Below are 143,478 nucleotides of genomic sequence, written 5' to 3'. Positions count from 1 at the left end.
GAGAATTAAAGCATGGGAAAGTAAAAGCAAGGTTACCCAAGTAGTCAGTTATCTAGGTTACCCAGGGGTTTCTAAAAGGGGAACTTGATGAGTGGGGCAGCCCAGCTCTTTATCTAATTATGTAGCTTCTTTTAAAGAAGAAATCACAAGAGAAATTTAAAAATACTTAAAGATAAATGAAAATAACAACACAACATACCAAAACTTATGGGACACAGTGAAAGGGGGAAATTTATAGCTATAAACACATAAAAAAAAGAAAGATCTCAAATCAACAATCTAACTTTACAACTTAAAAACTAGAAAAGAAGAACAAACTAAACTCAAAGCTAGCAGAAGGAAGAAAATAATAAAAATTAGAGTAGAGATAAAAGAAATAGAGAATACAAAAACGACAGAGAAAATCAATGAAACCAAAAGTTGGTTCTTGAGAAGATCAACAAAATTGACAAAGCTTTACCTATATGGACTGAGAAAAAGAGAGAATACTCAAATTACTAAAATCAGAAATGAAAGTGGAAACATTGCTATCAATTCTACAGAAATAAAAAAGGATTGTAAGAGAGTATGATGAAAACAACCGTACACCAACAAATTGGATAAGCTTGATGAAATGGACAAATTTCCAGAAATACCAAACCTACCAAGAACACTTCCTAATTCATTCTATGAGGCCAGAGACAATAAAAAGAAAGAAAGAAAGAAAACCATAGACCAATATCTTTATGAACATTGGTATAAAAATCCCCAATAAAATACTAACAGACCAAATTCAGCAGCATGTTAAAAGATTATACAGCATGACCAAGTGGATTTACTCCTGAAATGCAAGGATGGCTGGACATATGTAAATCAATCAATTAATATACCACATTAACAAAATGGACAAAAAACACAATTATCTCAATTGATGCAGAAAAAAGTTTTCAACGAAATTTAACACACTTTCATGATAAAATACTCACCAACTAGGCATAGAAGAAAACTACCTCAATGTAATAATAGCCATATAGGAAAAACCCACAGCAAACATCATACTCAATGGTGAAAGGCTGAAAGCTTTTCCTCTAAGATCAGGAACAAGGCAAGGACGCCTGCTTTTGTCACTTCTATTCAACATAGTCTAGAAGTCCTGACCAGAACAATTAGGAAAGAAAAAGAAATAAAAGGCATCCAGATTGGAAAGGAAGAAGTAAAATTATCTCTCTTCACAGATAATATGATTTTATATACACAAAACTCTAAAGATTATACACGCAAAAAAAAAAATATCTGTTAGAACTAATAAGTGAATTCAGTAAAGTAGCAGAATACAAAGTCAATACACAAAATTAAGTTGCATCTCTATACACTAAAAATAATCAGAAAAGGAAATTACAAAATTCCATTTACTAAAGCATCGAAACAAAATACTTAAGAATTAACTTAAAAAAAATTAACTTAACCAAGGAGATAAAAGACTTACATTTTTGAAAACTGCAAAACATTGCTGAAAGAAATTAAAGATAAAAAGAAATGGAAACACACCCCATGTTCATGGATTGGAAGACTTAATATTGTTAAGATGTCACGCTTTCCAAAGCAATTTACGGATTCTTTGTAATCCCTATTATAATCCCAATGACTTTTTTGCTAAAATCGAGAAATCTATCCTAAAACTCATATGGAGTCTCAAGGCACCCCAAAAAGCCAAAACAGTCTTGCAAAAGAAGAAAGCTGCAGGGCCGGCCTGGTGGCGCAGCAGTTAAGTTTGCACGTTCTGTTTCTCCGCGGCCCAGGGCTTGCCGGTTGGGATCCTGGGTACGGACGTGGCACCGCTTGGCCAAAGCCATGCTGTGGTAGGCGTCCCACGTATAAAGTGGAGGAAGATGGGCATGGATGTTAGCTCAGGGCCAGTCTTCTTCAGCAAAAAGAGGAGGATTGGCAGTAGTTAGCTCAGGGCTAATCTTCCTCAAAAAACAGAAGAAGAAGAAGGAGAAAGCTGCAGGATTCACACTTCTTGATTTCAAAACTTAATGCAAAGCCACAGCAATCAAAACAGTGTGGCACTGGCATAAAGACAGACATATAGACCAATACAATAGACTAGAAAGACGAGAAATAAATCCTCACACACATGATCAAGTAATTTTTGACCAGGGTGCCAAGACCATTGCTATGGTCTGAATGTTGTATCCCCCTAAAATTCATATGTTGGAATCCTAACCCCCAAGGTGAAGGTATTGGGAGGTGGGGTCTTTAGGAGGTGATTGGGTCATAGGGGCAAAGCCTTCATGAATGGGATTAGTGCCCTTATAAAAGAGGTCCCACAGAGATCCCTCACCTCTTCCACCATGTGAGGTTACAGAGAAAAGATGACCAGATAGGAAGCAGGCTCTCACCAACAGCAAATCTGCCAGATCCTTGATCTCAGACTTCCTAGACTCCAGAATAGTGAGAAATAAATGTCTGTTGTTCATAAGCTACCAGTTAATAGTATTTTTTTATAGCAGCCTGAATGGACTAAGATACCATTCAATGGATAAAGGACAGTCTTTTCTTCTAGGGATCTAATGTACAGTATCGTGATTATAGTTAACAGTGTTGTATTATATACTTGAAAGTTGCTAAGAGAGTAGATCTTAAATGTTCTTGACACAAAAAAGAAACAGTAATTATATGAGTGATGGAGATGTTAACTAACTCTACTGTGGTAATCATTTGCAATATATGTGTATCAAATCATCACGTTTTACACCTTAAATTTACACAATGTATATGTCAACTATATCTCAATAAAGCTAGAAAAAAGGACAGCCTTTTTGACAAATAGTTCTGGGAAAATGATATCCACATGCAAAATAATGAAGTTGGACCCTTACCTAACACTATATACAAAAATTAAGTCAACATAGATCAAAGACTTAAATGTAAGACCTAAACCTATAAAACTCTTAAGAAAACATAGGACAATACAGAGCAACTTCCCCACAAGCCTAAAGAGGCCATTGGTATAAGAATATAGCATTCTCCCCAAATTTCTGCTGTATGTTAGACAGCTCCACTTGTGTGGTTCTATCACTCCCTTTGAGCATTTGCTTATTCACACTTAGCAGAAAACATAAAAGACAGAAGAGCAAGTGCTCTCTGGCACAAGAACAAAACAATGCCTTTTGAGGTCTTCAGCTCATGACTATTTCTTGCTCACTCTCTGGCCTTCGGGCTCTGAGCCCTGCTTCTTGGTGAAGACCTATGATATCCATATGTCCCTGGCAGCCTATACAACCTTCTACATCTCAACATCTTACCTGTTAAATATGTCACAGGTGCCAAAGCCAGCATCTCCCATACCCTGTATTAGCCAGATTCCTATTAAGTTTGGCCCTGTTGCTGCCTATGTTCCCTGTATCAAAGAGTGAGGTCCAAAGGCAGAATACCCAATTATTCAAGGAATAAGGAAGCTCAGAAGATACCAGTAGATTATCAGAACTGCCTTGCTAACACAGACTCATTAGCCAACCACCAAAATTATCTCCAACAAGTTCCTAGGAAAAGTATTTCTAGTGCCTGACATAGTGACTGACCCAATAAATGTTTGTTGGAATGATGAAGGGAAGGGAGAGAGGGAGGGAGGAAGGGATGGAGGGAGGAAAGGAGGTAGGTTTCCCTCAAGATTAACCTCACAAAGTTAAGCATGTCACTTAATCAGTGCTTCCAAACATTAATGTGCCCATGAATCAACTGGGAATCTTGTTAAAACACAGATTCTGATTCAGTAGGTTTTGGGTGGGGCCTGAGATTTGGCACTTCTGACAAGCTTCCAAGTGATACTAATACTGCTGGTCCATGGAACATACTTCTGGTAGCAAAGATCTAAATAACTCTATATACCATAATGAAGAGACATTTCAGAGAATGGAATGGTGGACCTCAGGATGTCATACATTTCTCACCACTGTACCATCTCAACAGATGTATGATGGGTAATTTTATTTGTCAACTTGACTGGGCCATTGGGTGCCCAGATATTTGGTTAAATATTATTTCTAGGTATGTCTCTGAGAGTGTTTCTGAATTGGTAGACTCCTATTTGAATTGGTAGACTGAGTAAAGCAGATTGCCCTCCCCATTGTGGATGGGCCTCATCCAATCTGTTGAAGGCCTGAATAGAATAAAAAGCTGAGTAAGAAAGAACTCTTTCTGTCTAACTGCCTTCTCCTGCCTTCAGACTAGGATTCAGATTGGAACGTACATCATCAGCTCTCCTGGTTCTCAGATTCAGACTTGTCCTGGAACTTAGACCATTGATTCTCCTGTGTTTGGACTTCTCCATGAGTGCACGAGCCAATTACTTGTAATAAATAAATAAACACATGCATACATACACACATACTTACACACAAACACACACAACCTATTGGTTCTGTTTCTCTGGAAAACTGTAATATAAGATATTTGACGATCAGTGATCACAGATATTAGAGATAGATCTGATGACTTCTTTTAGATGTAGAGATATTATTAACTTAGCCTCTAGTGATCTCCTATTCAACCAATGCTTTACTGTTTGCAGGCACCAGAAGATCCTCAATCCCTCCAAACTCAGTGATGCCCGTCTAGATTGAGTGGGAAAATACCTTCAGCCAAGCACAGATAATGAGCCAAAGTTCAGCAGAGCATACAGGGACAACCCGCTTTGGGGACATTAGAACAAAAGCATGAGCCTTGAAAATCACACTTCTTTCTCTTGCCAACTCCCTTCTCTCCCCATTTCCCCCCTCCATGCATTAGCCCAAGTCCAGGACCCTCCCCCCAACCGAGACTTTATTCCTGGTACCATTCTTGGTTACATCCCCTTCCCTGAAGTTCACACTGGCTGGACCAGTTTGGAGAATTAGCCTTGGGCAGCCAAGTCTTTCTTCCTGGCACAGATACCGGCACTATTGCCTACTCAGAGACACCTTTGTGCCAGGAGGGTATAAGAGATCACAGTGTCCTGGACATAACAGTCTTGGGTTCCACTAGCTGCAGAAATGAGGTCCACTCTGATCATCTCCCTCCTCAGCTGCTTCTTTGCAGTTTACGAGGCCAAAGTCTTCTCCAAGTGTGAGCTGGCCCACAAGCTAAAGGCCCAGGAAATGGATGGTTTTGGTGGCTACAGCCTGGCAAACTGTGAGTATGAACTACTCATCCATCCATCTTTTCTGTCTCTTCCCAAAGAGGCCCTCTTTCCCAAACCAGCCATCTCTCCCCTTTCACCTCATAATTTCCTCACTTGTCAGGACTCTCTCCCACTCCCCTGAGTGCTCTTCCTGTCTCTGCCCTCTCTGCTCTATCTTTCTTATCTGGTTCTCCTTTTCTCTCTCTCTCCATCAGGGATTATCTTATCTATAACAGACTTTCTTCTGCTTCTCCCCAAAATCGCCTTCCCACCCAATGGTCTGGGATATTTCCTTGGACATACCCAGAGACTAACCTATTTCCTTTTTTGCTGCCATCACCTTTGCTTTCACCTGCATCCTTTTCAGTGCAGGTCTCTGGAGCACAATAGATGCTGCATCCCATCCTCTCCTCTACCCTTTTGTCTGCCAAAAAATAACCCACATCTGCTAAGTTTGCTTAAAGGTTGTTCTACCAGTGTCACAAGGGAGTTAGATGGGGATTGTGAGAACAGAAGGTGAGGCAATGGCAAGGTTGCAAGAAGGACTGAGAATCTCAGTCACCCATCTCATTGGTGAGAACACATGAAGCTATTTCAATTTCCCTTAAATATCTTTATTTTCTCCATGCCAAACCTACTCTTTCCTGTCACCCACAAGGATGGTCTTTCTGGACCTCCTTCCTAGGATTCTCCTCTACTACCTCTCCACCTCTTCCCTTGCATATCCCTTGGGATATAGAGCAAAAGTGAATATATACAGCAAGAGTGGATATTTGGCTGGGAGATCAGGCTGAAAAGATAAACTGGAGAACAGACTGTGGTTGACTGATTATTGGGCATTCCAAATGTGTTTATTTAATAAATTGTTATTACACACTTACTATGGACTAACTATTGCTTAGTTCTTGGAATACACAATGGATTATCAATGACCTCTAACGTTTAGGATTCCATAGTTTTTCATCTCAGTCTTAATGGACTTTCATATCTGGTAGCTCTAGTACAGCACAAGTTGCATCTCATCATGGAGCACTCTCCCTTTCTATCCACACATTTTGTTCTCTCCCACACAGGGGTCTGCATGGCTGAGTATGAGAGTAACTTCAACACCCGGGCCTTTAATGGAAAAAATGCCAATGGCAGTAGTGACTATGGGCTCTTCCAGCTGAACAACAAGTGGTGGTGCAAAGATAACAAGCGTTCTTCATCAAATGCCTGCAACATAATGTGCAGCAGTAAGGACTCTCTCCCCTCTAAGGGATGGGTGGGGTGGTGGCAGGTAAAATAGGTGCAAAATTGAATGCACTACTCCCTAACACCTGACCTTCGGTCTGTGCTGGGGAAGCTAAGTATAGGGACTAAAAGGGCCCTGAATAGTCCTCACACTAAAACAGGATTCCACAGAGATCCTCCTGCCAAAAAAGAGGAAGAGAGATACACTGACCCATGACTGAGCCTCACCTTCATGGGTCCCCACCCCTCAAGACATGTTATACTGTTCCTGGTACACTCCTGGCACACCACTGCATCACCATTGCACATACCCACTCACAGCACTCTGGACATACTAAGCGGTTTCCTGAAAACAAAGGCTCTCCCTGGTACATCAGGTCCTGGATGGTCTCTGGAAGGAACAGAGCTCAGAGAGAGATTCTAAGCAAAGGCAAGAAATCCCAGGCAAAATGGAAGCCAAGCCCAAAGAAGGGCTCTAGAGATAAAGGGTTCATGAATCCCAAGGCTCAGTTTCCTCTAAGAATTCCCCCTCAAGAAATGATTGATTATTAAAACAGGAAAAGGGGGGGCTGGCCCCATGGCCAAATGGTTAAGTTCGTGCGCTCGACTTCGGCGGCCCAGGGTTTTGCCGGTTCGGGTCATGGGCACAGACGTGGCACCATTCATCAAGCCATGCTGAGGCGGCATCCCACATGCCACAACTAGAAGGACCCACAACTAAAAAAGAAAATATACAACTATGTACCGGGGGTCTTTGGGGAGAAAAAAGGAAAAATCTTTTTAAAAAGTTAAATAAATAAAAATAAAACGGGAAAAGGGATTTTTCCCTCCCCACTCATCTACTTTTTCTTTCAGAACTTTTGGATGATAACATCGATGATGACATCAGCTGTGCCAAGAGGGTTGTGAGAGATCCTAAAGGGATGTCTGCCTGGTAAGTGGAACATGAAGGACAGAGACCAGTCACTCTGCCAGAGGTGGGCCCAGACAGTATCTGGGATGCTGATGTAAGCCATATCTTTGCTGTAGGAATTTCCCTGGGCTTTGTAAGGAGTTGAGACTGTTTCCCTGCTGTGAAAAGAGGCAGAACACTATTGTGATGCATGCACCCCAGGCATCGCTGCAGTACCAACCCACATGTGTCTTAGATGGACAAGCCCTCCTGGGACTCTCCCACAGCATAAACTGACTTCAGCCTGAAGGCCCTATATTCTCTCTCAGCTGAGCCCCTTACAGACTCCTGCCCCTGCCTCTGATCTATGCTTTATTTCTCTTTCTTTAGGAAGGCCTGGGTAAAACACTGCAAAGACAAGGATTTGTCCGAATACCTGGCTAGCTGTAACCTGTGAGACTGTCCTTGAACGTGGTCCCTGGAGAAGATGGCCCAGAAGGCAAGGCAATTCCTCAAGGTTCTTGGAAGCTTTGAATCTTCCCCAATCTCTGCCTCCAAAATAAAAATTAATCAAGTTCAACTGTCTCTCAAGTTCATCTCTGCCTCCAGAATAAAAATTAATCAAGTTCAGCTGTAGCATGTTTAAGGGCTGGGGTATGATGGACGCTTGCTACATGATAGAGACAGCTGGAAATCCTGTTCTTTCCAAGCTCACCACTGAAGTTTTCCATGTCTCCTCTGGAAAGATAGTTAAGGAAAATCCTTGTTTGAGAACTTTTTGAGGCTAAAATTGACAGCTGACTATAGCATGGTAGATGTCAGCTCTTATGATGCCAGCTGTTATGAAATTCATTTAGTAGAGATGGCTAATATTATTCTCCATCCAGGAAGGAGAGTTCATGATGAAACAGAAGAAAATTGTGGGAGAGATTTGGTTGAGACATGGGGAATTAGCAGAATATCAGGATGATTATGTTGGCTGGGGTAAATGACTATAGCACTCTAACAGAGTCCGCAAAATATGGTGCTCACACAACAATCCAAGATGGGTAGACAGGCTCCTTTGGCCCAGACAGACATTCTGAAACCTAGATTCTTTCCATCTTGCGTCTCCACCAACCTCTACAGCAGTGTTACTCAAAGTGTGCCAGCATTAACATCACCTGGGAGCTTGTTAGAAATGCAAATTCTTGGGCTGACTACAGACCTATTGAATCCTTGCCTTTAATCTGTTTTAATGAGCTCTCCAGGTGATCCTTATGCATAGACAATTTTGAGAAGCAGTGCCCTAGGGCATTGTCCTCACCCACACAGACAAAGCTGGATTGAAGGTACTCCATGCCTCAATTTTCAGGAAGGGGAATAAGTCTGGAGAAACACACATACAATGTTTTAAGGTCCAGGCCTGGAAGAGGCACATTTCACTTCCATTTATACTCCAAAGATAGAAATTTAATCACAAGCCATTCCTAGCTTCAAAGGAGCCTGGGGAATGTAGTCCCCAGCTAGGCAGCCAGGTGTCCTGCTACAAAACTATTACTGTGGCAAAGGGGAGAATGGATTTCGGTGGACAGCTAGGAGTTTCTGCCATAGTAATTAACAAATCACTTAATAAAGTGAATGATAATCACTTACATTCCTAGAGAGTAAATGTTTCATTGAACAAGTGTACTTCCCAGGATATAACCATATAAAAGTATTTTTGTGCCCCACCATCCCTTGAAATTTATTGTGTGAGGTACGTTCTTCTCCTGCCTCTGAACAAAAACTCAGGCAAGTACCATGACTTTTCCGGTCACCCTCAGTTAATGAAACCACACCAACGCCATGCAAGGAGTCCTCTCCTCTCTCCAGCTCTTTTTTGGCCTCTCTGACATCTTTTATAGACTGACAATGGAAGATCAACCAAAGATACAAAAACATACTTCCACAATCTCCTTTTGTAAATATTTGTAGTCTTGCATTTCCCTTTGAAATGTAGCATCTATTGTCTTGAGGCCTCTGCTGAAAGGAAGACAAAAAGAGTTTTCCATTTAACCTCCTGATACAATGTCTGTTAGAATAGATTACAAAGTACTTTTGAAGACTAGATCTTATTTGACCACACTCCATGTGTGATAGAAAGCAGGACACTGAGGTCTCTTTCTCTGATTGCCACTGTCACTGCCTTGCTGCTCCTGCAGCTGCCACCTTCCAGTTAGCGAGCTCTCTGAATGGATATCATCATTTCTGCTGCTGCTGCTGCTACAGCTGCTGGCTGGACTCCTTTCCTTGTCTGGCTGGCATCACCATGGCTGAGCCCCAGTTGAAGCTTCCCAGATAGGAGAAGAAAGGAATGGACGAACAGAAGAGCAAAGTGAAGAGAAAATAAAGAGAGGCCAGCTTATATTCTGGCACCAACATTACACAGCTTCTTAATAGAGCTAATTCTCCCCCAATTTTTCTGGAGGAAGTTCTCTGCACCTCCACATTCCAGGAGGCAGCAAGCTGGGTTCTCACAATCCAAGAACCCTGTCCTTTCCTGTGGTAGAGTGAATTATGATTCCCAGTTCCTTACCCTCCTCCCTCTGTCATGTGATCTTCCAGAGCACTACAGTGGACAGAGTATATTTCCTCACCACATGGATGTTGAGCTTGGCCATGTGACTTGCTTTGCCAATGGAATGATAGCAGATGTGACACAAGCAGAAACTAAAAATGTGCTTGCACGGTTTTGTTTCGCTTCTTGCGCTTCTGCGATTTCCAGAAGAGAGCATGCCCCAGGTGTCCACTGTCCCCCCACCCTTACCTGGGCCCCAGAATGAAACATGTGGAACAGACTTGAACCCAGCCCAAATCCTGGCTTCTAAAGTAGAGTCCCCTCCCCACTCCACTCCACCAACAATCCGCCAGACCCAGGAGCAAGAAAAATAAATGCTGTTGTAAGCAACTGAGTTTTGGGGTGGTTTATGACAATGCAAAAAAAACACAAAACTGACTAATACTCTTCCCCACCCCCGTAACTTCTCAGAGTCACTCCCTTCACTCTTCACCACAAATCCTACCCCCAATTAGATTACTAGCAAGGCTCTACTGTGAGGATGCAGATTCTGTACCTCTGATAGCTTTGCATTATATTTAGTTACAATATGTTTACTGAACCAATACTTTGTGGTTGGTTGTCCAGAAAAGGGATTTCGATGGAGGCCCTGACCTTTGTCATATTACAATCCCAGGGAGGGAACCTAAAGTCCCCACCAAGAATAATCCAACCAGTAACTAATATAAATGAGTCCTTAAACAAAATCTAATGTAGCTCCTTTCCTCTCTCTACATAAAATCAATATTGAGTGTTTGTACATTTTTTGTAAATGTTGGTTCTGCATTTATGAAATAAAAGTTAACTTTTTGTCTTTGGGGCACTTTTTCTGACAGAGCTTTAGATGCAAGATATTTTTATTCACTCCTAGAAATACAACATTGTTCTTTTTAATCCTATAAAAATCAACTTAAAAAAATCAACTCAAGAATAACTGAGGTAAAGAAAACAAAATGAGAAGACACATACTACCAGACAAAAACATTTATTACAAAGCTGTAGTACTTATGATAGTGTGGTGTTGGTGCCAAAATAGGCAAATAGATTAGTGAAACACAATGGTGACTCTCACAAATATGGTCAGCTGATAGGACAAAGGGAGTTCCGTATTGCAATGGGGAAAGGATGCTATTTTCAGTAAATGGTGCAGAATCACCTCGCTATCCATATGGCTGCTCTTGTTATCTTTATTCATCTCAGAGCTCTCTGTAGTATTAGAAGAGCAGGGAGCAGACACATGTCTGTGATTCTAACCAGGTGTGAACTTTTCTGCTCATTTAATAAATAAAGATTTAAAAACCAAAAGCAGCAAAAGAGGTAACAGCAGACTTTTTCCATCATCCCAAAATCTAGATATAAATTGGACTTTGAAATACTTCACCTCAGAGCTACTAAATCAAGCAAAACTCTTCCTTTTTTTTCTTTCTTTCTTTCTTTTTTTTTTTTTTTTTTTTTTTTGGCTACACCAAAGGAGCAAGCCCAGAGGGCAGCTGCACTAGAAAGAAAAAGAAAGGCAAGCAATCATTTCACACCATAACAGAGCAGATCCCAGGGTCAAGAACAGCCACCAACGGAGTCAGAAAAGTTCTCTCTGGATGAGAAAAATTCATACCGCACACAGTTAATGCTTTGATCTTGTACTGTATCATTTTATTCAAAACCAATAAGCTTCCTTTCTTTTATTAAGATTATGATAGTTAACAACCTTGTGAAATTACAGTTGTACATCATTATTAGTCATGTTGTAGGTACACCACTTCACCCCTAGTGCCCTTCCCCCACCCCCCCTTTCCCCTGGTAACCACTGATCAGTTCTCTTTGTCTATATGTTAACTACCACCTATGAGCGGAGTCATACAGAGTTCGTCTTTCTCTGTCTGGCTTCCAATAAGCTTCCTTTTATCTAGAAAAAGGAGATCGGGTTGGTTGTTTGCATTTTCAGAAGTCCTTATTTGAGCAATACTGACCTCACAGCTCAAGAGGAGGGAAAGAAAAGCTTGGACGTCAGGGTGACAGACCCCTCTGATGACTGCCGTCAAGAATAAGGGAACTTAGAACAGACACTTCATGAAAGAAGATAAATGGATGGCAAATAAGCACCTGACAAAAGATACTCAACACTAGTAATCATTAGGATAAAGTTAATTAAAACCACAATGAGATACCACTACACACCCATTAGTATGGCTAAAATTAAAAAAGACTGACCATACCAAGTGTTAAAGGAATGAACTCCCAAACACTGCTCATGGGAATGTAAAATAGTGAAACCACTTTGGAAAACAACTTCTCAGTTCGATCCAGCCATTCCTCTCCTGTGTATTCACCCAACAATAAAGGAAATAAATGTCCACACAAACGTATGCACACAAGTGTTTATAAAAGCTTTATTTGTAACAGCGAAAATCTGGAAATAAGCCAAATGTCTATCAGCATATAAATGAAGAAACAAACTGTGACATTTCCACATACAGGTATACTACTCAACAATAAACAGGAACAAACTATTGATACATACAATAACAGGATTGAAGCTCAAAATAATTATGCTAAAAGAAGCCAGACCAAAAAAAGAGTATGTACTGCCTAATTCCATTATATAAAACCCTAAAAAATGCAAACTAACCTACAGTGACAGAAAGCAGATCAGTGGTTGCTTTGGGATGGGGCATAGGAGGATTGGGAGGGGGAGACCACACAGGGACACAAGGACAGTTTTCAGAGGAATGGATACATTTACTATCTTTATTGTGGTGACAGTTTCATGGGTTTATACCTCTGTCAAAATTTATCAAATTATATACTTTAAATATGTGCAGTTCAGGGCTGGCCCTGTGGCACAGTGGTTAAGTTCGGTGTGCTCAACTTCAGCAGCCCAGGTTCACGGGTTCAGTTCCCCAGCATGGACCTATACCACTCCTTAGCCATGCTGTGGCAGTGACCCACATATAAAGTGGAAGAAGATTGGTACAGATGTCAGCTCAGGGCTAATCTTCCTCAAGTGAAAAAAGAGGAAGACTGGCAACAGATGTTAGCTCAGGGCTAATCTTCCTCAGCAAAAAAATATACATATATGTGCAGTTTATTGTATATCAATTACTCCTCAATAAAGCTGTTTAAAACAATAAAACTGGTAAGGGTCAACCATGAGCAAGACAATAAGATATAAATCTCAAAACTTCACTCTGCCTAAAAGGAAAGAGGTTCAACTAAAATTTAGAGCTATATCCAATGCATGTGGGATAAATGCATTACAAGCATACAGACTCATATAGGGCTCCATGTAAAGTGATCCTACTTGTGAGTCTATTTGAATTCTTACAGCAGCTCTGACACTAACTACTTGGTGTTATGGGTTGAACTGTGTCCCCCAAGAAAAGATATGTTGACGGCCTAACTCCCAGTACCTCAGAACATGACTCTATTTGGAAATAGAGTCATTGCAGATGTAATTAGTTAAGATGAGGTCATACTGAAGTAGGGTGGGCCCCTAAGCCAATATGACTGGTGTCCTTATACGAAGACAGCCATGTGAAAACACAGAGAGACACAGGGAAGAAACAACACATGACAATGAGAAAGGATTGGAGCTATGAAACTGCAAGTCAAGGAATGCCAAAAATCACTGGCAAACCACGGGAAGCTAGAAGGAGGAGGCAAGGAAGGTTCTTCCCCACAGCCCTCAGAAGGAGCATGGCCCTTCCAACACCTTGATTTCAGACTTCCGGCCTCCAGGATTGTGAGCTAATAACTTTCCATTGTTTTAAGCCACCCAGGTTGTAGTACTTTGTCCCAGCAGCCCTAGGAACCTAACACACTTGGTGTTACTGGTAAGTCGGTGATATTTCTGGGTCTTTGTTTCCATACTTTTTACATAAGAGGGTTGGACTAGATTATATACAAAATTCCTTGGGCAAATTAGTTAATCTCTTATGCCTTGACTTCCTCATCCATAAAATGGAGGTAAATATATAACCGTGCCTGGCACTAAGTAAGCGTAAGCCAGTGGAGGAAGCACTAGTAAGAGCAGCAGGAATTCTTCCAGTTCTGGCAATCTATGGTGTATGGATATGGGATTTTAGGTATCCCATGAATTCTGAGAAATAGGACACAGGAGGAGAACTACCCTATAATTTTGGGGTGAGGGTGGAGTAAGGAGTGGAACAAGGAGAAAGAAGCCCTAAATCGCTGTGACAAAGGGGCAGACACAGGCAGGGGAGCATCCTTAGAGCAATAGGTCCTCACACCCCCTCGCACCCCCTCTAATGCTTTACACTTCACAGTAAGCCCACCTCAACCCTGGCTGAGCCCTTCCAGGAATGAGAACCCTCTCCCGCATCCAGGTTCCTGCTGCTAAGTGGCTCACCCAGCGGTGACTCACCTCCACCCAGTCTGGTCATGGTGCCGGCATCACCCACTTTTATTTAGTTTTTCTATTGATATTTATTGAATGCAGATATAGTCTAGACACTATGTAGAGGCGGGGATACAGCAGTGAGTAAAACAGAAACAGTCCCTATTACTACAGTTCTAGAGTCTAAAAGGGGAGACAAACATTAAATAAACACTTTCACAAACACTCATACATTACAATGGTGAGGGTGTTAAGAAGGCGAAGACAGAGAGAACCCATCCCAGTGGTCAGGGTAAGCCTCCCTGGGAAAGTAAGGTGAGACCTGCAGGATAAGTGGGAGTTAACCAAGAATGAGGGAGTTGAAGAGAAGTTGGAGAGAACGCTCCAGGCAAAGGGAAGGCATGTGCAAAAGCCCTGAAGCAGAAGGGAGTTCGGCACACTTGTGGAACAGAAGCAAGTCAAGAGAGGCAAGGCTGGGGGCTGGCCCCGTGGCCGAGTGGTTAAGTTCGCTCGCTCCGCTGCAGGCGGCCCAGTGTTTCGTTGGTTCGAATCCTGGGCGCAGACATGGCACTGCTCGTCAAACCACGCTGAGGCAGCGTCCCACATGCCACAACTAGAAGGACCCACGATGAAGAATATACAACTATGTACTGGGGGGCTTTGGGGAGAAAAAGGAAAAAATAAAATCTTTAAAAAAAAAAAAAAGAGAGAGGCAAGGCTAGAGAGGCAGGCTGGAGACAGACCGTGCAGCCACTGTAGTCCACAGCAAGGAATCTGGTCCTTATCCTAAATCCAAGGGGGAGTTACTGAAGGGTTTTAAAGCAAAGGAGTAATATAATAAGATTTGTATTTTCCGAAGATTACCCAGGTGGCAGTGTGAAATATAGGCGAGAAGGGGGTAGTTGTGGCCATAAGGGGATAAGTGAGAGGTACTGGAGTCTTGCCGGTGAGACATGGTGCAGTGTTGTGAATCAGGGTGGCTGCAGACTTCGTAACAAGTGGATAGAGAAATGTGTTCATGAAGTTTGATCTGGTGCCTGAGACCTCATCCATCATGGGTTCTGTTTCTCCTATACACTCCCACCTCACTGCTTTCTTTCCCTCTCTTCTCCTCTTTACACTCTACCTCACTTCTGCCCCCTTCTTCTCATCTTTCCCCTACTCTCTCCCTGAGCTTGGGCAGATTCCCCTAGCTAGAGGTTCCTTCAGCAGTACTGAAAAGATTCGCACGCTGACTCCCTAGTGCCCTCTAGTGCTCATAACTCGTCACTGCACCCTTGTCAGCTTTTGGGAACTTTGACCAGAAAGCAGACAGAATCCGGCCTGAAGGCAGACACTTCCTCAGATTACAGTAAAACTGACTTGCACCACGTTTCAGCTTTGCATCCAACACTTTTTCTTCAGCTGAGCAGACAGTGACAGGCAGATAATCCTAAAAATTTAATTTAACAAATATTTATGATCATTCGCTATATACACAGCTACCAAGAATTCATTAACTACAGAATAAGGCCAATGCCATCACAGTTCTGGCACAATGTAGAGAATCAATAATTTTCATTAAACAAGGAGATAGCAGCCAAAGTGCATGAGTAATTAGCATTCAAACAACCAGTCAGTGATAAAATGGAGGTTTAAAAAAAAAAGAATCTGTCTAGTTTGGAACAGGCAGGGGTCAAGAAGCTAGAAAGTCTTCTTGAGGGAGATGAGATTTTAAAATAGCGCATATGTAAGTCCAGGTCCTCCAAAAAGCAGATGCCAAGATGGGAGTAAATGTGCAGGAGATCTATGAGGGGAAAATGGGAAGGAGCTAAAGAAGACTAGGAGAGCCATCAGACTACAAAGAATGTCTGAGTCTTGTAAAGGAGAGGAGAAAGGAAAGAAGCCTCGGTGGACGCATCCTAGAGTGCAGTGCAATTCTACACGTTTGGCAAGGTCGATGGGGAGTCCATGAGCCAAGGTGGTTCATCAGAGGAGCCCGAGTCTCCCAGAAATAGGCCTGCCTCAGTATCTCGGCCACACATAGTCATTGGCTGGAGCAGGCTGTGGGAAGCATGGTCTCGGTGTGAACAAGGTGCTGGTGGCAGGAAGGAAAAAGGAGGGTAGCTGAGAGAACTAAATCACAGAATTTGCGCAGGTCATTTTAGCATTTGCCTCCAAGGAGATCCCTGACAACAGGGAGCAGACATCAGGGAAGGAGGAGAAGCTGCATCAAGTGAAGCTGATGGAAAAAGAGGTAAGACTTGGGGTTTTAGAAGACTCAGAGCTCTGGAATGAGGATGTGGGAAGCGAAGGGAACCAATTCCCTCTCACAGTAGAGTATGAGTACCAAAAGGGCAGGGACAATCTACCCATCTGGGTATCCCAAGAGCCAGCATACCTGGTAGTAGGTGCTCAACAAATACATTCAGGTTACATTCTAGGTTCATTTATCTATCAATTAAGGCTCAAATACAAGGCAAATGAGAAGTAGGTGATAGAGTAAAAGTGTGAAAGGAAGGAAATAAAGTCATGAATAGGACACACATATGCTTTAGGTAGTAGGTGGAAGCAAAATGAGGTAGCTCACAAGACTTGTACATGGGGGAAATGACCGACCTTGGAGAAAATAACCAAAAAACAGATCCATCATGGACCAGAGAAGACATGTGCAAAGTTACTCGAAAAATATAGAATGGCCTCAGGGCAAGGTGTGACTACAACATTTATTGAAGTTATTAACATTTGGTTTTGAGTTTGTTTTGGACAGACTTAGCATGACCTTTTGGAGTCCTAGGCAAACGCAGATAAGACACCACCCTCACTTGCAAAATCTTAGGATATTACATTGCTGTATAACAGTTGCGGGGCAAAGAAAATAGTACATGGTCCAAAGTGCCCATTTTTTAACAAACACACTTTAGTTGCATAAAATCCCATTCCCATAACATCATTTTAACCCTTTTCCTATCACCATGGCATTCAAGGGCATAAGCCTGACATTGCAACCTTCACACCTCATTTAGAGTCTCTTGTCAAAGTTGCTTCCCTAGCTATTTCTTGTAATCTCTGGGCATCTTAAGACATTCTGCTCCATATCTTGGCATGTGGGAATTCACTCCACACATCAACAAATCAGAAGAACACCATAGAGCTGAGCTATGAACTAGGGAAAGGTAAGGGGATGAGCATTCTAAAACAAGAGTACAGATTGCCACTAGGTCGTGTTTAAGAGATAATGCAAACGTTTGTACATACATTTTTTTAAATAGAAGAACAAATCATAAATTTATATAATGATTACCTATAAGGTGAGGGAGAGATAGACAAGAAAGGCAAGGGATAGAAGTTAGACTTCTTTAAATAGACTTTGTTTTACACTTTTGACTATGGAACCATGTAACACTTTATATAATGATAAATAACTAATTTTTTTTCTGGCTTTTTTTTTTTTTAGGAAGATTAGCCCTGAGCTAACTGCTGCCAATCCTCCTCTTTTTTTTTTGCTGAGGAAGACTGGCCCTGAGCTAACACCCGTGCCCATCTTCCTCTACTTTATATGTGGGACGCCTACCACAGCATGGTGTGCCAAGTGGTGCCATGTCCGCACCCAGGATCCAAAATGGCGAACCCCAGGCCGCCGAAGCAAAATGTGCACATTTAACCGCTGTGCCACTGGGCCGACCCCTAATTTTTTATTTTATTTTAATTGCAGTAACATTGGATTATAACATTATATAGCTTTCAGACATACATTGCAATATATTTTGAATTCTGTGTAGATTACATCATGGTCACCACCCAAAAACTAATTATAGTGCATCCCCTCACATGTGAGCCTCATCACCCCTTTTGCCCTCCACCCTCTTCCCCTATGGTAACCACCAATTCAATCTCCATTGCTATGTGTAAAATAACTAATTTTTAAGCAACCCCTAAAAATATAAAATAAAATAAAAGCACCTAGGTGTTATCTACTTGGTAAAATAATCATACAAGAAGGAACTGTTCCAAAGTGACTTTAAAACAGAGTAATTTTACTGAATATCCCTAGTGGGATGTACCCAAAGGAAAAAGATCAGCAAAAATGTCTTCACTGTTTTCAGTAATCATATTCTGGTGATAGTGTTGATACTGTTTTTCTGAAACTTTTGTGTTTACAAAGTATAATAAAATAAATGTACAATTAGGTTATATACTAATTCTGTCATCCTTGGTGTCCTTGAGAACGGAGATGGCCAACATGGGGGGAAAAAAATGTACAGATGTAAGACAGAAGAGGTTAAGTTGAAATCCTTTAATCCTGAATTTGAGTTAGAAATGTCATGTGAAATTGCATTATTTATTTTTGAAAATAGAGAAAAAGAAATACTTCCTATCTCTGTTCACTGAAAAGCTCTAGAAACAACGACCAATCCAGTAGCCATGGGCATTCCCTAGCACTCAGTCTGTGAACCACCACCTCCTGCTAAAAAGGAATGAGGCCTCCTTGTAGAAAAGAGTGATTCTGGGTTTAGAGGAGGAAATGAATAAGATAAGCCTAAACCATCTTGGCATATAAATAGCAAAGAAACTATCAAAGACTACTGAGATCACATCAAAATGACTCAGAAGTCAATTTAAAGAACATCCCTCTGGCCAAAGATAGGACAACTTAAGTATTAATCAGAATTTTAACTGTAATGGACTAAAATACATCAAAAATACTTAATCTGTAAGTCCATAATTATAATTTTTAAAACTCTAGTTGATTACTTTTAGAGGTTCCTAATGACCTAACTTGTTATTTTGAAAAATAATAAACTAAAAAGGGGACTTAAGCATTTATCCTGCCTTTCCTATGCAAACTGTACCAGTGGAAAATCAAATAGTAGATAAGGGGAAATTTCTCTTCATAGAAGCTTTCCAGATAAGAAGTAAAGAAGAAATAACGTTAGAATATCATTATTTCACAACTCCTAATGAATCAGAAGATCTAGGATTGAGCTATCAAATGGCTGCTACAATCACAAAAAGAGAGACAAGAGACATTATGTACCTGATAGAAGAAGAAAATACAACCTATGAAGCGGATTTAATGAATAACGAACCTGAATGTGATCAAGCTTCTGGACCCAACTGCCAATTTGCAGAAAATACAGATGACAGAACAACATGTTAAACTACACTATGAAGATGCAATCACCTAAATCCAGACTGAAAATTCTATAGGACATCTATTTTCTTTCACAACAACAACATAATTAGGAGAAGAAGAGAAAAAGAGTGACCTATAGAGTAAAAGAAACTTATAAGATATATCAACTAATCATAACGTGTGACCTTTAAATGGATTCTGATTCAAATAATCAACATATATAAACACACATACACATAGCACAGTGAATCTCAAAAAGGATATATAAGCATCTTAGATCTTAAAAGAAGCCCCAGTGGATATGGCTGGAGATAAACTGATGAACTCTAATGGAATAACAGCAATGGAAGCCAGAAAACAGTCCTGAGAAAAAATTGCCAAGCCTAGAATCCTATGCCCAGCAAAAATATCCTTCAAGAATAAAGTCAAGGGGCCGGCTCCGTGGCCGAGTGGTTAAGCTCACGTGCTCCGCTGCGGCAGCCCAGGATTCAGATCCTGGACGCGGACATGGCAATGCTCATCAGGCCACGTTGAGGAGGCGTCCCACATCCCACAACTAGAAGGATCTGCAACTAAGATATACAACTGTGTACCAGGGGGGTTTGGGAAATAAAGCAGAAAAAAAAAAAAGGAAGATTGGCAACAGTTGTTAGCCTAGGTGCCAATCTTTAAAAAAAAAAAAAGAAGAAAGTCAAAATAAAGAAAAATTCACACAGAAACTGAAAATGATCTAAAGGCTTCAGTTAAAACAACAACTATTAGACTGGATTAAAAAAGTAAATCCAACTATATTCTGTTTACAAGACCAACATTGAAAACAAAAATACAGAAAAGTTGAATCAAAAATGACGGTAAAAAGAAATACATGCAAACACTAGTTAAAAGAAAGCCAGTATACATATATTAATATCTGGCCAAATATACTGTAAGGCAAAAGCATTTTTAGATATGAAAATAATAGATTTGAGGTAGGAAGAAATAATAAAGATAAAAGCACAATTAATAAAATAGAAAACAAAAATCTAATAGAAAAGAACTCAACCCAAAGTTGGTTAGTCTTAGTAAAGACAAACGAAATTGATAAACATATGGAGAGGTGAAAAACAAAAGAGAGGATGCACTGATAACCAATAACAGGAATGAAAAAAAGAGAATCATTAAATATGATTCAGTCCTCAGAGATAAGATTATATTATTAAATTATATTAAGATTATATTATATATATTATATATACTAAGATTATATAATTAAATTATTATCAACTTTGTAATAAATTTGAAGATTTATGTGATATGGGAAAATTCCTAGAAAAAATATAACTTACCAAAACTGATACAAGAAGAAACAGTAAATTTTAACAATCATGTACCATTAAATAAATTAAATCAGAAAATAAAACTCCAGGGGACGGCCCCATGGCCGAGTGGTTAAGTTTGTGTGCTCCGCTTCGGCGGCCCAGGGTTTCACCTGTTCAGATCCTGGGCACAGACATAGCACTGCTCATCAAGCCATGCTGAGGTGGCATCCCACATGCCACAACCAGAAGGACTCACAGCTAAAAATATACAACTATGTATCGGGGGTGCTTTGGGGAGAAAAAGAAAAAAACTTTTTTAAATCTTAAAAAAAAAAAAAAACTCCAGCCCCATAGGGTTCCATAGGCAAGTTCTACTAAATATCCAAAGAAGAAACAATTCTAATCTTACACAAACTATTCCAAAAAATGGAAAGAGATGATAGAAGTCCAATTCATTTTATGAGGGTAGCATAACAATTATAGCAAAACAAGAAAGGAAATTTGATAAAATAAATCAGGAATGCATAAAAAATAATAAATCATAACTAGTTGGGTTTATACAAGGAATGCAGGATGTGTTTGAAATTAGAAATAAACCTATGTCTTTCAACATATCAGACATTAAAGAAGAAAAATCATAACCATCTCTATAGATGCAAGATTTTTCTGATACAATTCAATATTGATATGTGATTTTTTTTAACTTAGCAAACCAGGAATAGAAAGGAAATTTGTTAACCTCATAGTTTGGTCATTGGGTGGATGGTATGCCATTCACCAAGCTGTGAAACACAGGTAGAAGAGGTGTAAAGGACATTCAGGTAGCTATAGCTAATCAGCAGCAGGGATATAAGACTGGGCAAGGGGATGGAAGTCATTTTCAAACTGTACTCCTCAGTTATCTGCCCACCACTCCCATCCCTACATCTTTGACTCAGCTTTGACTCAGCCGAAGATGTTGGGGCTCCTAAGTAACATAAGCCAGGTGGGCAGCACTTAACTGCCAAGTCAAGGGACTACAATTATTGTCAAAACACAACTACTGTCAGAGGGCAGCCAAGTAGGCTGACCCACAGGGAGTTATGGAGATGGTTAATAGAATATAACATCCCTAGAGATAAACTAGATGGGAAGCTACGAGGGTGCTGCTTTAACATCCACAATCAGAAGAAGAATGGAGGGACAGGAGACTCACAGTTGTCACCCTAATAAAAAGTTACAATCCTCTCGCTCAGTTCACAGACCTGGACCACCTTTCAGATTTAGAACCCAGCAACTGAAGAGATAGTCAGTCAGGTCCGTAGGAGGGAGTACCCTGCACCACTATGACTGCTATATATTGAGTCCTTCAATCCTTCCCCATTTACTTGGGTGACTATACACTGGGGAAAAGGGAATACTCATGTAACTGAAAGTTTGGTCTCTGAACACGATGCCAATCCAAATAACGAGAACAGTCTTGGGTAAAAAGGAAAAAGACAGCTTTACCTTCTTTGCCAGGCAGAGGGAGCAAAGCAAGGGCTAGTGCTTCAAAAGTTGCTATCTCCTCATTAAGAAACGGGTAGGAGTTTTTATTTGGGGTTTTAGGTAAGGGAAGGGGTCAAGTCGCTTTGGCCAGCGTTTCCCATCAGTCTGCATTTGGCCCTGTGAGGCTACCTGCAGGTGGCTGTCCTTGGCTGGTTGTCTCTGCGGCAGACAGTGGATTCTGGTGCTGGGAAGCCGAGGAGTTGGGCCTGGGAAGCTTCAGTTTCTTGATATTCTCTGGACATCAGCTTTCCTGTGATAACTTCAAGGACCTGTGATTAGCCACTTTAGTGGGAGCCCAGCGTGAGGTCACCTGGGCTTTAACAATTTGTAACTTCCGTTCAGAGTAAAGCTCAGGGAGTCAAAGGTTAAAGAAACATATATTTACATATGAATGTAACTAAAGCAGCAGGGAGCTGGGAATGTGTGCTTTCAGTTTTAACCCCACAAGTGCTGGGTTCACTGTAGGAGAACCGATACTAAGGCTGGTATTAAGAGCCTGTAACACTCAGTCCCTTCAAGGATTAGTGAACATAGGTCTGAGTTGACACTGATACCCAGAAACCTGAAGTATCATCATGGTCCTGCATCATACTGGAGGCCCTTCCATCTGCTTACTGAAGGTGGGTACCCATAAGACCAGCTGGAGGAGAAAAAAATAAGCCTGGTTTATAGATGGGGGGGGGGGGCTCAGTTTGTGTGTGCAAACCATAAATTGTTGGCAGCTGCACTGCAGCCAAATGTAGGGGCAGCCTTGGGGAAAAACTTCTCAGTAGGTGAAGATGTAAGCAGTCCACTTGGTCATCCACTTTCTGTGGAAGGAGAAATGGCCTGAGGTGAGAATATACAGATTGCTGAGCAGTGGCCAATGGCCTGGCCAGCTGGTCAGGAAACTGGAAGAAAAGGGACTAGAAGAACACACACAAAGAGGGTGAGGTAGAGACATGTGACTAGACATGAGAATGCACATGAAATGTGAAGATTTTTTTCTATCACTTACTAATGCCCACCAGAAAGCATCCTCCACCGAAAAGGCCCTGAATAACCAAGTGGACAAAATAACATGGTCAGTTGATGTTAGCCACCCTTCATCATCAGCCACCTTAGAACTAGGATAGGCACACAAACGAAGTAGACACAGCGACAGATGGAAGCTATGCTGACAGACTCCTACTTACCAACAACTCCTACTTACTAACTAGCTACTGCCCCCTCCAAATGTCTAACTGGCCAACAAAGGACCGACACTGAGCCCCTGATATGGCACTACTCCTCAATCACACCAACCATCTTCTCAGTAGTAAGTAGAACAGGCCCTTTCCCTCCTAGGAGAGCGAATGGTACATCCTCACAGGGATGCTTATTCCAGGTACGGGTTTTGCCTTTCCTGCTCAGAGGACCTGAGCCAGCACCACAGACATGAAATTCTACGAACATAGCATCTAACCAAGGAATCCACTGCACAGAAAAGGAGGGATCTACTGGTTATAGCACATACTGCACCATCCAGAAGCAGTTGGCCTTGGAGGAAATACTTTGCAAGGAGAGGTGCCATACTTCAAGACACAGTATTACGCACTAAATTAGAGATCTCTATAAAGTGCTAGGTTCCACTGGGAAGAATAATGGGTTCAGGACCAAGGGATGGAAGCAGAGTAGCCCTACTTATCACACTCAACGACCCACTGGGGTATTTCCACTTCACAATTTTAGGCTCTGCCAAGTTAGGGGTCTTGGTTCCAAAGAGGGGAGCACTCTTGCCAGGGGACATAGCAAGAAACTGGTTGAACTATAAGCTACAGCTGCCACCAGGACACTTTCAACTCGGCATTCAGGAACTAGCAGGAAAGGAGCCTCTGTTGTGGCAGGATTCTTTTATGCAACAGTTGGAAAACCCAGGTCATCAACTTGGGTGCTGTAGCAGTTTTCTGCTGCTGCCATAACCAATTACCACAAACTTAGTGGCTTCAAACGACATAAATGTATTATCTTACAATTCTACAGGTCAGAAGCCCAGTACAGGTCTCACCAGACTGAAAACAACCTGCTAGTATGGCCAGGTTGTCCTCCTTTCTGTTGGCTCTACAGGAGCCCATTTCCTACTCATTCAGGTGTTGGCAAAGTTCAGTCTCATGCAACACAAGACTGAGGTCTAATTCTTTGCTGGCTGTCAGTTGGGGACTGCACTCAGCAACTGGAGACCTCTACGACCCCTGTACACAGTCCCCCACATCTCAGAACCAATACTGAATCTTTCTAAAGTGTTGTTTCTCTGATCACAGCAGGTAAGGCTCTCTACTTTTAAGGACTCATGTGGTTACACTGGGCCCACCTCAACAATCCAAGATACTCTTCCCATCTCAAAGCCCTTAACCACATCCACACAGTTCTTTTTGCCAAGGAAACATGTTCACAGGACCCAGGAATGCAGGATATGGACTACTCATTTTAGGAAATGACTATTCTACCACAGGTGCATCTTGGTACTCCATTGCCCGACTGTAACTGAACATGTCCAGCAACCCTGGCCTGAGAAGGGCATGATTACCAAAGGCTCAAGATTCCTCAGGAATGACTTAGGTTCACACTACCAGGTAAGCTACCAAGACATACCAACGTGATAACAAAGGATGAAGGGAACTCAGAATGTTTATTGGAAGATGAGTACAAGCTGTGGCCCCAAGACAAACTGCAGCAACACAGTTGACCCTAGTGGCCATGCAGGTATGCCACCCAAATCTCCTTTCAAGAGAATTAACCACAAACTCTTAACTCATAGCCTCCAAATTCCTCACCTTTGGATCTACCAAGGTGTCACACTTCCCTCAGGCTGCTACCAATGACTGAGCACAACAGGGGTACTGGGTCATTTCAACTCTAACAGGGAACCTCTGCTTAGGGACTCCATCAACCAGACTTTCTTGGAGATATGGTGCAGCCCAAGACTCTTCCTACCAAATCCTCATGTTTGCCTGTGCCTAACAGAAGCCAAGACCTTAGAGAAGAGTGGTAGCTATACATGGCCTTCTCAAAACTCACCATTGCTGGATTTGCCACCTTGAAGGTCTATCACTATTTCTGGGTGCTAAGAATGCAGAATCCTTGGCTTCCACTCCCCCCTCCAAAGACAAGCGCTCATAGGCCTGTTAATTTACAGAACAATCACCCTGGTGATGTGGACAATGCTAGTGGTTTGTAGATTACTTAAAACAATGGGAAGAGGATATTCTAATCTCTAATCCTGTTCCAGGAGCAGGTATGTTCTTGTTTACAGCTGCATAAGAAGTAATGTTTGTCTTTGTGGACAAAGTCTAACAAGCATTAGACAAGAAAGGAATGGATACCACAAACTGAAAAAGAGTATACTGAAAGCCTTGTTAAAAGTGATCTCAGGAGTTCACCTGATGGGCCTTCTGAGTTACTTCTGACCACATGTAAACTAAAGCCAAGATGATGGTGTTAACTGTATAAACCCTTCCCTGTTCCTCAGTTCAGTTCTTATAGAAGGTAATCTTTTGACTTCCTTGTCAAAATGCATTATACCAATGGATAACTTCTATCATAGGTAATTTAATTTAACTGAACCTCTATCTTAACCCTACCCTTAGAATCAGCATCAAAATGATCTGGACAACTTATGCCTATCTCTGTGATCCAGCATCAGGCCCAATTTCTCTGGACGTTTTACATATATATATATATTGCTAGCACTTGAGAATTTTGAGATGATAATCAGGCATTAACGGTAAGAAAGAAATGGGAGTAGGAGTAGGGGGCACAGAGAGGAAGGTAGAAAGAAGATATTTGGAACTGGTAGGCTTTAATAAGGAAGTCCCACCCTTTTCCATTTACTTCTTATAGGTTTTTATCTTATCTTCTAATCCAAAACCAAAATAGGTGACTGAAAATGTATTTACTCCTTGGAATGGAAGTGTATCTGTCCTGTTTTCCCTTTCCCATCAGAGATAGCTTCCTGAGGACCCAAAAAAATAGATATATACTCTCAAACACAAACAAAACATGCATTCAAGTGATTGTTTTACATTTTCATAACATTTTAACATTTAATAGAAACTATATACAATAATTTTTTATTTTAATATTACATAAGATAGCCACTACAGATATTTACATAAGTTAGAAGCAAGATGGATGGTTAAGGAGGGCCCAGTCCTGTGGGCTATTTTCTTAGAGGTTATAGGTCAGAGTTCATTGGGGGGAGAGGTTCAGATTAACCAATTAGGTGAGAGGCGAGAAAAGGCTAAACTGCAGGCTGTTAGATAGAGATAACTGGATATTGAGACCATCAATATTCCAAGGGTACACAGCTCCCAGCTAAACACCTATGCGGATTTGCTCCAAGACCTGGGAAATCCCATTACAAAGATGTCTCTCCCCTTAGGCACAGTCCCAAATACTCCCAATCCCAGCAGCTCTGACAGGAATCACCTCTCTCTCTAGAGCTTCCTTGCCCAGCATGGGAAGACACCCACAACTTTTAGACACTATCGGTCCCTTCCCCCAGTATTTGGTTTGTTTGACTATAGCACACAATAACCCAGGGGAAAAACAAGGTAGTCTGGGTTGTCCTTTAGTGAGAGATAGTCACAAATACTGGTTTAAAGAATGGGAAATTCAAATCCTCCAAAGTCAAATGGTTCCCAAAACAAACTATCAACTGATAGAAGTGGGTTCTGGCTTCCCATCTGCAGTAGCCACTCCACTCTGAGGCAGTGATACAGAGGCTTTCTCAGAATTTCGAGATCCCTGCGATCTGCACCCATCTCCAGCCATCTGCATCTGGCCCTGTTAAAACAAAGTCACTTAGGTTACAAATCTACTCACTGTGGGCTGAAGCATGAATGTGACTTATCAATGCCCATGTACAGGAGCAGTAAGAACAAGACAACAGACATAAAATAATGCTGGGTCGCTGCTCATCCCCATACTTAACTATCCCTGACCCTTGGAGTCAGAAGTTACTGCTTGCAGCATTCCTGAGGCACTCCCAACAGGAGGGGGAGCTGTGGGATGTTTCTTCCAAATGAAATAGCCACTCTCTGCTGAGGTTCCAGAACAGCCAACAGATCATGGGAAGACAGTCCTTTGGGCCTCTGCTCGAAACCAACAGCTATAGCATAACTGCTGGTCTTCAGTCAGGGCCACCGGTATCCCACCCCAAGTCTCAGAAAAGAAGCCAAATCATATAACTTGCCCTTACTCTATGATAGAAACAAGTGCTGAATTCACCCTTTTTTAAGGAACAATTTACCTAGATTCCTCATCTCAACATTTTCTAGTTAACTAAACAAATTTGTGTCCTGCTCTCTGAGATATATGTGAACCAGGGCCATTAGGGTGTTCTCTCTAAGGGTCCACCAGGAGAAGTGCCACCTGGAGGCACCTTTACAGTCTAATTGTGATGACAATCCCACTCCCTGGGAGTACATGCTAGCCAGAACCAACAGGGAATACTCTGCCTGGCTGGGTCACTACATGAGGGAAGCCTGGCTGGGGCTGTTCTTCACTTGCCAAAATATCCACTGGGCCTTCAGCAATTTCTTTGACTGAATGATCTTCAAGGGTTAGTGACGGATCAAAAAGTAAGGGTGAAGGAGGGCACTGCATACCATCACCCACAACATCCAAGTCCTAGGAAAAGAAAGAAAAAGCCTGTCAGCAATACCAAGGGAACAATAAGCTAAAATTGGCATATTTTTCAGCAAACCTCAAAGCAATTCTCCCATACTTCCCTCATCCCTTGCCTACTTTTAATCAAAATGAGATTTTCCTAGAATGTCCAACAAATGGGATAAGATCCAAAAGCACCAAGAATTTTTTCTTGCTGCTGAGTATAAAGCACAGACCACTACAGCAGCTTAAAAAAGTATATTTTTTAAGTAGGAAAACTTAGAGACAGAAAGTACTAATAGTAGCCACCAGGGGCTGGGGGGAGAGGGGAAGTGAGAGTTATAGTTTAATTGGTACAGAGTCTAGAGTCTCTTTTTGGGCTGACGGAAAAGTTCTAGAAACAGAATGATAATGGTCGCACGATATTATGAATATACTTAACATCACTGAATTGTACATTTAAAAATGGTTATAATGATAAATATTATTACAAATATTTTACCATAATAAAGAAATATTTATTAAAAGCATATTCCCTCTAAGACTAACTGTAGTGAACATCTAAGTTCATCAGTGGTAAATCTAATATGGACAATCAGTATAATTACAAATTAAAATGAAATATTGCCTTAAAAGACTGGACAATATGAGACTGCTTGATTAATGTCCTAACAGCCACAAAGCAAGCCAGTGAGCAAGAGAGACAGAGGGAAAAAGGAGAGAAAGGACAAAAAATTCAAAGTCCCTCTGAATGGCTAAGAAATACTATTTTGGGTTCTTAAACCTAACACAGTCCAAGTGCTCTCTTAAAAAAAGACATTATATTCTACAGTCTATGTTTCTTCCAATTGAACTGGCCATTCCACTGGGGTACTGAATGGCCAACAGACCACAGGAAGACATTGCTCTTGGCTCCTGTTTGAAACCAACAGCTACAGCAAACCACTGGTCTTGATTCAGGGCCCAAAGCATTGCAAGAGCTCAATGTGTCAAAATGACTTTCAGGGCATCACTTTCTAGGAGTCTAAACTCTCCTTCCCAAGAGTGAAAAATACCCAAGGGTTTGTACTCCCCTATGCCCGATACACTTTACAGAGGCTCCATGTTTCCAGCAATTGAGCTTCAGGAGAAGCTTAGTTCTATGCTTTTAAATAAGTCTAAGAGTGTGAAACGCTTTCCCTTTCTTTGGTGTTAATCACCAAAAAGGAGAATCACATCTTCACAATAATTAAGGTAAAGAAAAGAATATAGTTAAAGAACATACTGGATTTAAAGCTGCTCTATTTAGGCAGAAACATAGGATAGTCAGCTACCTATAGTCCATTTCATATGTGTTAGAAACTTCTGTACTATCCACAGAAACTAGTGTTCTCACATGATTAAGACTATGAACTGCTTTCTCCAATTCTTTTACTATGCACAACTATTATACAAGCAACTAACTTGAAATTTAGAAGAACCCATTTAAGTAGTGAGGCAAAAGGTTTCCAAGTCTCAAGATGACAACGGTATAGAAATGTTTTTAAAGGAAAATAGAGACTGAAAAGGCTTTTCACACATATTCAGTGTTGTCTGTTACAGGAATTAAAATTGAGAAAAGGAACCTAAAATAAGAAAGGAAAAAAGGATCAGCAGAAATGCCTATCATAACAAGCATATTTAAACACATAAGCATGAGAACACAAAGACAGAATCCACATTTTGTTCTGATCTCAAAAAGAAAGCTCAAAAACCACACACACACAAACAGCAAGCAAGGTCAAAGTAACAGGATTAAGGTACTACATTGTTCCTTGCCAAAACATCCTTGGATCAAAGCACAGAAAACAGGCAAGTGTAATATCCAGAATGAAAGGCTGAATTTTTACCCATACTAATATCAGATACCTGGTGCTCCCATACGTTACCAGAACTTAATAAGAAATGATATCTAAGGCAGAACATAAGTAACAAGTTAAGACTGCTTGGTGAAATTCATATAATTAAGAAATGATTTTTTCCCAACAAAATTTCCTATTAATAAATATATCCAGAATTTGTGGGAAGACAAAAACTTTCTAAAACTGGATTTTCTTTCAACATTTTCTGGAGAATTTTTACCTCCAAAGATTAAGAATAAAACTATACTTTTTAATGACCAATGTGGTTTATCAAAAGTACATTAATATGAACATAATAGATGATCAAGTACTAACATCTGATTGTTCATCATTTTTAAACCTCTAACAACAAAGGTCCATCTTAAAAACCCACTGGATCCTCAAAAATAAGGTTCCTTCTCATACATTCATGCCACAAATAAGGATTAACAGATTTGAAAATATATTTTTAAATATTTTTTAATTAAGATTCCTTAAATGTCAGTTTTCACCTACGACCACATCTTATAATATCTAATATTTTGTGTTATCTCTAAAGAGCAAGAGAAATGCTTCTAGAAATTAACAGACAAAATAAAAGTAACCTAGTACATCTACATAAAACACACATGCTAGTTTCTATATATATATATATATATATACATTAAAATCTGAAGAAAGTTTGGCTATGTAGTGCTTATAGGTTATTTTTTAGATCCTATGCAGTGGCTCTAAGCATTAATTAAGTTAAAAAAAATAGCACTTTTCTGGGGTTTCTTCACATGTAAAATAAAGGGAAGTGGACAAAAATCTGTCTTTATCATTCCAGGACTATCTATTCATTTATTCTCTTCAACAAAATCACATTGGAAAAGTTTGGGAAAGCACTGGAGTATATAATCTCGAAGGTCCCTGTCTAGTTCTCATATTCTACAATCTGTGTGAAAGAAACTTTTTAAAAAGCAAATATAATCAAGATTATAATAAAAATTCTAATTTTATTATAATGAAGAAATGAAAATCAAAAGTTTAATAAGACTATAGACAGTATATAACCAAAAGAAAAAAGTGGAAAGAATACAAAAAAAAAAATTGGAATCAGTTTATTCTTTTTTTGGAGGAAGATTAGCGCTGAGCTAACTGCTGCCAATCCTCCTCATTTTGCTGAGGAAGACTGGCCCTGAGCTAACATCCACGCCCATCTTCCTCTACTTTATAAGTGGGATGCCTGCCATAGCATGGTTTGCCAAGCAGTGCCATGTCCACACCCGGGATACGAACCAGCAAACCCCAGGCCGCCAAAGCGGAATATGCGCAATTAACCGCTGCGCCACTGGGCTGGCCCCGAAATCAGTTTATTCTTAATGCCACTTTTTCAGCTATAACTCTGTCTGGATATATCTTTTTTAATGAGCAATATTCCTGAGGCCACCCAAGCCTTGCTTCTACCTTTAGCAAACAATCTTGCAACCTATACTGAATTTTCCATTTAGATTTGTCACTTCAAACATGTCATAGTTATATACAAGACACTTTTATTATGAAATTCAGAAGATTTATCTTCAGAATAAATAATGAAGACCCTCATCCAGAAGGTTAAAGATTAAGCAAAGTGCCAAGACAGATGGAATGTCAATTGATCCCTACAGTCAAATAGTAGGGTAGTGCTAATTAGGAAAACAAATGAAATCAGAGATGAGTTTATGGGCTGGGACCAATCAAGGAACAAGCTGAAAAAGGTAATGTACATACTTAAAAGGTGGTAAAGTAAATACTTAGGGAGATCACTGTTGTTCTAGTCTGTTCACAAGAGACTCCATAATAACATATCAAAAGTGAAACACAGCCAGAGTTAAGTTTAGAGTCGTTTCTTAGGAGACTCATTAATCTGAAAATGAAAACCCTTACTACAGGGTCAAAGCACAAGTTTACACTGTCAAGAACAGATATCAGAATTTGTTTGTATTATTAAGATTCTAGCGAATCACTCACCTTGCGGATGGTTACCACATTTCCTGGCTACACAAAATGCAACCATAATCTTGACTTTCCAATTTCTCTTAGTTTACAATTTCCCTTATTCCCACAGAAAAAGAAAAACTTCTGCAAATTTAAACTGTCTCTAAGTCAACATGTTAACATAGAAATATAACCGTACATATATCATTTCAAAAACTTTTATCAACTCTCCTGACCACAAAACTAACCTATTCTTACCATTAATAAATAAGGCCTTGCCTCAAGGGCCAACCAGAGCAGAGCTTCTCTAACTTACATCACTGAACTCCAGAGGTAAACTCTCAGTGGGCTGAAGCTCAGCAGCACTCAAGTACAGATCCATGGGGCCGGCTTCCAGATCGTCTGGCACAGACAGTACCTGCTCGGGCTTATACATCTGAGGAGGCAACTGGAAATGCAGTGGGCAGCAGGGATCCTCAGAGAGGCTTACAGGAACCGGTTTGTTGCAGGGTACCTCTTCAGACCCCTGGCAGCATTTGAAGAGAACCTGATTCGTGTCCTGACAAATATCTGTAGAAAAACGGTCAAGGGAAATAAAATGGATCTATCGGAGGTACAAAAGAGAAGAGTTGTCTGCCACGTAAAACTCAAAGTCTGGACTACACGAGATAATTGGTTACATTTGATGCAGAACCAAATGCAGTGAGCAATTTTTAAAGTTATTTCTCAAAATAAGGTCTAAATTCACTAGCATCTAATCGTACCTCTATCAGAAACTTAAAACTAGTCCCCAACCTGTTTCAGAATCCTAGCTATTTAAAATAGAGACACTAACTTGTTCTCCCTTATGAGGGTCAAACACAAAATATTTGAAAACACAGCACTAAGTAAACAGCAATTAACAATCCTAGGAATCTACACCTATTCAGAAGAAACATGTCACCGCAAATGCAAAAAGCTTGCAGGAGCCCCCTACCAACCCTTCTCCTCCAAGAGGCAAGACATACAATCTTGTTTCTATTCTCTTAAGCAGACTGGTAAAAAGTTAGCAAAAACTTTTTGAACCTTGTTTCTAAACTGTTTACATAATAAATTTGTTTAAGGTAGCAGGGGACTGGGGAAAATAGAAGCTCTAATAATAGTAACTAGGTATCACATTCTGACAGAAAATAAAAATAAATCTCCATTCCTCCTCCCGTTTTTTAGGGGGAGGTGGTGGTAGTGCAGAGGAGTTCTGTTAGGATCCCAAAGAGAAAGGGAAGGAGATAATTTTGCTTATAAGGGCCCAGGGAAGGAAATACTCCAGGAACGCTCCAGGAGCTCTAACTTCTGTTAAGGGTAGAAGCAGACAAGGGCTATATTTCCAAGTTGGCAAAGCTCTGCAGGATGAATCAAAATTGAAATCATGATTAGATAAAATAACAAAATTTCAGTTCAAGTTACTCTACAAAATACATTTTATTCGAGTGTTACCATTTCTTGAAATCTTAACTACATGGTTATTTTCCCTAGATTAATAGACAACCACTATCTCAAATTTGGGCTTATTTTTAAACCAGAAAGCACAATTTTCTATAAACTGACTGTACCCAGGATTATGGAATTATGGGTACTTTTTATCTCCAAAATTTTAAGGTAATTTTTAAAAATTAAAAACTATAATGTACCTTATAATTTTTAAACCAAATAAAACTTCTTGAATAAAGCCATTTCTTTCAATCAATTCTTGGAAACTGCTAAACTCTAAGGCAGGGTTTCACAACCTTGACACTACTGACATTATGGGCTGTCCTATGCATGTCAGGATGTTTAGCAGCATTCCGGCCTTCTACCCACTAGCTGCCAGTTAGCACCTCCACCCTCAGTTATGAGACAAGCAAAAATGTCTCCACACATTGCCAAACGGGACAAAATGGCCCCCATTTGAGAACCACTACTCTAAAAACAGTAAATAGTACAAAATAAACAAATACATATTGAATGAAAATGAAAGACCAAATGACCAAACATGAATCTAACGGGAATAATCAGATTTGCAGTCTCTGTGCTTAAGAAAATCTAAACAATCTCTAACGAGCGTAAGAGTAAGAAGCCCAAACATATTTAAGTTATTAATATTTAAAGTGTTAATCCGTTAAATGTTTTAATAGAAACTTTTTCATAGAATTCAAAGGACTTCAACAAGTCTCTTATTAATTTAATACCACAATATCTTAGAAAAACCCTCCCCCCCATCCTCTGCCACCCCCTTTCCTTTCAAATGGGGACAAAAGAGACAAAGAGAAGGGAATGGTTGACCTACAACTAGCGTCTGGGTCCTTCACTTTCAGTCCAGTGCTGTCTCCATTAGACCAGAGTAAAGAGTTAACAGGTCACCAATGGCAGTCGCATCTTTCTCTGGGATAAGGACTTAAGGAAGGGTAAGTGACTAGGCAACTACGGAGTGGAAAGGAAAAGAGCATAAAAGAAAAAATACTTCCTTTCTCTTTTCAAATACATTTCATTTCCGACTTCGCTTTTTAAAATATTAATATTCTCATATATTGAGTATAGTACTATAAGAAAAGTCTAAAATAGTCTTTAATATCTATAAATTGGGGGTTTTGCCTTATAAAGTAATTCAAGCTCACTGAAGAAAACCTCAAAAGTTCTATAAAGCAGAGGAAAAAGAGACATTCATAACTCCACCATCCATAAAGTCACAGCTCTATTACATTCTCTCCCAGTATTTTGTTCCATGTAGTTAAAACATACTCCACAGAATTCCATATCCTATTTTTGTCACCATCAAACATCTTCCTATGTCATCCGTAAATTTTGTTAAATGTTTAATGCTTGAACATATTCCACATTATGTTGTATCACAATTCTTTTCTATTCCTCTCTGAAAATTTTAAAGCTGTCTCCAATTGGAGGAATTTCATTAAAAAATATTAATCTTCATTTGATTATCTCCGTAAAATAAATTCCCAGAGGTGACATTACCAAAGAATATGAATATAGTCTAACTGCTTTCTAAAAAGCTTGCATCACTTTATATTCCCACTGGCAGTGTTGAGAAGAGCCCACTTCACCATACCCTCACCAACTTCTGAAATTCACACTCATTAAATATCATATGTATACAAGTATCAAATTTACAGACTTAAAAAAATTTCCTTGTTTTATTTCCTATTTCATTTATTTGGAGTGAAGATAAACTTTTCAACTATCAGCCACTTCTAGTTTTTCTTTCCCCTCCCCAAGCCCCAGTACATAGTCATGTATTCTAGTTCTTCTATGTGATCCACCACCACAGCACAGCGACTGACAGGTGAGTGGTGTGGTTCTGTGCCAGGGAACCAAACCCAGGCAACCAAAGCAGTGAGTGCCAAACTTTAACCACTAGGCCATCAAGGCTGGCTCAGTCCCTTCTATTTTTAATCTCTCCACAGACAGCTTTTGCCCAATTACATTTTGAGCATTTATCTTTAGTTTTTAATTACTTTGCACAAGCATTTTCTATATTAAGGACAGTAATCCTTTATCACATATTTATTGCAATAATTAATAAATTGGTAAAATATTTAATAAATAGAATAGAAAAAAATCAGTTTTCCTTTCAAAACACCAAGAAAAGGTTCTCCTCTTCATATTAAAGAAAATACATTTTACTTTCCAAATACTTTACATCTCTTGCTAGGCAAATGAAATCCAGCAAGATTTATGCCTTTCATATAGTGAGGATCATCATATTTAACAGGTGTTTTTACCGTGAAAGTTAACGTTTTCAATGTCCGTAAGAAAACTGCACTTTCACAATCCAATAAACAACCCAAAAAGTTTTGCAGCCCAATAGTAAATGTAGTCCCATAGCAAAATTAAGAGATGCTACAATGGTTCAAAGGCAAATTAATTGGGGAGGAATCAATCCATTTTCGGAAACACTAAGTTTTCAATCTGAATTAGGTCTAACAACTACAAGTTAGAGCCCTAACCACACAAAAGGATAATACTTGAAGGAAGCTCACAGTTTAGAACCGTCCCATTATTTTTGATGGAAAACCCAGTGATTTTATTGCTATTAACTGGATTTAACAGTATTACAATTCTAATGAACAAGTTAAATGAGGGATCTCTGTATTTTGGAATCCCAGTATAAACCGACTACGAATAAACATTAGCCCACATCTATCACCAATGACTCAGATGTTTCTTTCTAATGAATTGACCACTACATTTCAAGTTCTGAAATGGTCAACAGACCATAGAAAGACATTTCTTTAGGCTCCTGCTTGAAACCAACAGCTTCAGCAAACTGCTGGCCTTGATTCAGGGCCAAAGGAAAACAAAGACCTTCGATGAAGCAAACACAGAGAAGCCCACTAGCTTTCAGTCTAGCTAGCAAACTGAACAGAGTAAAAAGATACGGGTAAGGCAGTGTCTGGTCATTGGAAGAGACTGATTCGAACAACGAACATCATCCACAAAGGCCAAGCATCTCTGACTGGAACGAGTGGTATGGGCCTAAAATGGAGAAAACAGATAAATCAAAACAAACAAACCCACAAACAAATATACAACCACTTATCTATGAGAATACTCAAGTTACAATACATAAGAAAGGTATATCCTTAAAGACCAGAAACTTCAACATTTAACAAATTTATTCACCAATACTATGCCAAAGGAAAAATAATTTAAAACCTCATGTCCAAATAATGAGTCAACCCTAACTCAAAATACACCTGTCATGGGGGCCAGCCCCGCAGACCAGTTGTTGACTTCACTCACTCCACTTCGGCGGCACAGGGTTTCACCGGTTCGGATCCTGGGCATGGACATTGCACCGCTCATCAAGCCATGCTGAGGCAGCGTCCCACATGCCACAACTAGAAGGACCCACAACTAAAAATACACAACTATGTACCAGGGGGCTTTGGGGAGAAAAAGGAAAAATACAATCTGAAAAAAAAAAAATACACCTCTCTATATTAGAAAAGTGTGATATAACCTAATGGTTTTCAAACCACTTCGTCTTTTAACAGAACTCTTTTAAATTTTAATCTTACATGGAGCCTCAACAAATAGAGATAAAAAATGGTATTCTCAAGTCAGACTTGAGAAACAAACTTAAGAACGATCACTGAACTCTGCTTCCTATCAACCTTACCTCTGACATCCATTGCTCCTATTAGTCTACCTTTCTTCCCATCTTCTAAAACCAGATTCCCAAGCAACTTAGGTCAACCCTGTGTCCATTTCTGAACGGAAAAATTAACAAACCAAAGAATTTAGAAATCTCTGGTAATCCCTCAATTTGCAGATGAGAACAGAAGCGCAGAGAAGTTATCAGTGCAGGCAAAGAACTAGTCAGAAGGGAACTGAGGCTAGAACCCATGTCCCTGGACTTCCAGATAAGTGCTCTTTTCAACATACCCCATGTCCAGTAAGTCAGATTTCAGAGCTAAGACTGTGCAACAGTGTTTTGACGAGTACCCTAACTTCCTAAATAAAGCAAAGGTATACATCTTAGAGGTATGCACACAAATTACCTGTTGGGCGGCACCATCTGTTGCCAGCATTCTGCGTTCCTTCAGCTGCCTATGTAGTAAGGCTTCCACTCCATAGCGCTGACGATACCTCCGAAGACATTTTAGACGCTTTAAGTTCTCTCGTTCTTTGGCCAAAAGTCCCTCTGGGCCAGTCAGAAGACTACTACCTGGAGAGTCACAACAGTCAAGATGCTATTCACTAAGCAACCAGTCAAGGATGCTTTTCCAAATTAACAAGAAGTAAATAGGGAAATCTGTGGCCATAAGATAGCCAGTTTCAAAACCAAATTCTCCTCCACTCAAGGCACCAAGACAGAAATAAGTCTAACTACTACCAAATTCAACCCACAACAGCTTGTTGGACTTGGCATAAAACTTGCCTAGAGCTTCATGTTCCACTTTGCGATTATGTAAGTAACGTCGTTTCTTCTCTTTGAGCAGATGCTGAAGTCGTTTAAACTGATCAATGTACAAAGACTGCAAACGAATTAGCTTTTCACGCATAATCAGGGCCACTTCTTCTGCTGTATAGACACCAGCATGTCTGGAATAAAATAGAGAATTCAGCAAAGAAAAAAAAGCACAAGAATAAAACCCAAGCTTAAAAGGAGAAAAAGGTAGAGGTTAGACCTAAATTTGTTATTTAACAAGTAATCAGTGCTGAGATAATCACCTTATTAAACAGGAATATTTTCACACAGCCATTTTAGTATTCAAATTTTCTTATTAAAAAACAAAACAAAAAAGAAAATCTCCAAGAATGGATACTAATATATGATCTTACAATAATGGGGAAGAGGAAATGTTTCATTACATTTCCTAGTTATTTGCATTATGTTTAAAAAGAAGTAAAGACAGGGGCCAGGCCAGTAGCATAGTGATTAAGTTCGCACACCGTTTCAGTGGCCCAGGGTTCACAGGTTCGGATCCCGGGTATGGACCTACTCACTGCTCATTAAGCCATGCTGTGGGGGCATCCCACATATAGAGGAAGATTGGCACAGATGTTTAGCTCAATCAAAAAGAGGAAGATTGGCAACAGATTTTAGCTCAGGGCCAATCTTCCTCACCAAAAAAAAAAAAGAATAAAACCAGCAATTTACAGAAACGACAAATCTAAGACTATCAAAAAATGTGAAAGTTTTAAAAATATCTAATGTCCAAACAAGGTGACTACGTTCCATTTTCAGGAAAATGGTGATATCTGCATTAATATGTCTGAAACTCTAAAATACTGAAGCCTTAACCTAATATCAAGTTTATTAAAATGAAATTAATTTTATTGTATCCTGTCAGAAGAGAATTTAACCAATGGTCTAAGGACTAGAATTTATAAATGGGAAGCCACTATAATCAGAATTTACTACAAATCATTTGGGGGATAAGAAGGGAGAAGGGGTATGTGTGAGCGCCCTGACTAATATGAATGCCTAGTTTATGGGACAAATGGGTCATTTATTTAAAGAGAGATGCTCCAGACATTCACAGCTAGTTATTAAAATCATGCACTAACTCCCCTTGCCCTGATGTGCACAAATATAAGTCAAGGTTTTATTATTAGAATTCATGTTCAAAAAAGAGTCACCTTATACTCCATTAAATAGTGTCTCTTATTAAAGGGCATTCTCCCAACTTTCTTTATTTTGATAACAATGAAGAAGACTCACTAAGTTGAATTGATCTTTACCAAAACAGGCTCTGGATGCTTGTAGAGGTCATATGATAAAACTTAAAAAGACAAAGAAAGATTTAACAATTACTCTTAAGCTAAAACTTCACCAGTGCTGGATGCTGCTATAAATGAGCTTTTAAAGATTACTTTTTACAAGGCAATTAAGTAAATGGTTACTTTGAGGGAAATCACACATAAATACCTACAAAGGGGGAAAACACTATGCCAATAGTAATTCTAGTTAGAATAAAATCTCTAATGACGTCATCATAAACAATACAAAAAGCACCCTGCCTGAAACAAGTGAAGATATATGCTGTAAATTGTTAACGATTCAAAAAGTGGTCCTAGTGATAACAAAAACACTGGCACCAAAGACGAAAATTCTTAATTAAAAGAATTTCATTAAATAAACACTTGTATTAAATATAACAAGATAGCAGTATGTAATCAGATTAATAAACTAAGTATTATAAGCAGACATTTAACAACTCCATTTTAAATCCCTAAAAATGCATATATTTTAGCGAGCCATAATTTTTTTGGATAATCTCACTGGGAGAACTAAGGAAAGTCTGATATTTAGTTGCCTAATAGTTGAACATATCTGGGTCTTTAGTTTCCTCTTTGAATGTTCCTTTTAGGAGAAATTGACATCAATTACGTATTCCTTTTAACATTTATGCTTCTCATAAAATTAACTGGTATTTTGGTTTATACAGCACTCTCCCGTAAGTTAGATTAGCATGAATGTGTCCCCTAGACTGATCCACTCTGGGTTACTAATGACAAAAACAAGTTTCTGCACCTTTAAAGCTGAGTGTTTACCACACCAAAAGACAGTGTCTTTGTGACCCTACAGAGCATACACCTCTTCAAAGCAGCAAGTCTGGCATTTCTAGCAGCACAGTGGGGAAAAAAAAAGACTATGTTTGGTGTAAAGTTACTACTGTGAGAGAATCCTGCTAGAAAACAAACATTCCTTCTCAAACTACTTGGTCCGAGACTTTCCAAACAAGTGCTTCCTGACCACGCTGAGAATACTCAATAGAAACAGATGAAATCATTCTACTCAGAAAATGTAACCCTAAATGACTTCTTATAAACTCAGAATCCTAGATAATGAAGAAAATGCTATTCTGAGAATTTAAGTCCAACACAGTCAAGTCTAGAAAGTCATGACGCCTCTCACAATATACAGTACTTCTACCTTAACTGTCAGTGGGAAGTGTCACGAGACAGAAGGCAGAAAGAAAACAACCCAGTAAACTCAAACCATAAGACACAGAAATATGAGACTTTGGAGTGGCAATATTTTTCATGTTTCTACAATCCTAAGGGGATTGTGGGTTAAGGGAAGAGCAGAACCTCAGTAAGATACACTTAGGCTCATTACTCTCTTCTAGGTTTCTAAATCAGTTTCTCTTAGGTATGAAACCAAAGGAAACTCTTGAACATCTTTTTATTTTTCTTGAAAAAAAAAAAAAAAACCATAAAATGTATCTTTGCAAAAAAGTAGTTATTCAAATACAATCACTTTACTATTCTTGAGGTTTAAGCCAAGAACCCATTCACATAAAAACTGACCTAAGCATTTCTAAACCCACCTCCCAACTCCTATATCCAAGAAATTTCCTATTTTCTCCCCTAGTTGCTCAAGTGTAAAATCTGATGTCCAAAAATTTTCCCAAATCAGAAGACTTCTAAAAAAGAATCAAATCATGCCTTGAAGGTGGTGATGAACCATGACACTTCAATATACAGAAGCTGTTACTGCTCACAAATAGCTAAGCTATCTTCAATCCTCCCAAGTTATTGATCTATTAATGGTATGCAGTACTACATTCCACATACTAACTACATAAAATACTTAAAAGCCTTATGTGGAGTTACAACTTACTTTAGGGGATCTTCTTGATCACTGTCTATGCTATCAGCTTCACTGTCAGGATCACCTCTCCATGTCTGATCCACAGTGATGGGTTCCTGTTCCCCATCACTCCAGCTGTCTTCATCTGAGGCAAGGAAGGGAGAGCAGCCATTAAGACTTCCCACCTCTGTAACTCCACCACACAAAACTAGATTACTTAACACATCGACCCAAATCTTAATTTTAAAAAAACTTAGTTCAAAGGCACTGGCAAATAAAAACAGCTTAAAAAAAGACAACCCAGGTAAGATTATTTATAACATAAATGAGTTAACCATGCCCTCAAAAGCACAGAAAGGGCAACTCAAAATTATTGTTTCCTGAAGTTACCTAGTTACCCTACCTAGCAAAGATGATAAGTATAAAAACAGCAATGAAGAAAACAGTCCTAAACTCAGGAAAGTAAACCTAAGCACACACTACTTCAAACTGAAAAGAACTGGTGAACAACATAGCAATCCTGCAATTCTGACCCAATTGCCAACGAATTAGCAATAATATTGTATTATCAAGTGCCATGTAAGTTCAAGGCACTGTGCTAAACCAAAATAAGTGGTTAATGTTCTTCCTCCTTTTTCATTCTAGGAGAGAATGATCCTTACCCAGAATTCGACTGGCTTCACTGCGACTACTTTCTGGAGTCTGAGACCCCAGCTCTGTCTTAGCATATGAGCTCAGCTGGCACAAGAGTGTTTCACCCATAGGCCCTGGATTGGTCTTCTTCACTTGAGCATGAAGTGCCAGAGCATTCCTACGGGCATGTTCAGCACAGAAGGACACCCTAAGGAGACAAAATATTAACGTTTTATACTCAGATAGGTTCCCTCTTTCAAGAGTTTGATGATTTTCATAGACACCGATCTTTAGATCATTTTTAGGAAATTAAAATGACTATTAACTTCATTTATAAATTAAAAAGGCCAGTGAGGGGGCCGGCCCGCGGCCCACTGGTTAAGTTCACGCGCTCTGCCTGCTTCGGCAGCCCAGGGTTTCACCAGTTCGAATCCTGGGCACAGACACGGCATCGCTCGTCAGGCCATGCTGAGGAGGCACCCCACATGCCACAGCTAGAAAGACCCACAACTGAAAATGCACAACTGTGTCAGGGGGGCTTTGGGGAGAAAAAGGAAAAAATAAAATCTTTAAAAAAAGAAAAGGCCAGTGAGGCAGAGTAATTTAACTGGCCCACTGTCAACTCATTTGGGTATTGCTAAAGTTAATACAGGTGGCATAATCTAATGCTCTATCCATCAAACAAAACATTCCAACTATAAAAATGCTGACATCATCTCACACAAATCAAAGAAATCCAGTTTCATCTTTCAAAAGTGGTTCTGGAAGGCAACTCTACATTTTACTTCAATATCAATCCATTGTATATAATAAGATGTGGGACACAGTTTTAAAACCAAAAGACATACGCAGATCTATCTAGCCAAGTTATGTTCCTGCACGGATATCTTTGCTTATATGATGACAGCTATGAAACCTTTCCCAGAAAAACACACATAACACACAATTTTGCAAAGTTCAGAAACGGCCAAAAGAGCCAGGGACTCCCAGGGGTTAAGACTAACCTAGAATATCTCTTCATTTTACAGATAAAAGATCCAAAGAGATGAACTAAGTGCCCCACCTGGAAGTCTCCTTGCAGTTTTCCACCGTTTTAAGATTTTTTTCATTTTCCAAGGATATATCCATATCCCCAATTTTTACAAGCACAGCACCTAAAAACTCAGGCAGCTCCGCCCAAGCCCACATCATATCACATTCCCCTCTCACTTTAAAAGTACAAACGACATAGCTATCTATGCATATATACCCATCTTTCTTCTCAGGCTTTGGGGCAGCACTGGGACATCTTTTTCCATTCTTCGTCGATATGTAACTACACTGCTTGAAGGGCGCATTCTTGTCTTCAAGGATATGCTTAATGCAAAACTCCTGGCCCTCCAGACGAGGTTGCGAGCATGGGCGATGAGTGAACGAACAAGACAGGGGCTCCTGAGACCTGGGCACTGGGGTGATCCTCCCCCGATTGGTCGGCAAGACGTGGATCCGAATCCTGTTCATACCAAAACCTGGAGGGTCACACAAAAGATCAAAAAGCTCTTACCCTTCCCGAAAATTCCTGCTCCACGATATCCGGGCAGAGCGCGGGTAGCCGCTAAAGGGCAGACCGAAGTCACGCTCCGTAGCTCCCCCCACCTCCCGCCCAGGTCCCCTCTGGCACGAGTGGATTCGCTCACCTCAACTTCCCCTCCATGCCCGCCCCACCCCGACCACCAACGCGCTGAAAGTAACTCAAGGATTCGCACGGCCGCGACACCAGGGGGAAGCCCAGCGCGGCCGCCGCGCCGCCCCGCCTCCGCCTCCCTGTACGCCGCCTTTGTCCCGGCCCGCCTCAAAGCTCTCGGCTGGCCCTGCCCGTCCTCGGCGGCCCATGCAAGCGCCATTTTGTCCAAGGCTCCGGGCCCCGGAGAAGCTGGGTCCTGGGAGACTATGGGAGGAGAGCGACCCCAACGCAGACTGAGGCACAGTAGCAGCTCCAAGCGGATAGAAGGGGCGAAGCAGCAGCTTAACTGCAAAGGCAAAAGCAAGCACCGACGCCATCTTACCTCTGCCTCCACGCCGCGCAGCTAGCTCTCCGGCCGCGCCAGCCGCTTCTAACGCGGCCCCGCTCCTTTCTGGGCTCCCAAACGCTGATTGGCTAATGCGCCTACAGTGGTGTGTCACCATTGGCCGAGGCCAGGTACCTATCACGTCTGGGAGGGCGGGGCGCTGAGAAAACGCGCGGCTCGGGTGGCTGAGAGGACCTGTCTGTCAGCAACTCCGCCCCGAGGAGGGTGACCCGAAGGGAGCGCGGGCTGCGAGAGTCGCTCCCCGGATGCGACTGTTTGCACCGTGCAGCGTTGCTGCCGTTCAGGGCACTTTTGGCCGCTCTGTGGTCCCAGGCTGCAGTTACCCCACCACCCCTACACAGCGGGTAGAAAATCAGACATATAGAGGCCAGAGGGTCACTGTGCATTTGACTCTTACTGTTTATACACGGAAAGGCTTTAGTTTTCTTTCGTGAGTTCATTTACTGAAACATTTTTTGAGTGTTTAATGAGTCTGGGAAATTACATACATAAACGGTTAATTTTCAGAGCAACCCTAAGAGGTAGAAGGCTATTATCTCCATTTTACAGATAAGATAACCAAGGAAAAGAATGGGCCCATATCTAGTAAATGGGGGAGGGAGGCTAATTTGAACCCAGCCCTAATTGTTTATCACTTATTACCTCTCATAGTAAAGAGCATTGGATTGAGAATAAGGAAACTTGCATTCTGGTTTAGGCCCTGATTCTCTAAAATTATCTATAATTCCCTGCTAAATAATGCAGGTATATAGAAATAGCAGACACAATCCCAATTTTATCATCCTTTAAGGATTTTTAGTTAAAAGCATCTCTCTTCTTTCATCGCCACCACTCCTCTTAAAGAAATGAACCAGTACTCTCCCCATAACCATCCTGGATCTTTTTTGCATCCCAAGCTTCCCAAGCTCCCTTATCTGCTGTCAGTTTCATTTAAGTAAGATGTTTCTCCACTAACAATGAGCAGGTGAGCATGATTCACAGCCGAAGTGAGCATAGAGAATCTACACACTCAAGAACAGTAGGGACAAAACAAAAATGGCGGAGGGCTAGCAGAAGAGGTGCTGTTCCCAGAGATCAGGGCAGCTCTAGAGGGCCCTTTCCTGAAATTCATTCACTCAACAAATATTTATTGAGAACATAAGTGCCGGGCACTGGGGATACAGAGAGAACAAGAAAAATAACCCTTCTCTTTTGGAGTAAACATTCTAGAGCAGTGTGGGGTTGTGGATGCAACACAAACATAATATTAATAGTAACTTTGACTTATATACACAAGCAAACACTCCAACCCTCAGGAGGAGTACCCAGAAGACATTTGTATATCAACAGCCTATAACTCAAAACTAGCCAGAGGGAGTCACATTACAGAAAATCTGGGAATCAGAATCTGCAACCAAATGTGGTACTATCAAAAAAGGACTATTAAGGGGCCGGCCCGGTGGTGCAGTGGTTAAGTGCGCACGTTCCGCTTCAGCGGCCTGGGGTTCACTGTTTCGGAACCCCGGGTGTGGACACGGCACCGCTTGCCAAGCCAAGCTGTGGCAGGCGTCCCACATAAAATAGAGGAAGATGGGCACGGATGTTAGCTCAGGGCGTCTTCCTCAGCAAAAAAAGAAGAGGATTGGCAGCAGATGTTAGCTCAGGGCTAATCTTCCTCAAAAAAAAAAAAAAAGGAATATTAAAACTAGGGAACAATGTAAAGAGGCATTAGGGACTAGATAGGGATGCAACAAAGACTTTGTTTAATTACAGGGTTTACTGAAAGTCTTAGTTGAAAAAAAAACCCTCCTGGTAAGCCCAAAACAGACATAAAAAATGCTATTTAGAACCACTTCCTTCTAGGTGGGGGAGGGGACAGATTATTAAAGGGTCAAGATATTGGCAAATTCTTTGTGCCGTTTAACAGAGTGAATAGCTGTTTTTAATCCACTGAACACTTTGCTAGCTGTTGAATAGGTTAAAGTGGACCTGAGGCTGTTTGTAAATAGAGGTTGGGAAATACGGATTCTTGAAGGAAAGGGAATTTTTGAGAATTTGGAGTTTTGGAGGCTAATCCTAGAGAAAAGTGTGTGTGTGAGAGAGAGACAGAAATCAACGCCAAACTCCTGCTCTTTCTGGAGTCATCCTCATCTCAGTATATGACAACTCCATCCTTCCAGTTGGTCAAGCCAAACACTGAGTCATCCTTGACTTCTTTCTCTTCCAACCTTATAGCAGATCCCACTGGCTCCAGTGTCAAGTTATGTAACTTATTATCTTCAGCACTTCCAACCTGGTCCAAACCACTCTCATCTCTTACCTTAATTATTGTGAGAGGCTCCTTACTGTGACTCCTACAATCTACTTTCAACAAAGCAGCCCAAATGAACATTTTAAAATCTAAGCTAGATCATGTCACTTCTCTGCTCAAAACTTTTCAATGGTACCCCACTTGACTGTCTTCATAAAAGACAAGGCCCTACAGTTTCTAGCCTTCTATTGCCTAACCACATATGCTACTACTCTCCCCTCCCCTTATTTCCATACTAGCTACACTGGTCTTGCTATTTCTCAAACGTGCTAGCATGTTCTTACCTCAGAACCTTTATACTTGTTTTCTTGGAATGATCCTGGAATGATCTTACCCCAGCTCTTCCCCTGGCTTGCTCTCTCACCTCTTTCAGGTCCTTGCTGAACTGTAATTTCATGAGGCCTCTCTCCCTAGCCATCTTATTTCCAGTTTCAACCCTATTTACCTACACACATACACACACACACAATCCCTATCCCTCCTTCCCTGCTTTATCTTCTCCAAATTACTTTTATCTAACATACTATATTTCACTTGTCTCCCTATAACTAGAATGTAAATTCTACGAGGGCAGAATGCTTCTTTTGTTTACTGCCATATTCCCATCAGTAAACAGTACATAGTACTTGGTAGGTACTATTTTTTAATGAAGGAATAAATGAAAGGCAGTGAAATGCCTGAAACTTTTAGGAAAAGGTGCTTCTAGTATTCAATTTTAACTTGTTTTCATCACTGTGGTTTTTTGGTTATCTGTTGGTTTTGAGTATTACGTGAAATGAAGAAGAGAGGTTGAGATTCCACAGTGCAAAAAAAGTAGGACATGTGACAATCCATAAAACCAATCAATTCAGAAGTAGGCCCCAGAGCTAGAAAGTACAGAAAATACAAGTCTCTAAGGGAATCCCACAGAAGTCACAGAAGGGGCTTCAAACTGTCTACAGAACGTTGAATGATAGAGAGCAAGCCACTCTTACTTAGCTCTCAAAAGTCAGGGAAACCAGGATGATTTAAGCACTGATCATAAAATGAAGCCTAGCTCTGTGTCAATTAGTTTAACAAACCCTGTAACCGGAGATCCAGTTGTACATTACCTTTATAATGATTTATACCTCAACTATCCCCAAGGATGATACAGTTGATATTAACCCTCTTAACAAAGGCAAATCACCAAATTTATGATTTTGTAATATCATCCATTCCAACATTCATTTACTGCTTCTCTATTCTTCCATTCAAACCAGACCAGAATTCCTAAAATGTCAGCAACTTCCACAAGTTTCAAGAGAGGTACAGCAAAAATCTTAAGTCATCTTAGTTAAGAAAATGGGAGAAGGAATGAACAGAAATCAAGTGATTTTTTTTTTCAGAAGTGTATATCATTCTGTTAAACTTTTTTTTTCCTTTAAGAGCTTTTAAACTATGGCTAATGCTTTGTGTTATAATTTTGGAGTATTTTAACATAAAAATTCTTTCCCTTTAAATGTGTAATTTATAGGATTACCCTGTGTGTGTCTGTTTATGTCCCAGGAAAAGGGTGAGTATTCACAATCAATTTTTCCAGGCACTACCAAGAATGCTATTAATTTTTTCTTCGAAATGCATTGTAATGGCCTTGAAATCTAAGTTAAGGAATTTGGACAATATGCATGCTGACAGACACATCTGCTAACCCAAATTTTTCTTCTTCCAAATGCACTGTCTTTGAAAATAATCTGAAATCAGATTTCTCAAAGAACCAAGCATACAATTATGAATCATGTTGATAGTGCTTGCTAGATAAGCAGTACATGTCACTATCATCTCTTAGAGCTATATATGTTTTGTGTACCAGTTACTCTTCCAGGTATCCATGCAACAATAAGGAATGAAGGTTTTTTTCCTCTGACTACATACTTTAGACTATTAGGTCGACAGTGATGACCAAATCTTAGATCTTTCCAATGGACTCAATTCCCACAGGATCTTGTCAGTAAGAAAGAACATACAAAGAAAACTAAAACAAAACTGTAATCCTATCAATAAAATGACAGTTAAAGACTAATTTGAAGACTCAGTACACATAAACAACAATCAGATGAGTGTTTTATCATTAACATTTATTGATGGGATGGATAAATACAGATTGAGAAACATACTTGACAGCAAGATATCAAACTGATAGCCAGACTATAAAATTTATACAACATCCTTTCTTAAATTTTTTAAAAATTTTTTTGAATTTTTTACAAAGAGCCCTTACTGTAATGGTCACTTACATCCTATCATTCACATAACAGCAGTAGACATCCCAGGGGTAGCATCCAGAATTGTGGTGCCCCAAGGAAGACAGAGGCAACAGCAGAATAATATGCTGAGAAAGGACTCAAGAGCAATACAAAGAAAACAGACAAAAATACCACCACAAAATTGTACCTGAGTGACATAGATTGGTAAAGTGTTTTGCTTTTTTTTTTTTTTTTTTCCTTCTTTGCTCTTTGGTCTGATAAGAAAACGGACTGTTTTAGGTGTGTGGAGGAGGTGGGAGAAAGGTCAGTTTCAAATCTAGAAACCTAGGTTAACACTAGCTAGGCTGCTGCATTCACTTCTTTGGGTGCTTAACCCAGCCAGCACTTCCATACTGTAACCAACGCCAATGTGATCAACCAACCACTAATCACTTAGGTCCTCAGCTTTCAACTGAAGAGTTCCTGATAACCAGATGGAGAACATACTTGCTCTGGCTTCAATTAGCATGCTGTCAAGCATCCCTCTCCACGCTTAACATGACAACAGAAAACCCCAGAGTCTTTCTCTTTTCATTCAACCATGAATACACACTCATAAAGGGGAAGAGTAGACACCGCTTTTTAGTAAACATTCTTTTTCTTTCCCTTCCTTTCCCAATGCCAAGTTCATATTAAAAACTTTAGGAACATTAAAATGGAAGAGTCTCCCACTTAAAAAATAATTCTCACTCCAGACCACTTTATCAGGTAGGATTACAGTACCATGCTTGTTTCAAACTCACATCCCCAGAGGGTTAAAAAGACAAAATAAAACTGACAGTGTGATACAACACGAACATTTCTTAAACCATCAGGAGCAAACACTCAGTTAAAAGCTGGGTGTTAACAAGCAGCAACACGAGAAATTTGGGGAAGTATCAAAGTCACTGAAAGCTTAGTGGGACCGTGGAGGGCTTGTATCTCACCATGTGAAGGGTTGCATAGACTGCTTTAATTCTCCCAAACCCAAGAGAATAATATTTGTATTCCAACTTCAAAATGATCTAGAATCTCCCCTTTCCTAGCATTAGTATCAAAATAACTCTTCAATAAAATAATAATCCTTTTAAAAATTTAATCAGTTCCCAATTTCCCACAGTTCATGTTTCTGTGGGAAACACAGACATGTTAAAATCCAGCCATACTGGGATAAGACCCCTCTAATTGCCTTCGTCCAGAAGCAAGGTAGGAGGGCTGTGTATGGGGAATCAGGTAGCAGAGGCTTAAGGAAATCCAGGACTGATATTACCATGATTTTATTTCTATATCCTAATCCATTGCTGTTTTCAACTAGAGATTTAAAATTTTTCTATCAACACTGGTGAAGCCAATAATACAGAATTATGAACAAGGATACATTAAATCAAAACACTAAAATCATTTTAAAAAAAAGAGGAAGCTAGGGTCTCAGATATGGAAACACACTGATTCATGAGTGAGAAGACTAGACAAATTCCTACATATTTTCTAAACCCAAAAAGCATAACTGACACTTCGAAAGACCGATTTAGCTTTAGATTAATGCTTCACTAGAGTTGAGTTAATGGCAACACAGGTATCTGATTAAAAGCCCTAAGGACAATCCACAGGTATTTGTGCCAACATAAGATTCAAGCAAAGTTTTAGGAATGAGATTTACAGAACTTGAGGCTCCAGTCCTGCTTAACACCACTTATCCTTGATAGCCTAGGTTAAAATGAGGGGGGGAAAGCCACATTTGCTAGACTAACTTTGGATGTATATATCCCTCTTTCACCCTTTGAATGTGTGAGAGTAAAGAAGACACAGATTTTAGAAACCACACAACCCTTCAAAGCCCAAGTTTATGGAATTTGGACAATATGCATGCAAGTTGACAAACACATCTGCTAACCCAAAGACAATGCAGCAGCTTCATGCAGAGCCCATAAGGAGGTTCATGACATATGCATAGATCTAAAAGCAGACACTGTGGGTATCTTAAAACAGTATCAGGAGGCATTAACATAGGAAAATCTCTAAATTGACCTATATCAGCAATGACCTACTAATGCAAAGGCCAGACTATGCAGCATAAAGCAGCTCTTAGGTTCTAAGCTCTAGTAAGCACTTTTTTCTAGTTCACTCCTCACAAAGTTCTAAGGAACTAACTCAGACTGCCATGGAGAACTGCTATAAGGCTAAGTGACTACATATGCCTCTGTGGTGAGGGAGTACATGTGATTAGAAAATATGTGACATTTGATGAGAAAAACTGAAAGCTGGGAAAGATTTTCATAATCAAATCAGTGATCATCAATTCCACAAAGATACAGATGCAAACTAAATAACCTTTTGGGAAAGTCAGGAAGGAAAGCAGACTTCACCAAACAAAATCTAAATAAATACAAAACCTAAATTTAGTAAACACACCACACATCTACCAATTACCTAGCACAACACAGAAAATTTCAAAGAGAAAGAGGAAAATGTCATCTATAAAAGTGACGCGACATTCCAAGTCAAAAGCATTACTGGTTTATAGGTCAGCAGAGAGCTCATCTTACACAGCAATGGCAGGCACTCTAGAGAGTTCAAATACACAGAGATGCAGGACGCTAATTTACCTTCAGTTAAGGTTTACTGTACAAATTCTTTCCTATTTTAGGCCAGTGCATCACCAATTCCAACTGCCTCAGTTTTCTCCCCAACCTATTCCTGGCAAGCGGTAGCAGATGTACAACTCCTATCTCCCTATGACTTCCAATGAAAAAAATTCAATTTCTCCACAAAGAATACTTAGTGTGAAAGAAGCTGCACTAAAAAAAGACATATTCAAATTGCATCATCCTTTTCCATAGCAAAAAATGCCATGAAGACCAATGAATATCACATCAAATGATCTGTAGATAATGGCATTTTCAGTGAGACAACTTGGCTTAGAATTCTTTCTAAAGGATTCTTAGAAAACTCCTGAAGAACCTCTGCCTAGAAGCTAAAGCCACCAAAGATGGACAATGTAAACCTAACAGTATCTGTGCGCTAGGCTTGCTTACCTTCATGGCACCAGTACTGTTAAATTCACAAGCTCCAATCTCTGAAGTCATATAGGCTGCAAAAACTGAGGATGCAGCTGTTTCCCTTCAGACATACAGATAAAAGCAAGTTTTACATTCATAATGTAATTTAAAATACACTGTCCTAAAAATTCCCAGTCACAATCTCTGGCTCCATGGCTTCTCCCAGAACTACTCTCACATATGGTCTGGTCTTTCATAGGCAGAATATGTAGCACATCCCCCCTCTCTTCAGAGACCCTGAGGCTGCTATCACTTGAACACTTTCCCAAAGCCCAACTTGAAAAAAGACACACCCAATCCTGCAGGGCAGAAGCCGGCCATGCTCTCCAACCCTTCTTCCTCAACCACATCTTTGTTCTGCATCAAAAGGAAAAAAAGGGTAAAAAGGAAGTTTTTATAATGGAGCCCAGAGTCAGGCCATTGGCTGCACCTGCCCAAACCAGAATTCAGAAGGCTACCACTCAATTACAACATAAAGAAAGGGGAAAATACCATGTCCTACATGTATCTTCCTTCATGTTCTAAAGGCCACACCGTGCTCTCTCCAGGAGACTGTTGGGAAGTGAAAATGGTGAGGGACAAGGAGGGAAAGGTAAAACATGATTTTTAAACACACACACTTAAAAACACACATACCCACACTTACATACACACTTAAAGGTCTCAACACTTCAAGTGGCCGGAGCCTATCTGAGCACTCATGGCCAAAAGCATATCCTCCCATTCCCCCTACACTCCCCCCCACCCTCCAATCCCCCCCCCCAGGACTCATTGCTATGTATCTCATAAACACAGCAAAATCCCTATCCCCTCCCCATTTATATAAAAAAACTAAACAGATAACTTACTTTCTTTAAATTATTTTTTAAAAGTCTCTTAAAAGATTTTGACGTTTAAATACTTCCTCTCTTCTGATATATTAAACACCAAAATGATCCACAACTGTTTGATAAAACAAACCCTCCAGATTTCAGTCCTGGCAAGAAGAGGGAAGATATCAACTCTAATCAACCTAATTAGGAGGTGGAAAGGCCAAGAATAGAGAAAGTATTCTTAATCCTTCACAGCTTCAACACATTCTCACCTCTCTAATACCAGTAAAAACTATAATAAAATAGTTAAATTTCTGAGGCAGCAGATATAGTAACGAAGGCCCTCTACCACCCTTCCACCTATGTCTCGATATTATTTTATTCCCTAGTCCAAGCAGGGTGACATATTTCATAAGGGAAGTAATTTTCTTAGTCCAGAATCAGTAGTTAAAAAAAGAGAGAAAGCATGTGTTTTTAAAGAAGTTTTTTTCTCCTCTTCTTTTTCTTTTCTACTTAGGAAGGGGTGGAAGTGGTGGAGGAGGTTCTGATGGTAGAGGTGGTAGCCTGGGTTTGTCTGTATTGCCAGATCTGGATGGCATTCCACCAGCCCGTGGATTCAGATATTCACCGTAAGAATGAACAAATTCCAATGCAGGGGGCTGAGTGGGCTGAACACCCTGGGCATGGAGAAGGGAGTGAAGCATATTCACAGTATCTTGATAGTCTATCGTCTGGGTTGTGTTGTGACCATTGGCCCCCGTGGGGCCTTTATCCAGTTTCATATGAGGAACTCGAGTTTTACAGCTGGGCTGTGAAAAAGGAAGGCCACTTGTGTCTGAGCTATGCCCAGGCAACTGGGCCATTGTAGGAAGAGGAGGGAAGAAATTTATGGAAGAGGATTTAGTACTCTTGGCAATCTTGGCTGGATGATCAAAAAGTGCCCCTCCAGTCTCTTCAGGGGGGCCCCTTTTACGACTAGAACTGGAAGAGGAGAAAGAACTAGACAAGCTATAGGTTTTGTGTGCTAAGGTGCTTGTCTGACTGCTATGTTTTGGATCACCTGGCCGTTTGTTCCCAGTACCAGCTGGAAGCTGTGAGTGAGAGTGCTTGTGTGAGTGGTGATTATGATGATGATGATGATTAGATGGGTGAGTCTTGTGCTTCTCTTTGTGCTCTCGGCTCTTTGTGACACTGTCATCTATAGAATTGTGCTTGTCAGGTGCAGCATGGACTTTAATGCGCACTTTTATCTCCTCTGGTTTTGAAGAGGCAGCTTTATCTCCACTTGCAACTGGGATTCTCATTTTGAGAGCTGTTTTGTCAGCCTTTTCCAGAAAAGGCCGCTCGGGGTTTTCTGAACCCTCTATGGGCATTTTCAGAATAACTGACGAATGGCTATCATGGTGAGATAGGAGATTCTGGGCAGCATATGCATACTGTGACTTTACGTTGGCCTCCATGTTCTCCAGTTGCCTCTTCTGGGCAGCCAACTCTTCTGCATGCTTTGCACGGTATTCTTTCAGTGACACTTTAGCTGATGGCACACTCTTACTACTATTCTGCTTCTGGGAAATAAATGCATTCGAACCATCCTGTTGCAAGGAATGATCAACTCCTATAAGTGCTAGATTCTCACTAGTCCGATGGCCCTGAGCAGGTTCTAGTTTAAAAGGAGGTTGGGAGGACAGCCAACGCTCGCCCTGCAACATCTCCACACCGCTCAAGTTGCTGGATGACTCTTCAGTGGTTGGAAGGGAAGGCACTGTACTTGTGGTAGAAGAAGTTGACATGCTCATTAAACCTGCAATAGTTGTGTCGGAGGAGCTCTGGGAAATCATATTGAGGATTGTCTGCTCTGAAGTGTTTTCATCTGTTCCTCGGTCATCTGCTTTTGTTTTCTTGGCAGCCTGGCATGCCTAGAATGAAGCAAATGACATCTCTTCACTTTAGGTAATTTATCAAGTGGAAAAAAACACTGAAATGAGTAGACTGTGCTTCCTGTACGTTGGGAATTCTGGATAGCCCATAAGCAGAAGGCTACTCCAACATGAGATCAGTAATTATTGCCAATACGAGACAAGATTTTTAAAAGCTTCAATTAAGAGTCACACAAACAGGATGTGAAAGAGATGTCTGCATTCATTGCAGTATTATTCACAATACTCAAGATATGAAAGCAACCCAAGAGTCCATCAATGAATGAATGGATAAAGAAAATGAAATATTATTTAGCCTTAAAAAATGAGCGAAGGATTCTGGGAAGATGGCGGAGTAGGAAGCACCAGGAAATCTATCTCCCCACCCAGACAATTACATTGGCAGAATCTGTCTGAAGCAACTATTTTGAAATTCTGGAGTCTTTTGAAGGCTTGCAACTTCCAGGGTAAACCGCAGACAGTAAATCCGGGTTAATTTCCATCAATTTCAGCTCTCAAAACAGTAACAATGACTAAGCCCCCACCCCTAGCCATGTAGCAGGCAGCTAGGCATCTATTCCTGGAGCAGCTTGCACACAGCTTGTGAGAGCCAGAGTGGGCAAAAAGGACTCTCTCCTCCATATATTGGGGATCTGTGCTCTGATCGCTGATTGCTGCTGCTTCTGATCACAAAGGTACAAAGAGGGAGGCAGCCATTGTTCTTGCACCTTCCTCCACTGTTGCAAGCCCCTCCCCATCTGGCTGAAGTGACTTCCAGGGGATTGAAAAGGCCAACACTCTTCCTCCCCTCCTTCATCTTTTGCTTTTTCCCCTTTTGGGTGCCAGACATTAAAGAGTAGGACATTCAAAAACAAATGCATACACAGGGAAAATTAGAAAAAGACCACACATGTCCAGGGAAAGGCTCAGAAAAGACCAGAGAAGACCTTAAGTTTACACCTCAGGCTGATCTTCAGCACAGACACACCCTAAAAAATCAACCCCCCTGCCCCTACAAAATAAACAAAAACAATAACATAAAACAGCAAACCCTGGGGGAGGGAGAGAATCTGATTTCCAGAATTACCATGTTATTAGATTCAAATGTCCGGTGTTCACCAAAAGAAACACGAGGCATATAAAGAAACAGGAAAGTATGGCCCATTCAAAGGAAAAAATAAATCAACAGAAACTGTCCCTGAAAAACCTCTGATGGCAGATCTACAAGACAAAGACTTTAAGTCCCTTAAAGATACTCAAAGAATTAAAGGAAGATGTGGGGAAAGTCAAGAAAACAATGTGTGAACAAAATGGAAACATCAGTAAGAAGACAGAAAATCTAAAAAGAAACCCTGGAGCTGAAAAGTACAATAACTGAAATGAAAAATGCACTAGAGGGATTCAAAGGCAGATCTGAGCAGGCAGAAGAAAGAATCAGCAAACGTGATGATTGGACAATGGAAATTATTGAGTCTGAAGAACAGAAAGAAAAGAGATTGAAGCAAGTGAACAGAGGTTAAGAGACCTATGGGATATCATCAAGAGAACCACCATATGCATTGTGGGAGCTCTAGAAGGAGAAAAGAGTGAGAAAAGAACAAAGAGAATATTTGAAGAAATAGCAGCTGAAAACTTCCCAAATTTGATGAAAGACATGAACATAAACATCTAAGAACCTCAACAAACTCAAAAACAAGATGAACGCAAAAGAGATTCACACCAAGACATACTACAGATCTTCCTTGACTTACCATGGGGTTACGTCCCAATAAACCCATCCTAAATTGAAAATATCTTAAATCAAAAATGCATCTAACACACCTAACCTACCAAACATAACAGCTTAGCTACCGTACCTTCAACATGCTCAAAACATTTACACTAGCCTATGGTTGGGCAAAATCATTAACACAGAGTCTATTTTTATAATAAAGTGTTGAATATCTCATGTAATTTATTGAATACTGCACTGAAAGTGAAAAACAAAATGATCATATGGGTACAGAATAGTTCTAAGTGTATGAGTTGTTTTCACTCGTGATCGTGTGGCTGATTGGGAGCTGCAGCTTGCTGCTGCTGCCCAGCACCATGAGAAAGTATCATACCACCTATCATTAGCCCAGGGGAAAAAAAAATCAAAATTTGAAGTATAGTTTCTACTGAATGCATATTCTTTCACATCACTGCAAAGTTGAAAAATTGTAAGCTGAACCATTGTTAAGTCAGAGACTGTCTATAACGACACTTTCAAAAGCCAAAAACAGGGCCAGCCTGGTGGCGCAGTGGTTAAGTGCGCACGTTCCACTTCTTTGCGGCCCGGGGTTCGCCGGTTCAGATCCCAGGTGCGGACATGGCACCGCTTGGCAAAAGCCATGCTGTGGTAGGCGTGCCATGTATAAAGTAGAGGAAGATGGGCATGGATGTTAACTCAGGGCCAGTCTTCCTCAGCAAAAAAAAAAAAAAAAAAAGAGGAGGATTGGCAGTAGTTAGCTCAGGGCTAATCTTCCTTGGAAAAAAAAAAAAGCCAAAAGCAGAATCTTGAAAGCAGCAACAAAGAAGTGAACCAACACATACAAGAGATCCTCAATAAGATCATGAGAGTCAGCCCCAGTGATCTAGTGGTTAAGTTCAGCATGCTCCACTTCAGTGACCCGAGTTCAGTTCCCAGGCACGGACCTACAACATTGTAGCAGCCATGCTGTGCTGGCAGCCCACACACTAAAAAAACAGAGAAAGATTGACACGGATGTTAGCTCAGAGCGAATCTTCGTCAACAACAACAACAAAAAGATCATGAGGGGCCAGCCCAGTGGCGCAGAGGCTAAGTGCGGACATTCCACTTTGGTGGCCAGGGGTTTGCCAGTTTGGATCCTGGTTGAGGACATGGCACCACTTGGCAAGCCATACTGTGATAGGCGTCCCACGTATAAAGTAGAGAAAGATAGGCATGGATGTTGGCTCAGGGCCAGTTTTCCTCAGCAAAAAGAAGAGGACTGGTAGCAGTTAGCTCAGGGCTAATCTTCCTCAAAATAGGATGATGAGATTTCTCATCAGAAACTTTGGAGGTCAGAAGACACTGAGCCGATACATTCCAAGTGCTAAAAGAAAAAGATTGTCAACTAAGAATCCCATATCCAGCAAAAATGTCCTTCAACAAAATAAAGGAGAAATTAAGACATTTCCAGACAAATAAAAGCTGAGGGAGTTCATGACGACTGGACCAGTCATATAAGATATGCTCAAGGAAGCCCTCCAAGGTGAAACGAAAGGAGACTAGACAGTAACTTGAAGCTATATGGAGAAATACACATCTCAATAAAGGTAAATACATGGGCAATTACAAAGGCTAGTATTACTGTAACAATGATTTGTAACCGTGCTTTTTGTTTTCTACATGACTTAAGAGATTAACACATTTTAAGGAAAAATATTTATTAATGTAAAACCTAGTATTACTGTAACTTTGATTTATAACTCCAAATCTTATTTTCTATAAAGTTTAAGAGCCTAACACATTTAAAAGAATTATTAGTTTATGTTTTGGGACACATAATGTATAAAGATATAATTTGGTGACATCAACAACCAAAAGGGGTAAGGATGCATCTGTAAAGGAGAGGAGTTTCGTATGTTATAAAAGTTAAACTGTTATAAATTCAAGTTAGAGTATTGTAACTTTAGGATATTAAATATAATTCCCATGGTAACCACAAAGAAAACAGCTGTAGAATATACAAAAGAGGAAAATGTGAAAGGAATTTAAAATTTTCACCACAAAAGATTAATAAAAAAGAAGACAGTAATGCCGGAAATAGGACAAAAAGCTATAAAGCATATATAAAGCAAATAGCACGATGACAGAAGTAAATCCTTCCTTATCTGTAATTACTTCAGGTGTAAATGGATTACGCTCTTAATAAAAAGACTCAAAGAAAAGAGATTGGTAGAATGTATTAAAAAAACATGATCCAGGGGCTGGCCCCCCGGCCGAGTGGTTAAGTTCGCGCGCTCCGCTGCAGGCGGCCCAGTGTTTCGTTGGTTCGAATCCTGGGCGCGGACATGGCACTGCTCATCAAACCACGCTGAGGCAGCACCCCACATGCCACAACTAGAAGGACCCAGAACGAAGAACATACAACTATGTACACCAGGGGGCTTTGGGGAGAAAAAGGAAAAAATAAAATCTTAAAAAAAATAAATAATAAAATAAATAAATAAATAAATAAACCCACGATCCAACTATATGCTGTCTACAAGCAACTGAAAGACCCAAACAGGCTGAAAGCAAAAGGAAGGAAAAAGATATATCATGCAAACAATAACTAATAAGAGCAGAGGTGGCTACATTAATATCAGACAAAATCAACTTCAAATCAAAAAAGGTTTCAAGAGACAAAGGAGGACATTATACATTAACAAAAGACTCAATACAGCAATAAGATATAACAATTATAAACATTTACACACCTAATGACAGATCATCAAAATATACAAAGCAAAACCCGACAGACTGAAGGGAGAAACAGACAGTTTTACAATAACAGTTGGAGACTTCAATACCCCATTCACAATAAGAAATAGAACAAGCAGACAGAAGATAAGGAAATAGAGGGCTTAAAAAATAAACCAACTAGATCTAACAGACGTATACAGAACACACTACCAAACAACAGTAGCATACACATTCTTCTCAAGAGCGCATGGGATACTTTCCAGGAGAGAACATATGTTAGGCCACAAACTAAGTCTCAACAGATTTTAAAAGGTAGATATCATACAAAGCATCTTTTCTGACCACAGCAGGATAAAGTTAGAAATCAATTAACACAAGGGAAATTGAAAAATTCACAAAATTGGGGAAATTAAACAACACACTCTTAAACAACCAATGGATCAAAGAAGAAACCAAAAGGGAAATCAAAAAATACTGACAGATGAATGAAAATGAAAACACAGCACATCAAAATTTATGGGACAACGTGAAAGTGGTGCTAAGGGAGAAATTTATAGCTATAAATGCTTACATAAAAAAACAAGATCTTAGGGGCCGGCCCCGTGACCAAGTGGTTAAGTTCGCGAACTCCAACTTCAGTGGCTCAGGGTTTCGCCAGTTCGGGTCCTGGGCACAGACATGGCACCGCTCATTAGGCCATGTTGAGGCAGCATCCCACCTACCACAACTAGAAGGACCCACAACTGAAATATGCAGCTGTGTACTGGGGGGATTTGGGGAGAAAAAGCAGGGGGGAAAAAAAACAAGAAGATTGGCAACAGTTGTTAGCTCAAGTGCCAATCTTTAAAAAAAAAACAAGATCTTACAGTAACTTTACAACTTATAGATCTAGAAAAAGAAGATCCAACTAAATCTAAATCCAAAGCTAGCAGAAGGAAGGCTATAATAAAGATTAGAGAAGAGATAAAACAAAACAGAAAAATAGAGAAAAATCAATGAAACAAAAAGTTGGTTCTTTGAGAAGATCAACAAAATTGACAAACCTTTAGCTAGATGGACTAAGGGAAAAAGGAGACTCAAACTACTAAAATCAGAAATAAAAGTGGAGACAATGTTACAGATTCTGCAGAAATAAGGATTATAAGAAGAGTACTGGGGCCAGCTGCGTGGCTAAGTTCATGTGCTCCACTTTGGCAGGCCAGGGTTTTGCTGGTTCAGATAATGGGCGCGGACATGGCACTGCTCGTCAGGCCACGCTGAGGTGGTGTCCCATATGCCACAACTAGAAGGACCCACAACTAAAATATACAACTATGCACTCGGGGGATTTGGGGAGAAAAAGCAGGGAAAAAAAAAAAGACGACTGGCAACAGTTGTTAGCTCAGGCACCAATCTTTTTTAAAAAAAAGAGTACTATCAACAATTGTACACCAACAAATTGGATAATCCAGATGAAATGGAGAAATTCCTAGCAACACACAAAACCTACCAAGACTAAATCTTGAAGAAATACAAAATCTGAATAGACTTATAACTAGTAAAAAGATTGAATCAATAATCAAAAATCTCCCAACAAAGATAAGCCCTTCACCAGTTAATCCTACCAAACATTTAAAGAAGTAATACCAATCCTTTTCAAACTTTCCCAAAAATTTGAAGGGGAGGGAACAGCTCCCAATTCATTCTATGAGGCCAGCATTACCCAGATACCAAAGCCAGACAAAGACACTGGAAGAAAAGAAAATTATAGACCAATATCCCTTATGACCATTGATGCAAAAATCCTCGAGAAAAAAAATACTAGCAAACTGAATTCAGTGGCATAGTAAAAGGATCATATACATGACTAAGTGGGATTTATTCTAGGAATGCAAGGATGGTTCAACATACAAAAATCAATCCACATAATACACCACTAAACAGAATGAAGGAAAAAACCACATGATCATCTCAACTGATGCAGAAAAAGTGTTCAACAAAATTCAACACACTTTCACGATAAAAACACTCAACAAACCAGGAATCTAAGGAAATTACCTCAACATAATAAAAGCCATATATGAAACACCCACAATGAACATCAGATTCAATGGTGCAAAACCGAAAGCTTTCTCTAAGATCAGGAACAAGGCAAAAAGGCTCACTTTCATGACTTTAACGTAGTACTAGACGTTTTCATGATATAGTACTGGAAGTTCTCATCAGAGCAACTAGGCAAAAAAAGAAATAAAAGGCATCCAAATTGGAAAAGAAGAAGCAAAACTATCTGTTTGCAGATATGATCTTATATGTAGAAAACTCTAAAGATTCCACCAAAAAAAAATTAGCATTAATAAATGAATTCAGCAACATAAGCAAGATACAAGGTCAACACACAAAATTCAGTTGCATTTCCATACACAATGAACAATCTGAAAGGGAAATTATGAAAACATTTCCATTTATAAAAGTAACAAAAAGAATAAAATACTTAGCAATTAACTTAACCAAGGAGGTGAAAGACATGTACAATGAAACCTGCAAAACATTGCTGAAAGAAATTAAATAAGACATAAAGGGAAACTCATCCCATGTTCTGGATTTGAAGATTTAATATTGTTAAAATGTGAGTGCTACCCCAAAGCAATCTACAGATTCAATGGAATCCCTATCAAAATCTCAATGACTTTTTTTTTGAAGAAACAGAAAAATTCACCCTAAGGAATCTCAAGGGATGATGAATAGCCAAAACAATCTTGAAAATAAGGAACAAAACTGGAGGACTCACACTTCCTGATTTCAAAACTTACTATAAAGCTACAGTAATCAACAGAGTGTGGTACTGGCATAAAGACAAGCATACAGATAAGCGGAATAGAATAGAGACCCCAGAAATAAACCCTTGCATATATGGTCAAATGATTTTTGACAAGGGTGTCAAGACTACTCAATGGGAAAAGGATAGTCTTCAACAAATGGTCTGGGAAAACTGGATATCCACATGCAAAAGAATGAAGTTGGACCCTTACCTAACATCATACACGAAAATTAACTCAAAATGGATAAAGGGCCTAAATGTTAGACCTACAAAAATAAAAATCATAGAATAAAACATAAGACAAAAGCTTCATGAGACTGGATTTAGCAGTGATTTCCTGGATATGATACCAAAGGCATAGGTAACAACAACAAAAGAAGGACAATTCAGACTTCACAGAAATTTAAAAATTCTGTGCATCAAAAGGCAGAACCAAGAGTAAAAAGACAACCCACAGAATGGAAGAAAATATTTGTAAATCATACATCTGCTAAGGGATTAATAACCAGAATACATGGAGAACTCCTAAAACTCAACAAAAAAACAAACAACCCAATTCAAAAATGGACAAAGGGACTCGAATGAACAGACATTTCTCCCAAGATAAAGAAATGGCCAATCAGCAGATGAAAAGCTGCTTAACATCATTAATCATTAGGAAAATGCAAATCAAAACTACAATGAGATACCACCTCATACCTATTACGATGGTTACTATCAAAAAAATAAAAGACGTGCTGGTGAGAACGTGAAGAAACTGAACTCTTATACACTGTCAGCAGGAATGTAAAATAGTACAGCCACTATGGAAAACACTGTCGTCGTTCCTCAACAAATTAAAAATAGAACTACTGTATGATCCAGGAATTCCATTCCTGGGTACATACCCAAAAGAACTGAAAGCAGGCTTTTGAAGAGATATTTGTACACCCATGTTCATAGTAGCATTACTCTCAATACCTAAAATGTGGAAGCAAGCCAAGTGTCCATCAAAAGAAGAATGGATAGACAAATGCGGCATATACATACAACAGCATATTATTCAGACTTTAAAAGGGATGAAATTCTACAATAAGCTACAACATTTATGAAGCTTGAGGACTCTATGCAAATTGAAATAAGCCAGTCCCAAAAAGACAAATTGTGTATGATTCCATTTACATGAGGTACTTTAGAGTAGCTGAAATCATAAAAACAGAAAATAGTGGTTGCCAGGGACTGGGGTCAGGGGAAATGGAGAGTTATTGTTTAATGGTTAGAGTTTCAGTTTTACAAGATGAAAAAAGGTATGGGGATAGATGGTAAAGATGATTGTAGAACAATATGAATATATTTAATACCACTGAACTGTACACTTAAAAATGGTTAAGATAGCAAATTTTACGTTATTTGTATTTTACTACAATAAAAAAATAAAAGGAAACCTTGACATTTACAACACAGATGAACCTAGAGGACCTTTTGCTAAGTGAAATAAGCCAGACACAGAAAGACAAATATTGCATGATCTCACTCATATGGAGAATCTAAAATAGTTAAAACTCGTATAGGTAGAGAGAAGAACAGTGGTTGCCAGGGTCTGGCGGGGAGGAGGGGAGAATGAGAACTATTAGTCAAAGGACACAAAGTTTCAGTTAGACAAGATGAGTAAGTCCTAGAGATCGACTGTACAGCATAGTACCTAGTTAACAATACAGTACTGTATACGTTATCCTTCTCAGTCTTTTGGCTAAGATCATGTGCAGTATTATATACTTAAAAATTTGCTTAAATATTCTATCACAAAAAAAAAATTCATAGCACTCTATACCAGTGCTAGAAGGCAATAAAAAAATGAAGTTGTACATATCTAAAATTCATTCATGAACATCTGTGCCTTATAACTGCTTATGATTGCAGCAAATTCTAAATTCTAGAATTTTATCCAAAAGCAAATTCTAGAAATTTTGGTAATGTTTTATATGAAAGTAAAAGATGGCTGATGTGCTCCTAAGTCTCCTTTGATCCCTAGGCAAACTCATTTTCTGCAACTCACTCGACTCAGGAGAATGAAATTAAGCTTATCAGTCTGGATATCTGAAAAACGCAGGGAACATTTTTAAACGAACTTTCTATTTGACACTGAAAAAAAAAGGAATGATTCGATTAGTCGTAAGTAATACTTTGAAAAACATTTGAAATACAACTTTAAAGTGCACTCTATATAAAAAGAAAATTCTAAAATCCATTTAAAAAGCAGGTAATGTCAAAGACAAAATTATGATACCAGCTCTAACCCTGTAACTCTGTATCCTTCCTCTACCAGAAGCCAACACTGTGACTCAAAGAAGCCACATTGTTTTCCTTAACAGTCTCCACAGAGAAAATACTCAACCAATGTTGCTGACCAAATGATTGTATCACAAGAGTTGCAAAACACAAAACAATCACGCTATCAACTACAAGCATTGACTTCTGGGCCAGTATCCAAGCTATGACGTTGCAGTCATGATCATTGCATAACTACAAAAAGGGAAATTCCAAACCTAGGGTACATAGCCAATTCTAGTATATTCACTGGTGCAGTCAAAGAAGAAAATCATCTGTTCCACAAGCTGACAGCAATAATTCTTACCCTCCAATTCCGAATTCGTTTCAGCCTGTTGGGGGTTTTCTCCAGAATCTGTAGAAATTCATGTGTCAGTTCTACAAATGAAATAGAACATTTCAGAAAAACTCAGAGAGGCAAAAGTAATGAAACAAGAATAACCTCAACTAACTATTTTCATCTGAATCATGTCACCTTTGGCCAGATATGTGACAGATCAAGAGCAAGTGCTTTTCAAGGTCCCTTACTCTAAAACTTACCATCTAAAAGTTCCAAGGTCACAGTGGCGTCAACATACTCCCACCAGTGCTTCCCATCAGTTGAGACTGGGATCTCCCAGTTGGACCACTTGCAAGCCAGATGAATGCAGACACAGGCCACCACAGGAGGTGTGTACTGCAGGCTAAATGTGGTCAAATGCAGGCTGACATCAAAGGGAAGGAAACAAGAGAGTGTCATGAGCTCTCAATTCTGAACCCAAGTTAAAACTCTCCATTATTTAAAAAAAAAAAAAGTTTAAAAAAACACTGGAGAGCAAGAAGGGCAAGAAATATCCAGTGCTCTGATCCAGTACTCAACATGCTGGATTGAGTGCTGCTCCATTAACTCCATTAACCCATCTGCTCGGTAACAACATGTCTAAATTTTCTGACTATACATCATTCAATCCACACACTGACCAAGGACCAAAAAACAAAAAACAAAAAACAAAAATAAAACAGACTTGTTTTTTAAACAAGGATAAATTATCCTTAGAATAAGTTCAGAACTTAAAGAAAACTGTAAGATTTTTGATACATATAATCCCTAAATCAAACACTTAAGGAAATCTAAAAATTATCTCATTTCTTCCAATCATAGGTCTGGTCTATTTAAAATGACAAATATGCAATCAACTCTCTCAAGTGTGAATATGCTTGATTGATGCTTTATTTAAAAAATTTTTCTTATCAGGCTATAAAAATGAACTTCTTAGTCCTGACAGTCATTAGGAATATCTTTGGTTTCCATGAAGAATCAACAGACTGGAGATGAGAATGAGCAAGTCATTTGGTAATACAAATTATGATTAACGATTTTTTTCTTTAAAAGGGGAAGAAGAAAGAAAAATTATTACAACTCTTCACACATATACATGCCCATTTATATGGGAGTGGGGGGAAGAAAAAGGAGTGTTTTAAAATATCGCAATTATTGCGGAATCCTCCAAATTAGATTTTTAGTCACTGTCAGTGAACCTCAATTTTACCCCAACTTTCAGAACTATGCTCTTGGATATTTTAAAGCAAAGTAACACATGCAGAATTAAGCAGGCTATCAATCAATACTAAATAATTACATTAACTCAGCAAATTAAAAAAGCACCATGGAAATTTAAGGTACAACATGAAAACTGCAGAAAAATCAACATTTACCAGAGAATTGTCTATAACACATTGTATCAAAGATCCATGCCTGGGTCTTTGGGTTCTAGTTTACTAAGTGCCAGACCTGACAACTTTCCATATACCCCTCAAAAAAGTGACAATTCCAACCCAAGTAAAGTCCTAGCCCAAAAATAGAAGGGAAAAGTATTAAAATATAAACCTGTTGGTTGCCATGAAGTAAGAAGTCTGTGCTAAGTCCTTGCTTGCTAAAAAAAAAAAAAAGGGGGGGAAGGGGGGGAAGGAAAATGTTATTAGTTCCATTCATTCTCAACAATTATTTAGTAAGCATTTAATGTTTGCAAAGTTGAAACTATAGTGGTGAATAAAGTAGATATGGTCCCTGACCACCTGACATTTACATTCTGCCAAAGGAGACAGATAAACGATTTTTAATTATAACATTAACAATTAATGCTGCTTCAGGACCTAGGGACTCAAGCTTTATTCTGCACACCAGGTATCTCGGGTACTTGTTTAAAGTGCAATCCCTGGGCATCCTTCCTAGAATGACTCAATATGTATGGAGAAGGATGCAAGCATTTTTAACAAGTAATCTAGAGATTCTGATGCAATGGTTCACCGAGAAATACTGTAGTAGGGGATGAGCTAATTTGGAGGCAAGATCAGATCTAGAAGACCTTGATCTATTTGGGAAAAGAGATTTTTGGATAAAAAAGAAAATCAAAAATTTTAAATTGAGTAGCCTGTGATTTAATCTCCAAATCACCAAATAACAAACTATTTAATATATTACAATAAAAAAACACATTCCTCCTTCCAAAAGAAAACTGCTCTGGGTGACAAAGAAAATTTTAATCTTGATTAAATATTCATATATATCCATCTCTGTTTAACCCTAGCCTTGCTCAATGTAAACTTTTTAATGCTTTCAAAAGATAAAGAACTTGGGGAAACCCCTGGGGATTTTCAGATGAAACACACATTAGCAAAATACAAAATAAGGCCAATTATCAGTTTAGTCCACAAAACTATAAAAGGCATGTAAATGCGCAACAATGTGTAGATATTCCTGATACTACTATTTAAACTAAATAAGGGGAACTAGATTGCATGCAATTATAGCTACTAAAGTTAAATTAGAATAAAAAGAAAGTCTTGCGAAGGGATTGTCAATCATGGAAATAAGTTCAAATAAATTCTGGATGATCCTTTGGGAGGCCTTTAAGACTGTCTGGGACAATCAACCCTAGAATCAAATTAAGATCACCCACTCCCAAGACATGCTTAAAAGTGCTGTTAGATACTCATGATTTGGTAACTTTTCCAAGTACACCCCCAGCTTTGACAAACATTCTCAAGAAGCTAACTCTCTTTAACTGGCGATCACCTGAAAACATTAATTATAAGAACCTAACAGAAAAACCCCAAGTCAGAACCACTCATTTTGATTTAAGCTAGAAAGCCCTTTCAATTTAACTTTTGGCCAAAACAGCTATATTATGTATTTGTCCACAGCAAATCTTAGCCTCTAAATGGTAAACAACTTAAGACAACTATCCCAAGGTGGGATTCCTTACCTCTAACAAGCTGAGTGCACTTTACCACATGTGTATGTGGGTGATCAATTGTTAGCTCAAAGCCTGAAAAAAAAACCAACTAGTTAAAAAGCTAAAGATAGTCGAGATACTTTATACTTCTTTTATCTGAATCATCATTAAAGGTCTCTCTCATTTTCCTGTCCCAAAACTGCTGTTCAGAGGCTAAGAGTCACATAAAGTATACAATATGCTGTTTTCTAAGATGCATTATCTCCAAAGCTGCTTATATTTTGACCTAGAAGGTACCACTAAGATAATAAAGCTAATACAGTTTCAAGACCCCTAAGGAACCAATAACCTCCAAACACAAAACACCTTTTTAGGGACAATAGAATATAAATATATGGTTGAAGAAGTAGTCCCTTAAGTGATGACTATCTTCTGAAGCTTAACCTTGAGAAAACAATTTAAAACCTATTCCTGTCTTACTTTGGTTTTGTTCCTTTTCATCATCTTAATCACAATAGGTACTGATCAGTTTATCCAACTCCAATGGTCTTTACCAAAATTACTTAAGGAAGGTCAGTGTGTCTATAAAAATTTTTGAGTAAATTTCTCTTTTTGCATATGTAAATAAAATTTGCTAGATAAAAGTAAAGAAATTCTACTGAAAAATTTACATGATGCAAATCATTCTAAAATAACTGATTCTTACAAATTAGATCTTACTGCTTTCCATATTAAAATATTAATAAAAATTTATTCCATCAGAAAAACATCATTGTCACCTAAAGTATGGTTACCTTGAAGATATTTAAAGTAAAAAGTTAATTAGCAGAAATTAACTTCAGAGATAAATTTTCATTGTGTGTATATATACGCAATAAAATACCAGTAACTTTCTCACACAACTCAAGAAATCTTCCCCTACCTAGAGAAGAGAAAAATGACAGTCCAAAGGACCTAGAAAAAAACCTCTTTATTTTACATATTTGCTAAGCTTTTAAAGACAGTCTCTCTGATAAAAATAATAATAGATAATAACAGAATATCATTAGGGTTGCCCATCAACCGCTATAGATTTAACTTCTCCACCTCCTCTCTGCTGTTCTGAACACTGATTACTACTTTTAAAGGCAAATGCTGTTATCTAAATGTTGTGAACAAACAGACTATAAAAATCCATGAAAGAAAAAACTCCTTTAGATAGTTTCTACTATTGTTTATCAGAAAGTTAAAAACTGCAAAACTTTAAAGAGCAAATCATGAATCCTAGAATTAAAAAAAAACAAACTGCTAACTGCTGTTTCAAAGGTCAGCTGTACCTGCACTCTTCCTATGGTATAGGCCAAGGTTAAACTCTGACCTCTAAAACCTCTATAATTTGCAAAAACCTTCCCAAGAGGTTCCTTCTTGTTTCCTAATTTGCAAATTTTAAAATCATATCATTATATGCATTACATACATGTTTATTTAATGTTTGAAAGGAAAATAAACTTACCTAAAGTCTGCAGAATTATGCTTTCTAATATCACCAGATCTTGAACTTGTTGCAGGTAAGCCTGCAGGTCAGAAGACACATAAATTACTCCCCAAAAAAGCCCAATATATTAAGTATAAGCAATTCAAACAAACTCTCCCAAGGAAAGCAAAGCCACAAAAGACAGGAGTGGAGTTATGAGGTAGAGTAGGAACTGAAATTAATCTTTATCCCTATTCACTACAGATTCTCCTTTTAAAAGAAAAAAAAAAGTGGTATACTGAGAACACTTTATTCATAAACAGCTACAGAAAAAGCATCAGAGATTTTGTTCATTTTCAGACCGACATTTTAGGTTTTAAAGTTCATGTGCTGCAGACACAAGAAAATTAAAAATATACCTTTTTTCACCATCATCAAAATACATTTGCAGAGCCTTCCTAGAGTACTGTAGGCAATCTCAAACATTAGATTCCTGTTAAACCTTCCCCTTTGGGGTAATGCTAGATTTCTGAAAATTCATGGAAGAATTCAAAGGAAAAGGGAACAAACAAAAAAAATCTCTCAGATTTGTACCAGCCAACACTGTAGTCACTATCCACACATGGCTACTGAGCAACTGTAATGTAGCTAGTCTAAAGTGAAATGTGCTATGAATGTAGAATACACAATGGATTTTGAAGACTTAGTTAAAATAATAATGTAAACTATCTCACTAACAATGTTTTAATATTAATTATATGCTGAAATGACAATACTTGGGGTTAAAAAATACATTATTATAATATAAAATATTAAAATTAACTTTTTATTTTAAATGAAGTTTAATGAAAAGGTAAAAATTTTAAGTTACACATGACTCCTCTTACTCCCATTGGACAGCACTGGTCTAGAACTCTAGAAGAATGAGACTTGAGCCAGGAATTAAGAGACTTACGTTGTAGTTAACTTTCCACTTAACTTTATGATCTTGAGTAAGTCCAATAAGGACTTAACCTATGCTATTTTTCCTTTCCATATAGTGAAGAAAATATCTTCCCCTTATCGACTCACCAGGAATAGAAACTCAGGTGAGAAGTTGTGTAAATATACTTCAGAGAAGGAAAAAAAGTGGCAATTATTTTTTATTTCATTAAAATAAAACTTTTATTTAGTCAATTCAACAGACCAATGGCATTTAGTAGTCTCAGATCTAAATAACAGTCCAGAGTAATAACTTTTTTTCTTTTTAACAAGAGCTACTAGTATAGCCCAAAGAGGAGATGAAGAAAGTCAAGACACTGCCACGCAAAACACTTAACTCACATAATTAGGGGCTATTATCAAAACCACCCCCCCTGCAAAAAAAACCACTTTCTCCAATATGATCACAAGAATACACAATTCCATGTATCTATTTGATAAAGGATAACTCATGCATTGATTGTAAAAGACTTAAATAATCTATTAACAGAAACCCATAATTTTTTTTCCCAAGCACTTAAAAATGGCAGACTTCTCAATTTCTCATATCTCATCATTCCCCAATCATTGACTTCTAAAGCCAAGAGAGAGTTGCCCTCCTTTAAAAAGAAGTCAAGAGGGGCTGGCCCCGTGGCCAAGTGGTTAAGTTCCCGCGCTCCGCTGCAGGCGGCCCAGTGTTTCGTTGGTTTGAATCCTGGGTGCGGACATGGCACTGCTCATCAAACCACACTGAGGAAGCGTCCCACATGCCACAACTAGAAGGACCCACAACAAAGAATATACAACTATGTACCGGGGGAGCTTTGGGGAGAAAAAGGAAAAAATAAAATCTTAAAAAAAAAAAAGTCAAGAAAGGATGGAAGGGAAAAACAAAAAAGCTGTATGTACATGCACAGGACAAATGCCTGGAAGAATATATACCAAAACCGTAATCAGCAGTATCCTCCTAGGAGGAGGAAAGATGAGCTTTAACTTTTACTTTAAATGATTCTTAAGTGTTTGGATACTTTTATAATGAGCATATATAACTTATAATTTCTTAAAAAGTTTAAAAAAAAACACCATTGACAGGACTAATTTTTTAAAAATACTCATTAACAAAAATTTATCTCAAAGAACGTTCTTCATAATGATATTATAGTGGTGAAAAGCTAGAAATTACCTTCTTAACAGAGAATGGTTAAAACACATATATGTATATGATGAAATACTATCTCAACATTTAAACTGGACAATAAGATGGGAAAATATTTGGGATATAGTAAGTAAAAAAAAAACAGATACAAAATATATACATGTATAGCTATTCATAGAAAAAAAGCTAAAAATAATAATGATTGACATATATCTGAGGTACAAATTATACCTAGGCGACATATTTTCTTCGTTGTTTTTCTGCATTTTCCAATTTTACCACAATGAATACAATTAACTTTTGCCATAAAATTTCTGTTTTTGCTAAGGAAAACACAAACACTAAAAGGTTCCTTTAACAGCCGCCATTCAGACTTCAGTAAATCAAAGTTACAAAACTAAACTAAGATCAAAATAAATTAAGAAGAACAGATGATATGAGTAATTAATCCCCTACCTCACTCCTGGTATCGGGAAGTGATTCCTGTGGATGGAGGCAAGCATGTGCTACTTTGATGACGTGTTCCAATTTTTTTGGCTGCTCCTCTACTTTAGCTGCTAGAAATAAGGCCGCTGGAGCCACAGACTGGATGGAGAGAAAACAAATCATTTATTATTTGTTTAGTCCTAGATCAAGGTAGATCTAAAAAAGAACCAAGCCTCAAACCAAGTTTCTTTACTTCAACTTCATCACCCCTTGCTTACACTTTTTCCTCTATTTAAAATGTCCTCCCCTCTTCTATCTGTAATCCAGTCCACTTTCGAAAACCAATCCTTCAACAAACTCTCTCTCATTAAAAACTACTTAGGTGAGGGGTCAGCCCCATGGTGTGGTGGTTAAGTTTAGCACAATCTGCTTCAGCAGCCCAGGCTCACGGGTTCAGACCCCAGGTGGGGACCTACACCACTCGTGGGTCATGCTGTGGCAGTGACCCACATATAAAGTGGAAGAAGAGCGGCAAAGAGGTTAGCTCAAGGCTAATCTTCCTCAGCCAAAAAAAAAGAAGAAAAAGAAAAAAAAGCTACCTGTTCAAGAAGCCTCTGGATGTAAATGCTGGCTTTCCATTTAAAATAAGGTTATTTATTAAGTTTGTATCGAAGCACTCTATATACCTTGTTTTAAAGAAGTAAATTGAAATGTCCAGGATAGGCAAATCCATAGATACAGAAGAAAGTAGTTTGGTGGTTGCCAACAGCTAGGAGGAGAGCGGAACAGGAGTAACTGCTAAAGGAGTAGTTTCTTTCTGGGGCAATGTAAATGTTCTCAAATTAGGTTGTGGTGATGGTTGCACAACTTTGTGAATATACTAAAAACCAGGGAATTATAGACTTTAAAAGGATGAATTTTATTATATTCAAAGTATCTCAATTATATATATGAGGGGGAGCACAAATCTTAAAAAAAAAAGGAATTCAAAGTATAGTATTATATTCAAGAGGTTAAACATAGAAGGAACTTAGAGGGGGAAAAAATTGAAGCAAGTACACAAGTAGACAACAAACTCAGATACTGAACAATCTAAGAGATTAGAGCAATATGAGATAAATGTAGCCTGATGATCTGGGAAATCTCAGGAAGCAGAAGTTCTCCTGAATCATAACAGGAATATTTCAATGAATCAAAGATGGCAATGGCAAGAGCTGGAATTGGCCAGGAGTCAAAGAAATGCAATAAATAATTTTATAGAATTTAAATAGCTGTTTCCCTTTACTGAGTAGAACTGACAAGCATCCTAATACTTATTTGTATCCCTGCTATACTTTGCTAGAATAGATTTTTCTCCACAAATTCAACTCATAGTAACAATTCTCTTCCTTCATATTTGTTGCAGTTATATATGCCATTTGCTACATATACATTCCTAGACCTTACCATAAGGGAAGCAGAACCAGAGGAAAGTGGGCATGAACAAAGGTGTGGGGAATCAGGGCGTGAAGTACATTCTGAACACCAAACTGAGTAGTTCAATGATACAGATACTGGAATGTGGGACACAAAAAATTTTTAATGAGAGTGACAACAAAGATTTTAGAAAAAAATGCAGAGTTTCAGAAATATTTAGAAAGATTAACCCAATGGTAGCTGGGACAAAAAGGAGGAAAGGATAGGCTACATTAAAAGTTAATTTTTAAAAAACAAAAAATTTTAGAGGGCCAGCCCTGTGGCATACTGGTTAAGTTCAGCGTGTTCCACTTCAGTGGCCTGGGTTCACATCCAGGGCAGGAACCTACACCACTCATCAGCCATGCTGTGGTGGCAACCCACATATAAAGTGGAGGAAGACTGGCTCAGATGTTAGCTCAGGGCTAATCTTCCTCAGCAATAATAATAATAATAATAATAATAACAATAAAAAACCAGAAACAACCCAAAAACCCACCATTAGGGAGCTGGTGAAATAAATTATGGGAACTATACAAAGAAATACTACGTGGCCATTTAAAATAATGAGAAACCAATATGAAAAAAGGTCCAATATGTACCATCAAATGATAAAGGCAAGTTGTGTAAGAGTAGTACAGTAAGAAATGATTTTTATATAAATACATAAATGCTAGTATATGCACAGAAAAATGTCTGGGACACTCTATGCCAAAACATTTATCAATGGTTACCTCTGGAGAGTGGGATTACAGAGCCGCTTTCACTTTTATTATACATTTCTGTATTGTTTTCATTTCTACCATGAGCATTTTTTACCTTTGTAATAAGAAAACAATAACATGAAAAATGCACGGGAGCTTGATAGGACATACAATATATCAATGCCACAATGGTGTATTAAGTCCTCCCAAATTTGAAGCTGGATTCTTCACAGCTAAACTCTTAGAATTAACATACTAAAGGGGTGATTTTTTTGATCTGTTAACTCTAGAATGTACCTAAAATCAGTTCTCTAAAGAGAATCAACAACCCCAAATTAAGAGTCAATGGAGGGGGCCAGTCCCATGGCAGAGTGGTAAGTTCTCGCACTCCACTCTGGTGGCCCAGGGTTTCGCCAGTTCGAATCCTGGGCAGGGACATGGCACTGCTCATCTGGCCATGCTGAGACAGTGTCCCACATACCACAACTAGAAGGACCCACAACTGAAAAAACATACAACTAGGTACCAGGGGGCTTTGGGAGAAAAAGGAAAAATAAAATCTTTAAAAAAAAGAGTCACTGTATTTTTGAAAAGGTCATGGCATCCAAAAGAATCTCTCTATAGTGGATAATCACCAGATCATTCATCCATTCAACAAGTTTACTGAAGGTGCTTTGAGGATACAGAAAAGTGAGTCTCCATCCTTGCTAAGTTTAATACATAGGAAATAAAGAAAGATATAATTTAAAAAGTAAAAGTAGAGTAAGTATATATTAATACATATACATGCATAGAGTGTATAAATTGATTTGAGATGTATTTCACCCTAGATTTCAAATCTTTACCATAATAAAAGGGAAAAACGTAGAAAACTTTCAGAATTAGCAAACAGTATGAACTTCTCTTCAAATTTCATTCTTTACCCACTACCTTCTATTCCAGGGCTATCACAAAGCCTCACTGAACACTTCTCTCTCCCTTAATAAGGGTGTGCTCCTTGCAACCTGAGGTAGGGCAGGGCAGGAGGCAGGGAGGCTAAGAGTAGAAGAAAGGTAAACTGACTGGATAATCAACAAAAATAGGGAATACTTAATCCACAAATCCAAAGGGTCTGCTGTGCAACTATTCCCAATACTGAGTCTGCCAACATCTTACACTACCAGAACAGCACCCTGTTTCACAGATTCTCTCCCTATGGCATAAAAAAGGAGCTCAAAACCCATCATCCGAAGGATGAGTCTGAAACACTTTTCCTCAAAAAAAAAAAAGAAAAAGAAAAAGAGAAGAAATATTTGACTCACAAATCCATATGACGTGTTCATCAAGTTTAGCCCTATTAACTTCTGATTTTATTAAACAAAGATAGTCTTACCTGCAAATGGGATATCACTATGCACCCGCTTCCAAGTCATTTACAATAATGTTAAATAGGACCATTTCAGCTAGCAAAACTGAAAATAGCACTATTTACAATTCTGTCCAGAAAAAAAAAAATCCCTTTATTACTATTATTTTACTTTTCCTGTCTTAAAAGTCATCCCCTAGTCATCACATAATGTACCTTCCCCCTCCAACCAGTCATTGATTGGAATTTTATCAAAGGCTTTTAGAAATTCTAAATAACTTACATTCACTTGTGTTCCTGTGACCATATTATTTAGCGCTTCAAAAATAACAGTTAAATTAGGCATGGTTTTCTCTTTAATGCTAGTCTCCCAGCCCAAAAAAGTTTAATGTTCAATAATCTATTTCTTTATTAGAGAATCTACCTAATCTAAGGATGCACTAAACCCACCAAACAATTAGCTAGACAATTGACAGGAAAACTGGAAGGCTGGATTCAGAACAGCAGTGTAACACACAATGAAAGAGATCAACCCCAAATTCTAAACTTCAAACTCCAGTTCAGCAGTAAAGATTAAAACCACAAACAAAATATAAAGTTGGAATCAATCACAAAAGGAATACACTATATAAAAAATTATACTTACATTTCGATGGAACTGTGTAAAGGACTGAATCATGTAGAATCGATGCATGTATACGATAGCAGTGTTGATAGTCAATTGTGAGCTAAAATATTCAAGTTAAGGACCCAAAACAGCAGGCACCACAATTTCCCAAACCTCCCTACCACCTCTGTGTCCTCCCAAAAGGACCATGCAGCCAAGTACAGTAGATGCTCCTAAAAGAAAATCATACCTACCTCTCCAAATTAAAGAACAAGCCTGTTTTCTTTCACCAAATTATTAACCACCAATTGACACTTAGCACAATGCCTTACACCTAACAGATATTCAATATAAACTTGCTGAATTAATAATCAAGCTTCTCAGCATGTGCGGATCAAGGCAGAATATAAACCAAACTATGTAAGACCTAAACCGTCACGTGCTTACTGAAAATCCTGCAGTGGTGATCCATTAGCTCAGGATCTCTCTCCACGTGTTTTAAAATGACCTCCCTGATCCAGCCCCTATGTATGTCTCCACTATCTCACTGTCTAAACTCCAGTAATTAACTTTTCAGTTCCACTTCTCTTTGGCAACCGAGCCTTCTCATTTGGTGATCCCTGGGACCAGAAACACTGTGGAATGATTTGCTGTTCATTCCCTGAAAAGAAAAACTTTTAAATGCCTTACTTCTGAAGACCTGAGAAGACACCGTCGGGTATACAGAGATGAGAGAGTCCCATGATGGCAACAATCTTAACAACATACATAAAAAGAAGAGGGCTAAGGTGCCAGGAACAGAATTTCAAACAAAAAGTTTAACTCAGCACTGAGTGGAGACTTAGGAAACAAACTGGATATCTACGATAAAGAGGACACCTCTTTTGAGGTGAGCCTAACCTTAAGACACAAATATTAGCGCCAGCAACACATTTAAAGAGAAGTTGCACCCAAGAATAATTTTTCACTTAGAGAATGAAAAGCACTTGAAAACTGCATTAGCTTTCTTTGCTACAAAATGAGTATATTTTCTGACAAATAAAAATACTTACGGGGAAAAAAAATCACTAAATTACCTCATCTTTGAAATGAGAAAAAAGAAAAGACATCAGCACTCTGAGTAACTTAAAAACCCATTATTTTGTAAACGGTTTTTTAAAACATTAGATTCGTAGGTCTATAACCCCTACAAATCTAATCTGACATCCTTCCTTCCTCTGAAATTCTATAAAACTCTAAGAGTAGCTACTATTTGAATATCTGAAGGTCACGCATCATGATGGGCACAAAAATCAAACTGAAGAGGTATCACTTCATTTTACAGACGAGAAAACCAAGAATTTGACAGCTTTCTTAAACAGCTAGTAAGTGGGAGGAACGGACTTTGAAGCAAAGCTGGGGCATTAACTCTAGGCCACCTTCAGGTACTGAATTTCTCAAAACTCTCTTTACACGCTAAGTTCAAAAGGCAGCCATCAACCGTGAAACCTCCACCAGACCCCTAGGGCACAGCGGAAAAGCAGAATCTCAAAATCATCAGAGCAGGAAATGAGAACACACCGAAAAGTAACCAGGAAGCGCTGGTTAAAATACAAAGCCGGGAAGGATACGAATTCCCAGCAAGGCTGGCGGCCCGAGCGAGCGAGCGAGCGAGCGGGAAATTAACTCCGCCTCGCTTCCCCCGCGCGAACGCTGAACATCAGACCGCCCCACCGTAAGCTCTCCCACCCAGACATCCAGCCCCTGCCCATCCTCTTCCCGCTTCCGTCCTGACGGAGCCTTGAGGCCTGGACGCCCGAGCAAGGCGGGACTGACTCCTAAGGCCACAGGCCTAGGCCGCAAGGATACACGTTAAGACGCTGCCCCATGTCCTGGAGCAGATTGGCCGCCTGCTGGCGATAAGAAAGTTCTTTATCTGGGTCCAGGCCAAAACGACGAGATGGACTATTTTCCAGCTGTTCTCGAGTAAAATACCACCGTTTGTTGTTGTTCTTCCTCTCTCCCTCCATAGTGCTTCAACTAGAAGGCAGCGGCGAAGGCTGCAAGCACTTCCCAGCGTCACCTAAGCGGCGACACACATCCGCTGTGCGGGGGCAACTGCGACGTGACGGACTTCCGTTAGAGGTGGACGGCTAGGTTGTGACACGCTTCCGCAGAGGAGGGCTAGTTAAAAAGGCTACTTCCGGAATGGACCACGCGGCAACCCGTAGCCGAGTTAACAGCCAGTAGGCGACTAGGAAAGACCCTGGGTCTAGGAGGCAGGCGCCAGTCACGTGACCGTTGGGAGGTCGTGCGGGGGTTCGGAATTTTCGTTCAAAACCTCGTCTCCTCCCGCGAGAGCTGGGTGGAGCACTGGCGCCCGGGGCGAGGGCGCGAGACAGCAGTTGTGGAGGCGTGAGGCGCCCGCCCTCGCGCCGCTCCGCGGCTCCTCGGAGAACTTCGTTTGTGGCGGAGGTGGCGATATAAAATGGGGCAGCTGGAGAACTTGACAGAGAAAATAGGTGAGATTGTCAAAAACTGAAAAAAGTGATCAGAGAGAGTGGCCCTATCGTATATCGTAACATAAAGCAAATAGAGGCGCTTACATTGTTGGTAGTAGTGTCGATGAACCGTTTGAAAACCCGCTTTGCGATTATGTAGCCGAAGCCTTGAAAACGTTCCTACGCCTCGCCACAGTGATCCAACTTAAAGGAACAAAATGAAATTAATAGTAGTAATTTAGTGCTTACTGTGTCCCAGGCATAATACTCACTGTTAAATACACTATTTCGTTTAATCGGCACAATCCCAAAAGGTAGTAACAGTTTAATCTACGTTTCGCCAGCGGTGAACTAACACTCCTTCGATGTGGAAAGCTTCCATCGCCCCCCTGCGCAGGCACAAACTTGTAAGTTCCTGTCTTCTGTCAAGATGTAGCCAAGCTCCAACGCTTCATGGCTGTTTGCTCTTGGGCAAGATGCTTAACCTCTCTGTGCCTCTTGTATAAATGTAAAGGATAATAGTACCTACGTTTTACGTTGTGAAGGATCAAATGAAGTTTAATTAAAAGCATTTATAATAGTACTTGGCGCATAGAAAACATTTAGTAGATGTTATCGTGGTATTATTACATTGTATTGAAATCGAGGGCAAGGACAAGCCGCCTTCAGTTTGGTATCCCCAGCAGCTGCCTATTACGGTCCTGGCTCTAGTAGTCAATAAATGTCAAATAAATGCTCACACACCCTACAATAAAGAAACGGAGGCTTAGAGAAATTTAAGTAGATTTTAAAATCAAGTCTAATTCCGTTGTTCTTTCCATTCTAGCAGACTGTTCTTGCTTTTCTGGAACACTCAATGTACCCTGATTAAATTTGGGTAATATTAGAATCTTTTGTCTCTTATAATATTTTGAGTCTTGTCATTTCTAGACATGGCTGCTCCCACTCAGTAAATTTGATTTTAATTCATCTTCAGAAGTCTTTCCTTCCATTTCAGGCCCTCCTCTGCCATGTACTGCTTACAGTCAGCATTAGCTCCATTTACTCCAGAAAAGTTGAGGTTCAGGAAAATTTAAATTACTTACCTGAGGTTATAACATTAAAAAAAAAATTTAAACAAAATTTTAAACTTCTTCCATTACAGACTTCTGTCTTTTAATGGAATAAGCACTTTTTCGGTTATGTAGTCATGTATGTTGTCTTTTAAACAGCCAAAATTCTCTCTCTTAGATCCTCTTGCCTATCTCTGACTTGTGTTTGGTTCTCGACTTAATCTCTTGGATTGATGATTCCATTTTTGAATTTGCTTTCCTGGCTGAGTATACCAGTCTTCCAAGAAAAAGTTGTGGTGTCTGCCAGGCTTCAGGCGGCGCAGCTGTTGACCAATGGCTCGCTAGCCTGCCGTACAGAAGAGAGGGAGCTGTGTAAATCAGAGAAAGGAAATATTCTTTGACTGAAGATAAAATTATTTGAAAGTAGATGGCAGTGATCACATAATTGCTAAACATGAGTTTTTGAGTCAGGCCTGGATTCAAATCCTACCTATTCTTTTTTTTTTAGCCATCTTAACCATTTTTAAGTAAGGTCAACTATATTCACATTATTATACAGCAGGTCTCAACAACTTTTTCATTTTGCAAAACTGAAACTCTGTACCCAGTGAACAACTCCCCATTTCCCCTCCTCCCAGCCCTGACCACCCCCAAGCTACTTTCTACCTCCGTGAGTTTGACTACTTTAGATACTTCATGTAAGTGGAATCATACAGTATTTGTCATTCTGTGACTGGCTTATTTCACTTGGTATAATGTTCTCAAAATTCCCAGCTGTTCTTTTAACTGTCTGATCTTAAATGTCATCTCTGCATCCTGACAGAACACCATCTGGCACATAGTAGGTGTTCAGTACATTTTTATTGTCAAAATAATGTTAACTTTCAGATTCATTGCCCTTAAGGAACAATTAACAAAATCTTAAACCAGAGGAATTTTACTTTTTTAAAAATTTTAAATAGGACTCCATTTCCCGTAAATCACACCTATGAGGCTATTCTTCCTATTCACTAGACTAATCTTGTTCTGGGTAATCTTATTTCATGGTTTGATTTTGTCTTGCATTGTGCTCATGAATATCATATTTCAGTCATGTCAAACATTCTTACCATTTACTACTGTTAAAACAGTTTCTCCCCAACATTCATATAGTCTCCAAATTAAAATATGAAATGATGGTGTGCTATTTTTAACTATCAACAAGTCCATGTTCAGTGATGTCACATTGATAGCTTGAAATTGGCCATGGTATGTGTGTACTGGTAAATTATGAACAACTAGCTATCCAGTAAAACAATTGTATGGGTATGTAAACATACATACATTGTTATAAAATTTACTAATACAAAGGATGTGTAGCACACAATTTATAAAAAATAAAATATGAATCTTTATTGTAAATTTCTTATAGTCAACTGATTCTCACAGAATGCTTTCATTGAGTTTTGCCAAACTCTTGAATCAAGAACCAGCCTATGATTGCATTTAACAAAAGAGTATAGCTTTGATGGTTGACATTTTTATTTGCATTGAAAATGAAACAATGAGACTTATGTTGGAACTTCACCTATTTGTCAGTGACTTAAGCAACATCTTTGCTGAATTGGATAATAGTTTTTGAATACTGGAAGACTGTTTCAATTTCTTGTGCTATTGACAATGTAACGGCTACAGATGTGATACACTCTTAATCTACAACATTAACATTTTCTCTATCACTTTCTTAAGACTAGACAATCAGTAAAACAAATAAACCAAGCCTCTGTTTGTAGCATCTGCCAATCTCTGTAGTGTAAATTCTCCCACCATGGCCAATTTCAAGCTATCAATGTGACATCACTCATGAAATATGGAAGAGATGAACACCCTATCACATAGTATTTCTTCCATACAGATACAATAGACGGGACTTCTGTTTTCCAATCTGACATGTAAAGAACTTGGAAGTCATCACTCCTGTTCTCACAACAAAGAAAGAAGCGGAACAAACTGAAAGGCAACAACCTTTCTTAAATCCATCAGAGAACTGAGGTGACTGCAAACCACCACAAAAACTGGAGAGACAGGCGGAATCAGAACGGGCAGAACAGGGAATCATGGCTTACTGGGAGCAAAACCTATTACTGGAACCAGCAACTGGTAGGAGTACTTAAAGTGCAATTGACTAATTGCTGGAGACTGAACATAGACTAGATTGAACGATTCAAAAAAAAACTCCTGGGGCCTCAGGCTTAAGGGGTCTCCCCCATTTTCATGAGTTTTACCTCCAGGAGTCCCACAGGTCTTACTATGAAGATTGGAGAAAAATCCCCTCATCATTCCAGCAGGGAAAGGGAAAAAGTAGCTATTTTGAAATATACCCAGAGCATTCAGTTCTCCTTAACAAAGGCCTGTCCTCAAGAGAAACTACTTAAAAGAGCCTAATCAATATGGGAGAAGGAAAATAACCAACTCCAGCCTCTAGCCTTCTTGTTTCACCTGAAGGGGGAAAAAAGACAAGAAGCATTTGTGAAGGTCACAGTCCAGGGACACAACCTCACTAAAGGACTGAGACCTAATAGGATTATAGAACACTTCCCCTCCCCCAACTTGACCAGCACATCAGTAGGGCTCCTATGTAATAACAGGGGATTACAACTGAAAGAACTACAAACTCAGACCCTACTTAAAGAGTCTCTAGGGAAACCTAAAGTCAACAGAGGAGACAAATACAAGGACATTGGAGGAAATTTTAGCCTCTGACTCCTATTGCTATACCAAACAGGAAACACAGGCTAACTCCCAGCCAGATAAACATAAAACATTTTACCCAATATATTGTGTCTGACTTTCTACAAAAAAATTACAAGGCATGCTAAGAGGCAAAAAATACAGTCTAAAGAGACAAAGCAAGCATCAGAACCAGACTCATATATGGCAGAAATTTAATTATCAAACTGGGAATTTAAAATAACTATGATTAACATGCTAAGGACCCTAATGGAAAGAGTGGACAATATGCAAGAATAGATGAGTAATGTAAGCCGAGAGATGAAAACTCTAAGAATCAAAAGGAAGTGCTAGAAATCAAAAACACTGTGACAGAAATGAGGAATGCCTCTGATGGGCTTATCAGTACACTGGACACAACCAAGGAAAGAATCAGTGAGTTTGAAGATAGATCAGTAAAAATTTCCCAAACTGAAAAGCAAAGAGAAAAAATGAAAACAGCAGAACACAATATCCAGACACAATAGATGTAAATAACCTCATGAGCATAGATAATAGTAAAATGTAGCAAAATAATTAGGGAGACAGATGACTTTAGTATTTACTACTTTTATTTTTAATATAGTTTATTCACTTGTAAGTTTAGATAATTTTTAATAATGGCTTGTTTAACAACCAACTTGCAAATTTCTGGAAAATTTAACAAGCAGCTCTTGAAAGTCTGTAACTGGCTCACACTGCTGCTTGAAATAAAGACTCGTTGGAAGTACCATATTCAGATTTAAATACGGTTTCTTAAGGTTCCATTATATGCTGAATATGCTATGCTGAGTAAATTTGCCTACATTTTCTCACAATTCTCATAACTCATGAAGTAGATACTATTGCCCTTTGTTTAAATAAAACTGAGGCTTAATCTGTTCAAAGTCAGACACCTAGAAGATGGCAAAACTAAGATTTGAGCCCAGGTCACTGCTCTTTCTACTCACTGCCATCTGAAGCTTACAGTATAAATAAGACTAGGGCAAGAGAAAGGATAACTAGTACTTGATTCATCCATTTTCCTGAAGTTATTTAGCCCACTCCCGCTCCAGCTCCACTGTGAACCCATAAGTCCTGTGCCTCCTTAGACAAAGGGGGTGTCAGTCACAGTAATTCTTCAGGACATTACCATGGTTACCAAACAGTGCAGTGCTCCAACCTGGACTTTCTAGAAGAGGACAGGGAAGAGCTGAGATGGCCTTCTTTAACTTGTATCTATTGGGATATCAAAATTCCTTTCGGAACAAGAAGAAGGACACAACTGAAGAAACAAGTAAGGGAAATAAAGAGTAGAGCGTTAGGAGGCCACTTCTTAGCCATTTCTTTTCCTGCCTTTGGTTGGAGATTTATCTGCCAAGATTAACAATTAGACTAGTTAAAATTATGGAGCACGGAGAGTATCCATTCGTTAATGTCATTTAATATCCTTATTATGACACCCAGTTGATTCAACTGAATAACTGTATTCTTAACTCATTTGCTCATTTAGTCAACGTTTGTTAAGCACCAGCTATGTGCCAGGCTTTATGTTGGTGACTGGGGTTACAAAGATGGATAGAGTAAGACCTCTGCCATAAAGTGGCTGGCTATCAGGTGAAGATAAGTATGCAGACAAAAAAGCTGGAATATAGTATATGATTAAGTTAAATATGGAATGCTGTGGAACCACAAAAGAGGAAGTACCTGATACTATTGGATTTGGAATGAGAATGAGGATCCTTTAGAAAAGACAGGATATGCTTCCAGAACTGAGTGTTAAAGGATGATTGGAGTTGATCAAGTAGACAAGAAGGGAATATAGCACAGACAAAGGAAAAGAGACTTGAGAGAGACCCATATTAAGTGAAAGCCAAGTCCTTGGGTACAGATAAAGAGTAAAGTAGACAGGTACTGAGAAGCAGGCCTTGAAAACTAGACAGGGTCCAGATAATTGAGGATGCTGTGAGCCATGCTAGGAATTTTAACCTTACGGGGAGCCGCTGAAGGAGTTTTAGTAGGCAGTGAGTAAATATCAGATCTGTGTTATATCCAGAGTACCTAGCAGTGCCTCATGTACAATAGAGGTTTAATAAATATTTAGGATGAATGAATGAATAAATGATATTGAATGACTAACTCTAAAACAGGAAGTTACACGGGACGCTTTGCAAGGGATGTGACAATTGATTAAGGTCTTAAAAGATGAATTGTTTGAAAGTACAGAAATGAAGGAGAAAGAGTATTCCAGGCAGAATGGAGAACACGTGAAGGAAATTAAGTGTAGGCAGGTACTGAAGCAGAAGTTGTATTGGGGTAAAGGGAGGGAGTAACTGAGAAAGTATAAAGCACAAAGTTAGGATTGTAAAGCACTGATCTTGTATAAGCCTCCGTTCTGTCCTCTTTCTAATTCCATCAAAGAAGCTCTGTTTTACATATCCTGCTTCTAGGGTCCCACTGATGGACCCTCAAAATCCCTTAATAGCCCTACACCAGCCCTCCCCTGCTTACTCCCCCCAAGCTGAGTCCCAGCATTATGCCATGGTGCTGCTATTGTCCCCAAATACGGAGCTCTTCGCCCTCTCTCAGAGAAACACACTTGGCCTACCCCACAAATTTCCCTTGTTCCAGGCTAAGAATAGGCCTCTCCTAGCTGCTCCAACCCTGCCTGATTTCTCACCATGAGGGAACTGAGCACCAAGCTTGGGGTTCTCCTACCCATTTAGCTACTTAAACACTAGTAAACAAGACACTAATCCAAAGAGGCCTGGCTCTTGTTTCTGAATAATTTTGTAGGCTAGGCAGAGAGAATGATTTCACTTCGTAAAAACTGGAGTCCCCTATGGGATGACAGGGAAGTATCCTGACAGCATCTGCTAACTCATTTTTCCATCCCAAGGCAGACTATAAGAGGAAGGAGGCTTGGCCAAACTGTCGGCCTAAAATGTAAGGTTAGAGGGAGGACTGGACATCAAATTTGCCACCCCTGCTCCCCTGCCTGCTTCCCCCTCCCCTCTCAATTTTACACCCTCTGGCCACCTCTCAAGATTTGAACAGAGGAAGTCTACTTGCTAACTTCTAATTAATCTCTCATTTTGTTGGCTCAAGCACTTAATAATAAACTATTTATTTATATGTACATTGTGCTAAGCACTCTACATGCATGATTCCATTTAATCCTCTCAACATTCCTGTGAAGTAGGTATTCCTATTTTCTTTTTACCAATAAGGAAACTGAGGCTCCAAGAGGTTAACTTATTTACCCAAGGTCACAGTGATAGAGCCAGAATTTGATTCCAAATTTTCAGACACCTATGCTTGTGCTCATTTTTTTAAAGTTATTTATGGGGACAAATTGCACAGGTCTTTTGCTGTGAGCAGGCCACTGTACAATTGGTCAGCCTTTCTAAGAAAATCTGTCAACCCCTAAACCCTGGGTTCAAATGTCAGGTGGGCTTTGCATAGAGTTATTCACCATTCCGCAACAGGTATTTCTCAAGATTGCCAGGAGCCCACCATTCACTGGAACTGAATGGTAACTTTTTGCTCAGCTAATGGCTAGAATTGTTGACTTAGGAACTGCTTTATGGAGTCAGTACCTTCTAACCTTCTCCCGTCTGCCTCAGGCAACTTCCCAAGAGCGGTACAACACTTTAGAAGTCTAGAGTAGTGGTCTACAAGCACAGGAAAGAGTAACTGGTTCCTTCTGATCTCTCTTTTTTTCCCTCTCTGATACACACACACAGAGACATCGCAGAATCATCATTATATAGTCCAACTGTTATATGCAGAAACCAAAACAATCATTTGATTTGTTTTCTGTGCTTAAAACTGGAGTTATTGGTGAAAACTCAGTGCTAGGAGTCTATCCACATCTTATTTCTCCGAAGAAAACTAGGAAGTTTCACTTCTGGGACAAGAATTTAGTGAAATCACCATTTGACAAGGCAACAAGTTACCACTGGTCCCATCCTTCCAGGAGGGATCTTGAACTGAATTTGGCCTGTCTGACCCTGCAGTGTGGCTCACCTAATCAACACCCATAAACTCCTAACCACTAAGTACAGGTCCCTGGTATAAACCTGCCACCAGTCATCCAGCTACAATTAATAAGTAGTGTATAATCAAAGTAGAATGTAATTACAATAGAATCTCTCTTATCGGACAAATAGTTGGTCAGTTAATTTAACAAAAGTTTGCATGGTAAATTGGAGAATCAAAAGATACATACCTTATCCATTTTAGTTTCTCTTAATATGTATAACTATAGGTTCACTAGTTTTTTTGATATAGTGCCAGTTCCTTTTCTTTGAAAATATGTCTATTGGGGCTGGCCTGGTGGCATAGTGGTTAAGTAGGCATGCTCCACTTCGGTAGCCTGGCCTTCACAAGTTCAGATCCTGGGTGCAGACCTGTGCACTGTTCATCAAGCCATGCTGTGGCATCGTCCCACATACAAAATAGAGGACGATGGGCACAGATGTTAGCTCAGGGCCAATATTCCTCAGCAAAAAAAAAAAGGAGAAGAAAGAAAGAAAAATGTGTCTATTGATGAGGACCGTGCCTTTTTTTCACCCTCAGTTCTTCAGCTACAATTTCCATTTGGATTTATTTAAAGTGGAGTCAGGCATTTGCAAAGCAAACTTATTTTTTTATGAGTTTTATGATTTTCCTCAATCTTTTAATCTTCCTCATTCCTAATCAACCGATATATTTAAAAATTATCTTTTAATTCTTTTTCAAAGTAATACTAAACATAAAGAATAGTGCTAAAAAGGCTTATAATGAAAAAATGAGTCCCTTGCCTCAGCCCTCTCACCTCCACTCTCCAGGGACGATCATTTTCAACTATTTTAGTTGTTTCTTTTGGCACTTGCCTTCCTACTTCTAAAGAAAATGTTTATATGCTATGTATTGACTTATTCATTTGTGGTTATTATATATTGCCTTCCTGTTATGACAGTTGAGAATTTAGCTTTCTTATACCACACCCTGTGCTTCCCCTCTCCCACTCTAGTTTTTCCAGGATAGTTATATCACAGTTTTAGGTTTCTGGTAGGCAAAATTCTAAGGATGACCCTCAGTGAACCTTGCCCTTGTATAGTCTCCTCCCCTTTGAGTGTAGGTGGAACTTCTGAATATGGCAGATAACACTCTGGTGATTGTTACTTTATATAGAGAAAGGGAGATTATCCGAATGGACCTAATCTAATCACACAAGCCCTTTAAAAGCAGAGTGTTTTCTCCAGCTAACAGCAAAAGAAGAATTCAGAGATTAGAAGCATGAGCAGGATTTGGCACATCATTGCTGGCTTTAAAAATGGAAGGAGGCACATGCCAAGGAACATGGGTGGCATTTAGGAGCTGACTGGCCTAGCTGACAGCCAGCAAGGCCTCAGTCCTATAACCACAAGAAACTGAATTCTGCCAACAACCTGAATGAGCTTGAAAATGGATTCTTCTCTCAAGCCTCCAAATAAGACCCCAGCGCAGCCAGCACCTTGATCTCAGCCTTGTGAGAATTAGTCGAGTCTGCCCAGACTTCTGACTTACAGAACTGTGAGATAATAAATGGATGTCGTTTGAAGCCACTAAATTTGTGATCATTTGTGATGCAGCAATAGAATGCTAATACAAGTTTAAATCCATATATATTTTTTAAAGATTTTATTTTTCATTTCTCCCCAAAGCCCCCCATTACATAGTTGTATATTTTTAGTTGTGGGTCCTTCTAGTTGTGGCACGTGGGACACCGCCTCAGCATGGCTTGATGAGCGGTGCCATGTCCTCGCCCGGGATCCCAACCAGCGAAACCCTGGGCTGCCGAAGCGGAGAGTGCAAACTAAATGAGTAGTCGTATGGTCTTACAAATATGTAAAAATTTTTTGCTAGAGTTAAGAATTGCCACTGTATTTTCATTTGCTTGGTTGTCCAAGTAACTATTGTTACTTTTTTTCCCAGATACTTTGACAGCTCTGTCAAATGCCCAATGATATTTTTTCCAAACACTCAAAACACAAATCTGTCAACTTCACTTTTTCCCAAACTGCCTCTCTCTTACTCCAGTCTGGTGCATTGCTCTTGTCCTGGAACTTGCTTTTGCCTCTCTCTAAGGTTTTATTGCCTGTTTCCTGGATCCCATGTTTTCTTTCTTGGTTTACTGTCTCCCCTACCTGAAATATATCCTAGAATAGCTTCCTAAGAATGTGTAGGAGGTATATTTTTGAATCCAGAATGGTTTTATTCTACCCTCATACTTAATTGTCAGTTTTTCCAGATATGAAATGCTAGGTTTAAAATTACTTTCTGAGAATTTCAAAGGTATGTCTTTATTATCCTCTAGTTTCCAGTTGGACTCCTTTGTGAGTGACTTATTTCTCTCTGGAAGCTTTTAATTTTCTTTTTGTTCCTTAGTGTTCTGAAATTTTGTAATGATGGAACTTGCTGTAGGTCTTTTTTCATTCATTGTGATAGATACTTCATGAGCTTTTTCAATCTGGAAATTTGCACCCTTCATTTCTGAGAAATTTTCTCTTATTATTTCTTAATTTATTCTCCACTTCCATTTGTCAGCTATAAAACCTCCTGAACTGATCCTGTAACTTCTTAATCTTTCTCTGTATTTTCTTTGGGTTTTTAAAAATTTCCTCTTTGGGAGATTCCTCAATTTTATGTTCCAGCCTTCTGTGTTAATTATCTATTGCTGTGTAACAAATTACGCTAAGACAGAAAGACTTAAAACAACAAACATTTATTACCTCGCAGTTTCTGTGAATCAGGGATACAGGAGCAGCTCAGTATGTGGTTCTGGCTCAGGGTTTCTCATGTGATTGCGGACAGGATGTCAGCAGGTGCTGCGTTCATCTTATGGCTGAAGGCCTCAGTTCCCTCTGACTGTTGACAAGACATCGCAGTTTCTCACCATTCTCACCACCTATCCACAAGCTGCTTGAGTGTTCTCACATGGCAGCTAACTTTCCTCAGAGCAGGTGATCTGAGAGAGAGAGAGAAGGAAGCCACAGTCACTTTTTATGACCTAGTCTGAGAGGTGACTGTCACTTCCACCTTATTCTATTAGAAGAGAGAAAGTAAATCCAACCAACACTCAAGGGGAGGGAAATAGCTCTACTTCTTAAAGGAAGGAATATCAAAGAAGTTGTGGACATATGTGAAAACTACCACACCTTTGTATGAGAACGTTTTATTTTGGTTACTATGTTGTTTATTTCCAAGGGCCATTTTTGATGCTCTAGTTTTCCTTTTCCATATCTTCTCTCTTTTCTTCATGGATATTATACTTTATTTGAGTTCTCTTCTGTTCCGTGCCTTAGCTCTGTTTCCTCTAGGCCCTTTTTCCTATGAGTTTATTTTAGTCTCTATTTTTCTCATTGATGATTATCATTAAATAACTGATGATCCCTCGCTCTCTATTATAATTTAAGAATGAGGAAACTAACAAGCTGACTGGGAGCTTATTGGGGGAGTTGTCCATTGTGGGCTTCACTGGGAGCTTTCCTCTGAATCTCTGTAGTTTCTCCAGGGAAGAACCCTGTATTGCTTTTATGGGGATTGGTTGTCTGCTTGTCTGCTAGCATACTGGGACTGGGACAGGAGAAGAGGGTATAGAGAGTCTTAGAGGATCTATATTTTCACTTAATCATCAGATTTTTAGTCGTACACCATATACCAGCCCTCACAGCAGGATTCACTGCAATGTCTCTTAGATTTAGTTCCTCCAAAGAAATCTTTTGCTTTTTTTCCAGTTTTATTGAGATATAATTGACATAAAACATTGTGTAAGTTTAAGGTGTACAGCATGTTGATTTGATACATTTACATATTGCAAAATGATTACCACCTTTGCATTAGTTAGCACCTCCATCATGTCATGGAATTACCATCTCTTTTTTGTGGTAAGAACATTTAAGACCTACTCTCTGAGCACCTTTGAGGTATATAATACAGTATTATTAACTATAATCATCATGCTGTACATTAGATCCCAGAATTTATTCATCTTATAACTTGAAGTCTGTACACTTTAACCAACACCTCCTCATTTCCCCCACCCCGAGCCCCTGATAATCACCATTCTACTCTCTGTTTCTATTAGTTCAGCTTTCTCAGATTCCACGTATAAGTGAGATCACACAGTATTTGTCTTTCTCTGTCTGACTTATCTCACTTAGCATAATGCCCTCAAGGTCCATCCATATTGTTGCAAGTCACAGGATTTCCTTCTTTCTCATGGCTGAATAATATTCTATTGTATATACGTACCACATCTTCTTTATCTATTCATCCATTGATGGACGCTTGGGTTTCCATATCTTGGCAATTGTGAATAATGCTGCAATGAACAGGAGAGTGAAGATATCTCTTCAAGATCCTGTTTTCATTTCCTTTGGCTGTATACTAGAAGTGGGATTGCTGGACAGAAATCTGTCTTCTCTTTGTTGATGCAGGGTGCTTTGCCTGGTTGTACCACTTGCTCCATAGACTGAGTTTCAGTGACCACTTTACTGTTCTCAAACCTGTTCTTTACTCCTACCTTCTGTGGTACCTGTTACATTCTAAGGTTTGAGCCTCTCAGGTGAATTAGCTCAATTCTAGATGTATCCTCCACTACAGAAACTTAAGTTAAAACTTTCCCATTCTGGTAGATTAGTTACCATCCCTCTATCCACTTTCCATTGTCCAAAAGATAATTCCATTGAAATATATCATCTGCTATTGTCTCTTTGCTCTCTCTCTCTTTGCCTTTAAAGGTTAAAGCCATTATTGTTGTTGTTGTTATTTTGACGTCATTTTAGCAAATTTGAGAGGAAAGGGAAATAAACTTATATGATCAGTTAATCATTTTTAAAACTTTTTTTGTGATATAATTTCAAAATTATAGAAAAGTTATAAGATTAGGACAAAGAACTTCCCTATACCTTTTACCCATATTAGCAATTGTTAATATTTGGCCACATTTGCTTTCTCTCTCTCTCCATGTATATATAATTTATATATATAAATATTTTTTCTCAGCTAGTTGAGAATAAGTTGCTCATATTTTATCTCTTTACCTCCAAATATTCGTTTGTATTTCCTAATAATAACATTTTCTTAGATAACAACCCACAGTATAGGTATCAAACTCAGCAAATTTTAACACTGATACAATGCTATTATCTAATTATATATAGTCTATATTCCTATTTTGCCAATTGTCCCATTAATGTCCTTTAGAGTAAAATTTTTCCATCTATGATCAGCTTAAGGAAGAAACATTGCATTTAGTTGGCATGCCTCATTAGTCTCCTTTAATCTGGAAGAATTCCTCTGCTCCTTTGTGTTTCTTGACATTCACCTTTTTAAATAGTACAGGCAAGACATTTTGTAGAATTTTTCTGAATTTGGGTTTGTCTGATGTTTCTCATGATGAGATTATTATTGGAATATTTTAGCAGGAATGAGCAACATTATGTCTTAGGTACGTAACATCAGGAAGCTCATGATGTCTATTTGTCCCATTATTGGTGAGATTAACTTGGACCATTTGATTAAGGTGGGATTTGCCAGTTTTCTCCACTGTCAATCTATTTTATCTTTTTGTAAACAGTAAGATACTTTGAAAAAATGTAAATACACTCTATTCTTTTTTGTGTGTGTCTGTGAGGAAGATTGGCCCTGAGCTAACATCCATGCCACTCTTCCTGTATTTTGTATGTGGGATGCCACCACCGCATAGCTTGACGAACAGTGTATAGGTCCATGCCTGGGATCCGGACCTAGGAACCCCAGGCTGCCGAAGTGGAGTGCACCAACTTAACCACTACACCACCAGGCTAGCCCCAAATATACTATTCTTCATCAACATTTCACCCACTAGTTTTAGCATCTATTGATGGTTCACTGTGCATCAATTATTTCTATGATTGTTGCAAAATAGTAATTTTCTAGCTCAAGTCCATTTTAAGTCAAAGTTTACAATTTAAGTTTTATTGGGTTTTTCCAAAACGTTCATCTTAGCTTTTATACAAACCACTGATCTTTTTTGTTTTTTTCCTTCTTCTTCTCTCCAAAACCCCCCAGTACATAGTTGTATATTCTAGTTGTAGGTCCTGCTGATTGTGCTATGTGGGACACTGCCTCAGCATGGCCTGATGAGCGGTGCCATGTCCACGCCCAGGATCCGAACAAGGCAAAACCCTGGGCTGCTGAAGCAGAGCATGTGAACCCAACCACTCGGCCACGGGGTTGGCCTCCACTGATCTTTTTCTAAAAACACATATTACATTAGTTTAAATAATATTCCATTAAATTACAAAATTGCAATCACAAAGTAAAACCAGCATAAATTGTTTGGAGAAAAAAAACACGACTCTTGGTAAGCATACAGTTCAACTTGGGGCAGAAGTATGCAGATATGCTAGAGAGTAGCTCTTGGCTGCAACTGGAGTGTCACTGGCATCTTTTCATATGTTTTTTAGAGAAAGTGGAGAACATTAATTAATCTAGCAAGCCTATTAAATAGAGCTTCTTTAGGAGAGCTTCTACTTTATATATTATTGAGCTATTGACATTTAATGTGAATATTATGTTTTCTCTATGTTTTCTCTTATACATACATACATACCTATGATAAAGTTTAATTTTTAAATTAGGCACAGTAAGAGATTAACAACAGTAACTAATAGTAAAATAGAACAATTATCAAAAAGTACTATAATAAAAGTTACTGTAGATAGCAAACAGCATACGGTTTCTTTTCTTTCCTTATTACTAAGTTGATAATTTTCATCTTTTCACTTAAAGGAAGCACTTTATAGCTCCTCTTTGGCATACACAAATTGCCAGCATCACTACTCCAGCGCTTTGGGGCCATTATTAAGAAAAATGAGGGTTACTTCATCACAAGCACCATAATACCAAGATAGTGGATCTAAGTGACTAACGGGCAGGTAACATATACAGTGTGGATATGCTGGACAAAGGGGTGATTTTATCATGCCACTCAGAACCCCAGAAAATTTAAAACTTATGAGTTATTTGTGGAATTTTCCATTTAATATTTTTGGACTGTGGATGACCGCAGATAACTTAAGACCACGGAAAGTGAAACTGGATAAGCGGGGGACTACTGTACTGGCGTAAGGACTGACACATAGATCAATGGAATAGAATTGACAGTCCAGAAATAAACCCTTACATTTATGGTAAATTGATTTTCAACAAGAGTGCCAAGACAATTCAATGGGGAAAGAATAGTCTTTTCAACAAATGGTGCTACAAAAACTGGATATTCACATGCAAAAGAGTGAAATTGAACCCCACCTCACACCATATACAAAAATTCACTCAAAATGGATCATAGACATAAATGGAAGAGCTAAAAGTTTGAAACTCTTAGATGAAACTGTAAGAAGAAAAATCTTCATGACCTTCAATTAGGCAATGGTTTCTAAGATACAACACTGAAACTATAAGTGACAGAATGAAAGACAGATAAATTGGGTTTCATCAAAATTAAAAATTTTGTCCTTCAAAGGACACCATCAGGGCCTGCCCCCTGGCCCAGTGGTTAAGTTCGCACTCTCCACTTTGGTGGCCCAGGGTTTCGCTGGTTCAGATCCTGGGCACAGACCTAGCACCGCTTGTCAGGTCATGCTGAGGTGGCATCCCACATAGCAGAACCAGAAGGAGCTACAACTAGAATATACACTATGTCCTTGGGGGGTTTGGGAAGAAGAAGAAGAATAAAAAGGAAGATTGGCAACAGATGTTAGCTCAGGTGCCAATCTTTAAAAAATAAAGGACACAATCAAAAAGTGAAAAGATGTTTTTTGTAAATGTTTTGATTACAAGACAGATTTAAGATAAATATAGACTCTTATTAAATCAGTAATCATGAGAGAAAATTAAAGTTTGTTAAATAGTTGCATGACAAAAGGCTGTGAGCCCAGACAATTTTGATAGAAATTTTTTCAAAATTTTAGGACACAAATAATTTAATTCTTAAAAGCACAGAAGACAATGAAAATAATCAACTTTACCATACTAACACAAAACTGGTAAAATAACGTAAAACATAATACAGAATCATACCCATCAACCAATGAAAATATAAATGGACAAATCCTATTAATAGATCAAATTCAAGAATATATTAAAGACAATCATCTACCATCAAGTCATCTACCATCTGGAATACAATGATGATTTAATATTAGGGAATAGATTATATAATACATCACACCTATGTCAAATTAAAGATATATAGAACTATCTCACTGGAAATGAAAGAGACATTTGATATATTTTTTAAAGGCTTTGTCAATTAAGAATAAAAGGATGTTCCTCAGCATAATAAAGACCTCCCACCTCATATCATACACAAAAATAAATTACAGATGGATTAAAAAGTTATATAGAACAAAACTGTAGAAATATTAGAGGAAAACATTTTCGCAATCTTAGCGTGGTTTTGGAAAACTTTCCTCATAGGACGTAAAGCCCAGAAGCCTAAAAGAAAAGATTACAATTTTTACTTAAAACAATTGTAAATTGTGTATCAAAGACATTGTGTATCAAAGGCAAGAAAGAGACTAAGAGCAAATATTTGCCATATATAGGTGTATGTGTATATAAACATACATCTATGTAAGTATAAACCCTTATTAAATCATGAGAGAAAAACACGCACATATATAAATACACACGTGCATACATGTGTTCATATGTGTGATCCATATATATAATAATATTCAGTGTGTTCATATGTGTGATCCATATATATAATAATATTCAGAACATACAAAAAGCTCCCAAGTAAAGCACCAAACCAGACCCTTTCTCATCCAATGTCAGATATTTATTTATTGGGAACTGATTGTGCCAGGCAGTGTGTTAGGCACTGGGAATACAACGGTGACTAACACAGACAATAAACAAGTAAATAAATGAACAAGATATTCACAGATTATAGTAAGTGCTGGGAAGGAAACAAGGAGGACAATGCAATAGATCAGACGTTATAAACCTGTGGCCAGAGGGCCAGACTCAGCCTGCAGAGTGCTTTTATAAAAATTTGGACCAACATTTAAAAATCAGATTTATGTAAAACCCACATTTCTGACTTCTCTTAAAAAAATTAGAACTGGCCACATTGACCCTAAATTCCCACATGACCACAATCAGCCAGAGCAAAATAGCAGCTTCCCCTCTAGATGGGACAGGTGTCTTACTCAGTTTGCTTTGCTCATAAACCTTATCTCCCTGGCTGTTTATACGCAGCTGAGTTTGCACATCCAATGATGGAGAATAACTTGGGGAGGCCCACCTTAGACAGAATAATCAAAGAGATAACATTTGAGCAACACCCTGAAGAACGAGAACAAGCCAGCCATGTGTACAGCCAAGGCTAGAGCTTCATCTTCATAAAAGCACATTTCAAAATCTAGAGGCAATTCAAGGCCAAAACTGTAACAAAGCACCTCCAACTCCCACTTTGATCACAGACTGCTTTCACTGCATCCCAGCCAGAAGCCTGTAACTCATCTCCCATTTCTGACAAGCCATTTTAATTGTGCACATCCTGGAATATCTATGCACTCTGCCCATCACCCATGACCTCATAACATTGAACCTTAGAACAATATTTCTGGTGCTACTGCCCTTTCCACAAAGACGTTCAAGCAACTTGGCTACCCTCTGCCAAGTTTGGCTTCAACAATGTCATTCAGACTTCCACCTGAAAATTCCATTCAACGGCAATTATGTTCTATTCCTAGGATTCCCTTCAAGCTACTTGAACTGCCCCAGAGCTAAAGCCTGGGCCCACCTGGCTGAGGTCTAGGGCACGTAGGCTGACTCTAGGAGCTCAGCATGAAGCTGTGAAACTCCAGGGAGTTGAAGTGTTGAGCTCCAGGGGAACCTGTCAAGACAAAAGTGCGTGTATTTGGCTCTCCTAGGACATTTAGTCTTCCTAGGATGATTAGTACCATAATCACAGATCTCAAGTGGGCACTCAGGACTGCCTGACAATCCTATTATATATCCCTAGTCACTCTCCTACTCCTCAAGGCAACTATTTCACATCTCTCTCCTTGAGTTTCTAAAATCCCTCTTCCATTCTTACCCTGAGGTGATCACTTCCTTGCTCCTTATTTCACTAAGAAAATAGAAGTGATCAGAAGAAACTTTTCATCGTCACATCTAACGTTGTACCTTCCCTCTGGCACAGTGAGTGAACTGACTCCATTTGTGTACTGGATCCCATCCCATCTCACCTACTCAAGGATTTTGCTCCCAAAATGATCCCCCTCTCCCTCAGTTTTTTCACTCTTCCTGGATCATTTCTATAAGTACACAAATGTGCTGTAATCTCTTCCATCTGGAAAAAAATGAAAAAAGGAAAAGAAAGAACCCTCTCTTGACGACAGGGTCCCCTCAAGCTATCGTCCCCATTCCTTTCTCCACCATGCTTCCCGCCCCCCCCCCCCACCACCCCTGACTATTCCAAAACTCCTGGAAAGAGAAGTTTATACTCATCAACTAGAGAAAAACAACAATGCTGACTGGCCTCACTTTAAATTCATGATCACTAAACTCAAGCGGCTGCTTAGAAGTCAGACTACATTTCCTTGTTCCATGCACTCTCTCACTCTCCTGGAGACCCCTTCATACCTTCTCCTCTTTCCTCAAATCTCCAACACCTCCTCCCCTATTCTCACTCTCAGATAATGGCTTACCTTATGTTTCACAGAGAAAACAGTAGCAATTGGAATATAATTTCTATAACCTCTCACAAACCACATCTATCCATCTACCTGCATTTACGCTCATATATGTCTTCTTATAATGAATGGTTCATGCACCCTCCACTTGTGCATCAGACCTTATCTTGTTGACTATTCAAGAACACTACTCCAATATTCTTTGCACTCTATTGCATCAATTTTTCCATCTCTGATCGCTCCTATCTGCATACATACATACTATAATTTCTTCCATCTTAGACAAAGCCCTACATTTTCTATTTCCCTGCCCCCCCATACAGGAAAATTCCTCAAAAATGTTGTCTGGTCTTGCTGTCTCCAATTCTTCTCCTGCCAGTCTCTCTTGAACCCATGCCAATCAGGTTCTTGCCCCCCCCCCCACGCCAATGATCTAGTCATCAATGCTCGTATCCAGTCATCATGTTGCTAAATTAGACGGTAAGCTCTTAGTTCTCATCTTATTTAACATATCAACAGAAAAATACATCAGGGCTCAGATGGTTCTGAAACCTAATGCTGCTGAGGTTGCTTGCAACATATGGTCAGCTGGTAGAGGCTTGGGCCTGTGGACCACCATAATGGGGAACTTACCTCATAATTTTCTATCACTTTAGAACTGATTTGGGAAAGTATGTATGGATAAAATACAGCATCCTATTTGGCTCTTAGCAAGCCCATAGCTACCTTGCTTACCCCAGTCTTTCTAATCCCAATTTTTACATCCACTAATTCAAGGAACCCACAGTTCCTGACTCTATGCTCACCCTTAGTTCCACAACCCAAACGATCTTGCAGGACTCTGATTTGTAATCTACGCTTGTCTTCAGAATGATTCTCTGGCCCCACTCTCTCTGGCGGATTTCGTCTTGTTCATACATTCACTCCGGTGGCTTGACCCTTTTCCATCCAGCTGCACTAGTACTTCAGCTTGTTCTCCATGCTCAAATCAGCCACAATCTTACTTGGCCCTTGAGCTGAGGCTTTAACAGCAGCCATAAAAATAAACCTAATAATACCAACACTTTCATTCTTAACGCTCTTACTATAGAGATATTTTTAAGACATTCACAATTTTTCTTTGAAGAAAGATAGGGTTTTTTTCCTCCTAGTAGGTGTGAGTGTATTAACATTCTACTCAGAGGCCCACTCAAGCTTTCCTTATTATAGTCATAATGAAGACTCACAGAGTTGAGTCAACATATGTACCCAAATATTCTGCCAGTCTCTGCCTCCTTCCTTTCTTTTCCTCCTGAAAAAGAACCAAAAGAGGAAGACAGGGTGTGAGGAGCATACTTTGTCTATCCTTGACTTCATAAATTCAGTTTTATCAGGTTCCCAGAGTTGTTGAGATTCATTGTGCCTTAGTTGCCTTACCTGTAAGTGGAGATAATAATGCCTTCCTTATAGATTAGTTGTGGAGATTAAATGAAATAATGTATGTAATACACCTAAGGCCTAGCACATAAAACTGTACAACAAATGATTGGAGGAAAAGTTATAAGCCATAATAAGCAAGTTACTATTTACATATGTAATATGTACCTTTCCTATGACTGGAATATCTTTGTCCACTTTTCAAAATATACTTGCCAGGACAGAGTACCTGGGAAGCAATATTTTTAACCATAAGATTCCTTGAGAAGCAACAAATGCTGGCTGGCTTCAAAGGCTATTTCATCCAGGCCCTGAAAGAGCCTGGTCAATTACAGCTGCCACAGAAGAGCATCCCTGACCAGAGACCAGAACTCTCATGTCCACCAATCAGTAGATTCCTGCCCCTCCCGGACTCACCTTTCCTAATCCTAATACTGGTGGCCCCTGCAGGTTCAGCCCAGCTTCCAGAGTTCATTCACATTATGCCCTGGTCTCTTGAGTGCCTAAGCTTTCCCTTCTCTGTCCTGCCCAGGAGAGCATGGCCCTATATCTGTCCTTTCCTGTGCTGAATCTGCTTCACAACCTGCTTTGAACCCTATTCTCCTATCTACTCTTAGCTTCATACCTGGACACTCCTCTTGGTCCAGGAGTGTCTTGGTCTTGATTTCAGACAAATTCCCTCTTATCTGGCCCTTTGCTGAGACAACTCCCCTGCCTTGTTATATGAAAACCCTAGGTCAAACTAGCCCTCATCATAACACAAATCTACACTCAGGGCATTGCCCACTGGCAGGAGTCTCAGAGGCAAATCAATGGGGGTGGGTGGTAGGAAGAGATTATGCTTGTTCTTGTCTTGAGACAATTGAGACAAATGACCTCTTCCTGCCAGACTTTCTAGTGACTGCCTCCTAGCCATAAGCACAGTTACCTCCAAGCTCTGCACCTCCAAAGGGCCTCACTCCTCCACTGCTGCCTTCATCATTCCTCTTCCCAGAGGCATTCAGTAACGAGTCCTCAGAGGTGCTCTTACTTCCAAATGAATCACCAAAGAAAGATTAAATTTCAAGTCTTTCGTAAAAGCTGAGCACATCTCACTTGTGTTCTCATTTTCTGGATCCTGTCAAAGGATATAATAGGTAGTTTTCCCCACCTTGCCTGGAATGTCCTCTGCTCAATCTTCTAGGTCTCCTGACCTCTCCAAGCTCCTGTTTGGTGACCCACTTGTTAAGAGACAGCTGGAGATGCCATTCTTAGACTCCAGCAGAGGGCAGTGTAGTTCTGGCTTTTCAAACAGGAACATGAAGAGCTTAATCAGCCAAGAATGAACCTGGCCAAAGCCTCTGAGCCTCTCTGCCTTTCCAAATGGATAAACCTACTGAAGTTATAAAAATGTATCTTGGAAACAACCCATACATCTCATAGCTGCTACACACCATCATCCCCTATCCGCGTGAAACTAAAGGGAGAAGATACTCAAGCTACTTATAGCTACAATCTGTCAAAGACTAGGGAGTGGGCACCTCCAAGGTGGGTGACTGTGTCTGTAGTGGCAGCAGATAGGCCACTCTTTCCACAGAGGCTCAGCTTTTCCCCACTGGTTTTCCCCACTAGGACTGGTCCAATCCACTGCAGAGTGGCCCACCAGGTTCAAGCCCTCTCGGCCCGCCCGCTGCTGGCAATAGGAAATATTCCACATTTCAGGGAAGCTCAGGGAGGCAGGGATCTACCTCTGGAACAAGGTAATGATATCATGTCCCCCACCCAATTCAAGGTTGTTTCAGGATAAGCAGACACCCTTGACAGGTCCCCCATTGAGCTGTACACAGGGGAACCCATCAGAGGCTGGTTCTATCAGTCCATGTTTTCCCTTAGTCTTTATTCTTTCCTTAAAGTCCTGATTAGATGATTTCAAGAGCCATTTAGTGTAGTGGTTAAAAGGATGGGCTCTGAAGCCAAATTGCTTGGGTTAAACTCATGTCTCTGCTGTATGCTAGTTATGTGACCTTGGGCAAATTACTAAACTTCTCTGGGCTTCTGTTTCCCCATATGTAAAATAAGATAGTAATAGTACCTACTTTTTATAGTTGTGCTGAGGTCATTCACTAAGTACTAGCTCTTTTTATCACTGTCATCTCTAAAAGATCCACATAGTCCATTTTATATCAGCAGTCTACAACCAACACTATGCCTCTCTGTTTCCTTGTGCCCTATCTACTTCCCCTGTGCTCAGGATCCTGAACAAGGGCACCAGTTTGAGGAAGATATTCTGGACATGGAGGCAAAGGAATTACCCCCATATGTAAAATGTGCCCTGGGGATTGGTCTGGTTCCCTGGGCTCATGCTCCTGTCCACTTCCTTCCAAAGCACTGACAATTTCTTTGTATCAGGGAAGCAATAAGTGCAGGATAGCCTTCCAAACACACTTCAGCCAATTTCAGTCCATCCTAATGCTCCAGCCAACTTCATGGGATTAAAGTCCAGCATCTGATAGGACCTCCTAAACAGGAGTCATTTTTTATGTACAATACTACAACATTTTCTCTTGAACTGGTTTTGTATGAACTTCTAGTCAGGGTGGTATTACTCTGCTTGCAGCAACACCAACTTCAAGACAACAAGTAATGTGTGTGACATATTATCACCACTATGTACTATGTTTTGGCATCTTAAACAGGCAAGTGCTGTCACCTGGAAGTCAGAATTCTGCGAACCTGAGGCAGACTCAGGCTAAAAATTCTTCAACCTGAAAACATTTTGGCAAATCAGCCCCGGTTCCAACCACCAGAGGCAACGATGGGCAAAGAAGTGGACACATGAGATTTTGCGACCACCCCAGTGGCCCTGAGAAGCCTATAATATTGAAAAATCTACAGCATTAATTTGGATAAGTGGAAAATCCACCCAAGTACTTTTGCACCACCCCAGATGTCCTTCATGGTCCATTCAAAACATTAAATGTGGTCTTATGACAACTTCCAATTTATGGCCTAGTTCTAGAAGAAGCTGTCAGGGCCCTTCATATCTGTTCACCACAAAAAAACATATGGAACATAATATTAACTGGGTAGATAGAAAACTTCTGTTATACCGTCTACCAACAAAATGATGGATTCATCTACCTTGCCACAGTAGAATTTGCTTATGAAGAGCTCATTGCATCTCTCCACCTAGAACATGCCCGTTCATAGTAGCTATGGCATGATTCTCACCTACCTCTCACCACCCTTCACCTCAGGTGGCTTCCAAAACTTGGCAGCTTGGGGAAGCTATGGGTTACCAAAAATATCTTGCAGCTTGCCAAAAACTGATGTGAGGAGTATGCCAACTGGTGTTTGATTCAGGAGAAAGGTATCCAAGTGAGTGATATTGTCCAGCACACCTCCAAGCACATGGTAACCATCCATATGGGAAGCTGGAAGCATACTACTTGGAAACTGAGATAATAGAGAACATCATCTGGCTGTACCCTTAAGGACGATCAGTCTGAGGCCTCAGGACCTGGTAAAGAGCTCCCACTGTCACCTGCACCCAGAAGAATAATTACTCACAGTCCAGGTCCCATTGCTTACTAGGAATATGCTCTTTCTCCTCCATCTACATCTACTTGGCCATGGACATTCTGCCACCCCCACCTTGCCCAAAGTCAAACAACCAAATTCAAATGACACTGCTTCCAGGAACTGGCCCCTCATTGCTGTAACCTGTAATGAAGTACAAATCAGCCCGCTGGTTCAGTCCAGGCTTCCAGAGCTCTATACTCTACCACTTCTCCAAGTCCTCAACTGTTGAGGGAGAGGATTCAAACAGTGCCCCACTCTGGTGGTGTCATTATCTCAGATAGATAATGTTAAAGCAGATTTCCACTGAAGTGTAAAAGGAAGGGAGGAGGGGAAGAAATAATGAATGAGCAGGGCCAAGCCAAGAAGAAGGGGGAAAGCAGGAGCTGGGGAAGAGCTCTAGAACAGAAGTGGCATCCACACCCTCCAGAGTGATCTCAACAACAACTTCCAGAGAGAATGGCAAACTTTGATTCAGTTCCTGACAAGCTTAGGATTCTGAGATGCAAGCCAAATGTAGCCTACTTAAGCAGAACTTGAATTTCTTAAAAGAACATTTGGTGGGATTACATCAAACTAAAAAGCTTCTGTACAGAAAGGAACAATCAACAAAATGAAAAGGCAACCTACAGAAGGGGAGAAAGTATTTGCAAACCATATGTTTGATAAAGGGTTAATACCTAAAATGTATAAGGAACTCCTATAACTCAATAGCAAAAAAAAAAAAATCCAATTAAAACATGGGCAGAAATCTAAATAAACACTTCTCCAAAGACACACAAATGGCCAAGAAGTATATGGAAAGATGCTCAGCATCACTCTTCATCAGGGAAATGCAAATAAGACTTGCACAATGAGATATCACCTCACACTTGTTAAAGTGGCTATTATCAAAAAAAAAGGTAACAAGTGTTGATGAGAATGTGGAGAAAAAACCCTTGTACACTGTTGGTGGGAATGTAAATTGGTACAACTACTATGGAAAATGTTATGGAGGTTCCTCAAAAAATTAAAAATAGAACTACCGTATGATCCAGCAATCCCATTTCTGGGTACTGAAATCATGATCTCAAAGAGATATCTGCACTCCCATATTCATTGCAGCATTATTCACAATAGCCAAGACATGGAACCAACATAAATGTCCATCACCACATGAATGGATAAAGAAAATGTAGTATATACATACAACGGATTATTCAGCCTTAAAAAAGAAGGAAATCCTGCCATTTGCAACAACATGGATGAACCTGGAAGACATTATGCCACATGAAATAAGCCAGACACAGAAGGACAAATACTACATGATACCACTTATATGAGGAATCTAAAATAATCAAATTCATAGAAGCAGAGAATAGAATGGTGGTTACCAGGGGTTGGGGGGAGGAAGAAACAGGGAGGTAGTAGTCAAAGGGTACAAAGTTTCAGCTATACAAGAAGAAGTCCTAGAGATCTAGTGTATGACATAGAGCCTATAGTTAACAATACTGTATCGGATACTTAAAAATATGCTAAGAGGGTAGACCTTATGTTAAATGTTCTTATCACAAAATAATAACAATAAGGAGGATGGGAGGAAATTTTTGGAGGGGATGGACATGTTTACGGCATAGATTGTGGTGATGGTTTCACAGGTGTATACTTATCTCCAAACTCATTAAGTTGTAAATATTAAGTATGTACAACCTTTTGTATGTCAATTATAAAATGTAGTTTTTTGTGTTTTTTTGGAGGAAGATTAGCCCTGAGCTAACATCTGCCACCAATCCTGTGCCCATCTTCTTCTATTTTATATGTGGGACGCCTGCCACAGCATGGCTTGATAAGTGGTGGGTAGATCCGCGCCCGGGATCTGAACCGGCGAACCCCGGAGCCTCCGAAGTGGAGCATGCAAACTTAACCACTGTGCCACTGGGCCGGCCTCTAAAATGAAGTTGTTTTTAAAAATATATAGTAGGAAGCATATAAAAGCTGTAGAAAGAACAGAGAACCAAGCTTGGAAGATAGTAACCAGAAACAATGTTCAGAATCATGCTGCAGACCTGGTTGGGCATAGACGACTGCATTCAGTGCTGTGGTGGGTACTGACTGGCAGCAAGGACACTGGACTGTGGATACTGCTGCTAGAAACAAGATGCAGATTCACTGCTGCAACTTCCCATCAATAGAAGACTTTACATGGGCCCTGCTTCTTTGCAACCTCATCTTTGATTCAAAATCTGAAGCAGATGTGATTGGCCACATCAAAACTCTTTGCCCATGCCCTAGCTGCAAAAGAGGCTGGGTATCTTAGTCTGTTCGGGCTGCTATAACAAAATACCATAGACTGGGTGGCTTACAAACAACAGAAGTTTATTTCTCACAGTTCTGGAGGCTGGAAGTCCAAGATCGGGGTGCCAGCATGATCAGGTGAGGGACCTCTTCCAGCTTGCAGACTTCTTGTTGTATCCTCACAGGGCAGAAGAGGCAAGGGAGCACTCTCAGGCCTCTTTTATAAAGGCGCTAATTCCATTCATGGGGGCTGAGTCCTCATGACCTAATCACTTCCCAAAGGCCCCACCTCCAAATACCATCACCTCAGGCATTAAGTTTTCAACATATTAATTTCTGGGGGACAACAAACATTCAGACCCTAACACTGGGTAAGGAACATCTGGTCTGTTCAGCCTCTATAGTGATATATAGGTTTTGCCTCAGAGGGGATTCCCAAATCCCCATTAAGAATGCTAGGTCTACACTACACCACTCTACCCTACCCTACCGTACCCTATCGTACCTTATCTTACACTACATTTCCAGGCCCATTCCCTGTTCCTCTCCACTTTACCCAGCACTAATCAGGATCCACATCAATAGCAAGCTCTCTGAGACCTCTCTAATGCTTCTAACACACTTGCTATCCTGCTGCCTGAAATGCTTTTCCTGATACTATGTCCCACAAACTCTTATCCTCCAAGATTTGGCTCAAGCATAACTTCCTCTATTAGACCAATTGAAGCTCAGCAAATATGCGATTCCCAGGAAAGGAGTGTCCATCCAGATAAGGGGCCTTTTTCACCTGCACTAACCCTAAGTATCTGTCAATATCCTGATTCCAGCAGGAGGCCTCTCAAAACCCAGGAGTCAGGGAGGCACAAGAGAGTGGTGAGGGAGGTCTCATGATCACTGGGTTCTCCCTCCCTCCCCTCTGTCATAGGCATTGTGATTTGACTCCTGAGATCCTAAGAATCAGATTTGAGTGGCTAGGAGAGATCCCTGCCGTGTGCCTGGTTAGCACAGAGACCAGAAATTCAGAAAAACAAATAGCCCCAATTGCTATGTACTCAGAGCTGCTCTATTCTCATTTCAGACCAGAGGGAACTGGTACCTGCTAGGCTTCCCCCTATTATCTCAGAAGATGGGAATTATTCCGTGCACCAGAATAGCCACACAAGGTACCATGAAGCTGTACAGAAGGTGTTGTTGAAGACATGTAAGTATCTTGGAGTGGGCACCATGCTAGGGGCAGAAGAGTTACATCTGAGTTCCTCAAGAATGGATGGGATGTCGTGGGGCATGGTTACAGGGCAGGGGGGAAAAAAGAGCCAAGAATAAAGACTGAGAAGAAGAGGGAGAGAGGAGACTTGAATGGTGCAGTGAGCAAGCTAAAATTTGCGTCAGACTTGGAAGCAGAAGATCCAAGTTGAGTCCTACTTCTGCCTCTTTTAAGTGTCTCACTTTTAGGTGGTCACTTATCCTTTACTAACCTGTTGCCTCATTCATTTAAAAAGAAAGCAAAACAAAAACCAGAAAATGCCTGCTCTACCAATCTTACGGAATTCCTGTGCAGATCAAAACAAAAATGAGACAATTTACAAAAGTACTTTGTCCATTATTGTGTGCTATGCCTGGAAGGAGTGGTAGACCAAGCACTAGCTTTGGAATTTGAACTGAGTGTAAACTCCAAACAAGTTGTGTGACCTTAGGCAACTTCCTTTAACTACTTAACCTCTCTGAACCATCTGAAAATGGGAACAATACTCTAGCATTGTTGTGAATGTTAGAGAAAATGTACATTTAAAAAAGCATCTAGGGGCCAGCCTGGTGGCACAGCAGTTAAGTTCCCACGTTCGCTTCGGCAGCCTGGGGTTCGCCAGGTCAGATCCCTGGTGTGGATGTACACACCACTTGTCAAGCCATGCTGTGGCAGGCATCCCACATATAAAGTAGAGGAAGATGGGCATGCATGTTAGCTCATGCCACTGATACATGCAATTTGTAGGAACCTCCAGGGAATTATGCTGTGTAAAGATAGCCAACCCCAAAACAATCACATACTGTATGATGACATTTATACAGCATTCTTAAAATGACAAAATTATAGAAACAATGCATTGTGGATTACGAAGGTGGGGTGGTATGGCTATAAAAGGGCAACAGGTGATGAAACTGTTAATATCCAGTTGTGATATAGTACTGTAGTTTTCCAAGATGTTACCCCTGGCAGGAAATGGGTAAAGGGTACACAGGATCTCTGTGTATCATTTCTTACAACTGTATATGAATCTATAATTATCTCAAAATTAAAATTTAATTTAAAAAACTAAAATACTTTCAGAAATTAAAAAAGACATATGCATGAAGAGGAGTATCTAAGAGTTATTTCTAAGAGCAAACTTTTAAAAAGCTTATCATCAATTAATAGGAAAACAACTAACTCAAAAATGTAACATCTAGGGCCAGCCCCATGGCCAAGTGGTTAAGTTCACGCACTCTGCTTCAGTGGCCCAGGGTTTCACCGGTTTGGATCCTGGGCGCCTCTCGGACGTGGCACCACTCATTAGGCCATGCTGAGGTGGCGTCCCACATGCCACAACTAGAAGGACCCACAACTAAAAATATACAACTATGTACTGGGGGGATTTGGGGAGAAAAAGCAGAAAATAAAAAAAAGATTGGCAACAGTAGTTAGCTCAGGTGCCAATCTTTAACAAAAAAGTAACATCTCACTGGTATATTAGGGATTTATCCAAAAAAAAAAAAAAAACATTATTAAGACTATATAGCCAGAATATTAGGCCATAATTCTAAGTTTAAAAAACATTCAAATTTTATATACTGGTATAATTCGATTTATCCAAATAAAGAGCGAAAATACAAAAAAAAATCTAGGTAAGTCTGATATTTCAAAATTTTAAAAACACCTAAAACCACATTTAGAACTTGACAGGCACTTGATAAATAGTATCTATTAGCAGTATCTAACCATGAGGTGGTATCATTGCTAAGTTTCAGAGAATTACCTGGAATGAGCAAAGAAAAGAATTATTTCAGAGAGGAGGGAAGGGAATGAGGATGATTAAGCCCAGAAAAAGAAAAAACGAACCAGTGGACCCATCTTGCACATTTCCCAAGTGATTTGACTTCTTGCTTTTCCATCACCTTAGCACTTGGGGAAAGCTTTCTTGGAGATGGGCTTCATAGCAGGAGTAAAAACCAAGACTCATTCAACTGACCATGAAGGGTGTGAGATGCTGGAATGAGGAAGTGAAGCTGGGTGTGGTAACCACATTCCAGGACTCTCTCAGCACGTGGTCAGGCCCAGTTGCTAGGTTGGGCTTGTGCTGCCCTGAGGCACAAAAGGGAGCAGAGAACTTGAAGAAATTGGATAACCTGCCCTTCCCCAACCATTCAGTCCCCAATCAGGTCTTCAGAGTCCCCTTGACTGATGCTCAGAACTTCAGCTTCTGGCGGTCCCACCATCCAGGAGTGCGCCCAGAGGAAACCATGCCATGGATCCGGGGCCCCCGCCACTGCCTCATTAAAAGCCCAATGGCCAGGTGAGGCTGGGAGGAGTAAACGTGGGGAGATCAAGAGAAGTATTCCCTTCTCTCACTTAGATCCTTAGAGACTGTTTCATCTCTACTCAGAGTTAGGGACTAGAAGAGGAAGTTTCGGTCTTACCAGGGAAAATTGGCAGCAAAATCTAGGCAGTGGTGGCTTTCAAAGGAGTTAAAGATTTGTCTGTGTCCTTGTTTTGCCTTGTGGATGTGAGTTCTGGGCAAGCACAAGACAAGTGTCTCTAGCATTCCTGTGGGAGGCTGGAGATGTTTCCACTCCCTTGGTTGCTGCCTCCCCACCCCTCCAACCACCATCCACTGGCAGTAGCCCTACCTCCTCATGACTACCCCTGCCCATTCTGGCCTGAGGCAGACTTGGGACCCTCTCCCCAGCTCCAGCCTGGCCTGGCTGAATTTAAGACCTTCTCTGTCTGTTCCAGGTTTATGGATCACTGTATTCTCAGCGACAGAACCTTCAGTCTGTATTGAGCAGGATGTGTTTGCAGAAGAACAAGATAGACTGTGGAAGGAGGACAAAGAAGGGGAAAGAGGGAGAAGGTGCCCTGGTTCCAATGGCTGAGGGGATCAAGAAATCAGAGTAAACAGATTGGACTAGAAGTCATTTGTGTGCACTGGAAGTCTGGGTGAGGGAAATTATTCCAATGCCCAAATTCCTGTGAGATCAGGTGTGAGAGAGACTCTTGAACGAGCCAGAACTTGGCATTTGGTTTGGGAGGGGCCAGGACACTGGAAAGACCACCACAGGTGGTCCTGACTTCATGCATGCAGGAGTCAGAGTAACAGATCTGGGAAGACACACACTAGTCCTCATGATGGTGAAGGGCCTGGAGTAGTCATGCTCCCTGAAGACACTGCAGCTTCACATTGGCAGGGAGAAAACCAGAGGAAGCCCTCTGGCGACAGACAGGAGAGGTCCACAGAGCCTTCCGGCAGGAGGCTGCCTCCTACACCAGGCTCTGCCACTTCTGACCCAACCCAGAGCCCAGAACAGCTGCAGAGAACAGGGAATTTTACAAAGAGTTTGATTTTATTGATATTTAAATATATTAAATATTTCACTGAAATACATGGTACACCACCCTCCCCCCCTCCCACAGTGGTTACATTATAAAACCAAAGTCCATGGGCCTCCCACCCACTGACTCCCCCACCAACGGTGAGGAAGGGGGCAATGGTAGCCCAGCTAAGGGCATGGCTGGCACTGTGGTGTGGGAAGCCAGGGTGTGGACAGGCCCCTCCCACCTGGCAAGAAGCAGAGATAAGTCACCCAAGGCTGAAGTCTTCCCACTCTGGTCTCCTTACACCCTCACCCCCACCCCAGGGCTCCAAGCAGTCCCTTCCTACCCAGGGATATGGCTGGGAGAAGGGAGTTGATTTTCTGTCTGGACCAAATGGTCTTTTCCCCTCCTGCTGCCTTGGCTAATGAAGTGCCTGATGGATCATTTGGTTGATGTGTGAAGATCCCCCAAGGCAGGCAGTTTGAGCCAGACACCAGGCTTCTGCAAAGAGCTAGAGTCAGAAAGGGCATGAGGAAGGGCAAGAGTGCCACCTGCCCCCTCCACTCCTCAAACGCAGCAACTCTGGGACCCTCTTTACTCTGCCTCTCTAATTGCCTCCAAGAGAAGGCAAGCTTCAAGCAAAATTCAGGCTAATGCCTCTGGCTTAAATAGGTACAAGACAGAGAAACCAAGGCACCAACTAATTCAGGCCAGAGGCAAGGAGGCTGCAGGGAAAGGGACCCTGGTGGGAATCTGGTGTCCAACCTCCTCGCCCTCCTGCCAGCCCTTGGAGGCTTCACGGAGATTGGGGAAGCAGGAACATACTAGACTCAGGCTGAGTCTCAGGTTCCCCATCCCATCCCTAGTACCAGTATCTGAGTCCTCAGAGGGACCCCACACTACCCCAGTCCCAAAGCATAACACATCCCAGGACACCAGCTGGGGAACCAAGGGAATTCCTGAGCCTCTGCCCGCCAAACCCCAGACAGTTCAGGCTTGGTCCCTGCCCCAGGCAGGGAGACAATCATGCTGCATACGTGGCCCCCAAATGGCACTTAGGGATTTGGCACAAAAAGGATTCCTCTCCCCAGGGCCACCCACTTGCTACCACACCCCATCCCACTTTTGGGCAACCTGGGCATATCTCTCCATCCCTTGAAATTAGAAACCCTGCCTTATTCTCAGAAGACAGAGGCTCACAGGAGATAGGCAACCTGGGGTAGAGAGCTGAGGAGCAGGAGCCAAGGACACACACAGACCTGGGAAACAGATCTGCACACAAAGACAGACATGCACGCACGTTACACAAACACAGAGGCCCTCCCAGTGCCAGAGGCTTGGGAGGACAGGCTTGGGATCAGGGTCATCTTTCTCCATGCCCTGGCCCTTTTCTATTTGGCAACAGAAGGGGCAGAGATGCTCCACACCCCCTTGCCAGTAGATGGCAAGAGAGCACTGGGGCAGAGTGACCTGATCCTGACCCTGTCGGGGCCCTCAGATCAGAGTCTGGCACCAACCCACTCCCTGGTCAGCCTGCTCTCTTTGGCACCTGCAGGTGAACTTCCAGCTCCTGATCTTCTGACATCCCCACACACGTGCTTGCTCTCTGGCTGGGCATTTTCACAGTACCAATGAGGCCAGACACTCCTTTCCTTAGAGCTTTGCAGGAACTGGGGTCAAATCTGAGCTGTCAGAAGTCCCTTTGTTCCCCTTTGGGGACAGATCATGGGACTAGGATTTGGCAAAAGGAAATATTCCCCTGAAATATGGATAGAACTGTGTCCCCAGAGCATCTCCCTCCTTTGCCCTGTGCCTAGGAGGGAGATCTGGCTGGGGTGGGCGTATCCAGGACCAGTGCTGGGATGCAGGCAGAGCAAAGGCAAGCAGGGAATAGGCACTCATGCCTGCCCCAGTCTTTGTACAAAATATTCCCAGGAAAAAGAGGGAAAGGAAGGGCCCAGCCCTGAGCCTGTTGCCCAGACAGACAGGGAAAGGGTAGGTATGGCGAGCTGCCATTTTAATCTGTCAGGCAGGAGGGCTTCCACTGCCTCTGCTGCTGCCCCCTCCCCTGCTCCCAGAAGCCGGAAGAAAGGAGAAGGAACAGCCCTACCCCAATTAAAAAAGAAAGTCACTTGCACAATCCTCTTGGTATCCCCTCATTCACCAACCTGAGGGCAGACAAGCATGGTCCCAGCATGGCCTGCTGGGGTGTTCCCTTTTGTGGTCAGCAGGGTCTGGAGGCTCAGTGCTCCCTGCCACAGCTCCACCCAGCGAGCACAGAGTCCACTCACATGCCCACCTTGGTCCCTTCAGCTGAATTGGTAGCTGGGTCCTGCTAACTGCTGGGGCCCCCATTGAGGAAGTAGGTGGTCATCTCCCCCTTGCCCTTCACCTTGACCACCCCTCGACACTCCAGCTGGTAGCCCTTGGCAGCTAGAACCTGGTACAGGTCCGTGGTCACCTGGGGATGTGGGAGGGGAACCTGCTTAGCCTGGGGTCCTTCCTGCTGCATCTGCAGGGGCCCAGGGGTTCTCTAGTCATGCTAGCTTCCCTCCCCCAGCCCCACCCCACCAGCCACAGAACATTGCCACCCTGCCCCTGTCCTAGCTGACTGTAAGAGGGACCTGCAGAAGCCCTCTGAACCCATACCTCTCACAACCTCTGCTCACATCCTCCTCACCTGAATTCGGTCAGGGACCCCCGTGCTGTCCATACGGCTAGAGACATTCACTGTGTTCCCCCAGATGTCATACTGCGGCTTCCGAGCCCCAATGACGCCTGCCACAACTGGGCCCATGTTCAGCCCTGGGTGAGCAGAGCAGCAAGAAACTGAGACTAGTGGATGTTTCAGGGGCAGCCCAGGGAGTCATCCCACCTCCTGGCACCTTAGAAGGACCCAGAGAAGAAAGTGGCAAAGGGACAAGTGTCCTGGTTGTAAAGAATGGAAAATCTGGGCATGTCGGCTGAGGAGCTCCCCTGAGTCAAGACAGTTCTGCTCTAACTGTAGCTAATCCACTGAATGCTCCTCTGTGCCAACCACTGGTAGGCATTTTCCATTATTTTATCTTCTCAACAGCCCTAAAGGTAGGTATCATTATCCCCATTTTACAGATAAGGTAAGTGAAGCTTAGAGAAGTTAGTTGACTTACCAAATAAGCCAGTAAGTGGAACAGCCAGAATTCAAACCAGTCTGACTCCAGAACCCATACTATTAACTACTGCCATCCACCTGTCCCTCTGAGAGGATGTGCCTCTACCAGACTGGCCACAGGCAAGGCACAGGTACTGGAGTTTAGATAAACCTGGTTTTGAATCCCAGTTCAGCCACTTACTAGTTGTCCGACCCTTGCCAAGTTATTTAATCTCTCTGAGAGTCAATCTCTTTATCTGTAAAAGGGGATAATAATGTGAGGGTTAAATTGTGCTAAAAAATGTCTAGGACAGTGCCTAGCACATAATAGGTCCTCAATAAATGATCTCTGTTCTTAATATGAGATGATATAGGAGGTGGAGAAAAGGAAACCTACAGAATCCTGATGGGGAAGCTATGATGCCATCCCCAGCCTGCTCCCTCAGTTTCCCCAAGAAACGCCCTGGGAAAACCTGCCAGGCAACCAGGCCCTCTCACCAATCTTCATCTGGAAATTGTTGAAGGAGTGCTCATTGATGTGCTTCATCTGCTCCATGAGCCGCATGGCATAGTCGGCGAGGGCAGTGATGTGGGAGCGGCCCACCTGATCATAGGTGCTGGCGTTCAGCCCGGAGGCAGCCATGTAGGTGCTACCAATCGTCTTGATCTTCTCCAGCTGCCGGAACCGCTCCTCACTGATGATCTGACCAGCAGAGGGGACCTGGCTGTCAAGGCACAGAGGCCAAACCCACCCTGCCCCATGCTCCACCTCGCCATGCCTTGGCCCCTTGCCCATTCCCTGTCTCAGCAGCTCCCCTCTTCTAGTGAGTGAGCCTTCCAGCTGCTGCTCTCAGTACAGGACTGAGGAGCAAGGAGAACAGGCCTCCTTCACCCAGCAGCCATCAGAACCCCAGGCCAGGACTTCGGCATACAGCCTCAGGTCAACTTCAATACCTCACTCACAGAACCCAGACCACAGAAGGGACATTTAGGCATCAATTATCCAACCCTCTCCTTTGGAAACTGAGTCCCAGAGTGAAGAAGTACCTTCTCTCCAGAACAGTGAATGGCCCATTCCTGACATGGATGTTCAGGACACCTCCTTACTTCCTTGCTTCCATTTTCTCTATTCAGGGATCATCTTGCTTGTTTGGCCTTATGGGACTCTGTCCACAGACTACTGCGTTCTTCAATGACATCCAGTTGGTACCGACCCTGTCCCCTCCATCGATCCTCATGTTCTCCTTTTCTCCCCAACAATGATGACCCTGCCCCACTGGGGCTGACCTCCATGCTGCCTCTGAGACTGTCCCTGTCCCTTTCTCCACTGTGCCTACCTTTACCCCCACTCCTAGACAAATCAAATCTCCCTTCCTCCTCCCAGTACCACCCCCCCCACCCCAATCCTGGCCTTCTCATCCAAAATTCTCCCCACTCCCCTGGTTCTCAAGTCCCCCTACTCTCTGCCAGCACCAGCTGACTGGACAAGTACCTCATCAAAGTCAGCAATGATCTCATTGAGCAGCCGCAAGCACTCGACGCCCTCATTGTTTGCCTCCAGCTCCACGTAGAACTCAGAGAAGTTGGCAATGGAGGCGAACATGACAGCCACACACTCACAAGACTGATAGTAGAGTTCATCGTTCCGGCGCTCCCGGGCCAGGAAGTGGGCAGCCACGTCCTTGGGCAGAATGTTATGCAGCAGCCGCCGGTTGTATGCCTGGAGCTCCTCCATCTCCTCCTTCTCCCCTGTTGCCTGTGGACACCACACCCATCACCCATTGCCCAACATTCACAAGGATGGGTGCAGTAGCCAACACTCAGAGATGGGCATCAGAGGGAATCACGTGGAAGAAGAAAGGCACAGACAGATGAGGCCTAAAGAACAGGCAAAGGGGTGAAGGGGGTGGGAACAGGATGAGGCGAGATAGAGCATGGGCACAGAGGACGCGTGGAGCCAGGGTGGGCTTGGGGCAGCCTGAGCCTTGGTCAGCTAACAAGATGCATTTCTGGCTTGGCCCAGGCTCTGCCCCCAGGATCCTCCCCCTCCCCCAGAGGCCTACTCAGTCACCTGCAGTTTCCAGAGGAAGTCCAGGCGGGCAGTTGATTCCACCTGCTGGGCATGCAGATAGAGCGCCAGCGCGAACACCAGCAGAATCACGGGAGTCATGTATTTGAGTGCCACCCTCCCTGCAGCTGGGCTGAGGGTAAGCAGAGGCATGCTCAGGGTCTGAAGGAGGCATCTGGCAGCCCCACCCTTTGCTGCCCCAGAACCCTCACTCACCAGTCCAGCCCATCGAAGGTCTCATTGGAAGAAGCCCTGGCAGGAAGATACAAGAGACAAAGTCATCGGGTCTTCCTGGGTTGCAGGGTGGGGGCATAGAAGGTGAGACAGAAACTGCACTTACTGAGCACATACCGTAAATCAGGCATTGGGCCAGGGCTTCTGCTTAATAGTAACTCATTAAGAGCAGAGGTTAAGAGAACGTTCCACTCCTGGCTTGTCTACTTACTAGCTATGTGACATGGAACAAGCTGCTTAACTCTCTAAGCCTCTGTTTCCTCATCAATAAAAGAGGGATCAGATCTAAATAATGCCTGCAAAAGGCTTAGCATCATGCCTGGCATGCAGGAAGCCTTCAAAAAATGTTAGTTACTATAATCTTTACAACTACCCCGTGATATAGGTGGCACTGCCATTTTACGGATGAGGAAACTGAGGCTCAGAGAAGTTAACTCACCTGTCCAAGGTCACACAGCTCACGAGCCACAGAGCAGGGATTCAAACCCCGCAGACTCCAGAGGCTTTTTCTACCACACCAAGCTATGGTTGCTTATCACAAGGGGTGGGGTTTTGCAAAGGAAAAGCCAGTGTGATATCCCAGGCAAAGCCCTCAAGCAGTAGTCAGAAGTTTTGGTTCCTAACCAGGGCTCTGCCACCAAGCAGCTGTGTGACGTAGAGGTGGTTAAGAGAATGGATATGAAAGCACCATGCAAATCTGAGAGGGAATTCGTTTTTTTTTTAATGTCTAGCCTAAAAACAGGGATTTCCCAGGACTGGGGCTTCCTTGGGGTGAATAGGGTCATGTGCTGAGAGCTCCTCCACTGCCTCCGTTCCCCCTACAGGTGAGGGGTGAGTGGTGGCATTCCAAGGTACAAGGGGCCTGGGCACCAGACAGACTCACAGTGACCCAGCAGGGGGTTAGGAGGCTCTTGGAGGATTAAAGGGGCTGAGGAGAAACTCACAAGCCATGGACGCCAAGCAGCAGGTCATAGTTGTCAAAGATGGTGGCTGGGGGACCCAGCAGAAGCAGCACCAAGTAGATGAGCCCCAGGACAAAGATCATGGCCAACTTCCCGATGCTACTGATGTGCAGGAAGACAGAGCTGGCCAAGAGACTCAGCAGCATGTTCCCGACCAAGTACTGAGGGCGATGGCAGAGGCAGTGTTGGGTGAAGGCGGAGGCCACGGCGCCCCCGTGCAGGGAGAGTCCTGTACTCCCCTGCCTGACCTAAGCTCCCCTCCACAACCTCAAACCCAAACCTCCTTCACCCTCCACAGCCAGCCCCCTCATCAGACCAAGGTCCCTGGCTGCTCCTAGAGTGGGGACTCTGGTGAGACCCTGGGTCCCCAGTCCCATCACCAGGAATGGCACAGAGGGGTCAATAACTGGTACTGATCAGGACCCCCCCACCCGCTTGAGCACTGCTTGGACACCTCAGGGAAGCTGCAGGTAGGTGCGGTGCCCTCACAGAGGGGAGCATCCAGGCCCAGAGAGTAATTGAGTTGCTGCAGGTGGCAGGCAGTGATGTCGGCAGGTGTTAAATTCAGCATCCGGGCTGCGCAGGTCCGTATTGGGGTGTGGTTACAGGTGAACTGCAAAAGTGGGGGTGGGGGGGGCATATCAGGGTAACCAAGAAGGAGAGAGGTTACAAGGGCCATGCCCAGGAGCTTATACCCCAGAAGCCAAGTTCTCCCTGAGGGATGACAGGAGGTGGGGAGAGCAAGGAGAAGGGGGAGTTAACCTCACCCTCTCCTCTGGGATAACAGGCTCCCTGACGGCAGGAAATGTGTCTTATTCCTCTCTGTACCGCCAATACCCAGAGCAGTGCTTGGCACAGAGGAAGGGTGGAAGAATTCCCACTGGACCTTTACCATGTTGGCGATGGCGGAGGTGAACACAAGCAGGACTGAAAAGATGCCAACCACGGTGCTGTGTGCCCGCGAGCGGACAATGCTGCGTGACAGACGTTGCAGCGCCTTAGGGAAGAGCTGCAGGTAGGCAAGAGACGGGGAGTTGGAGGCTAAGTCAGCCAAGGGATAAGGCCAACCAGGGATGGGGCCCAGTGTGACCCCTTTCCCCGTGTGACCCCTCCCCACCCCTGACCCAGCCTGCCCTGGAAGGCCCCCTACATACAGAGCCACAGGAGTACACGGCACAGGTCAGCACAGTGATCAGCAACAGCAAGAAGATACTGGCATAGATCCCAAGCATCAGGGTTGAACTGGGGCAGAAGAGAGACAGGGAAAACATTACTCTGCAAGATCCAGGCATCCTTGTACCACTCCCCAGACAGGCACGATGCAGACTCCAGGGACTGTGGGCTTGTGTGGGTGTTAGGAAGGTTCTGGGAAGTGGTGGAGGGAAGAGAAGCTAAGCAAGGCAGGGCAGGGCTCTCACTGTGGGAAGATGAGGAGCTGGATGAAGCAGATGAAGCAGAACACCAACAGGGCACAGGCCACATAGGCTCCGAAGCGGGGGTCCACCTTCCGCGAGTACTGAGGAGAGGAGGCTGAGCTGGCACTGGGCTCTGCCCAGGGGGAGGCAGGGCACTACCAGAGGCCTGGATGGGGTGCCCAATTGATATGAATCCCCACCATGCCCTGTGGTCACCTTCCCATTCCCCAAAAACCTCTCCTGTTCCCCCCCCCGTGCTCACGCTTCCCTGCTGGACCTCCCTCCTCCCCAAGCCCTTGTCCTCCTGCCCTTGCATCCCCCAAACCTTCTTTTCAAGGTCCTCTCTCTGGAAGGTGAGCAGGAACCGGCGCACATGGTCCTTGCGCAGCTGATCGATGCTGCGGGCATCAATGGCACGGCCCAGGAATTCGTCTACCTCATCCTCAGGGTTCAGGGCATCTTGAGCACCCCGGCTGAGGGCAGGGGACATGGCTTCACCAGGTGCATAAGCATTGCCATGTGAGAGGCAATGAGAAGGGAAGGGCAAGGACAGCACCCAAAGGAGGGAGCGTGAGCCGGGTGTATAGCACCTGTTCCCACATGACACATCTAAGGTCCAGGAAAGAGGGGGATCTCAGCTCCCCACAGCCCTGCCCCAGGGTGCAAGTGCCTTCTCCCTTCTCTTCCTCCCTCCTCAATAACCTGACTTACTTGTCTTTGCTGGAATCATCAATGCCCTGGAGAAAGGGATAGAGTGTGCAAGTGAGGTGAAGGGCAGATCCTCCTTCACCTCTACAATCCCCTCCCCATCCCCAACACTGTGCTGAGGGCTCCCCAGCCATATACTTGGTGGGCTTGGAACCCCTGGAATGAAATCATCCCTCCTACCCGCAATACCAGAAATCATACATGGAGATGGCAGCCACCACAAGGAAGACAGAAGAAGGAAGGGGGACACAGACTGTTGAGAAAGTGAGGCCCCAGGTCTTGGTGCTGTGGGCCCTCACCATCTGGCGGAAAGCTTTGGAGTCCTTGGCCCGGGAGAAGGCACGGTCAGGCACCCAGCGTGGCATCAGCCCTTCCACGGAGTTGGCCCGCGTTCGCTGCAGCTTGGCCAGCATGGCCTTCTCCTCCTTCTGTGTGGGCAGCACGGGTACAGGCTCAAAAGAGGGGCCCAGGGAAGGCCTCTACCCACTTCCCCCATTTGCCTTTCCCCCAGCCTGCCCCTCCCTCCACCCTGCCATGGCCTGACCCGTTTCTGGCTGGCTCCCAGGATGAGGAAGGTCTCGATGTGCTGCTCCTTGAGGTACGCATTGCGCTCACCACCACGGCCCGGCTCCACCTCATAGTCCCCATTCAGGTACTGCAGTGTGGCTCGAGTGATGTGGATCCGGCTGTGCAGGGACAGCAGGGTGAGACCTGGGCTCTCCCAGGTTGCTCCCATCCCTCACCACCTGGACCCCACACTCACCCAGCCCGGCCCCCAGCTTCCATGTGGTTGGCCAAAGTTACATCATTGGACCACACATCGAACTGCCATTTCCGCAGGCCAAGGACACCGCAGTGCACGCGCCCACTGTGGATGCCCACGCGCATGTTCACATTCACACCTGTCACCTCACGTACCAGCCTGAGAAGAAGTGACTCCAGCTCAGCTCCTGGCACAGGCATCCCCACTCCCAGCCCAGAACCCAGGCCCTTCACTCCCCTCGGAGCCACGCAGGCAAGGACAGACCCAGATGCAGGGCACAGGAGCACAGCCTTGGCTGGACATGGGCAGAAGGCTGCATGGGGCTCAAGGACAAACGTTTGAGAACTGTGTTCACCAGCAGGGACCCAGCAGCATCTTGTGGAACTGAGCTGGGAGAGGAGCAGTCACTGTTCTCCCCTCATGCCTGCTCATCTGGCATTCTCTCCAGCCCAAATCTACTTCACCCTGGCTCTCCCTACCCTATCCCAACTGGCTGGAGTCTCAGGTGCACATGGACCTTGACACGGGCTGAAGAGAGATCCATTTCCCTCCCCAGTGATGGATCTCAAAAACAGAGAAGCGGCCAAGAATGAGGAAGAATCCTGAGAACACGTCAAAGGGTAGGAGCAGGCAGGGGCACCCTCAGTTCCAGGAAGCCTGGGAGGGGGCGCTTCTTACGAGATGGCCTCAATCATGTCCACCCCCATCTCCACACAGCAGTGGGCGTGGTCTGCCCGGGCCTCTGGCAGCCCTGACACACAGTAATAACAGTCCCCTAAGATCTTGATCCTCAGGCAATGATTTTCCTAAAGGAGAAAGAATTGGGGGAGAATCACCTTTACTCTCTTGCCCACCCAGCCTGCCTGGCCCACCACCCTCACTGCAGACTCCATCTGCCCCACCCCTCAGGCTGCCACGGTGAGGCTGTGCTCTCACCAGTTGGCCCTGCCGCCAAGCCCCAGCACCCTCACCGCAGCCAGCTTGTCAAAGCGGGCAAAGAGCTCATTCAGGGTCATGACCAGCTCCTGTGCAGTACACTGGGACGCCAGGCTGGTGAAGCCTTCAATGTCCGCAAACAGGATGCTGTGGATGATGACAGAAGATAGAAGAGCCACAATGCCCTCAAACACTGCCAGATCCCCCACCTCTCCTGGCATCTTCTCACCCCCACCCTACCTGACATTGTCATGCTTCTGGATGTAGATCTTGTGGAACATCATGTCTTCTTTCTTTGTGTTGATGTCTTCTTTCATTTCCATGGCAACGTGCTGGGGCAACACCGACAGCAGCAGCCGCTCCTAGACCAGTGGTTTCAACAGGGCACTACTATCTTCTTGGCCTCACAATTTAACCTATCCTGGTCCCTCCACACTCTCAGAGCCCTCCCAGACCTTTCTGGAGAACTGAGCTTCCCTTCTGGACCGTGGCCTGACCCTCCCCCATTAGAGCCCTCAGCAGATATACATCCCAGCCCTCTCTGACCAGCCTCCATTCAACCCCTCCAATGTGCTCCCATCTACTCCCTCTCACTCTCGGACAGGACAGGAACCCCAGTCTTATAGGGCCTCTGGGATGCACAACTGGGGGAACCAATCACATTTATTCGACGGAGTTATATGAGGCAGCAGATCCAATCCACAAGCAATTTGGGGGTGAGGAGGGGAAAGGCCATGGTCAGGGAGAGCAGCCCCACCTGCTGCCGATTCTCATGCTGCAGGTGCAACCGGGCCTGGATATAACCGCGGGTCTCCTGAAAGGCCTGGCGCTGAGACACCTCAGCTGGGTAGTGTGTGCAGATGCCGATGACGTTGGTGCAGAGGAACAGCATCATGTTGGCACCGAGCTGCAGGAAGGTAGCAGAGGCAGACGGGTGACCACCCCCCATGTACACAGGCGCAACTAGCTAGGCTTTCTGGAGATGCACTCCTCTGGGGAGGAATCCAGGATCCTGAGCCCTGTCTCTCCCCAAGCTGTCCCCTCCCCTGCCGTATATCTCCTCCATTCCCCTCGGATTCCAGCTCCCTGCCTGGATCACTCCATGGCTAGAAATTAGATCTTTTCACAGCTCCTGGGAGCAGAAGCACCAACTAGGGCCACATAGGTCATGGGGCCTGGGCCCAGCACACTATGACTTCCTGCCCCACAAACACCCCAAACAAAAAAATGCTGCTCCTTCTGCATGTAGTTCTCCTGACAGGACAACACCCAGAGACCTGAGCTCTACACCCTCCTGTACGTGCCCAGGACAACTGGCTTCATCTCTCTGGGCCCATTTGCTCACCTGGAGAGGCAAAATAAGATCTCTAAGGTCCCTCCCTGTCCTGACATAATAATAATAATAGTTATTATTATTATTATTACTGGAGCTAATTTGTTGGCTGCCTACAACGTGCCTAGATTCTACAGGTGTCTTCTATACATTAACAAATGTATTTCTTATAACTCTATAAAATAGGTAACACTATCTCATTTTAAAGGTGAAGGATTTAGGCACAGAGAAGCTGAGTAACTTGCCCAAGATCACACAGTTGGTGTTGGCTGGTGTGGGACTTGAGTCCAAATCCTGTGTCCTAACCATACAGTATGGTACATTGTGAATTTCCAAGATTCCTACTCACCCGACTCACCCGAGTTCTTGAGGCCCAGCCTCAGAGCCCAGGCTTGGGAGTCACCAATTCTCCCAACATGAAGGACCCTTCCCAACTGGGATAGGGTGCCACCATGCCCTGCCACCCCCAAGACTTGGCCCCGCCAGGCCCCACACCCTGGGCCCCTGATCCTAGGATGTTCAGCCCTCAATCATCATCAGTAGCACTGACTGGAGAGCAAGTCTAAGGGGAGCTGGCCTCAGTGTTTCTGGAAGTTCAGGGATTAACCTGGCACCTGTGGCTCTACCCGAGTTGGCTAGGGCAGGGCTCTAATTTTGAGAGACGGCAGGGAAAGAGCACCAGCTGGAAGCCAGGAGTTCTGGGCTCTGCCTGGAACCAGAAGTAATGCAGCACACTTGGGCAGGTCACTTAATCTCTGGGACCTCGGTTTCATTTTTCTTGGGTAAAATGGAGGGATGGGTCGGCGAACCCCCAAGCCATTTCCAGCTCTGATCCTCTAGGATTGGCCTCCCCACTTCCCTTCCCAGTCCAGCTCACAAGGCCCCCTCCCAGCAGCAGGGGTGAAGAGGGGGGCGTGCTATCTCCCTCAGGGGTTTCTAAGAATAGCCCCCAGTGGGGAAGAAGAGAAGGGGGAGCAAACCAGGCAACTTCCCTTCCTGGCCCCAGGAGCCCAAGAGGAAAATGTGAGTCATGTGGAGGGAAGGAGAAGGGGGACAAGAGACTGAAATAGATCTGTACACAGACCCCCATCCGACTGTGAGAACAAATGGATGCCAGGGCACTGCAGGAGACCAGGCTGGGCCAGGGTGGCTGAGTGAGACTGCTCGGCGTGTCTGAATGAGTGGGTCAGAGGAGAAGGAAGGCTCCTTCCTGTGAGCGTGAGCGGGACCAGATCTGGGAGGTAGCTGCCCAAGGATCCTAGAAAGGAGGCCACAGCCCCACCCGATCCAGAAAGCCACAGGCCAACTGGGCACAGGGAATCCTCAGCTCAGAGAAGGGGTATGGACAGCCCCGGCCCCAAGGACTGGCAGAAGGGCAGGGGCGACTTTCTCCACTCACCCCAGGAATGTGCCTGCCGAGACCCACTGGGTGAGGCTGCAGCCGGGCGCCCCTGTGGAGGCGGGAGACTGGCATAGCCCTGGCCTTCATGGGGCTGCGCCTCCCTAGTCAGGCCCTGGGCCTGGCTCTGGGCACCATGCCAGAGGAGAGCAGGGAAAAGACACCCACCCACCCTTGATGAACCAGAGAGGATGGGGGGAAGGGAGGCACCACCTCAAAGCTCCTCCTTCCCCAGGAAGGCAGTCCAACTGCAAAGCACAGCATGACAGCTACCCTGGAGAGAAGTAGGGGCTTAGCAGCGGCAGAAGGACCCTGGCCCTTTAAAAGATCTGACAGTAACCTGTGGGCACACGTTCCACAAACAATCAGACTGTAAAGTTAACTTTGAAAAGGTACATTCTGTTCTGGAGCACAGGCTGGGGCGGGGAAAGGCATCATGCCAGAGCACCCAGCTTCTCACCCTGGGAGCCCCAGGCAACTTCCTCTTTGTGGGTGGAGCTAAGGTGGGCTACAGGCCATAAGCCTTGGGCAAGGCAGAGGCTGGTTCCCTCAAACCTTGAGCAAGACAGAGGATAGCACCTTCTAAATCAGGGTACCAATGGAGGAATCATGAGGTATGTTGGCTGTGGGGCTGCACCTACAGCAGCCCCTTAAGAATCAGCTGGGAAGACACCCTGGTCTCTGCTCCCTGGTCAGGGGGACGACATGAGATGGCAGACTCCACAGTTCATGTCTCTCTGAAAGGGACTTTCCAGAAGCCCCTTCACTGGGTACCATCCCCTGCACACTCCCACACCTCCCTGCCCCCAGGTGAGAACCTGCCCTGTCAGGTTCTACTCCACTTTGGGAGAGGGTGGAGCCCTAACAACAACATCACCAGACAGATACTATTTTTATCCCAGCTTACACACTGGGAAACTAAGGCTGGGAGAGGCAAGGTTAGTTGTCTAAGATCTCACAGAGAAGAGTGCAGCCAATGGAAAACTAGGTCTGCCTGCAGCCAAGCCTTTGTTTCTCACTGGACACCATGCTGTCAAGCCCCACCTCACACACCACTCAGAACCCAGAGGCAGCAGCCGGCAGGGGCAGAGAACCTCAAGGGAGGGCTGCCAGACCCCTGGCACCCAGTGGGAGGAGGGGAGGACGAGATCAGACCCTAATGCCTGTCTTTTCTTTTCTTTTTTATTTGAGGAAGATTAGCCCTGAGCTAACTACTGCCAATCCTCGTCTTTTTGCTGAGGAAGACTGGCCCTGAGCTAACATCCTTGCCCATCTTCCTCTACTTTATATGTGGGACGCCTACCACAGCATGGTATGCCACGTAGTGCCACGTCTGCACCCGGGATCCAAACCAGCGAGCCCCGGGCCCCGAAGCGGAACGTGGCACTTAACCGCTGCGCCACCAGGCCAGCCCTGCCCATCGTTTCTATAGTCCAACCCCATCCAAACCACTCTCAGCCCAGGAGAGAACTGACCCCACTCATCACCTTCCCTGTCCCCTCAGAGATGGCCTTGGTCCAGGAGAAGCAACTCCTCCCTTACTAATTCTATCCAAAACCTGCTCGACCCCTGCAGACCACCACCTAGAGCTGCTTTTCAGGGATGGCACCAGGGTATGAGTCTCAGGTGTCAACCTGGGGCCAGAGATGCCAGGGCCTGAACACAGCCTACACTGCTCTCAGCCCCGCCCCCACCCTGGGGCTAAACATCACATTCCCACCTCCAGCCCTACATTATGTCTCTATTATTTCAAGGGCCTCAGGCCAAAGAGCTGTAGATTGTCGCTCATGGTGACAGAGTACAGGCTTGGGTCCTGGAGTCCTCCCTCCCTCAGCAGCACCCTCTGCCCCAGAATGGAGGTGGACCCCTGGAACTTGGCCTTCCATCACTTGTCCCTCCTCTGAGACACAGCCAGACATCTCTGTACCCAGTATCCACCCATGACCCGTAGCTACCCATGACTCACTCACCCTCGATTACCAGACCCCTTCTCATTCCCAGCCTGGTGTCCCCATGCCTACCTCCCCGACCACCCACCTGCTTCCAGAGGAAGGCGTCACCACGGTTGAGTTGCCAGGCCAAGATCAAATGCAGGGTGGAGAGGCCCAGGCCGCTGAAGACAGCTGCCCGCATGCGGATGGGTAGGAGCGTGTAGGTGATGTAGACAAAGAACACAGGGCACCAGAGGCCTACAGAGGGGCTGTGGGGGTTGGCTGCCAGGGCACCGCCGACCTGCACGGCTGCCAGGATGCCTAGCACCACGTAGCTTACCACCCACATGGAGTCCTGGCGGAAGCTGTGTCGGTTACACACCACCATAAGTGCCACAAAGAGGGCAGCTGCACAGGCCAGCAGGGCCACGTAGGCAGGCTGAGGGGGGGCAGGCGCGGCATGGAAGGCCAGCAGCACAGCTGTGAGCAGCACGAGCACCGCCATCAGCAGCGTCAGGCTGCTCTGGTTCATCTGAAAGAAGTACCGCTGGTACAGGCGCTCCAGCTTGGCTGAGCGGAACTGCTTTGACTGGAACACCTGCACCAGACGGCGCCAGCAGGATTGTCTGCTCCTGGGGGCCACATCAGGCGCCACCTCAGCCGCCCTGGCCACTGCTGCTGCCTCAGTGTCCTCAAAGGCCAGGGCCACGGCCCGCAGCCCCAGCTCCTTGCCCTTGCCTGGGCCACCCCTCCGGATGAAGGCCTCATCCTGCCAGCGGCACCGAGCGGGAGCTGCAGGGGTGGGGCTGGGTGGCTGTGCATCCTGGAGGCAGCTCATGTAGCGGGGTGCACAGAAACCACTGGTCCGTGTGCCGCGGCGTTGTCGCTTCTGCCCATTGCGTTCACCCCAGGCTGTTTTCCGTTCATCCACTTTGGGGACCAGGAGGCCACTAAACCACGACATGCTGCTGGAAGGAAAGGAATGAGATGGTATCAACACTACCATCACGGCCCAACACCACCAGTAGCTGCCGTTAACTGAGCGCCACTTCCCATTGCCACGCTTCAGACACACCATCCTCATACAACGTCTCTGAGGAAGATGATGGTATCCCCATTCAACAAGGGAGGATCAAGCCCAAGATGAAGCAGCCAGACAAGTGTGAGAACCAAGATTCTAACCCAGACCCATCTGACTCCAAAGCAGTACACTTACACATTCGCCTCTTCCCTAAAAGGCACTGATTTCTCGATGGTTACAAACTCAAGTGCCTGTGTCGAGGAGCAAAGCCACCCATGGTTCAGGAGGAGTCACACCCTGAGCATGGGGACAAGCACCACCCACACCAGTGGATTGTTGCCACCAGCATCCCAGTGGAGCCTGATCTGATTTTTCAACAGAAGCTGAACAAAGAAGACGCACATTTTAATGCAACATCTCCTGATTTTTAAACATTGGCAAGTAATTCACATTTTTCAACACTGAAAGCCAAACAGATCACGTCTATGGAATGAATTCAGCCTGTGAGCTGCCCATCGGTGACCTCTGTACAAAAGGGAATCTCTTTCCACATCCTTCCCCATCACCACTCAGTCACACTCACTACACACACACACACACACACACACACACTATGCACACTTCACCAAGCAAAATGCAACTTCTCCCTCAGGTCACAGCTTAAATGTAACTTCCTCACGGAAGATGTCCCAGCTCCCCACCCAGACTAAGTGCGGACCCGTTTACCCTCTGTACGGTTCCTCCATAGTACTCATCACAATTATAATTAAATTGTCCCTAGTTTAATATGTGTTTCCACCCCCTAACTACAAATTTTGTGAGGCACCAAGTACTGAGCCGGCTCATAGCAGGGACTCAATAAATATATATTGAAAGGGTAGAAGGAAAGAAAGCTCAAGGGGATTGGTAGAGAGCAGCTAATGTGAAATAATAACTAATAACGATAATCCTATGATTCTTCCTCTCACTTGCACTTCGGTCCTCTTAGGCCCTTTGCTGTTCCCTAACACACCACGCACAGGCCAGCCTAGGACTTTGCCGCCTGCTGTTCCCTCTGCCTGGAACAAGAGCTCCTCCAGGTCACAGCTCAAATGTCCCCTTATCAGTGAGCTTTCCCTGGCCACTCTATTAAAATAGCAACCCCCTTCCGGGAGCTCCCTATCTCTCTTCCCAGCTTTATGCCTTATTTTTCTCCACGGCTCTTATCAGCAGCTGCCGTTCCATATATTTTTCTTATTTGTTCATTGTCTGTCTCTCCTAACTGGAATGTCAACTTCATGAGGGCAAGGGTTTGGGCCTGTTTTGCTCATTGCTCTGTCTGCAGCACCACGTAGGGTCTAAATAAATGCTCACTGAGTGGATGGCTGCATGGCTGGATGGATAACACTGCCGTGGACTTTCTCTGTGCTGGAAACTTTTCGAAGTCCTTTCATATGCCTAATTCTATCTGTTCTTCACCAAAACCCTATGAAGCTGGTCGTGTGACCACCTGGGGCACAGGAGATTTGACAGAAGAAAAAAAAAGGAACCCAGGTCCACAGCCATTTTATATGGCTGATGCAAGGTATAGAGATCAGGAGGAATGAAATCAGCCCCAGAGGTCAGGTTTCCTGGAGGGAAGTGTCCTGAATTGGGGTGGGAGGACTCTACGACAACACCCTCAACGTGTCTCCCTAGCTGAGCCCAGCTCAGGAGAAGGCAAGGATGAGAGCATGTCATCCATGGATGCCTGTGCCCCCACCAGGGCCACATTCCTCCATGCCCACAGGGCACCCTGAGGGGCTCCTGTGCTTAAACCTGCAGAGCTAGCAGCTCTGACATTTGTACTCACCAGGGGACAGGGGGAGAATACCCAGCTCTTGCCCCAGGTGGCCACATGACCAGACACTCAAGCTAGACAAGCGGGGCTCCAAGCAGACACCCAGGGGCCCAGAAAGCAGAAGGCAGACTGGGGAGCTCTCTGCACACACGAAACCCCCATCCCTGGTTCACCTTCAGGCAAGTTCTCTGGCAACCCTTCTCCTGTATCCCACTGAGCCGCACGCCCTCCAACTCCTTCACATCACCAACAGCACCATCTGGAGGGACGAAGCGGAAACCCAAGACTTCTGGTCAGGCTGGCATTTGGAAAAGGTCACTAAAGAAAGCCTGGCTCTTCAAAACACTTCATTAGAAGTATGATCTTTGGAGTGAGACCAGGTTTCAAACCATACTGTGATTATTTGCTAGCTTCATGGCCTTGGACAAGTCTCTTAACCTCCCTGCGTCACTTTCTTTATCTGTAAAATGGGAATAGTTGTGAGGTAAGAATCTAACGGTACTTGTCACATAGTAGACACTCAATAAACATTAGCTCTTCCACCCCAGACCACTTTGAACCCAAAACTCTGCCAGTAAGAAGTCACGACATAAGAAGACAGGAAAGTCATGAGCAAAAACACGCATCTCCCCAGCCAGGGAGATGCCTGGTTCTATCAATCCCTGTGTCCTCGGCTGTCAGTCCCCACAGCTGCTGGAGACAGAGCCCAGAGTGAGCAGGTTTCCCACCCCCCTCCATGACATTTTGCTTCAGCCTCCTCCCACTTGCCGGTCCCCTGACCTGTTCTTACACCCCCACTCCCACCGGCCCAGACCTCCATTCCCAAAGGACCTGTTTCTGGCCATGTTCCCAGCCCCCTGGAAGCACATCCTAACATCTGGCTCATACCCACAGAGGAAGGGGTAGACACTGTCCAGGGGAACACATGACCCTCCCAAGAACACTGTGACCCCACAGGGGATAGCTTCAGAGCTCTGTAATTGTCCAACCAACTGTAACCATCCCACCCTGGGCTCCTCTCCAGGCTCTGCCCATCTTGGAGAACTCACCAGGCTCCCAGCACTCCTGGCACCACATGCCAGGCTGGTATGGCAGGGAACAGGGGAAAGCACTGTTCAAAGCCACAAAACTTCCCTATATGGTCCCCCAACCCTCCTTGCCCGGGAACCCATCACTATGAACCACAAACCACCTCCCTCTTCCCCCGAGACAAGCTCCTGAGCCTGCGCCTCCGACCTCCTCCTCCCCTGGGTCCTGGACTCTTCGCTCTCTCTCACAGATCTGCTGTTCCAGGCACCACCGGCTCCCACAGCCAGAGCCATGTCCATTCAGCCTGGTGGACGGAGGTCCAGGGCCTCCCAGACCTCAAGTCCCTGCCAAACCCTGATCCTCCAGCCTGAGACCCAGAGTCTGAAGCAGGCCAAGGCCCAGCCCCAAGGATAGCCCTGCTGGCTGCTTCGCCCAAAGCCTTTTCCTGGCCACCTCCTGTTGTCCTTTCCTCAGGGGCCCTCTGCTTCTGCCCTCCTTGGCAAAAGGAGGCTCTAGGGGACTTTAAAAGACTTCAGAAAGTTCATGGCAGAAGGCACAGCCCAGGGAGGGCCCTCAAGTGCCAGCACCACCCACCATGCTGGGATGTGGGCCTCTATTCCTGGCCTTTCCAGATGTAGAGGAACCTGCCCAGGGAGGGCCTGTATCTGGAGGTCCAGCACAGCCTTCTCCTCTCTTCCCCAGCCCTTGGTCTCCCTAAAGACCGCAGAGGGCTCTTACCTCCACGGGCAACCATCCAACCCCCACCAGGCTCCTGCAACTCACAAGGGTACTCAGGAAAGGGGAGGGTATGGGAGAGGGGTCCCCAGGGCCTGATTCCACTTCCAGCTCTGCAGTCAGGCCCCAGAGCCCATTCTGAATAAAGTCTGCTCCCCCTGCCCACCCTGCAGCGGGTCCTGACACCACCCCTTTCACTCACAAAGTCTAGGGGGAGGGGAGGAGGTTTCATGCAGGCAGCGGGCATACCCCCGCCTCGCTGCCCAGGCTGCCTCCCCCTCCCCTAAATATAATCACACTGTACCCCAAACTCGGAGGGTCGCCCCACAGCCCTGCTGCAAAAACCTCGGGACAGCCCCTCCCCCAGTGCCTGCCTTTCCCCTCGTCGGAGCCAGCCGGGAACTCGCTTCGGGTGGAGGAAGGGAGGCGGGCGGAGGGCGCGCGGGTGGGGAGCCTCGAGCCCGGACCGGGAGTCCTCGAGCCCCCAGCTCCTCCCAGACCTCCGTGTGCCAGCCCCAGCGGCCTCAAGGCTCCCCCAACACCAGCGACACCACCCGTCCCCGGCTCCGCGCCCCCACCGAAGAACTCTCGGGAGCCGTGCAGTCTCCCAGCCGCCCCGCCACCGAGAGCCGGCGCCGCCACCTCGCCCAGCTCCAGGCGCCGTCTCACCTGCCGCCCGGGGTCCGCGCCTCCCCCGGGCCCCCGCCGCGCCGCCCCCGCGGGCTCCGGCCGGCCGGCCGGCCGTCCCGCGGTCCTGCTCGGTGCCCGCGCTTCCCGGCCGTCCCTCCCGCCGTCCGCAGCCCGCCCGGCCCTCGCCCCCTCCCTGCTGTCCAGCGCAGCCGCCCTCTACCCCGGATCCAGAAGTCCCCTCCCCGCCGGCTCCCGGACTCCCCGCCTTAAAGGCACAAGCTCCCTTTGTCTGGGCACCCCCTCCCCTCCCCAGACGCCCGGCCGAGTGGCCCGCTCTCCTTCCGAGGAACAGGGTAGGGGTGAGGGAGACCAAAGAATGGGCCCACTCCCTCCGCGCGCCCCCTCCTCTCCTCCAGCCGCTCCCTCCCCCAGTCTTGGGAAAACAAGCGGCTACTGTTCTGGGATCAAGACCCGGGGTGGGGGGAGGGGGGGCCGCCGTCCAGCTCCCCCTTCCCTCCACCCCCATGATGCATCCTCAAGCATTCTCCTCCCACCCTCACCCGAGGGGTCTCCAAGCGCGCCGGCCAACCCACCCTCTCGCCGCGATTACCGCCCCGCCTCGCACGCGGAGGGTCGGGGTCCCCTGGCGCTGAACCCGTGCCCGGCGCCCACTCCTCAGCCCTCCCTTTCTCCCTCCCCCGAGCCCCCACCCTGCCATTCCCGCCCTGCCTGCCACGGCCCTGCTCCCTCCCGCGGGAACTCAGTTTAATAATTAATTAAGATTTCATTCCACAAGGCGCCAGGTGTGTGCGGCCTGCTTCCCTGCACACCACTTTTTTCCTCCTCCTCCAACCCTCTGGGGCACGGCCCCGACGCGACGAGAATCTGCTGCACCCAGAGCCCAGAGAGGAACTGAGGGAAGGGGCACTCTCCACGCTGCCCGCTGAACCCACTCTCTCTCTCTGGGGAGCCCCTCCCTCGCACCTGCCAACGTGCAGACTCCGTACCCTGGCACCTCTTACCCAAAGGGTTGTGCTTCTCTGCTGAGGGTGGGGGATAACGGGGGAGGGGTGCATTGCTAAGTGCACGTACTGAGAAATTGAGACTTTTATTTATTTCCCACGTTATCAAGCACGGTGCAGCAGCCCAAGTTACCTGGGTGATGGGAAAATCACGTGGAAGCTGCTTTAAACCCTTTGAGGGTGAGAAAGATGGTGTAGCCAGAAAGGGAAAGAGGGTTAATTCCCAGGATGTAGATGAGTCTGACTTTAGAGGAGGTGCCAGTCCTTCAGATCTGGGAGAAGGGCAGCTTGTCTGGCTTCCCTTGGAGGCCGCCAATGGTTCCCTCAACCAGACCTGTAGCTCCTCCTTCCTTTGGCAGCCCTTTCCCCATCGGAGCTATCTAAAGCTGCTCCCTCCTCAGGCTCAGTCCTCCCTACATTCTTGTCCTTCAAGGCCCAACTCTGTCCAGTCAAATCCCGGCTGGGATTCCTAAACCCAAGACAGAGCTTGAGGCAAGGGACAGAGGGGAAGAATTAGGAAAATCCACTTCCATCACTTATCGGGCATATATAATTACAAACCATATACCTTGGGTGAATCATCACTTCTTCTCTGAGAGCCTCATCTATAAAATGGGGATAAAGCTATTTACCTTGTCTTTCTTACAGGATTTTGAGGATCACCCAGAAAAATGGTTTAAATGTTTGAAAATGAGAGAGAGATTATTCTCCCACATACGATCCTCGGTTGTATAGGTCCTGCCTGTTATTTGACCTTCACCTGACTTCTCCCTTCAAGTAGCCAGTATTCTCAGCACTATCAAAATTTCCTCTCCAACCTGAATCCAGTATTTGCCACTTACTTCTTAGAATAATATGTTTATGGGCCATATGGGGAAAATACAAAAGACAATAAAGGAACAGGAAATGTGTGCATTATGAAATTTTATGTTTGGAATGGAAGGCTTTGTCCCTCGTTTTATTTTGGAATGAAAAAAAAACCATGTGGACACCAATCAAGTAAGTTGGAGAAGTATGCTAGGGGCCCGTCTCCGGGCGTTTTAAGTCACGCTGGCCTCCTCTACCCTAGTGTATGGCTAGTGTGTTATTCCTGCCTCCTGAATTCCAGTTCCAGTTCCTGGAGGGCAAGGCCACCATCAGCACCTTACTCAGAAGATCTGTTTCCACCACTATAGACTGTTGGGGCCTTAAAAATGATTCCAGTCTCTTATTTCATAGATAGGAAATACGAGCTAGTGCTAGGCATAAGGGAAATGCTCAATTATTGGATTTATCATTTATAGGATATTAGAGCAGGAAGAGGTCTTAAAGATTATCTCATTCAGCTGCTATCCTTTTAGTAATTATAATAGCAAGCACTTATATAGCATTTACTATATGCCAAGTATTCTTCTAAGCCCTTGACATAAAATAACTCATTTGTCCTCATAACAACTGCATGGTGCTATTATTATCATGCTCACCTTACAGATGGGAAAAGTGAGGCCCAGAGAGGTCCAATAATTTCTCCAAGGTCAGAAAGTGGTAGGTCCAGGTCTGAACACTTGCAGTGTGGCTTCAGAGTCTGTGTTTGTAACCATCATGCTACACTGACTGCAGAAAACCAAGCCCCTGAGATGAGAAGTGACTTGCCCATAGCCACACAGCTGGTTGGTGACAGCAGTAGGACTAGAACTCATAGCCACTGACCCCACTTCATTCCTCTTTCCACTGTGCCTCACTATGATTATGTCTGTATACGTCATAGACATGGATTGTGCCAGTCCTTTCCTGGTATTTCCTCAGAAGCACAACATTCTTCTGCTGGTGGGTGGGCTTCATCCCCATTTGGCTGTGGGGAGTGCATTGAAGGATGGGGACAGTGGGCCCTTGATCTCTAGCTTCGTGATCCAAAAAGTGTGAGGACCGCTGTTACTGACAAACTGCAAAGGGCCAGGGACACCTCATCAGACCAGCAGGTTCGAGTCTGGGCCTCCCACCAGCCCCCTCCGTGATGGAGCATTACACGTGCAGGACATGGTTCAGTCAGACCATCTCTCTCTGAAATGCACCAAAGCTGAGTGAAAGAGCCTGTGGGTGAGTATCTTGGGAGGAAACATGGACTCTCTAATACAGTGGCTCTCAGACCTCGTCTGAGCCCCTAGAGGAAATGGTATTCTTAGCAGAACGTGATGAAATATTAACATGTTAAAATAACTAAATACATAATTTTGTGATATGCCAGATCTAATAGAGCCTAGAATCGCAGGCACAAAAGTTTTAGAAAGATATATTTGAAAAACCTTAAGATTGAGAAAATTCTATCCATTTTTCTTTCTGTGAACTGGGACAAGATGGCTGTTGCTCAGTTTTCGTGGTAGAACACCTTGATCCGGCTTATGGAAGACCAGCCCTGCTGAGCCTAGTCTGAGAACCACTACAATAAGTAAAATACTCAGAAAGGACCTCCATTTCCCAGGGTGGGAAACAAACAGTGAGTCAGGGAGCAATTGGAAGGTTTCAACCCTGACAAAGAGAAGGAAGGGAAAAAAAAAGAGAGAGGCAGCTGGCATGAGCTGTTTCTGTTTTTCCAAGTCCAGCCTGATCTCAATGACCTCGGTTTCTCTAATACAGACCACAGTTACAGTGATATATTCTCAACCTCTCATTTTCAGGAAGAGGAAATTCCTACAAGAAGAGTGTATTATATGTAAATGCAAGTTCCATATAACCATAAGTGTATCTGGACAACAGTCTATAAATATCCAGTGTTGAAAACACCCCATAACCTAACTAATGGATGGACTAAAGTCCCGTGAGCCTTCCCTGGGTTATTTGGGAAACAGCTAAGCGAGCCTCTGCCTACTCCCTTTTGCAAAGCAAGGATTCCTTTTACAGTGCAAATAACCATTCCCTAACTTTTCTATCTTAAAGATCAGATTTCTACACATTGCAATTTCTGAAAGAAAGCTGTGTAAAGACAACCCACATTCATTCAATCCAGCAAATGTACCCTGTCCACTTCATCATCCCAAACATGACTGCTGCTACCACCACCACCCCAGAGGCTCTTGGCCTCCTCTAGGTCGCAGGGTTGGAGGAGGCCTTGGCCATAGCTGGCGCCACAACCACTACCTCCCACGGAAATGAAGGGGCTGACTGTAAACTCCAGAGGGATACAAACTTCTCTTCCTCATTCCTTAGCTCCTTACCATTCATTCATTTGTCCATTCTTTCCACAAGTATTTATGAAGCATCTACTATGGCCAGGGACTGTTCTGTTAATAGGTGCTGGGGGTACCGTAACTGAACTCAGCAGACTGGGTCTCTATTCTAGTGGGAGGAGACAAAAAAACAGTGAATAGGTGTAAAGATAGTTGATGGTGATAAGTGCAATGGTGACAATTAGAAACAGGGAAGGATAGGAAGCGGCTGGGGAGAAACCTAGGTTGCGTTGTGGAGAGGCCTCTCCGAGGAGGGAAGTGACATTTATATAGAGATCTGAGTGACAAGGAATCAGCCATGCAAAGAATCTGGGTAAAGAGCATTCCAGGCAGAGGAGACAACTAATGCAAAAGTCCTAAGGCAATAGCAAGCTCGCTGTGTTCAAGAAACAGAAAGTCAGTGAGGCTGAAGCCCAGTGTGTCGGAGGAAAAAAGTGCACAATGAGGTCAGAGAAGGAGGCGTGCCTTGGCTAGCATCGGAGCTCATAGGCCAGGGTAAGGAGTTTGGATTTCATTCAAAGTGTAATGAGAAGGCTTTGGAAGATGTTAAGCTCGGAAGTGGCATGATCTGATTTATGGTTTTAAAAGATCATGTTGGCTGCCAAGTAGAGAATAAATCAAGGGATCAAGAGATGCAAGGGAAACCACTTAGGAGGCTATTATAGTGGTTCAGGTAGAAAAGAGCAGCGCCTTAGAAAGGATGGCAATAGTGGGCTGTTGAGAAGTAGAAGGGCTCAGGAAAGGTTTTGGAGTTGGAGTAACCTAATGACCTGGTTCCCTCTGCATGATTTATCCATATCAAATAATTATCGAAAACTGACGCATATTTATCAGGCACCTATGATGTGCCAGGCACTGTGCTAGGCACTGGAAGTTACAGTCCGGAGAAAACAAACCCACCGCCTCCTGCCCTACTGCCACAGGAAGCTCCAGGCTGGGGAAGTTACTGCCCATCCCAACCCTGCCTCATTTTCAGGACCAGAGGCACACCTCTCACCCCACCCCTGCACTGGACTCCAACGCTAAGCTGGGGTTGATGGGGTGCGGGGAGTGTTTACAGTTGGAGAATTGATGCCATAAAAAAAGAGTCCAAAGTTCTCCCAAGATCTCAGAGCAAAGACCAGGGGAGCCCAAAGCTCCCACAGTGGGGAGAGGTTTCATCTAAGGCCACGAGGACAAGAGAAACCTATTGGTGCCCACACCACTACTCATCCTTCTCTGGGTCCCCAGAACCGAGCCTACTAGAGCCCCAGTCAAGCCAGACTTCCTTAGCCTTCTCCACCACCCGCTTCTGCTGCCCTAATACCCTCGTGCTTCCTTGGTAGATTTCTCAGTCTCGTGTGCCCTCTGGTGGCACATTCTCAACACTGCAGCCCATGATTACTCTCCCCAGCTTTTCACTGCTCAATCTACAATCTTCTCATCTAACTACATGCTCCTAGGGCAGTATGGGAAATTTGGAAATCCTAGGAAGGGCTGGGAATGTCATTGCGTTAAGGCAAAGGGTCACATTGGTTTCTGAGCCTTAGAGGCATGAGCTAGCCCTCCGTCTATTGCCAGATTCGTCTTTTGTTTATGAGATGAATAAACTATTTTTGAGCACCTACTGTGAGCTGATCTCAGGCACCGAGATGCGCGAAGCTGACCCAAGCACAGATGATCAGACACTCCCACCAAGGGCTTTGAGCCTGGAGCTGATGACGTGAAGAAGCTAGAGGAGTTTAGAATTGATTCTGCTCTTAGCGGCAATGCATCCAGTGACAGCGGCAGGAGCCTCCAGCCAGGCTCTTCCATGATGCCTAGTTCCATAATGCTTCCTGCTGCCTAATTTCTCTTTGTTCCTGCCTGTTTTTTAAGCGTGGTACTGTGGATTTTCCATCAAATCTGTGAGTAAGTCATTCCCTACCCTTCCAATAAATGTCTTTTCTGCTCACATTGGTTGGAGTCTGTTTCTGTTTTTTGCAATCAAGAAGATGCCTGGTACATTGGTCAGTTGATCAAGCCTTTCTGAGCCAATAACAATGACTTCCATATGCCATGCTGTTTTATTAAATGAGTGTATTAGTTATCTATTGCCACATAGCAGATTACCAAACAGTAAGCATCTTAATACACATTTATTATCTCACAGTTTCTGTAGATCAGGCATCTGGGCGTGGCTTACTGGGTGCTCTGCCTCAAAATCTCACAAAGCTATAATCAAAGTGTCAGCCAGGGCTGCAGTCTCATCTGAGGCTCAAATGAGGAAGAACCCAACTCCAAGCTCAGGTGGTTGTTGACAGGACTCGGTTCCTTCAGGTTGTTGAGCTGAGGGCCTCAGCTCCTTGCCACACAGGCCCTTCCAACACGGCAGCTTGCTTCAGCAAGGGAGAGTGTCCACCAGCAAGATGGAAGTCACAATCTCCAGTAGCTTAATCACAGAAATGCCCTCCCATCGCTTTTGCTGTGTTCTATGCACTAGAAGCAAGTCACTAGGCCAGCCCACATGCAAGAGGAAGGGATTATCCAAGGACATGAATCCCAGAAGGTGAGGATCACTTGGCGCCATCTTGGAGTCAGTCTGCTACAATGAGGTAGCTGTTAGTCATCATTCAAGGCCTCGTTCAAAATCCCACTTCCTTCTTGAGGCTTTTCAAGGCCCTCCTCAACCCAAACCCAGCAAAATTAACCTGTCTTACAAATGAGGAAACTTGAAGAGGTACTGGCTATTAGATAGAATTATTTTCAATTGTGTTAGGAGGAATACTGTTATTTTGGTGCTGTAAGAAAATGTTCTTTTTGATGGCCCTGCATGCAAATATGGCCTCGCAGGTACACCACAGCCGCTCCAACCCCACTGACATCTATCCCTCCAAGTGGATTGCCAGGCTCCGCCACATCAAGCGGCTCCGCCACCGGATCCGGGAGGAAGCCCAGTACTCGAACTCCAGCCTGCCCCTGATGCAGACGCACCCTCCAGGCCACGCCAAAGCCCCAGCACAGGCTCCAGCCGAGCCCATGCCCACCTATGAGACGGGCCAGCGGAAGCGCCTCATCTCTTCCGTGGACGACTTCACAGAGTTTGTGTGAGGCTGTGCCTGGAACAGCACCAGGTCCTGCTGGGGCTCCCTGTGGCTGTCAAACCCTCCCTGGCCCCCACAAGGTGCCAAGCAGTATTTATTTGTTCAAATAAAGTGGTGGTGCAGCCCAAGCCTGCTGCTGTGCCCACGGCCCTCGGACACAGACACAGGGAGCAAAAAAAAAAAAAAAAAAAATAAAATGTTCTTTTTGAGAGATACTACTGAAGTATTTAGTGGTAGAATATGATGATGCCCACATTTTTCTTTAAACATCTCAGAGTAGTAAGGAGAGTGTCATAAGGTCATTCTCCCTTTGTTTCCCGATCTCCCTGGCTAGGCAGTTGCCATGGCAAAAGTTGCTTTTGTTCTTGCCAAAAGTGGTCCAGGAAGCCAGCTTCATATATGTGTATAAGCGGTGAGAGGGACTAAAAGGAATCATATTTAACAAATATCCAACTTCCTCATCTCCTAAGCCTCAAAGGGCTCCCATTTGAGGGCTATGAATATTGCATTCATAGATATATACAAACTCACTAAAGTTCTTCCATCAACCCTGAACAAAAGAATGTGGGGTTGGAGAATGAAGACGGTTGTCATTGCCTTATAGACACTGTCATCAATTAAAAAAGTGGTGTTCAGCATATGGCATTTCCCCTTCTGCATTGTGCTTGATCCTTCAGATCGGGAAGATAGAGGATCCTAGAGAAAGCCCAGGGTGGAGAACCAACTCCCAGAAATCAGTTATCACCCTGCTGGGTGCCAGTACCATCGCACAGATGAGGAGGGGGTGCAGACGCTCAGGACAGCGATCCCCTTTTATTTGATTTTGACCTAGCTGGATCTCAGCCCTTAGTTCAGGACTTGGGCTTAGGGGAAGGCGAGGGGAGCAGAGGAAGATACTTCAGTAGCTGCTGGGCTTGGCTCAGCTGGGCCCAGGGCCGCAGCAGGGCGTGGAAGCACCTAGTCGCTTCATGCAGTTTTGGTCGTAGGAAAACTGATGAAAAACTATGACCTTTTCTTTCTGGGCCTCTTTGCTTTGGTCTCCTCACTCTTCCTTTCAGCTCTCCTTATTTCTCTCCTCCTCTCTAAGGTAACATCCTCTCTGATTAAGGAAAATGCCACCTTAACCAAGAGCTCAAATTTTAACATCACTAAAAATGGGACAAACTGACCTCATATGCCCCAATGGGATGCACTGGGAAGGACACTACGTAGCATTCCTGCCAAAAATGTTTAAACTGAATCTAATCACAAATTAACGGTATATTTCTAAAAGAGTTGGCCTGTGCTATTCAAAAATACCAATGTTATGGAAGGAAAAAAAACAGCTGGGAAACTGTTCTAGTTTTAAGGAAACTAGAGAGACATAATTAAATGAAATGTATGATGCTCCATTGGATCCTCAGATTTTTTTTGGTTTTAGTCCTAAGGATATTGTTGGGACAATTGAGGAAATTTGATACAGACTGTATATTAGATAATATTGTAACAATGTTAAATTTCCCATGTGTGATAATGTTTTGTGGTTATGTAGAAATGTCTCTGTTCTTGGTAAATACATGATAAAGTACCTAGGAATAAAGTCGATGTCTGCAACTGACTCTCAAATGGTTCAGCGAAAACACATATCTACATGGCAGATATGGAGAAGTGTTGACGACCAGTGAATCCAGGTGAAAGTTATATGCAGTCATTGTATTCTCGCAACTTTAGACCTACAGAAAAGTTTAAAATTTTTCAAGATAAAAATTTGAGGAAATGCCAGTTCAGAGTTTTAGCGCTAGCGGGAAAATACTCCAAATGAGGAAAGTGACAATAAACTGTGGTTCCTCTAAATTTCACATTTCCCACAGAGGTGGGGGGTGGTGCAAGAGTGAATATTTACTCAGTGGGCACACTGAGTGCTGGTGCCAGCAAAGCAGGGGAACTAAAAATATTTATTTAGAAATAATTTGATGGAATACTACTCAGCCATAAATAAAGACAAAATCATCTTATTTGCAACATCATGGATGGACCCTGAGGGTATTGTGTTAAGTGAAATAAGCCAGAAAGAGAAAGACAAACACTGTAAGATTTCACTCATATGTGGAAGATAAACAAACACATGGATAAAGAGAACAAATTAGTGGTTACCAGACGGGGAGGGGATGGGCGAAAGGGGTAAAGAGGCACATATGTATGGCGATGGATAAAAGCTAGACTATTGGTGGTGAGCAAGATGCAGTCTATACAGAAACAGATGTATAATAATGTACGCCTGAAATTACACAATGTTGTAAACCAATACGACCTCAATAAAACAATTTTTTTTAAAAAAGAATTTGACATCTTCCCCTAAACATCAGATTTGTCATGGGAAGTTTTAGAATTTTGTTAGACTTCTTAAATTTTACACAGTTGAGTTGTTTGTTGAATTGAATGGTTTTTCACTGCACAGGGATCGTCATAATCTTTTTAATGCTTAGGGCATCTTAATGTGTCCCCACACCCACCAAGGCAAACAGGCTGGGACTGGGAGGCAGGGAAACCAGGAAGGCACAAGGGGCTGCAAAGGTATAAAAAGCCGTTTGGAAGTGGGTAGCTGTTATGTAGGAGGCAAGACATGCAAAGGGCCCAAGTCTGGGAGTCCAGGGGTAAAACTGGCTGGCGGGAGAATGGAAACTTTATAGTGCAGTCTATCCCCCACTGTTTTACAGTTCATGCAGTTCCATTGTTCATTTTCTTTTTGTTCTTGCTTAATATTAGGTAAAATTTTTTGTTTGCTTAAAACAAATGTGATGGGCTGGCCTGGTGGCACAGTGGTTACATTCACACATTCCGCTTCGGTGGCCCAGGGTTCGCGGGTTCGGATCCCAGATGCAGACCTACACACCACTTATCAAGCCATGCTGTGGCAGGCATCCCACATGTAAAGTGGAGGAAGTGGGCACAGATGTTAGCTCAGGGTCAATATTCCTCAGTAAAAAGAGGAGGATTGGAGGTGGATGTTGGCTCAGGGTTAATCTTCCACACCAAAATAAATCATAATAATAAAAATTTAGAAAATAAATAAAAAGCATGTTGCAAAACAAACAAACAAACAAATTGAGCCTTTCTCAGCCACGTTAAGAAGAACCAGGACAAGGGGGTGATGCTCCTGCTGGGGCAGAGCTCTAAGGGAAAGGAGAGCCTCCTAGAGCTGTCCCCTTGGCCAAGTGTGTTTTGTAGAAAAGCCATTTGCCCCCTACCCTCCTTCTCTCTTCCTTTCCTCCTCCTGCCTTTTCCCTTCTCTGTCACACACCACCACCACCTTTTTTCCTTCTCAGTGTAGTGTAATGAACAGATCCCTCTGGGCTGTGAAGTCATGGACACCTGGATTCCAACCAATTAGAAGGTGACATGGACAAACCTCAAAACGTATTCTTTCCTTCAACAAGTATGCATTAATGCCTACTAGGTAGCAGGCACAATTCTAGGAACTGGGGATACAACGGTAAGTAAAGAAGACAGACAAGGCTCCTGCCCTCATGCCACTACATTCTAGTCCAGGAAGGCAGACTATAAACAAGCAGGTGAATGAATAAGAAAATTGTATGTCATGAAAAGTATATTGCATAATCTAGCTATATAACTGTATGAATCCCACTATATGACACTCCGGAAAAGGTAAAGCTATGGGGATGGTAGAAGATCCGTGGTTCCCAGGGGTTGGGGGTAGAGAGGGAGGAACAGGCAGAGCACAGAGGGTTTTTAGGGCAGTGAAACTCCTCTGTATGATACCATAGTGGTGGATGTGTGTCATTACACATTTGTCCGAACCCACAGAATGTACAACACCAAGAGTGAACCCTAACATACACTATGGACTTGGGGTGATAATGATGCACCAAAACCAGACTCCATCAATTTTAACAAACATACCTCTCTGGTGGGAGATGTTAATAGTAGGGGAGGCTGTGCATGTGTAGGAGCAGGGGGTATATGGGAAATCTCTGTACTTTCCATTCTATTCTGCTGTGAACTCTAAAAAACAAAGTCTATTTTTAAAACGTGTGTTGCAGGAGATTAACATAAATAAAAGGTAACCGGAGGGACTTACTTTTGATGGGGTGAAAAAGGAAGCTCTCTCAGATGCTCAGTTTTCTCATCTATACAAGGGAGGTAGGAGTATTTGCCTTCATGTATATATATGAAAGTCCCCTGTAAGTTACTGTGTATCTTCCCATGTGATAGTGTGGAACATCATCTATAATGTATCCGTAGGCAGCTTTGAAATGGCTCCCAACGATCCTCGCATTCTGGTATTCAAGTCCTTGTGTAATCCGCACCCTCTAAGTGTGAGCCAAATCTAGTGACTTGCTTATAAGGAATAAAATGCAGCAAGTGATGAAAAGTCACTTCCAAAATTAGGCTACAAAAAGACCGCAGCTTCAATTCTCTCTCTCTCTCTCCCTCAGAGGTAAGCTGCCATGTTGTGTGTAGCCCTGTGTCCACATGACAAGGAACTGATGTATCCAGCCAAGAGCCAACAATGACCTAAGGAGAGGTCTTACAGGATGCAACTACCAGGTGCAATGTGTGGTCCTTGATTGGATACTGATTAGGACATATGAGCTATAGACGACGTCTTGGGGCCAACTGCAGAGTGTTGAATATTGACTGGGAGTAGATAAAATGAAAATTAATGAAATGGAAAGGTGGAGACCATTGATTGAAAAAAAGCAGGTCCAAAATAGCATGTTCATTATGATGTCATTTTGCTAACAAAAACATTCATTTGTGTGTCGGGGGGGCATTAAAAAAGATACAGCCTACCCTATAACCCAGCAATTCCATTTCTAGGCACATATATCTAAGAGAAATGAGTTCATATCTACCAAAGACACATGTTCAAGAATGTTCATAGCAATTTTATTCATTATAGACAAAATTGGAATCATCCGAAATGTTCATCAACAGGAAAATGGATAAATAAATTACGGTATATTCTAACAATGGAATACTACACAGCAAAAGAGCAAACTGCTGATAATTCCAACAAGGATGAATCTCAAAATTACAACGTTGTGTGAAAGAAGCTAGATACAAAAGAGTACACACTGTAAGGTCCTTTTTATCTGAAGTTCAAGAACAGGCAAATCTAGGGTGCAGCCCCGTGGCGAAGTGGTTAAGTTCGCGCGCTCTGCTTTGGTGGCCCAGGGTTTCGCTAGTTTGGATCCTGGGCGTGGACATGACACCGCTCATCAGGCCATGCTGAGGCAGCATCCCACATGCCACAACTAGAAGGACCCACAACTAAAAATACACAACTGTATACCGGGGGGCTTTGGGAGAAAAAGGAAAAATAAAATCTTTAAAAAAAAAAAAAAAAGAACAGGCAAATCTAATTAATGGTGAGAAGAGTTGAACAGCCATTACCACGGGAGCCTGGATACTGACCATGAAAGGGCATGAGGAGAACTTCCGGGGTGAGCATAATGTCCTAGACCTTGATTTGGATGTGGTTACACAGATATGGACATGGTGCAAAAAAATCAAGTTGTACATTTAATATTTGTGCACTCTATATAATTATTATATCTCAATTGTTTTTCTTCTTCTTCTCCCCAAAGCCCCTCAGTACATAGTTGTATATTCTAGTTTTAGGTCCTTCTGGTTGTGCTACGTGGGATGCCACCTCAGCATGGCTTGATGAGCAGTGCTAGGTCTGCGCCCAGGATCTGAACCGGCGAAACCCTGGGCTGTCGAAGCGGAGAGCACAAACCTAACCACTCAGCGACGGGGCAGGCCCCATATATCTCAATTTTTTAAAAATTTTTAAGAAAAAAGTCCAGAAGGATTACCCCAAAAGTAATAATGGTGGTAATTTCTGGGTGATGGGAATACTATGTTTGGATTTGTTTTGTCTTACTGCTTATCTGTATTTTCTCATTTTCTACAATAAATAAGCACTGCCTCTGTAATAATTAAAGGTTATTTTTAAACTGCATTCCAAATACTCGATAATGTTATTCATGCTGCCTCAGGGGAAAGTCAAGAAATAATCCTCGCTGCACTATTCCTGAAGGAGAGAGGGGTGTGGCCACGCATAATACAAAGGAATGAAGTCGTCACTGCTGGGGCATCAGGTGTGGGGGACTTTTCAGGGGAAGTCCCCAGTGCCGGGCACGGGCAGGTCAGAGTGGAAGAGACCATCCAGCCCACACTGTGTAATGGAAAGAACCCAGGAGGTGGAAGCTGAAGATCCGGGTCTGAAGACATTGACTGATTGTGGCCTTTGAAAAGTCATTTAACCTCCGAAGTGGAAGGACTTCTGAGGGGTAGTCACAGGGCATGGACTAAAACCCAGGCCAGGACTCTGCACAGGTCCTTTCCACCACATGCTGCTTCCCTGTGTATGACATTCTTACTCCAATAATAACAACTAACTTTTACACAGCAATTTACATTTTATGAAGCACAAATGTTCCTGGTGAACTCTCACAGAATCTCTTGTTAAGCAAGCACTGTTCTTTCCCCTTTTTAAAGGTAAGAAAAAGTGTCTGAGGTAGAAAGTGACTTGTGCGTGACTAGTAAGTTGTAGAACTAGGACTTGCCCTCTGACTCCAAATCCTGCATTCTTTCCACCACCTCAGACGGTGCATCTAGGACCCTGACAGTTACCTGCACCCATCCTTACCCACACGTGCTTCCAGCAGCTCTGCAGTTCTTATCGTTTCCCTGGGAGGGACAGAGGGCTCTGCACAGCATCCCTAAATGACCTAATGCCCTTCCTGGTGCTCACTCCAGGGCAAAGAAAGATTCAGACTCCTTCCGGCTCTGTGTTACTCCAGAGGCATATGGGAGTCCAGACCTCCAATACTGGGTGGTCACTCAGGTCAAGGTTCTTCCAGTCTCACGTCCCAGCCTGGCTCCAGGCTGGCTGCCAGCTCTCTCTGCCCTCCTGATCCATGATGAGGGGCCACAACTCTTCACCGGCCCTCTTCCTTCCTCCCCAGGAGGCTTCTCTCCAAGGCCAGAGTCCACACTTCCCCCAACCTTATCCAGTTTCTGCTTCTCCCTAACATCGCCTTCCCAGCCTGTCAGGCCGGCCTCATCCCCCTGGCAGCTGGTGAAGGAGCAGTGAGAAGCAGAGCAGAGGCAACGGTGGGCCCAAGGGGCAGCTGCTGGGAGCGGCTAGCACTATGCTGTCTTCAATAATTCATTCCTGGGGAGGCTGCAGGCATCATGCCCTCATTCTGATCTGGAAACAGCTACCACAGCTCAGATCCTCAAAGTGAGAGTGGTGGGAGTCAGGGTTGGAGCAGAGGGCTAGTGGGAGCAAAGAGAAGGGTACCCAGCCTCCAGCCCCACCACTGGCACCTCCCCTCCTCTTTGTTACAGAGGGGCTCTGAATCAGCCAGAGGTCAGGGATCCAGTGAGAGATAAAGGAGCCCAGAACTGCAGAAAGTCAAGGCAGAGAGAATGGAACCAAACACAGCGCCTTATCCCCACTCACTCCACTGTGCCTCAGGGTCAGCCTCCTCCTCCACCCCTCTGAGCCTTCTCCAGGCCACCCTGGGCCTCTATCAGCTGCCCCACCCTGCTAAAGGATGCCCAAGTCCACTCTGTCCCAGACATTTGGAAGCCCTGGGATGCCTCAGCAGCCTCTGTTTGGGGAACTCTTTCCCCAGAGAGCTCCCACCGCTTAGGCCTACAATCTGAGTCAAAGGTCTCAGATCCCCCTCCCAGAGATTCCCTACCCCCGCCTCATCTCTTTCAACCTCAGCTTCCCTGGTTAACCTCTGCTCTGATGCTTACAAAGTCTGTAAACATGTGGGAGTGGAGGAAAGACTTGAACTGACCCCTTGATCCGTGCTGTGATTCAGAGTCCTAAAGTGTTAATGGTTTGGCAGGAGAGAAAGTGGGGTAAAGTCGAGGCCGGCCGCCTTCCCCAGGCATCCCCAGGATCCTGGGATCCTGCTGTAAATCCCCCTTCCTCCACCTGGGGCAGCCCCAGCGTTCTGCTCATGTCCCAGCTTCATTCCTCCGGAATGGATTCCACACGTCCATTCTGTGGAACTGGAATCACCAGTCACAGGCAATGGACCCAGAAGGGACACTGAGATCCAGGACTAAAACAAACATTTATCAAACACCTACGGGGGGGCCAGGCTGAGCCAGACTCTGGGCAGTAAAAGAATGAGAGCGAAGCATCTCAGCCCTCTCACCTTCCCTCCTTCCCAGGTACCAGAAGGAACCCCCAAATCCCCAGAGCAGTCACGCTGCCTGCCCCCGAGCTCGGGCAAGAGTTGGGTCTGGAAGCCTAGACTGAGAGCCCAGTCCCTCCAGACAGACCTGGTGTGGGACGGAAGGTGCGATCTTGCTGGGCACTGTCAGCAAGAAACTCTTTAGACATATTTATAGCAAATGCTGCGTCAGGGGATGGAGCCTGAAAGTGCCTAGAAGCATCAAATATCACCACGGGCCCAGAGGCAGAGCCCAGAAAAAGAAGACAGAGACTGCAGCAGGAGGGATCGAGGTTTGATGTTGGAGGAACTTCCCCAGAGTAATATCTGGAGTTGATAATGGGTATTTCCTGTGAAAGCTACTTTCACAGAGCTTTCTCAGAAGAGACAGGGAGATTTTGTTTTGCTCTCGGTAGAATAGCTACAAAGGGATAGACATGGAGATCTTTGTTCTCTGTCCTCATGGTACACAGATTTTCAAATGCCAGGGCCACTAAGTACAGTTGTGCGGGTT

At 42.8% G+C, this 143,478-nt stretch overlaps 5 protein-coding genes and 3 non-coding genes across 14 annotated transcripts; 2 read left to right on the top strand and 6 right to left on the bottom strand.

Annotated features, from left to right (window-relative positions):
- Window positions 1–5,012: 5,012 nt before the first annotated feature.
- Window positions 5,013–7,765, top strand: LOC124227037 (lysozyme C, milk isozyme). The gene is made up of 4 exons (XM_046640960.1): window positions 5,013–5,151; window positions 6,214–6,375; window positions 7,229–7,307; window positions 7,656–7,765. Exons 1-4 carry the CDS (start codon window positions 5,013–5,015, stop codon window positions 7,720–7,722), a joined length of 447 nt encoding a protein of 148 aa, XP_046496916.1. The 3' UTR covers window positions 7,723–7,765.
- An 18,385-nt stretch (window positions 7,766–26,150) lies between these two features.
- KANSL2 (KAT8 regulatory NSL complex subunit 2) lies at window positions 26,151–43,402 on the bottom strand. Of its 2 annotated transcripts, none has more exons than XM_046675544.1 (10): window positions 43,339–43,402; window positions 42,543–42,801; window positions 41,323–41,501; window positions 40,691–40,805; window positions 37,499–37,662; window positions 37,119–37,285; window positions 35,994–36,090; window positions 31,901–32,154; window positions 27,668–27,787; window positions 26,151–26,941 (listed from the first exon to the last, which is right to left on the bottom strand). In XM_046675544.1, exons 2-10 carry the CDS (start codon window positions 42,791–42,793, stop codon window positions 26,810–26,812), a joined length of 1,479 nt encoding a protein of 492 aa, XP_046531500.1. In that variant the 5' UTR covers window positions 42,794–42,801; window positions 43,339–43,402; the 3' UTR covers window positions 26,151–26,809. The 2 variants fall into 2 exon arrangements, with proteins under 2 accessions (XP_046531500.1, XP_046531509.1); XM_046675553.1 differs by having other exon boundaries at window positions 32,003–32,154.
- Window positions 27,165–27,301, bottom strand: LOC124231349 (small nucleolar RNA SNORA2/SNORA34 family). Its single transcript, XR_006886501.1, has one exon. It is a non-coding gene; the product is annotated as a small nucleolar RNA SNORA2/SNORA34 family (small nucleolar RNA).
- On the bottom strand, window positions 28,600–28,732 carry LOC124231346 (small nucleolar RNA SNORA2/SNORA34 family). Its single transcript, XR_006886500.1, has one exon. It is a non-coding gene; the product is annotated as a small nucleolar RNA SNORA2/SNORA34 family (small nucleolar RNA).
- Window positions 35,771–35,905, bottom strand: LOC124231340 (small nucleolar RNA SNORA2/SNORA34 family). Its single transcript, XR_006886498.1, has one exon. It is a non-coding gene; the product is annotated as a small nucleolar RNA SNORA2/SNORA34 family (small nucleolar RNA).
- Window positions 43,403–47,727: 4,325 nt separating the features above from the next.
- CCNT1 (cyclin T1) lies at window positions 47,728–76,669 on the bottom strand. Its single transcript, XM_046668012.1, has 9 exons — window positions 76,409–76,669; window positions 74,600–74,681; window positions 70,480–70,608; window positions 67,947–68,007; window positions 66,485–66,547; window positions 65,107–65,152; window positions 63,780–63,943; window positions 63,547–63,617; window positions 47,728–53,682 (listed from the first exon to the last, which is right to left on the bottom strand). The coding sequence occupies exons 1-9, from the start codon at window positions 76,567–76,569 to the stop codon at window positions 52,276–52,278; spliced, it is 2,184 nt and encodes a 727-aa protein (XP_046523968.1). The 5' UTR covers window positions 76,570–76,669; the 3' UTR covers window positions 47,728–52,275.
- Window positions 76,670–76,841: 172 nt separating this feature from the next.
- TEX49 (testis expressed 49) lies at window positions 76,842–107,310 on the top strand. Of its 3 annotated transcripts, XM_046655832.1 has the most exons (5): window positions 76,842–77,061; window positions 79,987–80,231; window positions 103,869–103,991; window positions 106,194–106,338; window positions 106,779–107,310. In XM_046655832.1, the coding sequence occupies exons 2-5, from the start codon at window positions 80,189–80,191 to the stop codon at window positions 106,825–106,827; spliced, it is 360 nt and encodes a 119-aa protein (XP_046511788.1). In that variant the 5' UTR covers window positions 76,842–77,061; window positions 79,987–80,188; the 3' UTR covers window positions 106,828–107,310. The 3 variants fall into 3 exon arrangements, with proteins under 3 accessions (XP_046511788.1, XP_046511798.1, XP_046511809.1); XM_046655842.1 differs by lacking the exon at window positions 79,987–80,231 and having other exon boundaries at window positions 76,847–77,061; XM_046655853.1 differs by lacking the exons at window positions 76,842–77,061; window positions 79,987–80,231 and adding an exon at window positions 80,241–82,116.
- Window positions 107,311–107,475: 165 nt separating this feature from the next.
- Window positions 107,476–127,670, bottom strand: ADCY6 (adenylate cyclase 6). 4 transcript variants are annotated; one of them, XM_046655814.1, is made up of 23 exons: window positions 127,510–127,670; window positions 125,250–125,335; window positions 122,343–123,204; window positions 118,331–118,480; window positions 117,814–117,935; window positions 117,609–117,720; window positions 117,316–117,443; window positions 116,638–116,796; window positions 116,419–116,560; window positions 116,174–116,302; window positions 115,878–115,903; window positions 115,492–115,639; window positions 115,170–115,267; window positions 114,906–114,993; window positions 114,644–114,760; window positions 114,206–114,364; window positions 113,734–113,912; window positions 112,772–112,807; window positions 112,559–112,688; window positions 111,980–112,243; window positions 110,986–111,190; window positions 110,038–110,162; window positions 107,476–109,818 (listed from the first exon to the last, which is right to left on the bottom strand). In XM_046655814.1, exons 3-23 carry the CDS (start codon window positions 123,198–123,200, stop codon window positions 109,693–109,695), a joined length of 3,501 nt encoding a protein of 1,166 aa, XP_046511770.1. In that variant the 5' UTR covers window positions 123,201–123,204; window positions 125,250–125,335; window positions 127,510–127,670; the 3' UTR covers window positions 107,476–109,692. The 4 variants fall into 4 exon arrangements, with proteins under 4 accessions (XP_046511770.1, XP_046511763.1, XP_046511754.1 ...); XM_046655807.1 differs by having other exon boundaries at window positions 122,343–123,201; XM_046655798.1 differs by lacking the exon at window positions 125,250–125,335.
- Between the last annotated feature and the right edge of the window lie 15,808 nt (window positions 127,671–143,478).

The sequence above is a fragment of the Equus quagga genome, chromosome 1 (assembly GCF_021613505.1).
Source record: "Equus quagga isolate Etosha38 chromosome 1, UCLA_HA_Equagga_1.0, whole genome shotgun sequence".
NCBI lineage: Eukaryota > Metazoa > Chordata > Mammalia > Perissodactyla > Equidae > Equus > Equus quagga.
This window is presented reverse-complemented; position numbering and strand designations above follow the sequence as displayed.

Bases quoted from the DNA above. Each gene is read 5' to 3' on its own strand.
- LOC124227037 (XM_046640960.1), top strand. From the start codon at position 5,013: ATGAGGTCCACTCTGATCATCTCCCTCCTCAGCTGCTTCTTTGCAGTT. The intron at 5,152-6,213 runs GTGAGTATGAAC...TCTCCCACACAG, and splicing joins TGGCTACAGCCTGGCAAACT to GGGTCTGCATGGCTGAGTAT. The intron at 7,308-7,655 runs GTAAGTGGAACA...CTCTTTCTTTAG, and splicing joins CCTAAAGGGATGTCTGCCTG to GAAGGCCTGGGTAAAACACT.
- TEX49 (XM_046655853.1), top strand. From the start codon at position 82,038: ATGGCCTTCTTTAACTTGTATCTATTGGGATATCAAAATTCCTTTCGG. The intron at 82,117-103,868 runs GTAAGGGAAATA...TTCTCATTTCAG, and splicing joins GGACACAACTGAAGAAACAA to ACCAGAGGGAACTGGTACCT. The intron at 103,992-106,193 runs GTAAGTATCTTG...CCAACCATTCAG, and splicing joins GAAGGTGTTGTTGAAGACAT to TCCCCAATCAGGTCTTCAGA.
- KANSL2 (XM_046675544.1), bottom strand. From the start codon at position 42,793: ATGAACAGGATTCGGATCCACGTCTTGCCGACCAATCGGGGGAGGATC. The intron at 36,091-37,118 runs GTAATTTGTGTG...TCTCCATTTTAG, and splicing joins CAGATGGTGCCGCCCAACAG to GCCCATACCACTCGTTCCAG. The intron at 27,788-31,900 runs GTAAGTTAGAGA...TTCTTTTCCTAG, and splicing joins TACCTCTGGAGTTCAGTGAT to GACTTGGATGTTGTGGGTGA.
- ADCY6 (XM_046655814.1), bottom strand. From the start codon at position 123,200: ATGTCGTGGTTTAGTGGCCTCCTGGTCCCCAAAGTGGATGAACGGAAA. The intron at 117,721-117,813 runs GTAGGGTGGGGG...CATCATCCACAG, and splicing joins CAGAAGCATGACAATGTCAG to CATCCTGTTTGCGGACATTG. The intron at 113,913-114,205 runs GTGTCCAAGCAG...CATCGCCCTCAG, and splicing joins CTACCTGCAGCTTCCCTGAG to TACTTGGTCGGGAACATGCT.
- CCNT1 (XM_046668012.1), bottom strand. From the start codon at position 76,569: ATGGAGGGAGAGAGGAAGAACAACAACAAACGGTGGTATTTTACTCGA. The intron at 70,609-74,599 runs GTAAGTATAATT...CTCTCCATCCAG, and splicing joins TTACACAGTTCCATCGAAAT to TCTGTGGCTCCAGCGGCCTT. The intron at 66,548-67,946 runs GTAAGTTTATTT...TTTTTTTTTCAG, and splicing joins CATAATTCTGCAGACTTTAG to GCTTTGAGCTAACAATTGAT.